The sequence below is a fragment of the Oncorhynchus tshawytscha genome, linkage group LG09 (genome assembly GCF_018296145.1).
Source record: "Oncorhynchus tshawytscha isolate Ot180627B linkage group LG09, Otsh_v2.0, whole genome shotgun sequence".
NCBI classification, from domain to species: domain Eukaryota; kingdom Metazoa; phylum Chordata; class Actinopteri; order Salmoniformes; family Salmonidae; genus Oncorhynchus; species Oncorhynchus tshawytscha.
In genome coordinates, this window is record NC_056437.1 from 60,155,967 (window position 1) to 60,298,982 (window position 143,016).

The 143,016-nt window shown below is 44.8% G+C and overlaps 7 protein-coding genes, 1 long non-coding RNA gene and 3 other non-coding genes across 15 annotated transcripts in view; 9 read left to right on the forward strand and 2 right to left on the reverse strand.

Annotated features, from left to right (window-relative positions):
* The first annotated feature begins 8,557 nt into the window (after window positions 1-8,557).
* efs (embryonal Fyn-associated substrate) lies at window positions 8,558-24,233 on the forward strand. 3 transcript variants are annotated; one of them, XM_024373537.2, is made up of 8 exons: window positions 8,558-8,705; window positions 9,271-9,647; window positions 10,816-12,255; window positions 13,111-13,230; window positions 13,750-14,742; window positions 14,919-14,993; window positions 21,580-21,837; window positions 22,173-24,233. In XM_024373537.2, exons 2-8 carry the CDS (start codon window positions 9,636-9,638, stop codon window positions 22,353-22,355), a joined length of 3,081 nt encoding a protein of 1,026 aa, XP_024229305.1. In that variant the 5' UTR covers window positions 8,558-8,705; window positions 9,271-9,635; the 3' UTR covers window positions 22,356-24,233. The 3 variants fall into 3 exon arrangements, with proteins under 3 accessions (XP_024229305.1, XP_024229308.1, XP_024229307.1); XM_024373540.2 differs by having other exon boundaries at window positions 21,715-21,837; XM_024373539.2 differs by having other exon boundaries at window positions 8,571-8,705; window positions 9,356-9,647.
* A 324-nt stretch (window positions 24,234-24,557) lies between these two features.
* Window positions 24,558-53,633, forward strand: LOC112214863 (apoptotic chromatin condensation inducer in the nucleus-like). The gene is given in 19 exon segments (XM_042327166.1): window positions 24,558-24,727; window positions 27,856-27,921; window positions 28,202-28,313; window positions 29,139-29,212; window positions 29,381-30,054; window positions 30,056-31,377; window positions 31,409-32,013; window positions 32,497-32,573; window positions 36,712-36,835; window positions 41,774-41,819; window positions 44,056-44,207; window positions 44,360-44,503; window positions 49,886-50,069; window positions 50,210-50,355; window positions 50,595-50,702; window positions 50,913-51,020; window positions 51,358-51,709; window positions 51,842-51,930; window positions 52,015-53,633. Coding segments are annotated over 19 exon segments (4,842 nt in total). The 5' UTR covers window positions 24,558-24,592; the 3' UTR covers window positions 52,339-53,633.
* LOC112215090 lies at window positions 27,645-27,763 on the forward strand. Its single transcript, XR_002948191.1, has one exon. It is a non-coding gene; the product is annotated as a small nucleolar RNA U6-53/MBII-28 (small nucleolar RNA).
* LOC112215091 lies at window positions 28,730-28,848 on the forward strand. Its single transcript, XR_002948192.1, has one exon. It is a non-coding gene; the product is annotated as a small nucleolar RNA U6-53/MBII-28 (small nucleolar RNA).
* Window positions 32,126-32,227, forward strand: LOC112215092. The gene has a single exon (XR_002948193.1). It is a non-coding gene; the product is annotated as a small nucleolar RNA U6-53/MBII-28 (small nucleolar RNA).
* A 681-nt stretch (window positions 53,634-54,314) lies between the features above and the next one.
* ajuba (ajuba LIM protein) lies at window positions 54,315-66,435 on the reverse strand. Of its 2 annotated transcripts, none has more exons than XM_024373541.2 (8): window positions 63,652-66,435; window positions 61,558-61,659; window positions 58,663-58,730; window positions 58,413-58,475; window positions 58,115-58,245; window positions 57,857-57,956; window positions 56,693-56,761; window positions 54,315-56,371 (listed from the first exon to the last, which is right to left on the reverse strand). In XM_024373541.2, exons 1-8 carry the CDS (start codon window positions 65,192-65,194, stop codon window positions 56,267-56,269), a joined length of 2,181 nt encoding a protein of 726 aa, XP_024229309.1. In that variant the 5' UTR covers window positions 65,195-66,435; the 3' UTR covers window positions 54,315-56,266. The 2 variants fall into 2 exon arrangements, with proteins under 2 accessions (XP_024229309.1, XP_024229310.1); XM_024373542.2 differs by having other exon boundaries at window positions 57,857-57,908; window positions 63,652-66,432.
* A 635-nt stretch (window positions 66,436-67,070) lies between these two features.
* On the forward strand, window positions 67,071-70,899 carry LOC112214635. Its single transcript, XR_002948129.2, has 3 exons — window positions 67,071-67,873; window positions 68,890-68,954; window positions 70,625-70,899. It is a non-coding gene; the product is annotated as an uncharacterized LOC112214635 (long non-coding RNA).
* An 11,533-nt stretch (window positions 70,900-82,432) lies between these two features.
* Window positions 82,433-106,306, reverse strand: mmp14a (matrix metallopeptidase 14a (membrane-inserted)). The gene is made up of 11 exons (XM_042327167.1): window positions 105,800-106,306; window positions 91,344-91,492; window positions 90,938-91,060; window positions 90,333-90,640; window positions 89,582-89,743; window positions 88,968-89,094; window positions 88,560-88,569; window positions 87,115-87,253; window positions 86,781-86,931; window positions 86,488-86,603; window positions 82,433-84,368 (listed from the first exon to the last, which is right to left on the reverse strand). The coding sequence occupies exons 1-11, from the start codon at window positions 105,893-105,895 to the stop codon at window positions 84,046-84,048; spliced, it is 1,704 nt and encodes a 567-aa protein (XP_042183101.1). The 5' UTR covers window positions 105,896-106,306; the 3' UTR covers window positions 82,433-84,045.
* A 6,189-nt stretch (window positions 106,307-112,495) lies between these two features.
* Window positions 112,496-128,011, forward strand: LOC112214637 (low-density lipoprotein receptor-related protein 10). The gene is made up of 12 exons (XM_024373544.2): window positions 112,496-112,584; window positions 118,740-119,023; window positions 119,439-119,471; window positions 119,825-119,969; window positions 120,356-120,546; window positions 120,702-121,348; window positions 121,591-122,030; window positions 125,064-125,361; window positions 125,595-126,034; window positions 126,122-126,316; window positions 126,454-126,583; window positions 126,834-128,011. The coding sequence occupies exons 2-12, from the start codon at window positions 118,975-118,977 to the stop codon at window positions 127,443-127,445; spliced, it is 3,180 nt and encodes a 1,059-aa protein (XP_024229312.1). The 5' UTR covers window positions 112,496-112,584; window positions 118,740-118,974; the 3' UTR covers window positions 127,446-128,011.
* Window positions 128,012-130,866: 2,855 nt separating this feature from the next.
* On the forward strand, window positions 130,867-137,563 carry LOC112214864 (leishmanolysin-like peptidase 2). Its single transcript, XM_042327860.1, has 14 exons — window positions 130,867-131,302; window positions 133,456-133,549; window positions 133,738-133,789; window positions 133,910-134,059; window positions 134,284-134,409; window positions 134,511-134,592; window positions 134,913-135,058; window positions 135,330-135,513; window positions 135,690-135,759; window positions 135,895-135,985; window positions 136,141-136,245; window positions 136,359-136,490; window positions 136,573-136,706; window positions 136,880-137,563. Exons 1-14 carry the CDS (start codon window positions 130,867-130,869, stop codon window positions 137,136-137,138), a joined length of 2,061 nt encoding a protein of 686 aa, XP_042183794.1. The 3' UTR covers window positions 137,139-137,563.
* Window positions 137,564-139,862: 2,299 nt separating this feature from the next.
* Window positions 139,863-143,016, forward strand: part of LOC121847182 — a 10,959-nt gene continuing 7,805 nt past the window's right edge. Inside the window, exon 1 of one of the 2 annotated variants that reach the window (XM_042327169.1) lies at window positions 139,863-140,021. The gene's annotated coding sequence lies outside the window, so the exon portion shown is untranslated. The remainder of the gene's footprint in view (window positions 140,022-143,016) is intronic. The other variant, XM_042327170.1, reaches the window with a different exon arrangement.

A 143,016-nucleotide genomic window follows, 5' to 3' on the forward strand; every position in this document is an offset into this window, starting at 1 on the left:
CAGGTGAGTTGGCACCATTCTCACCCAGAGTCCTCTGTTGCACATATGTTTATGTCTGTCACTTTTCCTGAGTTTTCCCCGCATTCCCAGCATAAGGCGCTTGTAGATTCAGGCGCGGCTGTGAACTTCATTGATAGAGCGTTAGCTCATAGTTTATGGACCCCCATTGTTCCCGTGGATGTGCCCTTCCCCGTTCACGCCTTAGATAGTCAACCATTAGGGTCAGGGTTAATTAGGGAGGTCACCGCTCCTTTGGGCATGGTGACGCAGGGGGGTCACACTGAGAAAATTAGTCTCTTCCTTATTGACTCTCATGTGTTTCCCATGGTCCTAGGCCTACCCTGGTTAGCTTGTAATAATGCCACTGTGTCTTGGCCACAGAGGACTCTCACGGTGTGGTCGCGAGAGTGCTCAGGTAGGTGTTTAGGGGTTTCCATTGGTGCTACTACGTGGAGAGTCCAGACCAGGTCTCCACTGTGCGCATTCCCCTTGAATATGCCGATTTGGCTCTCGCCTTCTCTAAAAAGAAGACGACTCAATTACCACCTCATCGACGGGGAGATTGTGCGATAGATCTCCTGGTAGACGCTGCACTTCCCAGGACTCACGTGTATCCCCTCTCACAGAGAGAAATGGAGGCTATGGAAACTTATGTCTCCGAATTCCTGCGTCAGGTGTACATTCGGTCCTCCACTTCACCCATCTCCTCAAGTTTATTTTTTGTGAAGGAGGGAGGTCTGCGTCCGTGTAATGACTCCCGGGGTTTAAATCAGATCACGGTGAGGTAGACCGCTCATAGCCACAGCGATTGAGTCAATGCATGGGGCGAGCTTCTTCACCAAACTAGATCTCAGGAGCGCTTACAATCTGGTGCGTATCCGAGAGGGAGATGAGTGGAAGACTGCTTTCAGTACCACCTCTGGGCACTATGAGTACCTCGTCATGCCATACGGGTTGATGAATGCGCCATCAGTCTTCCAAGCTTTGTAGACAATATTTTCAGGGACCTGCACGGACAGGGTGTAGTGGTGTATATTGATGACATTTTGATATACTCCGCTGCATGCACCGAGCATGTGTCCCTGGTGCGCAAAGTGCTTGGTCGCCTGTTGGAGCATGACCTGTGCTGGCCCATCCAGATCCCTCTTTGGGCGTTCATAGTGGAGGTGGACGCCTCCGAGGCTGGGATAGGAGCTGTGCTCTCTCAGCGCTCGGGTACGCCACCGAAGCTCCACCCTTGTGCCTTCTGTCATGAAAAATTGCAAAATTATGTTATAAAGATTGTTACAATGCTTGTATTACATTATAATAGTTGTTACATTTGACAGAATAGAGTATTGTGTGTGTGTTCCACTGAGGATGGGCCTCTATGAGATAGCACTGACAGAGGAGATTTACGATGTCTTTGGGTAATAAAGCCTAAAGAGCATTCCAGATAACATGAGCTAATGGTTCTGTTCTATGCTGTATCAGGGAGAGACGGTTCGCTTTTGGAGTGAGGGGGCCAGACACTGGTCTTTACAATGAGAACGGTTGACACCGCAGTAAATGTCTATGTTTTATAGATATCTTTCATACAAATCTTAACCTTTGTGAACTGTTCCTAAGATCTGTGATTTGTCATGTAAGTTGAGAGAGGTGTATCTTGGCTATAAAAGATCTTTGTACTTTTCTGGCGGTACTTCTCAACAGGTCATTAGAAATAGTGAATTGTTGAAAGTCAAAGGGTGTATTGCAAAGCTCTTATTAAAAAATATGTAGTTTAAGTGTAACTCTGACTGGTGTGTGAAGTTTGTAACTCTCTCCTCATTTGGTAAAGCAGAAAAATGCCACCACACGTCTTCTCGAAGAAGCTCAGCCCAGCAGAGTGAAACTATGATGTGGGGGACCGGGAGTTGTTGGCTGGCGTCAAGGCCCTGAAGGCGTGGAGACATTGGCTTGAGGGGGCTAGACATCCTTTTCTCATTTGGACTGACCACCGCAATCTGAAGTACATCCGGGCGCGCGAGGAGACTGAACCATCGCCAGGCAAGGTGGGCCATGTTTTTCACCCATTTTGTGTTTACCCTTTCTTACAGACCAGGCTCCCAGAACGTTAAGGCAGACGCATTGTCCCGGCTGTATGACACAGAGGAGCGGCCCATGGATCCCACTCCCATACTCCCCGCCTCTGGTTTGGTGGCGTCGGTAGTGTGGGAGCTGGACCCGGACATTGAGCGGGCTTCACGTGCAGAGCCCGCTCCTCCTCAGTGTCCAGCTGGGTGTCTGTATGTTCCGTCTGCTGTCCGCGACCGGCTGATCTATTGGGCCCACACGTCACCCTCCTCTGGTCATCCTGGGATCGGTCAGACGGTGCGCTGTCTTGGTGGGAAGTACTGGTGGCCCACTTTAGCTAAGGACGTGAGGGTTTATGCTTCTTCTTGCTCGGTGTGCGCCCAGTGCAAGGCATCTAGACACCTGCCCAGAGGTAAGTTACAATCCTTACCGGCCGTGGTCGCACCCGTCGGTGGATTTCCTAACCGATCTTCCACCTTCATAGGGTAACACCATGATCCTGGTCGTTGTGGATCGTTTTTCTCAGTCCTGACGTCTCCTCCCTTTGCCCGGTCTCCCTACGGCCCTACAAACTGCGGAGGCCCGGTTTACACACGTCTTACGGTGCTACGGGGTGCCTGAGGATATAGTGTCTGATCGGGGTCCCCAGTTCACGTCAAGGGTCTGGAAGGCGTTCATGGAACGTCTGGGGGTCTCAGTCAGCTTTACCTCAGGTTTTCACCCTGAGAGTAACGGGCAGGTGGAGAGAGTTAACCACGATATGGGTAGGTTTCTGAGGTCTTATTGCCAGGACCGGCCGGGGGTGTGGGCGGCGTTCGTGCCCTAGGCAGAGATGGCCCAGAACTCGCTCCGCCACTCCTCCACTGACCTTACCCCAATACACACTGGAAGGGAGAATCAGCCGGTTCTGGCTCCTTGGCATCAGAGTCTGACCGAGGCTCCTGCGGTGTACGACTGGTTCCGGCGCGCGGAAGAAACATGGGATGCCGTACTGTGCCATAAAGTTGCATACCGTCACCGCATGAGGCCCCGGTGTTCACACCGGGGGACAGGGTCTGGCTCTCAACCTGAAACCTGCCCCTCCGTCTGCCTTGTCGGAAGCTGGGTCCCGATTACCACATTTACCCCTCGTTCCATGTATCTCTCCTCAGGCTGGTGGTGACTGGCCCGCTCCAGGAGTCTGAGGTGCGGGAGATTCCTCCACCCCCTCTGGACATCGAGGGGGCTCCGTTCATTCCATACTGGATTCGAGACGTCGGGCGAGGGGCCTTCAGTACCTTGTGGACTGGGAGGGGTATGGTCCGGAGGAGAGATGCTGGGTTCCGGTGGAGGACGTGTTGGGTCCTTCCATGCTGCAAGATTTCCACCACCTCCATCCGGATCGCCCTGCGCCTCGCCCTCCGGGTCGTCCGCGAGGTCGGTGCCGACGTGCTGCTGGAGCCGCACATCAGGGGGGGTTACTGTCACGACTTTCGCCGAAGTCAGTCCCTCTCCTTGTTCGGGCGGTGTTCGGGGGTCGACATCACTGGCCTTTGAGCCATCACTGATCCATTTTTCATTTTCCATTGGCTTTGTCTTGTCTTTCTTCACACCTGGTTCCAGTCCCATCAATTACATGTTGTGTATTTAAGTTCGATTCTCCTGCGCCTGACTTCCCTGCCACCAACACGCACCCATTACAGAGCTCCCGTCTGCCATATCTCAAATGTTTAAAAAAATAAATTAAATTAAAATTAGGCTCTGTGTAATGTATAGATAAATGAACTGCAAATATCCCTATATGTGAATATATTTGTCACGCCCTGACCTTAGAGAGCTTTTTATGTCTCTATTTTTGGTTTGGTCAGGGTGTGATTTGGGTGGGCATTCTATGTTCATGTTTCTATGTTTTCTATTTCTTTGTGTTTGGCCAAGTATGGTTCTCAATCAGGGACAGCTGTCTATCATTGTCTCTGATTGGGAATCATACTTAGGTAGCTTCCCCCCCCCCCTCCTTCTGTGTGGGATCTTGTTCTTCGTTTGTGTGCAGTTAGTTTGCACAAGGAAGCTGTTCGGTCGTTGTGTTCTTTATTGTTTTGTCTAAAGTTTCACTTCAGTAATAAATATTATGTGGAACTCAAGGAACGCTGCGCCTTGGTCTCATCCTTCCGACGACAGCTGTTACAATAATCTATCCCTTATGTCGTGTACACGTATTGAGAACAGGGTGATAAGTAAATGATGATTGAATACCATGTAATGTATGGGTGGTGTAAAATGAATGTCCTCCATGGAGCAACCATGGAACAGTAAAAGGTTCAAGATGATTTATAACTGGTATAACCCCCACTACGATTCTGGTATCTCTGTGATAATGTTCTCCTTACAAAGGAGAAACTACTACTTCAAAACTAGTTCATTCTAAAATAACACGGGTCAGTAACACACGGGTAGGTCTATTTCCTAACACAGCAAGGGTGTATGCGTTAAGGTTTATACTCCCACAGGCAACTTTTCGAGCATCTGATCCGAATGTGCATTCAGTTAATTCAAATACACGGGCATTATACTGTTTATAACTAACTCCTGGTTTAATGTTCCACCATCCAGTCATAATACACAGAAAATATCATAAACAGAACAATAACAAATTCAGTTATCAGAAAATATTTCAACAACTCAATTCTATCAACAATCCGCATTTTATACTTGGAATTTGTGCCCTAAGACCTATCACTAAGTCTCATCACAATAATCGCCGTTTTTACTTGGAATTTATGACCTAAGTCCTATCACCAAGTCTCATAAACATTTAGCGTATATGTATAACCTACTTCCACCTAGGTGGTCTGTGCTTCCTCCCAAGGGTTGTCTAACAATTTCAAACGTTCAATTATTCCAGAGAGTATAAATTTAACAGCGAGGCGCCACTCACTTGCCAGAATGACTCATTAACCACAATGTGCTATAGCAAATGACAGACTTTAGATATAACAGGCGTCTGCTTACCTTGTAATTTTGTAGTGCTTGACGTGGATCAATGGTCAGTCAAGTGGTCACTCGCTCCTGGCAGGCTCGCCAAATTGTTGGTCAAGTTCTTCAACAGATGATCAGGTCTATATAATTATCAAACATATATATTGGTAGTAGAAAGGAAACACAGACTCTCTGTTTAAGTATTACAATTCTCCTTTAGTAATAAAATTTGTAGGCAGAAGTTGGTACAGAGTACAGTATATCCCCAGTCCTCCTTGCATGACTTTCCCTGGCAACAACATTTTAATAAATCTAACCTCCCCCTGACAGCAACAATCATCCTGTCAGCAATTAAAAGCTCGGAAGTGGGTTTGACCGAAACTTGACCTTTCATCACAGGTATAGTGTAACGGTTTTCTTCTGGTGAAAGAGAGGCGGATCAAAATGCAGCGTGGTTATTTTTGTACATCTTTAATAAAGATGAAAATACAACAATCTACAAAACAAGAACCGTGAAAAAACCGAAACAGTCCTATCTGGTGCCACAAACACAAAGACAGGAACAATCACCCACAAAACCCAACACAAAACAGGCTACCTAAATATGGTTCCCAATCAGAGACAATGACTAACACCTGCCTCTGATTGAGAACCATATCAGGCCAAACATAGAAATAGACAAACCAGACACACAACATAGAATGCCCACTCAGCTCACGTCCTGACCAACACTAAAACAAGGAAAACACACAAGAACGATGGTCAGAACGTGACATATAGGGTCATAACAAGGTGAAGGAGCCTAAGCATCTTCTGACAGGTGGCTGTTTTCTGTACTGTCACGAATCCCTCTGGAACTTTCATCATGCACACCTGTCCCCTATAATCATTGTGCGCGTGTGTTATTTATTCAAGGTACTCCACGCTCTTTTGTTTGGGTTTCAACCCTGTGTTTTTGTTACGTGTTTGATTGGACTTCGTCCCCGTGCACACAGTAATTTGGGTGAAATAAAAACCCATATTACGCATTCCTGCATCTGTCTCCCGAATCATTCATACCAACGTGACATTTGGTTTTTAATCTGTTAATATAACCTAACAGCTTCAGACACTTTCATAATTTTCTCTCTCGGATTGTTCCTATTTTCAACTATTTTGTCATTAAAATATTATATCTTGGCCTTCTGTATCATCCTGTGGACCTCATTTCTTAATTTCTTATCTATAAATATATCATCTGCCCTGAATTTCCTAAACTCCAGAAAGCGTTCATTTCTATGCTTAATTGCCTTTAAAATGTCATAATTTATCCATGGTTCAGTTCTTTGCTTAATTCTAACCTTTACATTTTTTTTTACTGTAGCCTGCTTATCTACAGCATGTAAAAACAATGATTTAAAATGGCCCCAGGCATTCTCCTCCTCATTGCATTTCAACACAGCAGACCAGTCCAATTTGCTCAAACAATGAACAAAAATATCTGCACCATAATTCTTCATAGCCCTAATTTTTATTAAGTTATGACAATTAAAAACTGTTTTCTGAACCTTCCTACTACAGAAAAGGATGGAATGACCACCGAGCCCATAGTTTACAACCCTACTACTATTTGATATCCTTGATCTATCCGACACCAACACAAGGTTAATGATGGTTTGGGTAGAAGGACAGACCCTGGTGGGCTCATTAATCAACTGGTAAAAAGCAAACAGATTACAAAAATTCTTAAGATCTTTAAAAGTAGCATGGCCCTATTAGAGCATATCTGTATTAAAATCACCAGTAACAATAACCTCTGATTTACCAAAGTCTGTACAGTTGGAACAAGTCTTCAACAATTCATAAAACCTGTACTGGTCTGGTGGTCTATAACAGGTTCCAACTACAATAGGTTTACATTTTGGTTGCTTGCTTTTCTAAAGTCTACCAACCTTGCCAGCAGGCATGTCAGCTAAGATAGGTAGGCAAGCTAGCTGCTCTAACTTGATTGATAGCCTGAAATGGCATCTTGGTAGTTAGTTATGAGGTTGGGAGATTGGGAACCTATCTGGGCTAAACAGGGCAAATCTGAGGGGGTGTGTGCACCTGTGCCCCATATGAGCATGGTGTTGACTGCCTGTCTGTGTCTTTCTTTTAATATGTTGTGATTGCTACATATAGCTTGCCTAAATGGCTGCATGTAACTCCCCTTCTGAAAAAATAACATGAAATTGCTAGACAACCTTTTTTGTGTTGTTCATGTTTATGTTTGCAATAACCTATTGTTACAACAGACAAACTACGTTTGTTTGAACTGTTTTGTGTACAGGTGGCAGTAGAGTCACATAGTGACTGAGCAGCAGCTGAATGGATGTAGGCTAGTGGATCCTGCATGTGCAGAAATCTCAGTATTTTTGCAACAGTAAGCCTGGTTCTAGAAAACCCGGAACCGCAGCCACTATGTTTGAAGAAATGGTCTGTGTAAGTGGGCGTTATCTGTCTCGTGTGAGCATGCTTTCCCGCGTGAGACCAATGGCTCTGGTTTACTTATTGTCCCCTCCCCACTCAATTCAATTTCAATTTCAGGGCTTTATTGGAATGGGAAACATATGTTAACATTGCCAAATCAAGTGAACTAGATAATAAACAAAAGTGAAATAAACAATACAAATTAACAGTAAACATTACACTCACAAAAGTTCCAAAATAATAAAGACATTACAAATGTAATGATCTCCCCACCCGCCCCAACTAGAAATATTTTTTTGCAAGTGATGCCTCCCTTCTGGGGCACCCGCTCTGCGGGACGGGGGAATAGGTAGACCAGAGTGACCCTGCCCAATCCGAAAAAAATAGGGAGTGAGGTGTCTCGCTTTCTCTACTGTCTCTGTCATGAAGATACTATGTATGTACACGCATCCTGGCGCTAAGCATGCAGCATAGCAACTTCTTGCTTTGCCATCTGCTTGCATGCAAACTACTTAGTTGGTTACCACATCTCTCTTTGCCTGGCCAACACTGCACAGACTGAACTCTGGGGGCACGTACCTTACCCACAGAGTCTCCAGAATAAAATGCTGAAGGTGGAGCTATAAACTTCGGTTTCACCATCCTCAAAATTCTTGCGCGTTTACCGCAAGAGGGTTGTATTCAATGATGTGTATAAACCCTGGATGTTTGACAGGGGGCGCTGTATTGAATCCACCGTGCAGTCATCTTGGTAATCCTCCATTTAAAAAAATAAATATAAATGCACTTATTAATGTCTACATTGGTTTATGACACGTTTATTCTATTACAGAAACCTGAATGCATACTTTTCAATTGTATTATGTTAGCTAAACATACAACTAAAACAATGAAAAATATATTTAAAGTATTTTTTTAGAGAGTACTAATGTTACTGTCCCCACTACAATGACAAAAATACTTAAATACATGTCATTTTTTTCATGAAACATTTCACTGAAATATTGTGGAATTCCGTTCATTCCTATGGAGGACTGCTCCGAATGGGAAGTGACAATATGGCCGACTGTGTTTTTCAAAGCCTCTCAATGGCCATTTGCAATCAAGGGTTTGTGTACATTATTGATCGTATCCAATTACGTAGTCCTTCTCAGGAGGGAGAGAGAAAAGAAAAATCTCGTTGGCCACGAATTCCCTCTCCTGAAATAAAGGAATGCTCGATATCTTTATTTTCTGGAGCATTAAGGGTAGGTACGCTAGCTAACGAAACATTATAAGTGAGTGGAATTTGATGCCTGGCTGAAGTTTGCTCGCTGCGAATGGATTTCATGCCCCCTTTTGTTTTGCCAGCTACTGTAGCTAGCAGCTAACGTTACTGTAGCAAGCTAGCCATCGATTTTACATACGTGGATAATGTTGGTGAACTTGTTTGCTAGCAAAATCTTGGAAATGCATTCTTTTTGCGGTATATTTTAATTTGATCAGCGAGAGGGTAAGATGCTTGCTAACTTTAGGGGGCTAGTTTACGTTAGTTAAGAAATAAGACGTCATATCTATGCCATGGTCTATGCTTTTTACTGGGTGATCCCAATGTCCGACACTGATACAACCTCTTGAGTAGATTACTCATCTCCACGATATTATAGTACAGGTATCAAAATTAGAGCTAGGATGTGTGACCACAATATTGGATACGGTAAGAATACCACTGAAGTTATGAATTGGTTATAGATCAGTGGTAGACATTGACATCAAATATTGTTTACAAAGTTACAGAACATCAATAACTGATCATCATATTCCCCTGACTAGGATTCTTCTTCAGTGGTTATCAGGAGTGTGATCTAAAGATGACATCACGATCCAGCCCAACTGGCTTTTCTAATTTTCTTGACAGTTACTGTCAACAACACTGAGCCAAGAAGGAGCAGTTCAATCATGCCCTCAACACAGAAGAACCCATTGGGCTTTGGCGAGCGAAGAAAGCTGGACATCTCTCAACCTTTGCAGCCTTGAAGGAGGCTGGTGGTGTTGCCCTCGAACACAACTTGGATTGTGTGTTTGGACTCTGCAGCAGTCACCAGTTCACCTCTTGGATATAGATGGAGGACCATGTCTGCTTGTGAGTCTGTTTGACCCAACATCCTGACAGGAGCACTGTCTGAGGAAGAGCAAACATGTCCCTCTCAGTGAGTAGAAATCGTGTGTGTGTGTGTGCGTGCTTTTGTATGAGAGATGGTGAATAAAGCGGGCACAGATGGAAAGGCGCCCAACTGGTGACATGGCACTATACTGCTGTTTCAATCCAGGGTACTGTTTGAATACTTAAAAAAATGCATGATCCTTTTTTCTTTGGGAGAATCATCATGACGTAACTGGATCGGGCGTGTTTAAGGACATTTGGCTGAAGTGAACCTTTCGTTTTTCCCATCAAATACTGTCAAATCAGTGATTACATCATTCAGGGAAGGGAATGAATGAAGGATGCGTTTTTAAGTAATTGAACATTGTCCTGGCTTCCATCCACGTGAGCTGGTGTTTGAGTATAGCTCTTATTCATTTGGCGGTGTGCGAACCGTAGCAATGTGTTTTGCAACCTAAAACAAAAATCTAATCGGACAATCAGACACTGTTTCACTTTGTTTGAAAACGTTTCCTTGAGACTGAACATGGCCCGGGGCTCAGCTTGTGTCTCTATAGCCAATCCCCAGGGGGTTAGGGCTTTGAAAAGGAGAACATGATAGGAGGGCCAAGGGATGGCAATTAAACCCCAAACTAGAGACAGATGTTGCCTACCTCCCTCCCTCCCTTCCTTTTCTCATTACCATTTACTCCTCTTGTCTTTTAAATAATTGACCTCCCTCTTCTCACTGTCTCTTTTCTATTCCCCCTATAAGTAAGTAATGTGTGCAGTGACTGAATATGCAGTGATTCAGCATTTATATCAGTATGTATTTATTCATTATGTGACTGTGCTCTGAATGAGTCTCTCTCTCTCTCTCACACCATTCTGTTTTGTTTTGCTTCTCCCACCCCATCTTTCTCTTCTATTCACTAAGACTGTTATACAAATAGCTATTCTCAATCTCTTTCTTGGCATCAAGTCAATGCATTTGTCTATGCCCAGTCAGTATGTAGATGTGTGCTTCCCAGTGTGAAGTCAGGCCATCTCTCTGTCTCTGCATGTATTTCTATCTTCAGTGTGTATGTACCCCTATGAATAGGGCCCAGACTTTTTCCAGGCCACATGTTGACTAGGATAGTGATGATTGTTTGTGAATCTCCCTTTATTTCTGAGTAATTATTGTGTAATAAGTGATTATTCTTTTTTGGTTATATCTTTTTCGCTCTCCTCAGACGGTGCTGGCGAAGGCCCTGTTTGACAATGCAGCAGAGAGCCCTGAGGAGCTGGCCTTCCGGAAGGGAGACATCCTGATGGTTCTAGAACAGGAGCAGGGAGGGGGTCCTGGCTGGTGGCTCTGCTCCCTCCACGGGCGCCAGGGCATCGCCCCCGCCAACCGCCTCCGCCTCCTCCACACCGCCCCCGCCCCAGGGGTCGACTCCAGACCCCCCAGCCGCGCCCCCAGCGAGGACTCTGTGTACCTCTCCCCAGTCCCCCTGGCCCGCACGGCAGTCTCCACGGAGGATGTGGATGGGGTCTACCGCACCCCGCCTAGCCTGGGGGAGGCCCTGTATCAGAGCCCAGGGGCGGTGCCTGTCGCCTCTAGACCAGGAGTCCTCCGGCAGGCCGAGGTAGGGGGTCGACCCCGCTCCCGCTCCAGCTCCGGCACACGCCCCTGTCCCGATTGGGACGTTGGGGTGACGGGCCGCCCCCGCTCGCCATCCCTCCGGTCCAGAGGCACAGACTCCGCTGGGAGCCTCTACAAGACCCCCTCCACCCCCACAGCTCTCGGGCCCCAGCACCACAGGGGTCTGGCTGGAGACCCTGGACCAGAGAATGTCTACCTGGCCCCCGGCAGGATTCCTCGGGCGGTGGGTCTAGCTCCCGAGGGGCCAGAGGACAACACTTACCTGGTTCCCAGGGAGACTGTAGCGGCGGTAGGCCACTCTGATGGCTGTTACCTGGTCCCCAGAGGGATGGTCCTGCCCAGCGAGGAGGTCTACCAGACCCCCACAGGAGGGTTAGTCGGGGGGACTGTGTCGACCCAGGTTACTCCCATCACTACTAGGGTCCTGGAGGCTCAGAGCTTCACCCTTTCACAGATAAACGGGGGCGGGGGAGCCCCCCTTAAGCCCCTCACCCCTCAATCCAAACTGGCACAGGACACCCCTCGGATGATGTACCAGACCCCCACCCCTGTGGGAGCAGGGATTCTCAGGACTCCACCCGTCCTCGCACAGGGATCCCCCAAACCTCAGCTGAAAGGGGTGACCCCCAAAACCCCAGGGACCCCTGGTGGTCAGGGTGGAGTGCCCTCCACCCCTCCCATCACCAGGGGGAAGCAAGCTCCTTCTGCCCCCCTCAGGGGTTCCCCCTTGCTGGCCAGAACAGGACAGGGACATGACCGGGTGCCTGGATCCCCAAACTTTGCTCGTAAGCCCCCTCCTCCAGCCCCTCCAGTGAGGGGGGTAACCAGAAAAGACTTGCCCCAATCCGTAACCCCTGTATCCACCTCTCAGCCTGCCCTCTCCACCCCCCAGTTGACTCCTGTACCCCAGTACCAAGAGAGCAAAGATGGAAGGATGGCGTCGAATGAAAAGAAGCAGAATGGGCAGAATAAGAAAGGCGAGGACGGAGAGTGTGCAGATCCTGATGGCGACAGCCTCGATGAACAGGTAATAGAGAAAGTGAAGACCTTTCCAAGTTCATTGTCCCTGCTCTCTTTCTTTCCTGCCCCTCTTATTCCATCTCTTTCTCTCCACAGTCTCTTGTCATGATTAGGCCCAGAGTTTTTCCCTGTCAAGTCATGTAGTCAGGGAAAACGCCAATCCTAGTTAACCACTAACCACGTTTCCATCCACAGTTTTAGTGCAAGTAAAGTCATACCGTTTAAGAGAAAAAAAATCACAACAGCTGTGATGGAAACAGGACGTTTCGGTATTAACTTGATAAATGCCGCTACATGCCGTGGAAACTCCTTTTATTTATGTGCAAAATATTGATGTAACAACCATCATATCGAAGTAATATTGGAATGACAATGACATGGTGTGTGGTCCTCCCACTACGACTCGGGAAACCATGCAGTTTATTGGGCTACACATGAAATAAGTCATGAACTTCACAGGGCGGTGAATGTGCACGGTGATGACCTTGATCCTCATTTCCAATAAATATCGATGGTCTTATTCTGGTGACATGATGATCAATGCTTGACTGCTGTATGACAAATACAAATATTCTCTCTCTTATCCATAATAATGTCATCATGTAGTTGAAAATGCGACGAAAACACATTGAACATTCGATTTTTATGCGGTACGTGAAACCTAAAGCGGGAAAGTACTTTTTGTGTGGGAAAATGCACATTTTCTTTATGGGGATTTTTTAATATTCCCTTGAAAATCTGTCGCCAATTGGATGGAAACCAATCTTATGTGAACTACATGTCTGACATTGTGACCTTGTGCTTATAACAAGCGTATAACAGTCTTATAACATGCTGTCTTGTGGTCTGCCTGGTCTCCTAGGTGTATGATACTCCTCCCAGGAGTAGGTGGCAGCGGCCAGCCCCAGCAGCGCTGTGTGATGATGACAGCATCTACAACACACCCCGCTCCCTTCCCCCACACACTGACCTAGAGTCAGAGGTCAGTCAGAATCCATCCTCTACAGTACAGAGACCACCGGTCTCCTCTCTCTCACTCTATTTCTCTCTCGACCCCTCTATTTATTTGTCCCCCCCCCAGCTCTCAACTTTCCCTCACCTGTTCTTCCCTCCCTCGGCTTCTCCCTTTCCGCCTCACTCCTCCCCACCCTCTCTCTCTTCCTAACCCCCTCTTTCTCTCTCAGCTCTCAACTTTCCTCCACCTGTTCCTTCCTCCCACAGCCCCGCTCTCTCTGTCACATCTGTTTCTCTGTCTGCTGCAATCCAGTCTGTCTGGTCTGAATAGTGCTGCTGCTATTTTCTCCCTGTCACACCCAACTGTTTATACTGCAGTGGGAATGTATAAGCCAGGCTATACAATCTCCTCCTCTTTTCTCCACCCTAGAATATACATCTATAACAAACAGTACTAATGACCAATGACCTTAGAATGACTTCGAAAGGCTTCAAGAACAATGACAGTAATGGTAGAGCTTTTTCTCTCTCTCCTTCCATCTCTCAGGTCTATGATGTTCCCACCATCATACTTAGCACATCGTCAGAGCCCCAGCAGCAGACTGTCAACGTCCCAACGGCTGTTATTACTGATGAATCGGAGGAGGACGTTTACAGCCTCCCAACCCTTCCTGGCCTACCCCTGGGCCTGGGGGACATGTCCACCATCGCCCACCTAGAGGGGACGGAGAGCGGCCAGGTCTACTCTGTCCCCGGCTCAGGGAAGAGGGCTCCGCTTGGGCTAGGCGAGGGCAGTGACCCGGGGTCCACCACTGAGCCGGACTGTGGCGTCTATGACATGCCCGCTCTCACCCTTGACGTCTTGCCCTCTTCGACGATGTCAACGTCGTCTTCGTCTTCCACACGTCGGCTATCTGTATCCAGTAATGGGTCTGGTGATGTCCAATGGAGGAACTCGCTTTCGGGCCTTGTCCAATCGGTGCTTAGCTCTGCCTCGTGTGCCCCTGTCTCCTCGAGGGATCTGGCAACCTCACTGGCTGAGATCCTGTCCGTCTGGAAGACGAGTCAACCCGACGAGGTCCCTCCCCCTCTCCAACAGGCTTGGGCCCGTCTCTCAGACCTACTTCCTGCTTTGTCTGCCGGTGGCCACGCCCCTCCATCAGATACTCTTCTCTCTATGGTCCAACGAGCGCTGGAGGACTCCACCATCCTATTTCAGACCCAGGGGCGGCCCCGCCTCCCTTCCCAGGACTCCCTCTCCCGAAGACCCCTACCCGCACTGCCCGTAGCTGAGGTGAAACCAGTAGGGAGCAGTATGGGACCACGCAAGGGTAGCTGGATCCAGGAGAGACCCTTACCCCCCACCCCCCAGTCGGCGTTCCCTCGGCCCCCCGCACAACCCTCCACTGTGACCATGTCCATCACTGTGGGGCAGAGCGACGGAGAGGAGGGGATGGGGAACGAGTACGCAGGAATAGGTCTGACACCTGCCCCGGCACCACTTCCTCTTGGAGACAGTGTGGGATACGTGAAACTGCAGGTCAGTCTTCAGTCTTGCTGGCACCTGTCTGCATTTTCCATTGCGTTTTACTCATTAAGCAGACACCTTTATTTAATAAGTGCGCTTGCTGGATCCAGTTTTAATAGACAGTATCTGATGTCTGGGACCATAGCTGTATGTGTCAAAGTGATGTATCTGTCTCTTTTCCTCCCCAGGGAAAGCCAGAGCCTCCCTCAGATGCCCGAACAGAGAATAGGTCAAACCAGACCCTTCACACCACAGAGCCTAGGGTAAAACACACAATCATTCTCACACCACACGTACTGTCCAATTGTCACACAAACGCTCACACAATCTCATTCTCTCACACACACTCCATTTTAACACCCATCACCACACAACATGCATTTTCACACCACGTACACTCACTACACTCTCAGATGAATCATTGATTCCGTTTATGTATATACTGATGAGCTCCTACCAATGTTCCCTTATTTTCTGGGGCACTGAGATCAATTCTAGGTCTTGTGAGCGGAAACTTGAACGTTGTAAGAATTGCATTATGTTGTATGATGCAAGAAACCAGTTTATGAAATAAATTATTCCCATACAGAGAATTAGACAATGTAGACTACCCCTCTGTCTATTGGCTTATTTGCATATTCAAGCCTGGGTTGAAAAACACTGCCCCTTCTATTTAACACCACGCTTTTTTTTTTACCTGACTGGCTTTTTGAAATGTAGCCTATACGTTTTGTGCTCTTGTAGGAGGCAGTAACTCCCCAAAGCTGACCTATACTTATTTGTAACTAGGCGAATAACTTGCTAACTAGCAAAGAATGTCAACAAATGTGTATACTGCGCTCTGATCTGAAAAGCGTATCCACTCGCGGCTGATTCAAAGACCGCTCTTCAAATCAAATTTGATTGGTCACATGCACATGGTTAGCAGATGTTAATGCGAGTGTGGCGAAATGCTTGTGCTTCTAGCTCCGACCGTGCAGTAATATCTAACAAGTATTCTAACAATTTCACAACAACTACCTTACTACCTACAAGTGTAAAAGAATACATACATATAAATATATGGATGAGTGATGGCCGTGCGGCGTAGGCAAGATGCAGTAGATGGTGTAGAGTACAGTATACCCTACATGACTCATCTCATATGTATATGTAAACATTTTATAAAGTGGCGTTGTTTAAAGTGACGAGTGATACATTTATTACATCCAATTTCTTTATTATTAAAGTGGCTGGAGTTGAGTCTATGTTGGCATCAGCCACTCAATGTTAGTGGTGGCTGTTTAACAGTCTGATGGCCTTGAGATAGAAGCTGTTTTTCAGTCTTTCGGTCCCAGCTTTGATGCACTTGTACTGACCTCGCCTTCTGGATGATAGCGGGGTGAACAGGCAGTGGCTCAGGTGGTTGTTGTCCTTGATGATCTTTTTGGCCTTCCTGTGACATCGGGGGGTGTAGGTGTCCTGAAGGGCAGGTAGTTTGCCCCCGGTTATGCGTTGTGCAGACCGCACTACCCTCTGGAGAGCATTGCTGTTGTGGGCGGAGCAGTTGCCATACCAGGTGGTGACATAGCCCGACAGAATACTCTCGATTGTGCATCTGTAAAAGTTTGTGTGTTTTTGGTGACAAACCAAATATCTTCAGCCTCCTGAGGTTGAAGAGGCGCTGCAGCGCCTTCTAACCACGCTGTCTGTGTTGGTGGACCATTTCAGTTTGTCCGTGATGTGTACGCTGAGGAACTTAACTTTCCACCTTCTCCACTACTGTCTGTCCCATCGATGTGGATAGGGGGTGCTCCCTAAGCTGTTTTCTGAAGTCCACGATCATCTCCTTTGTTTTGTTGATGTTGAGTGTCAGGTTGTTTACCTGACACCACACTCCGAGGGCACTCTCCTCCTCCCTGTAGGTCGTCTCGTCATTGTTGGTAATCAAACCTACCACTGTAGTGTCATCTGCAAACTTGATGATTGAGTTGGAGGCGTGCATGGCCACGCAGTCACAGGGAGTACAGGAGAGGGCAGAGAATGCACCCTCGTGGGGCCCCAGTGTGGAGATGTTGTTTCCTACCCTCATCACCTGGGGGCGGCCCGTCAGAAAGTCTAGGACCCAGTTGCAGCAGACTGGAATACAGCAGACTGGGATAGGGATTGATTGAATATGTCCGTAAACACACCAGCCAGCTGGTCTGCGCATGCTCTGGGCACGTGGCTCGGGATGCCATCTAGGCCGGCAGCCTTGAGATGGTTAACACGTTTAAATGTTTTACTCACGTTGGCTGCGGTGAAGGAGAGCCCGCAGGTTTTGGTAGCGGGCCGTGTCAGTGGCACTGTATTGTCGTCAAAGCGAGCAAAGAAGTTGTTTAGTTTCTCTGGGAGCAAGACGTCGATGTTCGCGACGGAGCTGGTTTTCTTTTTGTAGTCCGTGATTGACTGTAGACCCTGCCATATACGTCTCGTGTCTGAGCCATTGAATTGTGACTCTACTTTGTCTCTATACTGGCGCTTAGCTTGTTTGATTGCCTTGCGGGGGGAGTAGCTACACTGTCTGTATTCGGTCATGTTTCCGGTCACCTTGCCATGATTAAAGCAGTGGTTTGCGCTTTCAGTTTTGTGCGAATGCTGCCCTCAATCCACGGTTTCTGGTTGGGGATGGTTTTAATAGTCACAGTGGGTACAACATTCAAAAGGCACTCGCACACCTGAGCAATCTACTTTGCAGGTGCATGGCAACAATTGAACAAGATGAAGGAAAAAGGAAACTGCACACTGCTCTTGATAGTATCACTGATATTTAATAAGCTTACGTATCCGCCTCACGGCCTACGTAAGCGTTTGTGATTTAAAAAAATATATTTGCACCCTTATGTAGACCTAGCCCCACCCACATCCGTTCCACACATCGAATGGGTTTGGAGGCAAAGGAAAAACAAATAAGTGCTACCAAATATCAATATGCATTTCATAAATATTACAAAAGTGTATATATATGACGTATTAAACACGTCTGTAAAATCTCAATGAGGACATAGCAAGTTTTTATTAGTCATTGGGTACATCGTACGAAAAACAGAGTAATCTTAAATAGGCACATAATTCATGTTCAAATTCACAACATAACAAACATAGGCATTTCATCATTAAGTCCTTTAGGAAATAATGTCTGGAGGGTGAAAATCCAAAAACATTCTCTTTTAGTCAGAGTATTATTCATATCTCCTCCCCTGTCTGATATCTTAACTTTTTCTATGCCACAAAATCTAAAGGTGAAAATGTCATGCTTCAGGTCATCGAAATGTACTGCGACTGGATAATCCCTGTCGTTTCTCCTGATTAAACTTTTGTGTTCACTAATTCTCTGTTTGAGAGAACGAGAGGTTTTACCGACATAGCAGAGCCCACATGGACATTTAATAATGTAAATAACATGGGTGGTGGAACACGTAATAATGTAATTTATTTGGAACCGTTTTCCTGTGTGTGGGTGGCAGAAATATTCACACTTCATCATATTGTTGCACTGTGCGCATCCTCTGCATTTATAGCTACCATTTGGTAGAGGGCGTAAAAGGGCCTGGCTGATTTTCTTTTATGGCTGGCAGTTGTCGTATTGCGTCAGATAACAATATTGACGAATACGCTGATTCGGTGTGCGAGTTCATTAGAACGTGCGTTGAAGATGTCGTTCCCATAGCAACGATTAAAACATTCCCTAACCAGAAACCATGGATTGATGGCAGCATTCGTGTGAAACTGAAAGCGCGAACCACTGCTTTTAATCAGGGCAAGGTGTCTGGTAACATGACTGAATACAAACAGTGCAGCTATTCCCTCCGCAAGGCTATCAAACAAGCTAAGCGTCAGTACAGAGACAAAGTAGAATCTCAATTCAATGGCTCAGACACAAGAGGCATGTGGCAGGGTCTACAGTCAATCACGGACTACAGGAAGAAATCCAGCCCAGTCACGGACCAGGATGTCTTGCTCCCAGGCAGACTAAATAACTTTTTTGCCCGCTTTGAGGACAATACAGTGCCACTGACACGGCCTGCAATGAAAACATGCGGTCTCTCCTTCACTGCAGCCGAGGTGAGTAAGACATTTAAACGTGTTAACCCTCGCAAGGCTACAGGCCCAGACGGCATCGCCAGCCGCGCCCTCAGAGCATGCGCAGACCAGCTGGCCGGTGTGTTTACGGACATATTCAATCAATCCCTATAGCAGTCTGCTGTTCCCACATGCTTCAAGAGGGCCACCATTGTTCCTGTTCCCAAGAAAGCTAAGGTAACTGAGCTAAACGACTACCGCCCCGTAGCACTCACATCCGTCATCATGAAGTGCTTTGAGAGACTAGTCAAGGACCATATCACCTCCACCCTACCTGACACCCTAGACCCACCCCAATTTGCTTACCGCCCAAATGGGTCCACAGACAATGCAATCTCAACCACACTGCACACTGCCCTAACCCATCTGGACAAGAGGAATACCTATGTGAGAATGCTGTTCATCGACTACAGCTCGGCATTCAACACCATAGTACCCTCCAAGCTCTTCATCAAGCTCGAGACCCTGGGTCTCGACCCCGCCCTGTGCAACTGGGTACTGGACTTCCTGACGGGCCGCCCCCAGGTGGTGAGGGTAGGCAACAACATCTCCTCCCCGCTGATCCTCAACACTGGGGCCCCACAAGGGTGCGTTCTGAGCCCTCTCCTGTACTCCCTGTTCACCCACGACTGCGTGGCCACGCACGCCTCCAACTCAATCATCAAGTTTGCGGACGACACAACAGTGGTAGGCTTGATTACCAACAACGACGAGACGGCCTACAGGGAGGAGGTGAGGGCCCTCGGAGTGTGGTGTCAGGAAAATAACCTCACACTCAACGTCAACAAAACTAAGGAGATGATTGTGGACTTCAGGAAACAGCAGAGGGAACACCCCCCTATCCACATCGATGGAACAGTAGTGGAGAGGGTAGCAAGTTTTAAGTTCCTCGGCATACACATCACAGACAAACTGAATTGGTCCACTCACACAGACAGTGTGGTGATGAAGGCGCAGCAGCGCCTCTTCAACCTCAGGAGGCTGAAGAAATTCGGCTTGTCACCAAAAGCACTCACAAACTTCTACAGATGCACAATCGAGAGCATCCTGGCGGGCTGTATCACCGCCTGGTACGGCAACTGCTCCGCCCTCAACCGTAAGGCTCTCCAGAGGGTAGTGAGGTCTGCACAACGCATCACCGGGGGCAAACTACCTGCCCTCCAGGACACCTACACCACCCGATGTTACAGGAAGGCCATAAAGATCATCAAGGACATCAACCACCCGAGCCACTGCCTGTTCACCCCGCTATCATCCAGAAGGCGAGGTCAGTACAGGTGCATCAAAGCTGGGACCGAGAGACTGAAAAACAGCTTCTATCTCAAGGCCATCAGACTGTTAAACAGCCACCACAAACATTGAGTGGCTGCTGCCAACACACTGACAATGACACTGACTCAACTCCAGCCACTTTGATAATGGGAATTGATGGGAAATGATGTAAATATATAAACAATGCTACCTTATATAATGTTACTTACCCTACATTATTCATCTCATATGCATACGTATATACTGTACTCTATATCATCGACTGCATCCTTATGTAATACATGTATCACTAGCCACTTTAACTATGCCACTTTCTTTACATACTCATCTCATATGTATATACTGTACTCGATATCAGCTACTGTATCTTGCCTATGCTGCTCTGTACCATCACTCATTCATATATCCTTATGTACATATTCTTTATCCCCTTACACTGTGTATAAGACAGTAGTTTTGGAATTGTTAGTTAAATTACTTGTTGGTTATTACCGCATTGTCGGAACTAGAAGCACAAGCATTTCGCTACACTCGCATTAACATCTGCTAACCAGGTGTATGTGACAAATAAAAAATTTGATTTGATTTGGTAGTTAATGCAGTCGGCATTTGATTGTAAGGAATTCTAGGTCAGGTGAACAAAAGGACTTGAGTTCCTGTATGTTGTTATGATTAACGAGTCGTGGTGTGATCATAAGGCATACACCCCCGCCCTTCTTCTTACCAGAGAGATGTTTGTTTCTGTTGGCGCGATGCGTGACGAAACCGGGTGGCTGTACCAACTCTGATAACGTATCCTGAGTAAGCCATGTTTCTTCTTGGGCTACCCCCGCCAATAGAATTCTACTCTGTTGAGCTCTGGCTCTGCCTTCAACAAAATCAGACTAAATTTTGCAAAGTTAGATTTGTTTTGGTTTGTTGCATTGAAAAGTGGCTGAATTAATGTTGATTCGATCACAGAAACATTGATCTATGTAATGCGAATTCAGTGAAGTTCAATCTCTGCTCAGCCTAGCATTTCTTCTGTGTGGCAGTCCTGGAGGAGGTGCGCACGACCACGCATGCGCTCAGCTTAGAGGGAATGTTGTCTTGGACTGTCCTTCAGTCCAGTGAGTCAACATTGATCTACCTAACTGTAGGTTACATTGACAGTAAACTCTCTGCCCCTTTATCCAGTTTCAACCTGCCTGGATCAACTCAACTTGTTTACCTTAACAGTATCTCTCCCTAAATCTCACCGTTTCTCACTTTCTGCCATTTTTATGCTCACTAAATCTCTAGGCTTAGGTTGCATCCACTTGTCATAGGCACACAACAAGAGGTCATCTGTGATTCTAAGAATTTGACATAATTGACAATTGGGGCCCATGACACAATAAATGGCAGTTCCATGAGTGACAATGTTCATTCTTTACCCTTACAATGATGGCTCTATCTCACTCTCTCTTGTCTGTCTTTCTCTTTCTCTCCATCCAGTTGAGCCCCTCCCCTCCTCTGCCCGTCTCCCTCTCTCTGGAGGACTCAGAGTTGCTCTCCTTCTATTCTTCCCAGTCTCTGTCCCACCTCTCCTGTCTGGCCGATTCCATTGACGTGCTCTTCCGCACCGTGCAGGGGAACCAACCTCCCCGCGTCTTCGTTTCCCGGGGGAAGAGTTTGATCGTGACGGCACACAAGCTGGTGTTCATCGGGGACACGCTCTCCCGCCTCCTGACCTCTCCTGACCTCAGGGCAAAGGTCAGCACACATTTCATGACGGGGTTGTTTTCATTAGGGCACACTGTAGCAAAAAGGTTTTGAAACTGGAAAATGAAAACGAGTTAAGGTAGTCCCTCCCCGTTTCATTCAGTTTTTCTTCAGTTTGGTGCCTAATTTACACGATGTTGCATTTAATTCCTAATGTAGGGTTTGATATGACATACAAAGAACAGCTTGTAACATAATTCATATGAGATTTAGGTCAAGGTTTAAAGCATTAGGGACAAGATTATGGACTTTTAGTTTAGATTAAAATGCATATTGTCCTATGATGAATCCATAATCAATATATTTTTGTCTTTCTCTCTCCGTAGGTCACAACCTCAGGTGGGCATCTGTGTCAGGCCTTGAAGGCTGTCGTTGTGGCAACGAAAGGGGCAGCCCAGAACTACCCATCAGTCGCTGCCACCCAGGAAATGGTGAACTGCGTGGCCGAGCTGTCCCAGCATGCCGCAGGCTTCTCCGGCCTGCTGCAGCGCCTCGCGGAAATATCTTGACATTATTTCTTCAACGTCTCTTCTTATAACGTGTTTACAATACATTTTCTCTCCACTTTGAAATGCCTTAGTTGTTGTTACAATGTGTTATCTTTCCAATTGAACAGTTTGACGTTTTAAGTGAGGTTGAAACATTGAATTTCAGTCCAGAAGAAGAACTGATCTGTGGCTCAAATTCCCACCCAGTTAGATTTTGTGTGTGTTCTTGTATGTGTGTGTTGGTTGGCTTTTGGTTCTTTTAATACCTAGTCACTTCTGTGCTTTTGGTGCCAAGCACACTTTTCATCTTGTGTGTCCTGATTGATGAACATTGTTTTTGTTTGAACCCTGTTCGTGACATTCAGTGTTCCTTGTGGGCCACTGTATTATTGGAGTTGGACTATTTCTGTTCGGTTGCCATTATTTTCTCTTCCATTGAAATAACTGTTTATTTTCTTTTATCTTTGCATCCTTATTTATTGTAGGTAACCATCCATCCCCCTCTCCAAAAATATAAATCGAGCCTCACATTCTGCTGTTTGTTAGTGCTATGGAGGAGAGCAGGGATAACTTGATGAAGGTGCAGTTGGTGGGTGTGTATGTAAACGCCGTGGCAGCTTTACTGTGTGTTTCTGCCTGGGCTTGGTGTTGCATTTGAGAATCAAATGTAATAAAACAACACTGTAAAAAAAAAAGTACTATAGGATGTAAACTATAGGAGTTTAAAAGATGTCTAAATCAGATCTGGGACCAGATCACTCTTTTATCCCCTGCAGTCTGGAAGACAGGGAGTGAAAAGAGGAAAATATGAGTGTTTAAACAGGATTGAGATATGATAGATGGCACGATTGAAAGAGAACATGAGGGGGGGTACTACTCTTGTGAAAGGGATAATGGTGGAGCAGTAGAGCGCTTAGTCGGTCATGTTTGTTCCCACAATTAAGCCACCAAGTGGAAAACCTGTAGGTAAACTTTTACTTCTCTCCACCTGTCTCGCTTTCTATTCACTCGCTTGTCCCACCCTCTCTCCTTTTCTCTCGATTTCCCACACGCATTTCACCTTTCGTCACACACCCTGGCTTTCCCACACAGCTCTAGGTACTAGTTTGGCCATATTTGTTCTTGGGCTACTCCTATCCAATCCTCTCAGATCCTAATAAGTGCATAAGGGGGTAAGGGATAGTGGTTCATTTGGGACTGGGGAGCAGGTTTCTAGGCTTTTGTGTTGTTGAAAGGCACTAATTGCCCCTTCAAACTCAATGCTACCACCCACACCCTCACTGGTACTGCTGTCTCAAAGTCTATGCAGCAGTGGTATGTTGGTGATAGGAAGATAAAATGAACAAAGATGCGTCAGTGCCAAGAAAAAGTAGGAAGAACTTTCACCAAGCTCTATTGTTTTGCCTTTGAGCTCTTCCTAGTGGAAGGTAGCAGTATTTCTACAGAATGCCTGCCTGCACAGCACACACCACATCCATGGCCTGACAGTAGAAAAATAATTATCATAATAATAATAATTGTATTTATTGATAATTTTGTATTTGCTTTATGATCTGCTTGGCTTTAAGTTGCTTTATTTCTTATATGCACGTATTTAACAGAGATGTTTTCACTTCACACAGTGAATTACATTTTTACTACAATAATGGTTCAAAAGAACAAGTGGAGAAGAGCAGTTCGTTTGATTGAGCTATAATATTTTTTTTTGTGACTTTTTTTTTGTACCAGAATATATTTTTGAAAGTTTTTACACTAAAGTGAATTTGTTGGTATTGGCTCCATGGCTAAAAAAGCCATATGGATCTATCCAGTCTACATTTCATGAAAGTTGAACACTACAATGATGCCTGACTATGTTCCCCTCAAAAATGCACAAATACATTTGTACAATTACATTGATTGTTCTGTCTTGCTGTGGATTATTTCTGATGAAAATATGTATTTTTAAAAGTTTTAAATTCACTTTGTTACATGTTTTTTTTGTCAATATTTTTCTGACATGATATTGTGCACTGTCTGGTTCTGGAAAGGACACTCACATGGATAAGTTAAGTTTAAATAATGTGAAGTCATTTAAAATATTTTTTGAAGCGTTAACAAGGCTAGTGCAGTATTGGCTGGTAACTACAGTAGGGAAAGCGATCTCTTTCCACCCCCTCCGGAGATTTCCGAACCGTGACGTTAGCGGGGATTCGGAAGACGTAGTGACGCCTGTTGGAGCTCGAGCGAGTCGACAGAGCGAGTGACAGGAAAGCAAAATGGCGGATGAAGATGTTACGCTGAATGGTAAACCTCTACAATCGCTCCGTGTGGCAGACTTGAAAGCCGCTTTGGAGCAACGATGCCTCCCTAAAAGCGGGGCGAAAAATACACTCATTAAGCGACTGAAAGGGGTAAGCTTGGCTCAGGTTTTTGCTTCTATCAACAAGCTGGTCAAGTTCAGCAGGAGGCTATAGAGTGGGGTTATAGGCCGTGTGTCGGTAGTTCGGGGGAATGCATAATATTTGGCACTCATACCCGTGCGGAAGATTTCAAGTCTAGCGAATTATGCATCAGTGTGTTTAAAGATGTCGAAGCAAATTTAAAACTATGTCTAGTGTGGTACAACACTCTTCAAAGTTGAGATGTGTTGCACGGCCCGAACTGAAGGCCCAACTGGAGTGTGTGTTTATGCTAGCGAGCTAACTAGCGGTACTAGTCCCTCTACTGTATTTTTGAGCTGCTGTCCTCGGGCCCGCGCTCTGGGAGGAGGGGGCAGGGGGATTGGGTACGCGCCTGCCCATATGCACGGTTTATAGTAGCTCACTAGTTACATAGTTCGCTTAGCAAGACAAGCATGTTTAGGAGATAATTAACGTGAAATTGCTTTTCCTTTCCTCTTCAATTTACTATTTGCCTAAATTAAATTTTCCTAAACACTACCACAGCTGAAAAATAAATCGCTTTCCTAAACACTAGTGCTGCATATGAATGTGCCCACCATCAGAATGAGCAAATCCCCAATTGCATTATAATTGCCACATAAGTGGCGTAATAACTTAATTGCACACAATGCTCAGCAACCACACAGATATAACGACAAGTTTTTTAATCTGCCATGCAGTTTCCTTTGCTTGTGTTATTACAATGTCCTGTGTGTGAAAATGGGCTATTCTTCTCCCGAATTTCAAATTGAATGCAAACTAAAGGTTTGCTGGCACTCTATAAATTTAATGACCCGAGTCGAATTGGATTTACGCATCGCCGTGCAGCTTTGCCCTTCCTATGTAACTGACATCGACCGATCCCTTTCGCTTCTACGTTCCCTATTTATATGGAATAAAAACGGCTTTGTTCATTAGAATATCATATCCATGCAGAGGACAGGACAGAGAGAATGAGTGTTTTGAGACCCTGCTTCTGACCACGATGATGACGTGTTGGGCATGATTTGCAGCAGCACAGAAACAACTCCAGCTAGAGTTGGTTCATAGGAACTAGAGGTCGACCGATTCTGATTTTTCAACACCGATACCATTATTTGGAGGACAAAAAAAGGGCCGATTTTTGAAATGTATTTGTGATAATGACAATTACAACAATACTGAATGAACACTTAATTTAACTTAATATAATACATCAATAAAATCAATTTAGCCTCAAATAAATAATGAAACATGTTCAATTTTGTATAAATATTGCAAAAACAAAGTGTTGGAGAAGAAATTAAAAGTGCAATATGTGCCATGTAAGAAAGCTAACGTTTAAGTTCCTTGCTCAGAACATGAGAACATATGAAAGCTGGTGGTTCCTTTTAACATGAGTCTTCAATATTCCCAGGTAAGAAGTTTTAGGTTGTAGTTATTATAGGAATTATAGGACTATTTCTCTCTATACCATTTGTATTTCATATACCTTTGACTATTGGATGTTCTTATAGGCACTGTAGTATTGCCAGGGTAACAGTATAGCTTCCGTCCCTCTCCTCGCTCCTACCTGGGCTCGAACCAGGAACACAACAACAACAGCCATCCTCGAAGCAGCGTTACCCATGCAGAGCAAGGGGAACAACTACTCCAAGTCTCAGAGCGAGTGACGTTTGAAACGCTATTAGCGCGCACCCCGCTAACTAGCTAGCCATTTCACATCACATCGTTACACCAGCCTAATCTCGGGAGTGGATAGGCTTGAAGTCATAAACAGCAGAGCTGCTGGCAAAACGCACAAAAGTGCTGTTTGAATGAATGCTTATGAGTCTGCTGGTGCCTACCATCGCTCAGACTGCTCTATCAAATCATAGACTTAATTATAACATAATAACACACAGAAATGCGAGCCTTAGGTCATTAATGTGGTCGAATCCGGAAACTGTCATCTCGAAAAACAAGACGTTTATTCTTTCAGTGAAATACAGAACCGTTCCGTATTTTATCTAACGGGTGGCATCCATCAGTCTAAATATTCCTGTTACATTGCACAACCTTCAATGTTATGTCATAATTACGTTAAATCCTGGCAAATTAGTTCGCAATGAGCCAGGCGGCCCAAACTGTTGCATATACCCTGACTCTGCGTGCAATGAACGCAAGAGAAGTGACACAATTTCACCTGGTTAATATTGCCTGCTAACCTAGATTTATTTTAGCTAAACATGCAGGTTTAAAAATATATACTTCTGTGTATTGATTTTAAGAATGGCATTGGTGTTTATGGTTAGGTACACATTGAAGCAACGACAGTCCTTTTTCGCGAATGCGCACTGCATCGATTATATGCAACGCAGGACACGCGAGATAAACTAGTAATATCATCAACCATGTGTAGTTATAACTTGTGATTATGATTGATTAAGTTTAATGCTAGCTAGCAACTTACCTTGGCTTCTTACTGCATTCGCGTAACAGGCGGGCTCCTCGTGAGGCAGGTGGTTAGAGCGTTGGACTAGTTAACCGTAAGGTTGCAACATTGAATCCCGAGCTGACAAGGTAAAAATCAGACGTTCTGCCCCTGAACAAGGCAGTTAACCAACCGTTCCGAGGCCGTCATTGAAAATAAGAATGTGTTCTGAACTGACTTGCCTAGTTAAATAAAGATTCTTAAAAAATCGGCATCCAAAATGACCGATTTCCGATTGTTATGGAAACATGAAATCTGCCCTAATTAATCGGCCATTCCGATTAATCGGTCAACCTCAAATAGGAACAACAGGACAACAGCCTATCTATGGTGCTACATTTATCTCCCTTATATGTTGACTGATTTCATGTATGTGCTTGGAATAATTTGGTTAGTTTTGCTGACAATGTAAATGTTTATTACTGTATTGCTACTCTCCGATGATGATCCCGCCATGCTAATACTGATGCACCAGACTGACGGTGTGTCTCTCTGGGTGCAAGTGAGTTAGCCTCACCTTCTCATACTGACTTGATCAGTGTGTGCTGAGGAGAATTAAAAAATAGCTCTTACTCACCTGCATTTTTGTGAAAATACAACAGCATTGTGATGTGTGTTTCAACCAGTATTTTGCTCTCTGTTTTAGGCTCTAATGTTGGAGAATCTTCAGAGGACCTCCACTCCCCATATTGGGCTCCAGCCGAACTCCCAGGTAAGAGCCCAAGCAAAACACTACCGATTGGAGATTCAACACTAGGTGGAAGTTACTTGATTTTAATTTTCAGTCATCTGTGTGTTTGACGAGAGCTTTATTTTTTTTTTACCCTCAAATTGATTAGAACATACAGTATTTCTACCTGTATCGTTACATTTAAGGTTGTGTCTGTCTTATATATTTTTAGATTGGGGTGAGTCCTGTATATATTAAATTACACAGATAGCCTTTCCCTTCCCGTTTTCTAATGTTGTGCCTATATCCCATGTGTGTTTAGATTGGGGAGGAGATGAGCCAAAACAGCTTTATAAAGCAGTACCTGGCTCAGCAGCAGGAGCTCCTCCGCCAGAGGCTGGAGAGAGAGGCCAGGGAGGCAGCCGAGGCCGATGGTAAGACATCCACAACAAGGCTCTAATATCCCCACTAGCATACACTACTTAGCATGTAATGCTAGTGTGGAGTGGGCATTGGAACATAATCCCAGTCTATTCCAATATCCACACTAGCATACTACTTAGTGTGAAGCAATGTTTTGAGAATACATTCTAAGTGGTATGCTAGTGTGGACATCTCCTCTCTACCTGAACACTGGATGATGGACCCAATGCTTTGTGCAGTTGGCACATGTATGTCTGGATAGATAGTGGCACAATAGTGTTTGTTAACAATGGTATATACCTGAATGCAGGGCAGTTAGATTAGTGCCCTATACATCTGCATATGGGTGTACCTGAGTGAATTTCTCATCAGCATATATGGATAGTGGGCCCATTTCACCATGTTATGTCACCCAAGTCCTTATTGTCTCCGATGATGATCCCGCCATGCTAATACTGATGTATCAGACTGACAGTGTGTCTATCTGGGTACAAGTGAGTTAAACTCACCTTCTCATACTGACTTGGTCAGTGTGGGCTGAGGAGAACTACTAGGAATTAACCATGATTAACCTACTCTAATATATTTTACTCAAAAGGCTACAAATAACTTCTGTCAGTTTAATTTATTATTGTATACCGTTTATTTTGGTAAGTGAGTGAGCAGTCTTTGTTTACTCCATTCCCAATTGAGTTGTTGTGCAGAGTCTGGAGACGTCCCAGTTTCATCCTTTCTAAATAGCCAAAAAGCTTATTTTGTTGTCAAACAAATGGTGTGCTGCATGGCCTTTTTTGGGTAAACTCTGACCCCTGACCTCTAACCTCTCTGTGAAACAGAAAGCCCAGCGGGCCCCGAGGAGGAGGAGCACACAGAGGAGGGCAACGACAGCGATTCCTATAACCCTGACAAGGTCAGTAGCCTACACACAGACAGTAGCAGAAGACGCTAAAAAGCCAACCACATTTGAACGGTCCTCCAGATATATGTATTCTCCTATAAGTTATATTGTTCATATCAGCCTAGCTAACAGTCAAAATGTTTCTCTCTCCTTCCCCCAACCTGTCTTCTCCCACCCCAGCATCGCCCCATGCCCTCCCAGCCCCCACTGACACGGGCTGAGGAAGAGGGTGGAGGAGGGCCAATGATGATGGGGCACCAGGGCCAAGGGATGATGATGGGGCACCAGGGCCAAGGAATGATGATGGGGAAAGGCCAGGGGATGATGGGCCAAGGGATGATGTCTCGCAGACCAGACTTTGGCCCAGGCTCTGTGCCTCAGGAGTCTCCTGACGCCCCCGGAGGTCCTGGATCCTGGATGCAGCAGCGTCCCTCCCTCCAACATGGCCTCCACCACGAGGAGCCCACCACCCCCTCCCCGCCCCGAGCTGTGGCCTCCCTCTCGGTGCGCGTCCTAGGGGACCCTGAGCGCCAGGGCCTGCCCCCATCCATGCCCCCCCGCGCCCAGACCCAGGAGAAGGAAGGCACCGCCCCAGCGGATGACGACCGTCCCGCCCACTCTGTGCTCCACCTCAGCCGCTCCGCCCGGGCAGCAGCTGGCAGTAACCGTGTCCAGGAAGACTGTGACGATGATGATGACAGCAGTGAGGAGGATGAAGATGAGTGGGGACCTGCGGCGAGGAGAGGTGGCGGAAGAGGGTTAGCCCCTCCCCCCCATCTCCAGCAGCCTTCCCCCAGCGTGCCAGCGGCCCGAGAGAGATCCAGACGCAAGCTCCAGCCTCCGCAACACATCCCCCTCAGCAGGTAGTACACCAGCCCCCATGCAGCTCCGCCAGCCCACCCCGCCCCCCTCTCCACCCCCAGAGCTCTCCTTCCCCCTTCCCGACACCCCCAAACAGAGCCCGCCCGACATGGATGAGGATCCAGAAGGGGCTGGGGTGTCCGTCCGCCCCCCTCCAGGTGGTCTCCAGAGGCAGGACTCTGACTCCAGCTCCCGATCCAGCAGCCCAGAGCCCCGAGCCAAGCGCCGACCCGGACCCCTCTCCTTGCTGGCCCGCAAGATGGCGTCCGAGGGAGCTTACGGGAAGAGAGGCGAGGGTGCGCCGGCGGACAGCCAGACAGGTCCTCGGGGGGAGGCTTCCAGACCAGGAGATGGAGTTGGCAGCAGCCCAGGAGCTGGAGCAGGACCGGGGGTTGAGGTGGTCATGTTCCCTGGGGCTGCAATCACCCACACAGGAGGCAGCAGCAGCACAGGGCACACGGGATTCGTCACTGTACCTGAGGTCCCTGCACCAGTGGTTATGTTTGGATCAGGAGCCCAGTCCCATCCTCTCCCTCTGCTGTCTGTGACAGCTGTCCCCAGCATAACCCTCACAACCGAGCCCCAGGATCCATCTGGAGAGACGGCACAGAAGAAGACAGAGAAAGAAACAAAGCAGGCGGAGGAAAAGGAGAGGAAGATGAAGCAGGTGTTGAAGGAGGAGGAGAGTCACCTGCCGCCATGGCAGCGTGGACGTGACTTGACGCTTCCATCTGCGTCGTCACAGTTTGGGTCTGGGGGGTCAGAGGAGCCTGTGATGGACCAGAGAGACACCCAGAAAAAGTCACCCTTCGGCAGGGACAAACCCCTCTCCTCCGCTTCCGGCTCAGCCATGACGACCACCACCTCCCCACCTGCCATCGCCCCCAAGAAGCCCCGCATGTTCTCCGACACCTCCTCCGGCTCCATGACCTCCCCTCCCAAACCTGTGCAGCAGGGGTCAGTGGTGGTGACCACCCCAGGGGAACTCCCTGAACCCCATTGCATATCTGTGAGACCCCAGGTAGTCCTTGTCTCAGGGGCACAGCAGCACACAGACGACACCATGGAGGTCACCGCACTGAACAAGGCGTCTGTGGAGAAGCCTGGATGGAAAGCTGGAGGAGACGATGAGAAGATGGAGAAGGAGCCTGCCAGCCAGGCGGAGAAGGAGCGTGCCAGCCAGGCGGAGAAGGAGCGTGCCAGCCAGGCGGAGAAGGAGCGTGCCAGCCAGGCGGAGAAGGAGCGTGCCAGCCAGGCGGAGAAGGAGCGTGCCAGCCAGGCGGAGAAGGAGCGTGCCAGCCAGGCGGAGAAGGAGCGTGCCAGCCAGGCGGAGAAGGAGCGTGCCAGCCCAGGCGGAGAAGGAGCGTGCCAGCCAGGCGGAGAAGGAGCGTGCCAGCCAGGCGGAGAAGGAGCGTGCCAGCCAGGCGGAGAAGGAGCGTGCCTGCCAGGCGGAGAAGGAGCGTGCCTGCCAGGCGGAGAAGGAGCGTGCCTGCCAGGCGGAGAAGGAGCGTGCCTGCCAGGCGGAGAAGGAGCGTGCCTGCCAGGCGGAGAAGGAGCGTGCCAGCCAGGCGGAGAAGGAGCGTGCCAGCCTGGCGGAGAAGGAGCGTGCCAGCCTGGCGGAGAAGGAGCGTGCCAGCCAGGAGAAGGGGACTTCTAAACCCGGGGAGACCAGGAGAAGGGGACCTGAAGAGACTGTTGAGGTTGAGCCCATGGGACCTGTTCTACCCCCTTCTTACCCAGGTAAGGGAGAAGATGAGAGGAAGGGGAAGGAAGATGAGAGGATGAGGAGGAAGGAAGATGAGAGGAAGAAGGAAGCAGAGCGAGGCAGATGTGGGGAGAGGGCGAGGCACAGGAGGTCATCTCCCTCTAGTGGTGGCGACTCTTCATCCTCGGACTCTGGATCCTCTTCGTCACATTCCTCTGGCTCCACCTCCTCCCAGGACAAAAAAAAGGTTAGTGATTGGCTAATCTGGATGTCAATCGAATCTTTCTCTCTGCAATGACAAGCTACCATCACAATACAGTGCTCGAGCAGTGTACACATTAGTTCTTGCTTATGCTTCTGTCCGATGATGATCCCGTCATGCTAATACTGATGTGCCAGACCGACAGTGTGTCAGTGTGGGTGCAAGTGAGTTAAACTCACCTTCTCATACTGACTGGTTCAGTGTGGGCTGAGAACTACTAGTGAAAGATGCTTCATGACCTGCATATGCCATGCTTATTTCTTAATTTTATTTTCCACAACCTCTCTTTCCTCATACAATCGTATGCCTTGCTCCTTAACAAATTCCCATCTTGTCTAACTTTTCTTTATTGAATCACATTGACTTGATCTAAAAGTGGCTTATTTTTGCCTCTAACATAACACGTTGATATTTTGCTATATATTGCCAATTGTCTGTGATTTTCTCACTCTTTTGTTTGTTTATCAGAAGACTGGCACAGGAAAAGGAAGAGGGGATGAAAAGAGAAGACTGTACAAAGGAGGAGAGAAGAAACAATCTGCCAGGTCAGCCATAGTACCATTTTGAGTTGCTCTCACACACACACTCCTTGCTATTCTTTGCACGCACTAACACACACTTCACATAAACAATCCTTGGTGAGGTGCTCACATTTTCCCACCTGCTCTTTCGCATGCATTATCAATTGTAGATATTTCTGTATATGCACTCTGGCTCTGGTAAGGGGAAGCTTCTGCAAACCTTTCAAAACCAAGTGACATTGTGCTCACGGTATTGCTGATATAGGCCTACACAGATTCACAAAATAATTCTCTCTCACACCTGTCTGTCACTTAATTAATTTTCCCCAGCTGAATACAATCCTGAATGCCAGTTTGTGGGTTTATATGCACAAGAAACATGATTGAGGTGCACACACACACTATTACCACCTGCAACAGTCCATATCCTATCATCTATTCCCCCCAATGTCTCGTCTCTGCCGCCATTATTTTTTTTGTCTGCAATGTGAATGTGTCTTTGGATGACTTGAACACATGCTGAACACTTCATTCTGGTCATTGAGCCGTGGAGGATTGGACTCCAGGAGTGGATGGACGTCGCAAGGTAGCAATTGAGAGTTTAATGATTTATAATAAAAGCAGGAAGCACCATCAGAAAACATGTGTGGATGTGTGTGTGCGCAGATGGTATATTGTATGTGTCTTGTCTCATCATGACGTTTGAATGTCTATTAATGACCATGAGTGAAGTATATGTTTCATGGGTTTTAATGTGTTTTCTACCACTCCTTGCCTGGAAACCCGACGTTGAATTGCATTGAATTCTATGTCTGACAGAAATGAACGTTTGAATCAGGAAAGTTTCCTCGCAAGACTTCTACGTGCCAGAGAGTTGAATACAATTATATTTTATTGTACTTTACTAGTTGGTCCTTTTGGCGGCGGGAATGTGAGAATATATGCACAGGATAGAATTACATATTTTTCAAATTGCGTTGAGATTTCTATCACCTGTAGCATGCGCAGAACCATGTAAACACGTCCACGGCAAGTATACATACGTTTCGTGATAGAAATCAGGTGAAATCTGAACGCACTACCAACGCTTTAACATATTTGTGTAGTTATACTTTCCTGTGGATATAGTCTCACATTCCTACTGCCAAAAGGACCAACGACTACATGGACAACCGGTAAAGCACGTTAAAATATCATTTTATTCAACGTTCTGGCTTGAGGTCGTGAAAGGAAACTTAACTGATTCAAGCGATAATTTCTGACCAATGTAGAATTCGATGCAATTCTACTCCCAACTGTAAAGTTGTTACAATATAGCGTTAGCTTCTCCAGCAGCGTTGTAAACAGTCAAATCGCTTACTCACACGACTAGATATTATAGAAAAGGGCAACGGTCAGTGCTTAGCGATATCCTTGGGACGTCCCAACTCTTCACTTAACTCCTACCATTTTACGTTTCAACTTCCAATTGGTTAATGTCCAATTATTTATATACAATAGATGGCTGACAGGGGGCGCTGTTTTGATGCCACCATCTTGCCACTCCCCCACCGTTGTAAAAATATTTTGAAATTTCCTACATTTGTTTTTGCCACTAAATCTATTAGACACCTTCATACATCTTTTTTTGTTCTGTTTACTGTCCCCACTACAACAACAACATACATGTAATTTTGCCCTTGAAACACTGTACAATTCCTATGGAGGACTGCGCCATTATGGCCGACCGAAGTCTTCAAAGCCTCTAATTGACCAATGCATAGCATTCGCAATACAGGGTTTATTTACATCATTGGTAAAGTCAGAGTTGGGACATCCAAGGCAGCGGCAAAGATTGTAGCCGTAGTCGTGTTTATTGTCAGGCGCCCAATGCGGCAGTCCCACAGCTGGTGTGGTTTTGGCCATTATCTATTATTGACAAGATGGTCGAGTGACCACTCTAACAATGGAAGTGCTTGTCCTCAAAGATGGATGTCAGGTGGGATCATATTGGCCAATAAGGGCAGATACGCGTGTGAACAAGAGGCTCAACTCTGATAGTCGTTTTTTGATGTCTACACTACACTCATTGATCTGTATACACACATTTCCAATTTCGTGGTATTATTTTCGTGGTCTGGTTTTGGGTGGAGTAAACCCTCTCGCTTCTTCCTCTTTGCTGAGAAGAGAGACGGGTCCTCTCTCTCTCACTCCTCACACTAATTTCCCCTCCCGGCTCGCTATCCAATATGGCCGTCGTGAGTGTATTGCTACTCTGATACCGTCGCAGTGCACAAACCCCGCAGCCGCATAAGGATTTCTCCTCGATTTTAATCCACGCTTTACCGGAGTAATCAATTACGATAGAGCGTTGGCTGTCGGGGGTTCCAGCCCGGCAATATGCTGTCAGAAGGCAACAAAAACGGGTAAGATAGAGAGGGGTTAGGCATTACGTTGCTAGCTGCTAACGTTACCCTTGGTTTCATCGCTAGTCGCTAACGCGCTGATAGCTTGTCACTTGTGTCATGTCTCAAATCCTCGTTCAACCTGCCCGTCTGGTGCCTTTTATATTCGGATTATGGCTAAACTGTCGTATCATGCGTTGTCATGGTCAGCTATTGACGTGGTCGTTTGATTATTACATACGAAGTGTGTTACATGCGACGTGCACGTGAGTCTCGCTCTCCACGTCCACGGGGGGTGTGGATCGGATGGCCTCGTGTTGGGGGGGAGGGGATGGGAGATTCCGGGGTAACTCCGTGATAACTCATGTTTTAAATCTTGATTACCAAATCTATTACACGGATAAATAAGTAGTATAGCAGGTAGTGGTTTGATTAAAGGCGTAATGGTGCGAATCATGCAGTAGTAGCGTTTAATTTGATTAAACATCGAATGACTTCCTCGTTACTCTTGACTGTCATAACATGTTTTTCTGGTGTGTACTAAAACTCACCTACACTCACTGTGAATCCATTGGATGTTTAGAGACCATTTTATATATCTCAATGATAGAGAAGCTGCCTGTCTCACCTTATGAATCAGTGTGTTTGTCTCTCAAATCACACGAATCACTGGTATGAATCTATAGATAATATAATGCATGAATCCAGGGGGTATTCCTGATTTAATTGTCCACTTCACATGTCATTTTTTATGCTCCTTTGTCTTGAGATAGATGGTATCAGAAAAAGCTATGTATAAATATAGCTCTGGTGTCCGATTTGTTAAGCGAGATGAGTTGTGGTGATGTTAAATGAGCAAGTGTCACCATGGGAGATCATTAATACACAAGACATCTGTTGGCCATCAAGTCGTTTTCGTGTACCCTTATGGTGTGACATACTTTTCCTTTTCCCAACTGGCAAGGCTTACTGTTGATGAGACTGTCTCATGCGGGTACCACATGTACAATCAACGCTGAATGTATAGAGCAAGGATTAATGATAAAAAAGGAAATTGAAAAAATGGGGGCCTCTTCGTGAAACACAGGGGCAGTTCCTTACCCCAACACACACACACTCTTAATGATCACTTAAGGGACCAGCTGCTCCTGCACTGCTGCCCCACTGGGGTCGAGTTCTAGTAGACATCTGGCCCCTAGCCCCTTACAGGTCTCAGATTGCAGGTGTATGTTTTTTGAGGGGGTAGGAGACACATGCGTAACAATGACTTTGTTTTGGTGTGGAGGAGGTGGAAGGCTTGAGGATGCAATATTGAAGATTTCCAATCAGTTGACACTCAGCGATGTTATGACCCTGTAAATAATCACCTCAATGTGTGTTTTGAGGTGTATTTGTGACCCCGGCGCTGGGTGTCAGTTGGCTGCTTGATGGTGTGAGTAAGTTATTTATAGTACACTGTCCCAGATCACTGGCCTTAACCAACCTTTCCCTTCTCTCTCTCGTCCTCCATCTGTCCTCTGTGTGTCTCCGGCTCTCTTCTCCGAGGTAGAGGTAGAGGTAGCCTCATCCATCTTCTCTTCTCTGCTTTTTAACGAGGGACACATTTGAGTTACTTCGTACCTGATTGTCTCTTCAATTTTCATGGCTAATGAGAGTTGGTAGGACAAGATACCACAGATGTAATCTATGTTTAGAATTTATGACATTTTCATTCAGATCTTTGTATGATAATCTTCTCTCTCTGCCCCACACCCTCTCCCTCACTCTTTCTCCCCCAGGGAGGTAAAGCAGTCTTCCCTGTCAGAGCCATCTGGCCCTATGGAGGTGGAGAGGCCAGACCCAGGCCAGACCCAGCCCACCCCAGTCGGGGACCCACAGAACAGTGAGGGCTGCATGGAGGAGGTAAGGCCGCTGAGAGGGAGGGGTTGGGAACTAGGGGGAGGGGGGGTACGTCAGTGGATGTTTCTGGAACTAACCACCCTCATCCTATGGCTTAAGGCTGGTACCGTGTGAGTCCCAAATGGCACCCTGTTCCCTATATAGTGTACTACTTTTGACCAGGGCCCATAGGGCTCTGGTCAAAGGTAGTGCATTCGAGGTAATAGGGTGCCATTTGGGACCCAGACACAGTTATGGAGAGATACTTTCGTATGTGTAAGGTTAACAGTGAACGACCATACTAACGCCCTTGTAACTATGGCTTAGAGTTAAAACACTCATAGGTTTGGGACTGAATGATCTCCCCTCTCCTCGTCCTTTGACGGAGTTCGATACAGCCATTCTTTGCAACATACACTCCCACACAGAGGTGCCATACACACACACATTATTCTGTACTCATTATTTTCATAGAGCAGTTGCCTAAGCGACTGGACTGCAGGCGGTTCATCCCTAATGGGGTGTGAAATTAGATGTTAACTCCACACAGACTGCATGCATGCTCCACATCACGATGTTGTTTGGTCAGTGTGGGTGTCTGTGTCAGTGTGGGGTTGTGAGAGGGTGAGTTAAGTTAATCTACAGTCACATTCCTCCTTATCACACTTAGGACTCACTTTCAGATAAATATACATACATTTTCACTAATCCTATAATGGCCATACACAGTTTTCTAATAATAATTAGAGCCATCAAAGGGAAGCAGAGTTAAATGTATTTGGTTTTCCATTTTGGAATTAGCAAAAACCTTGACTACTTGAGTGCATTGCTGTAAACCAGCAATGCACCTTGGCTAATAGGACCCTCATTTTGATTGATCTACCATGAGATAACTTCAGAGAATTTTCTGCTCTTTTACATATTGCAGATTATAAGCTAATGTGATTTGGTATTCAGCTAAATAAACCCTTTTGAAATGGCTCACCCTCACTGTGTGTGTGTGTGTGTTTGGGACCATGACCTCAGGGTTTGCATGAGTAATAGCCCCTGACAGAGCATCAAGGCTCTCTCTCTCCTCTCTCTTTACCTCCTTTTTGTCTCTCACTCTCCCCCTTCTCTTTCCTTCTGACTCTGCTTTCTTTCTTTCTCTCCCCAACTGACTCTTGCTCTCACTCTTTCTCCCTCTGTTTCTCACTCTACTGATGATCTCTCGCTCTCTTTCCCCCTCGCGCTCTCTCTGGCCTGACTCTGTCCATCTTTATCTCTGTCATTCCCATGATCTCTTTATCTCTCTTGGTGTGACTGCTGTTTTAAAACCCCATTGATTGCTTTGTTACGAAGGTGCCCATGCCTCTTCCATTGTCCCTAATGGTACCTGCGTACTACTGCTACTACTACTCCAACTTCTGCCCCGCTATGCCCAAGCGCCTCGGCTGTACCTGATCTAGGCCCCAGAGTGACAGCTACTACTACACCACATCTGACCGCACTGAGTTAGCCTCAGAGAGAGAACCAGAGAGCCAGAGCCTGCAAGGCCTCCCCTCTAAGCCTCCAGCCAAGACCAGCGCTGAGCCATACAGACAAGCTGAACCACCAAGGCCTTGCCTAACCTTCAGGTCAGTGCTGAGCCAACCACGGAACCAGAGGCTGAGCCTGCAAGTCCTCCCCGGGACCAAAGCCTCAACTCCAGCCCAACCCTAGGCCAACCACGACCTGAGCCGGACCCACCAATGTCCCGAGCTGAGCCAGCCAAAACCGGCAGAAACACAACAAACCACGAAAACCACAACCAGCACAAGAATCCTGGGGAGGGAAGCCTACTCACTGGACTGCCTGGTGGAGAGAGGGGGAGGGGGACGTTGTTTCCTGTTGTCACCTTCCCTTTCTTCCGCCATTTTGTGGAGGAGCTACAGCTACTCTCCACACGTACCGAGAGAAAGAAAGTGGACTACGGACTCGTTGCAGACAAGATGAGTCCAGAGGTCCTGCTACTTCCTGCTGTTTATCCCCATGTCTTCCTTCCAGTCTGCCCCCTACTGGTTGAGAGGACTGTAAATAGGCAGATGATTTCTGCCTCATTGACTTGAATGAACTGGGACCACCTACACACTTATAAGGACCAAACCGATAATCGGAAATGACACCAAGTGGACTTTTTCTGACACCTCTCCCAGCTATGTGTCTTCAATGTAGACACTCAAGTGGATTATTGAAATGGACTTAACATGTTTTTGGACTACATATTTTCTCATAAAGACATTAACCTCTGAGTGCAAGAACTTATGGAACTGTTTTGTTACTGCGGGCCCTTTTGTTGGCTCTTTCCCCTGTTCTGAATGCTCCTATTGGCTTGACCTGCCAGGCCAGCAGCCAACCTGGGCCTTGATTGGCTGGTCAGCCTTTATCAGACTGCTGGATCTGATTTGAACTTTTCACCTGCATCAAAGATTGGGGCAAATCTGGTTACAGTGCACACGAAGAATACGTCATCAGTGCTTATAGCCTACATTCTGAATTGACAACTGGGTGTTTGTCCAGACATCTGTAAGAGACTTTCAAAGCTATTTATAGAACATCTCCCCTCATTGAACCTTTTTATAAAACTACTCGAGGCATTACGGACGTGAACTTCAATCCGTGGTCTCATTGGACTATTGGTTATTACACCATCAGACTTTTCAGCTGCAACTTTGCAAGTCTATACGTCACACAAATTCTGTCATGACATCAGGGGATCCAATTTGTTTATATTGGGACCTCAAACGTTTTGACCCCTTCTAACCATATTTGTCGCTAAACCAACCATTCAGGAATCCCTTGCCTCACAAGCTAAAGGCAAAATGACTCTTTATCAAGCAAAGCACCAGTCAGTTGAGAAAAGCCTTCTTCCCCCTCTCGTTCGAGAAAAAACAAAACAAGTCCAAAGCTAAGATCACTTCCTGCCTGCCGGCTAATCACCATTCAGCACACTCAAATCGAGTCCCGCCCTCACTCCTCTGCCTTCTCTGATTGGACCCTTGTTGCCTAGATACAGTACACACTGCCGTGCGGTTGGGCCATAGCCAAGCCAGTGAGGAATCAGGTGTCGATGGTACCAGGAAATGACTTGTCATTTTTCTCTCTATTTGAGATGTATTTTACTTTTTTAAATAACTTAAGTAATGTCAGATAGTTTCTTCTCAGATCTGTTTGCTCATTTCAAGACAGGAGGATTGACTTCATTTTGCTATGTGTAACTCAATATAAACCTTTTTTTAAACTGTCATGATTACTGCAGTTTCAAGTTGATAAAATATCCTAATTTGATATGTAGCCTATCCTAAGTGTCTGCATGCATTTCCTGGCAGAACACCATTCTTTGTTTGAATCATCCACTGAATTGGATCTGCAGTATCAGCCTAGACCTGCTCAGGGGTCTCTGGTCTGACAGATGAGGTCTCCAGCGCCCACCCCTCCACCTCTGTGACATTGAACACTCCGTCACAACCCAAACACTAACTCACAACATTGTATGTAGATGTTTAGGCACCAACACAGGCCCTTGTACATATTAAGGGCAACAAAATGTAAGGTACATAATGAAAGGGAAAGGGGGACATCTTGACAGTTGTACAACTGAAATGTCTTCCGCATTTAACCCAACCCCTCTGAATCAGAGACTATATATACTGCACCAAAAATATAAACGCAAAATATGAAGTGTTCGTCCCATGTTTCATGAGCTGAAATAAAAGATTCCAGAAATATTCCATACGCACAAAAACTTTCTATGTTGTGCACAAATTTGTAAAATGCTGACTAACAGGGATGTTAATCATTTGTCAATATCGTCCACCCACCTGACACGTGTGGTATATCAAGAAGCTGACTTAAACTCCATGATCATTACACAGATGCACATTTTGCTGGGGACAATTAAAGGCCGCTCTAAAAGGTGCAGTTTTGTCACAACCCGATGCCACAGATGTCTCAAGTATGTCCAACTGGCCTCACGACCGTAGACCACATGTAACCACGCTTGGGGGGGTGTTGAGGAGTATTTCTGTCTGTAGTAAAGCCCTTTTGTGAGGAAAAACTCATTCTTATTGGCCGGGCATGGATACCCAGTGGGTGGACCTGGCTCCCAAGTTGGAGGGCCTATGCCTTCCCAGACCCACCCATGACTGCGCCCCTTCCTAGTCATGTGAAATCCATAGTTTAGGGCCTAATTTATTTATTTCAATTGACGGATTTCCTTATATGAACTGTAAATAATCAAAAATCTTAGATACGGTTGCGTTTTATTTTTGTTCAGTATATGATTTATTAAAGATATAGAGTTACAGTATAGTCAGTCTTTCTGCTTACCACACACAAGAAGAGCCAGACATCATTAACAAGGGTATCCTCCTGGTCTGAACATTATTATCCCCGACCCAGATTCCATGAAGATGCATTAATACAGTTAATGTCAGTCTGTCTTATACTCAACCAGGTCTCTACAGTCTAGCAGAGGAAAGCTTGCCGATGCCTTAAATTAGACCCTTTTATATAGCATATTCTATGCACTTGGTTTGTCCTCAGTTGGTACTACACCCACACCACAGCAACACCGCAGTAGGAGGATTTTCTGTGAATTACCACTGTGCCTACACCAACACACACCAGTAGGAGTGTACTTTAGATGTCCAGTGATTAAGATGCAGTGCTACACTTACACACGGTAGGAACATATTAATTCGTCTTAATCTTCCAGTGTCTTTGAACAAAGGTGGAGGCGAACGTGTCTGGAGTTTCCCTCTGTATCGACCAAGCCCCCCCCATCTTCTCCTTATGTGGTTTAATAGGAGCCTGTCAGACAGTTCTCTCCCTCTATCCCCCACCACTCTCTCTCTCTGTGTGTTTAGTATGTTGTCACAGTGTCTGGGTCTCATCTCACCCCACGCCCCTGGGGTATCTGTTACATCCTCTCTCTCTTTCCAGAGCACCACTCCTAAAGCGTTCGCTGCACGCAAGATCTCCTTGACCAGTGAGTATTACCAGTTTGGCTTACTGTTGCCTGTCCTGTACTGGATCCCCTCTAATCTAGACCGTAGAAAATAATCACATCAGTCTAGATACATTCCAGGCCGCGGGTCCCGACAGATCATTGCGACGCGTCAGCATTTTTCATGCTATGGGCAGTCATAAGACTACTTTTGGACAAACATTTCTTGGAAACGGACGTCTTTCTGCTTTGTGTGCGTTTAAACTAGATCGACCTAAAAGCACATATTTGTTGCATTATTCACACACACACACACACAAGTTCAGTAGCCTACCGCTCCTTCTAGTTGGGCGTGCGGGATCTAGTGCGCCTCATTGAAATAGAGTAAGCTGCCTAGTGACTATGCATGGGCGGAGAATCACGTGGCAGTTATCGTTCCAAGGAAATTAACTTCAATATGATTAGACTAGTTTACTACAGTGTCTGTAAATAAATATTGCAAATCAAATTGGATTTGTCACATGCGCCGGATACAACAGGTGTAGTAGACCTTAGTGAAATGCTTACTTACAAGCCCTTAACCAACAGTGCAGATATAAGAAAAAGAAGTGTTAAGTGAAAAATACAAAGAGTCTGGGTAGCCATTTGAATAGCTGTTCATGAGTCTTATGGCTTAGGGGTAGAAGCTGTTAAGAAGCCTTTTGGACCTAGACTTGGCACTCCGGTACCATTTGTCTTGTGGTAGCAGAGAGAACAGTGTATGACTAGGGTGGCTGGAGTCTTTGACAATTTTTAAGGCCTTCCTCTGACACTGCCTGGTATAGAGGTCATGGATGGCAGGAAGCTTGGCCCCAATGTTGCACTAGGCCGTACGCCCTACCCTCTAGAGCCTTGTGGTCGGACGCTGAGCAGTTACCATACCAGGAAGTGATGCAACCAGTCGGAATACTCTCGATGGTGCATCTGTAGAACTTTTTGAGGATCTGAGGACCCATGCCAAATCTTTTCAGTCTCCTGAGGGGGAATAGCCTTTGTTGTGCCCTCTTCACAACTGTCTTGGTGTGTTTGGACCATGATAGTTTGTTGATGTGGACACCAAGGAACTTGAAGCTCTCAACCTGCTCCACTACAGCCTGTTGATGAGAATGGGGGTGTGCTCGGTCCTCCTTTTCCTGTAGTCCACAATCATATCCTTTGTCTTGATCACGTTGAGCGAGAGGTTGTTGTCCTGGCACCACATGGCCAGGTCTCTGCGCTCGTCCCTATAGGCTGTCTCATCGTTGTCAGTGATCTGGCCTACAACTGTTGTGTTGTCGGCAAACTTGATGGTGTTGGAGTCGTGCCTGGCCATGCAGTCATGAGTGAACAGGAAGTACAGGAGGGGACTGAGCACGCACCCCTGAGAGGTCCCCATGTTGAGGATCAGTGGGAGATGTTTAATACCAGGGTCCTTAGAATGAGGTAGTAAGTAACAAGAACATTTCCCTTCTGACACATCAGATATTGTCAGAAAGCTTAAATTCTTGCTAATCTAACTGCACTGTCCAAATTACAGTAGCTATTACAATGAAATAATACCATGCTATTGTTTGAGGAGCATGCACAGTTAATGCAACCGCTGTGTCAGATTTCATAAACGCTTTACTGAAAAAGCACACCGTGCTACAATCTGAGTACGCGCTCAGAGACCAAAACAACCCAAACAGATATCTGCCATGTTGAGTAGTCAACAGAAGTCAGAAATAGCATTATAAATATTCACTTACCTTTGATCTTCATCAGAATGCACTCCCAGGAATCCCAGTTCCACAATTAATGTTTGTTTTGTTCGATAATGTCCATCATTTATGTCCAAATACCTCCCCTTTGTTCGCGCGTTTAGCCCAGTAATCCAAACTCACGATGCGCAATCACTAGGAGCAGACGAAAATTCAAAAAGTTCCGTTACAGTCCGTAGAAACATGTCAAATGATGTATAGAATCAATCTTTAGGATATACCTCAGACTATCATAATTCTTATGTCTGTAATTCAGTATTCCCTTTTTGTTAGTTTTATTCTTCCTTATTATCCCCCTCATGTTGTGCAGACAATATCCTTACGAACATGCTAAATTACAGTACAATGGTAGCAGTACTCCTTTTGTTTATATTTTTGTATTTTTATTGTTACTATTTCAAAGTAGTAGTAGTAAATAAGCATTTCAATGTAAAACTCTACACCTGTTGTATTCGACGCAGGTGAAAAATATATACTTACCATGTTATTCATCCTCTCAGCAGGCAGTAAGACGTCTCCAGAGGGAGCAGCAGCAGCAGCAGGGGGGGAGGCAGAGTCCGGGACCGCTGCTGGGAGGAAGAGGAGGTGGGGATCCAGCACGGCCGTCAACACCAAGAAACCATCCATCAGCATCACCACAGACTCACTCAAGGTACTGTACATGGCAGCACACACACATACAGACAGCCACACAATCTGAAGAAAAGCACACCCTAAAAATCCCTGTTTCAATTCATACACAACATGGGTTCAAAGCTGTTATATTCAGACTCATTGTCCTCCTTTCTCCCCTTCTCCTACCAGTCTCTGATCCCAGACATCAAGCCCAGTCAGGATGCTGTGGTGGATCTCCACCCTGATGACATCCAGTTGTCTGGGGACGAGGACACCACCAGGGAGGACCAGGGCCTGGACAAGGGCCTCAAGATCAGACGCACTGTCACACAGGTGGGGAAAGGGGCCTAGGGAGTGGATCAGACCAACTTTAATAGGCTACTGTATAATTCAAAATATTGAACCTTTATTTAACTGGGCAAGTCCGTTAATAAAGAACAAATTCTTATTTACAATGACGGCCTACCGGGGAACAGTTGGTTAACGGCCTTGTTCAGGGGGAAAACAACAGAACAACAACAGTGGGGAGGGTGACGGTTATCACAGTGTCTTGAGTTATGTAGATGGATTTCAGAATGAACCTGGAAGATTCCATTGAAGGGTTTAGGTAAACTGTGAGGTATGAGCATTTGTAGATTAAAGTACATAATTGGAGTACATTAATATCGTAAATAGACAAGATGTTGAGTTTCTTAATAACCTCTTGGTGTTAGGGGGCAGTATTTTCATTTTTGGTTAAAAAAAAAGTTCCCGTTTTAAACGGGATATTTTGTCAGGAAAAGATGCTAGAATATGCATATAATTGACAGCTTTGGATAGAAAACACTCTAACGTTTCCAAAACTGTAAAGATATTGTCTGTGAGTAAAACAGAACTGATGTTGCAGGCGAAAGCCTGCGTAAAAAATCCAATCCGGAAGTGCCCCAGGTTTTGAAAGCGCTGCGTTCCAATGACTCCCTATATGGCTGTGACTGTACCATCAACGAGCTTACGCTTTCTACGTATTCCCCAAGGTGTCTACAGCATTGTGACGTAGTTTTACGCATTTCTGTTGAAGAATAGCCGTAGGCGGCCACATTGCGTAAATGGTCACATGGTGGCTCCGAGAGAGATTCTCGCGTAAAATACAAATACGAATTGTCCCGACGGATATATTATCGAATAGATATTAGAAAAACACCTTGAGGATGGATTCTAAACAATGTTTGCCATGTTTCTGTCGATATTATAGAGCTAATTTGGAATATTTTTCCAAATTAGTGGAAACCGCAATTTCCGGGCGATTTCTCAGCCAAACGTGAACTAACGGAGCTATTTCGCCTACAAAAATAATATTTGGGGGAAAAATGAACTTTGGCTGTCTACCTGGGAGTCTCGTGAGTGAAAACATCCGAAGTTCATCAAAGGTAAACGATTTAATTTGATTGCTTTTCTGATTTCTGTGACAAGGTTGCTTGCCGCTAGCAAGGCATAATGCTATGCTAGGCTATGATAAACTTACACAAATGCTTGTTTAGCGTTCGCTGTAAAGCATATTATGAAAATCTGAGATGACAGGGTGATTAACAAAAGGCTAAGCTGTGTTCCAATATATTTCACTTGTGATTTTCATGAATAGGAAGATTTATGTCAGTTGCATTATGCTAATTAGTGTCAGATGATAACGGTCTCGTTCACGGGATGGGGTGTCACTACAGGTTAAACAAAGGCTCAGATGGAGCCAGGTAATTAGAGGTGGCTAGTCTTGCAAATGTATTTTGTATGATAAGTAATTTCTGTAGGTAGGTATATGTACGGGCCCAGACAATATTACAGTAAATTAGATATGTTTAAATTAAACTGTAGTATAGAGTTAGGATGCAAGCCTGATGAACAAAACCGCTAATCTTTCTGATGATACCAAAATCTATCATCACTTTGCCACAGACTAGAGGTCGACCAATTATCATTTTTCAACGCCGATACCGATTATTGGAGGACCAAAGATTTAAATAAAATAAAATTGTATTTATTTATTTGTAATATGACAATCACAATAATACTGAATGAACACTTATTTTATATATAATACATCATTAAAAATCAATTTAGTCTCAAATAAATAATGAAACGTGTTCAATTTGGTTTAAATAATGCAAAAACAAAGTGTTGGAGAAGAAAGTAAAAGTGCAATATGTGCCATGTAAAAAAGTGTAACTGTTAAGTTCCTTGCTCAGAATATGAGAACATATGAAAACTGGTGGTTCCTTTTAACATGAGACTTCAATATTCCAAGGTAAGAGGTTTTAGGTTACAGTTAATATAGTATTTATAGGACTATTTCTCTCTACCATTTGTATTTCATATACCTTTGACAATTGGATGTTCTTATAGGCACTTTAGTATTGCCAGTGTAACAGTATAGCTTCCGTCCCTCTCCTCACCCCTACCTGAGCTCGAACCAGGAACACATCGACAACAGCCACCCTCGAAGCATCGTTACCCGTCGCTCCACAAAATCCACGGCCCTTGCAAGGGGAACAACCACTCCAAGTCTCAGAGCGAGTGACGTTTGAAACGCTATTAGCGCGCACCCCGCTAACTAGCTAGCCATTTCACATCGGTTACACCAGCCTAATCTCGGGAGTTGATAGGCTTGAAGTCATAAACAGCTCAATGCTTGAAGCACAGCGAAGAGCTGCTGGCAAAACACATGAAAGTGCTGTTTGAATGAGTGCTTATGAGCCTGCTGTTGCCTACCACCACTCAGTCAGACTGCTCTATCAAATATCAAATCATAGACTTAATTATAACATAACACACACAAATACGAGCTTTTGGTCATTAATACGGTCGAATTTGGAAACTATCATTTCGAAAACAAAACGTTTATTATTTCAGTGAAATACGGAACCATTCTGTATTATATCTAACGGGTGGCAACCGTAAGTCTAAATATTGCTGTGACATTGTTCAACCTTCAATGTTATGTCATAATTACATAAAATTCTGGCAAATTAGTTGCATATACCCTGACGCTGCATGCAATAAACACAAGAGAATTGACACAATTTCACCTGGTTAATATTGCCTGCTAACCTGGATTTCGTTTAGCTAAATATGCAGGTTTAAAAATATATACTTCTGTGTATTGATTTTGAGAAAGGCATTGGTGTTTATGGTTAGGTACAGTCGTGCAACGATTGTGCTTTTTTCGCAAATGCGCTTTTGTTAAATCATCCCCCGTTTGGCGAAGTTGGCTGTCTTTGTTAGGAAGAAATAGTCTTCACACAGTTCGCAACGAGCCAGGCGGCCCAAACTGCTGCATATACCCTGACTCTGTTGCAAGAGAAGTGACACAATTGACCTAGTTAAAAGAAATCCATGTTAGCAGGCAATATTAACTAAATATGCAGGTTTAAAAATATATACTTGTGTATTGATTTTAAGAAAGGCATTGATGTTTATGGTTAGGTACACATTGGAGCAACGACGGTCCTTTTTCGTGAATGCGCACTGCATCGATTATATGCAACGCAGGACACGCTAGATAAACTAGTAATATCATCAACCATGTGTAGTTAACTAGTGATTATGATTGATTGATTGTTTTTATAAGATAAGTTTAATGCTAGCTAGCAACTTACCTTGGCTTCTTACTGCATTTGCGTAACAGGCAGGCTCCTCGTGGAGTGCAATGAGAGGCAGGTGGTTAGAGCGTTGGGCTACTTAACTGTAAGGTTGCAATCCCCGAGCTGACAAGGTAAAAATCTGTCGTTCTGCCCCTGAACAGTTACCGGTTCCTAGGCCGTCATTGAAAATAAGAATGTGTTCTTAACTGACTTGCCTAGTTAAATAAAGGTGTAAAAACAAATCTATGAAAAACTTGAAATCGGCCCTAATTAATCGGCCATTCCGATTAGTCAGTCGACCTCTACTGCAGACAAATTGAATATGATCTTTTCAAGGTAACTTTTCATCAATTAGACTCCGAGGAATCTAGTGGATGTGACTTGTTCCATTTCATTCCCACAAATTGAGATTCTGGAGAATACAGTAGTTAAATTAGATTTTTTTTAAATGTAAAAAAACATTTAAAAATATATCTTAAACATTCAGAAAATTTAGCCATATCTGAGTTGGCTTCATTAATTAGTGAATCAAAATGACTGTGTGATAAAATCTAATTGGTATCATCAGCAAAGAGAATGGTAGAAAGCAGCAAGGTCATTGATATACATTAGGAACAACAAAGGCCTAGTTATTGTATCTTGGCCCTGGTAGATGCACAGCTGTTTGCGTAAACAAATTGGTCTCTATCATAAACATAACTATATAACCAATGATATGTATTATCATGAAAACTGTAGTAATGCAATTTAGAAAGTAATATTTCCTGATCAACTGTGTCAACGCTTTGGATAAATCTAAAAAGATGCCAAAGCATATATTCATTAAGGGCTGTATAGATCTTAACCACAAGTTGCAAACGAGCCATATCTTTGGAGTAGTCTTTACGAAAACCATATTGTTGCTCATACAGAAGTGTTAATTAAATGTTTCAACATTTTCTTATATACCAATTCTGAGGATTTTAGAAAAACAGTACAGATATTGGGGGATAATTTGCAAAAGATCTTGGATCCCCAGATTATATAGAGGGGGATAACTTTAGAAAATGGTCTATCTTTAGGAACAATACCAGTTTGCATAGATTTGGTGAAGATCTACATTAGAGGCTGCTGCTGACATCTCTAAGTTACCAATTACCTCCATTACATCAGGAGGATCAAACTGAAGCAGAGAAGGGAAATGTTCCTTAATGCAATCCACAGGATTTCCATCAGTGGTTTTCCAATTTGGCCTTTTTTTTTTGTTCTTCAATTAGTTGTGGCAGCAGTTCCTTTCTTTTGAGGCGTACCTTTTCAGAGAAGTCTTCATTTATGAAGATGTTGGTTTCCTTCAGGCACTTGGCTCTCCTGAGAATCTCCTCCTTGTCTTTGAACCTGAGCATTTTCGGCACTATAGATCTGGGCCGTCCATCAGGGAAGAAAGTGCCATTCCTAATCGCCCTCTCCATCTCCGAGTTTAGGGTCCAGTTTGAGTTGATCTGCCAGGAGTTTCTTGCCCTTAACTTCGGTGTCATGCCAAGTTTCAGTCTTAACCTCAATTCCATCTTTTTTTAAATGGATTTATTTTTAATGTTTTTGCGCCTCTATCGGTTTTCGAGGTAGTCTCCTTTTGGAAGAGTGCTTGTCAAGTGTTTGGAAAATTGCTAAATGGTGACATTCACACCCTTTAGCTCCTCCACCTCTGACTGCGTAAACTCAACTGTTTAAATCCTATGACATCCTTAAACAAATCATCAACCCTTTTGTTGGTAGAATCCATAAAGAGTTGCAGGACAGACTTTTTTGGGGGATCTTTATACAACTCTTTTTGTTGATCGAGTTCATGGAGTGTAGCGTTTGATACATATTCCTCTTCCACATTGAGCTTTGGGGTGTTTATTTCTGTCTAGCATAAGCCAGTGCTGTTGATACAAGGTATATGCTGGGCAGTAAGCCTAAACACTGGTCGTAGATGCTTGGGAAAGACGGTGGTAGGAGCATTCGCTTACCCACGGAACGAGCATCGTGTGAGGACGGAGACAGTTTTCTTTTTATCGATAAGCCAGCATTTATTCTTACACACTTGAGCTGTATAGTGATTAAGTTGTCACTTCTCCATTCATAGGTGGTCCCAAGTGAAAACCAGGAGAATGGCCAGGGAGAACAAGATGAAGAGGAGGAGGAGGAGGAGGAGAAGAAACCGGAGCATGACAGAGAGAGGACACAGAAAGAGAAGAGGAAGGACAGCTACTCAGAAGACCCCATGGAGTCTCAGTCCTCCGCTACGCACGACACCGATGCTAAGAAAGGTAACGCACAACAGTTCTGAAGTGTAACGCTGTCTCCCAAGTCTCTCCGGCTAATATGACACTTCTTTCTAGCCACTTTATCTTCCTGCCCTGTTCCCCTTGTTTGTCCCTTTCTCTTCAAATCAATCTCTCTCCCTCAGTCACTCCCAGTGATACGCTGGTGCGTCGCTCCATCAGCCAGCAGAAGTCAGGTGTGTCTGTCACCATCGACGACCCGGTTCGCACCGCCAAACAGCCCTCTCCGCCCAGAGGCAAAGTCTCCAACATCGTCCACGTCTGTAACCTGGTGAGTTCCAAGCATTGTCTTTAACACACTCATTTGAGTGTATAGCATATATAAAAGTAGATCTTGGGATAAGGTTGCTCCTAGTCACTGATCAGTGTAACATTTTCTTCCCTAATGGGTAAGGTTAGGATATATGGTTCCTAGATCTGTGCAAAAGGGCAACTTCTAACTTGGATCAACATCATGAACTGAGTGACCTGTGGCCCTGACTGACCTATGACCTCTCTCCTGTCCATTAGGTGCGACCTTTCACCCTGGGGCAGCTGAAGGAGCTGCTGAACAGGACAGGCTCAGTGGTAGAGGATGGCTTCTGGATCGACAAGATCAAGTCTCATTGCTACGTCACTGTGAGTAACTGTTATTGTCTCGTTCTCTCTCATACCAGTTTGTCTCTCACTATCATTGTCAAGTCGGTCAGATAATTAATTCCCAAATTACTTAATTGGGACTAGAGAAGCTGATGGCTTTGAAAGTCCATGCACATCACACTGTTGTTTTTCAAAGAACTGGTCATTGTTCTTTGACCTCTCTCTCGCTCTCTCTCTCTTTCCTCCCAGTACTCCAGCACAGAGGAGGCTGTGGCCACACGAGCTGCGCTCCACGGGGTGAAGTGGCCCCAAAGCAACCCTAAGGTCCTCAGTGTGGACTTCTGTGAGCAGAACGAGGTAATTCTGTCCAACCCTTTCACACCCAACAGGGAACAACTGGACTAGTACTAGTAAACACTAGGAACTTAGGAATATTAGCTCTGATGGACTAATGGGTATCTACATAAACTAACTTGGGGGAAAATAGCTTGCGCTTGGTGTGTAGATCTATGTTCAATCTATGGTGTGTAGATATATTGTGTAAATTATGATTTAACAAAGCCCTTCCTCTCTTATCCATCCAAGGAACACGTTTTTACATTTTAAAGTGATTAAAACACTGCCTGTCTAAAAATCATTCACCCTCTTTTCCTCTCATTCATCCTTTATTCCCCTCGTTCTCTCCCTTCTCTAGCTGGACTTTCACAGAGGCCTACTGGCCGTGGATCCCAGAGAGGAGCACCGCCCCCAGCCTGGTGTGGGTCCTGGAGGTCCCAAAGTCCGACCGGGCGTGCTGCCCCCTCTGATGGACGGGCGCGGGGACCGCGGCGTGGTCGGAGGGGTGCGGGACCAGTGGGCGGAGAGAGAGAGGGAGATGGAACGCCGGGAGAGGACCAGGGCGGAACGTGAGTGGGACCGGGACAAGGTTCGAGACTTCGGCGGCAAACCAGGAGAGGAGAGGGAGAGGGGGAGGAGATCTCGTTCCCTGGATAGAGAGAGAAGGCGGAAGGAGAGGGACGGCAGGGAGAAAAAGGCCGACAAAAAGGGTGAGAGGAGTTGGGAGTCTCTTGTCCTCTTTATGCATGTTTTAATATCTAAGCTGTTTGTAACCTATAGCTATTACGATGTTAACTCACTATCTTTCTCTCTCCCTCCTCCATTTTCATCCATTCCAACAGATGAGCCTCCTGCCAAATTACTAGACGACCTCTTCAATAAGACCAAAGCAGCTCCCTGTATATACTGGCTCCCTCTCACTGAAGAACAGGTAAGACACACACACACACATCATCATGCAACAACTTGATGGGAGTGTTTTATTGTCATTAATGACTTTTGTTCGCATCCCTAGGCAAACCAGAGGGGAAAAGAACGGGAAGAGCGACAGAAAGAACGAGAGAGGAGGCGGAAAGAACAGCAGGAGGAGGAGGACAAGAAGCGAGAGGAGGAGAGAAAGGAGAGAATTAAAAGCAGAGAGAAGGAGGGAGGAGCTGCGGTAAGCACTGGAAGTGTGAGTGTCCGGGGATCTGAGGGAGAGAGGGAGCGTGGGAGGGAGAGAGAGGGGGAGAAGAGGAGGGACAGTGGTGGATTCAGACCCAGAGGTCCTGATACTAAACCCTCTGCTGGGTTCCGACGCTCCCGTAGCCGTAGCAACCCTCGAGACAAACGCCGTTGAGTGTTCAGTTTGACAGAGTGAGAGAGATGGGGAGGAGGAAAAAAGGATGGATGCAGTCCCTCATTCAACATACAATTGGAACACAGCAGAAAGAGATTTCTAGTCCCCCTCCTTTACATTACCTTTACAAACCACTTCCATAGTCTTCAGGTTAACAGGCTGTTCCTCTTCTGGCTATCCTGTCATTTGGGCCAGGGAGACTCCTATTTAGAAAACCCCAAATCCTCACTCAGTAATGCTGTGTGTCTCTCATATGACCATAAAAATCTACATGTATGGACTTTGGTCACATGTTGATAGTTTAGTGAACCGAAAAATGTCTGCCTCCAAAATGGCACCCTATTTCCTATATGATGGCCCCCGTCAAAAGTAGTGTACTATATAGGGAATAGATATGGTGACATTTTCGCTCTCCCTCTTCCTCCTATAGCTGTCTCAAGCTTCTCATACGAAGCAGTCCAGCGGCCTATTCTGAGCTCATGCATTTTAACCAGAAATGGAAATAAAGGGTGGAGGTTTGCCTCGAGGCCGAGTCTTGTTCCACCAATCTCTGCGGGCACACAGTAATAAGACTCTTCCCTGTAATAATCCATTTAAAAATAGCAGCCCAGTTTACCAACCCCCAAATGTGTTCTAGAATCAATTTTAGTATTTCAAAATCCAGTGAAGTTATTTTTTCTACGACCGGTACCAAGGCCCTTTGTAGGGTCATGTGAAGGTTATTTTTTCTGCTTTGACGTTTTATTATGATGAATCATGTAAATCTCAGCCTTGGATGGTTTTTGTGTGTTCTAGTGTGTGTGTGGTGGTGCTCTGCTCTCCCTCTCTCCACACACTAAGGTTAAAGTTGGTTAATGTGTCATTACACTGAAAGCAGCATATGTTTAAGAAAATTAGGAAACTATCTTTTTGCCTTGTCAGAGGGGTAGGGACATTTTTGTGTTGGGTGGGGGACTGATTTCATTTGCGCCCACTTGGCATGTATACGGTTCTTTTTAGGTTGTTTGGGTAGGGGGGGTCCAAACGCACTGAGAGAATCCGTGTGGCACGATGTGAAACGTTCCCAACATGTGAAACTATCCCTTTCTTGCTCTCTTCCTTCTTATTCACTCAGTGTACCCTCGACCCTCCCAGTTCTTTTTGTAAATGAATCAGACATCGGATGAGTTTAACTTAGATTGTTACTGTTTTAATATTGTTTTTAATTTGTTTGAAACTGAATCTTATTTGGCTCTTTTTTTTCTCCTGTAAGTGCTGAATGTACAAAGAATTCAAAATAAATGTAAAAGTTTAAATGTTGTCAGCGCATTCTTTAATATAGTATCTCAAGTCACATTTTGTAATGTTGTTCATGTTCAACAATTGCTTATTCGGGAGATTAGTCAATTATATGAATACACTGCGTGGCCAAAAGTATGTGGACACCTGCTCATCGACCACCTCATTCCAAAATCATGGGCATTAATATGGAGTTTCACAAGAACAGCATTTCAAGTTTTTTTTCTTAATTTCATGGTATCCAATTGGTAGTTAGTCTTGTCTCATCTGCTGCAACTCCTTTATGGACTCGGGAGAGATCAAGGTCGGGACACAACCCAACCAAGCCGAATTGCTTCTTGACACAATGCTCGCTTAACCCGGAAGCCAGCCGCACCAATGTGTTGGAGGAAGCACCATACACCTGGCGACGGTGTCGGTGTGCACAGCACCCGGCCCGCCACAGGAGTCGCTAGTGCGCGATGGGACAAGGACATCCCTGCCGGCCAAACCCTCCCCGAACCCGGATGACGCTGGGCCAATTGTGCATTGCCTCATGGGTCTCCCGGTCATGGTAGAGCCTGGAATCTAACTTTTGTGTGTGTATTTTATATATATATATATACACACACACACACACACAGAGATATCCCGAATACTAGGTTTGATTTCCACCTTCTGGCCACAGATTGTAACTGCAATAAAGACTACCTCAAAAGTTAAGACACACAAAGGAAAATATTTATTAATTACAACCGATACAGGAATGTTTTATTTTTTTACAAGAAGAAACACTTACAAAATATCTTACGGGTAAACAAGTCAAATTTTAAGTGCAAATTGTTTGCTAGTGATGGTTAAATACAAAAACAGGTTAACCAGATCGATAAATCCCTTATTCTATAGCACATGGTCGGGTGGTAAAAACAAAACCATAGTTTGGTGTATTCTTCTTAGCCTGGTCCCAGATATGCCAAACGATGCCGTGACAATTACCATAAGAGTTGCCGAGACTGCATAAACTGATCTTGGACCCGGCTATATTCTTCTCCCAGTCTGGTACAGTGATGGTCTGCGGAATGGCAGGACTCATTATGTTGCACCTGGGTGGTGTTCAGTAGGCACACAACTGAAGAAAATGCTCAACTTGCCCAGAAAGAAATACTTATTTTCATCTTCTGCCTTAATGAACTTGCCCCCGGACATACAGGGGTTTGATCTAAACCGGATTGGGGTGTAACGGATTACAAAAACGAATCCATTAAATTACCAGCAAGATTATTACTTCTAGTCTTTTTAAATTCAGAAAGGCTGTTTGCAACAACAAAAAATATGACACCTTTTTGTTTTCTCAATGACATTTAAATCATAATTGAAAAAAGGTGCAAGTTTAAGTTTGATCCGCCTAAACGAGTCTGACCACAAAGACGTACCAAATTTGATGGATCGCGGGAAAAGAGAAGGAAATAGGCTTTGTAGGCTACAGTCCAATGTTGCGACTGCTGTTAGCATTCAAAGATTATTCAACTTTAAGAAATGCTTGGAGGTAAGGACGACAGCAGTGGTTTAGCCTACGGCCGATAAGAATACTTATCTACATTATTGTGAATCACACTGCAGCTCTCTCATTTAGCTATTATCGCCGTACGGATTGTGGTTGTTGTAGATGGCTGTTCAAATGTATGTGTATTTTAACCCAATAATGGTTGAACTGAAAAAGTTTAAACTGCCTTTTCAATCAGTTTTTGCAACCAGTGGATAGCCAGTGAAAAATGCTCTCTTGTAACAGTTGCATACTGCGAATCCCAGTTTATGGAATTTAAGTTTGAGGGTGTTTTTAACTTCTAAACTCCTGTGGTATTGTGCTCAATACAGTCAAAAACAAGTTTAATTTAAGACCACGAATAGGGCTTTTATTGCTCAATCTAATTAGTGTTGATAAAAAAATAATCCATAGGCCTAATGGACTCGTGCACTTTTGATAGACAAAGGGTAAATCTGTAGTTGCTACCTCAATTTTTGGATTTATAAATTAATGATACCGTATATACCCATTGATTCTTTAAGAATATAAATTATAAATGGCTCATGAGCTTAGTTCAACTATCACATGCCATGATAACCCAAAATACTGTAAACTTGTTTTCCCCCCAATGTTTGTAAACATTATTTACAAACACTATAGCCTCAAAACATTGCTATTTTTTCTTGTATAAAAACATTGGAGAATTGGCTCTGTCTATTAATCTTAGAGTGGTTTCATTTCGCCAGGGCCATCCCTCAGCGTTTTACAAAAACGGAGGCAGGGTGCCACTTGAGGGGAAAGTAATCTAAAAGTAACAAACTAATCAGATTACGTTAGTTTGGGTAATCCAAAAGTTGTTACTGACTACAATTTGACATAACTAATAGATTACATTTAGAAAGTAACCGACCCATCCCTGGATCTAAGACATTGGTGCTATTGTGTCAAACTCTGGACCAAAACAGTAAATAAAATACATCTTATATCAGCGTTTTCATGTGAGCTTGTCTCACACAGGAAATTCAAACATCAGAGCAAACCCATATCTTGGTGTGCAATAGAGAGAAAGAAAGAGTTTGTGTGAGAAAGAAAAGGGAATGTTTAATGCATAGAGTTCCTTCCTCAGTTGTGTTGTGAGGGGAAATGTTATGAGGCGCACACCCGGGTCATGTGACATGAATGGCAGAGGAGATGAGAGTCCAGAGGGAAGCACTGGGAGCCCTGCTGATCCGAGAGCTGCTTCCCACATTCCTGAGGAATAAAACAGACATGGAGAGAGAACATTACTTCTGATCTGAGTTCAGGTATAATTCTTCATAAAGTACATACAGTAACAGTACACTACTATAGTCTGTGTTTTTCAACCCTAGTCCCGATGACTCGCAGGATGTTCTGGGTATTGTTCCAGTACAGTTATCACACCTGATTAAACTATCAAGCCCTAGATTAGTTGAATCAGGTGTGTTATTGCACAGCTGGAACAAAAGCCTGCTCACTCTCAATGAACACGGGTACAGACCGACACACATTACATAGCAGGTGTTGTTAATATTAGATGAAGGCCGTACTAACCTCACAGTGGTAGCACTCAAAGTGATAATCGTTGTTCATAGACATCACCCGGAGTATCTCCTCGCTGCCCTGTAACAAAACAGCGGTGGTGAGATTAGTGCACCACAATCATGGCCAAAATTATGTGGACACGTGCTAGTTGAACATCTCATTCCAAAATTATGGTCATTAATATGGACTTGGTCCCCTGTTTGCTGCTATAACAGCCTCCACTCTTCTGGGAAGGCTTTCCACTAGATGTTGGAACATTGCTGCAGGGACTTGATTCCATTTAGCCACGAGCATAAGAGAGGTTGGGCACTGATGTTGGGTGATTAGGCCTGGCTCACAGTCGGTGCTCCAATTCATCCCAAAGGTGTTCGGTGGTGTTGAGGTCAGTTCTGTGCGGCCCAGTCAAGTTCTTCCACACCGATCTCGACAAACCATTTCTGTGGATCTCACTTAGTGCACACGGGCACCCTCATGCTGAAACAGGAAAAGGGCCTTCCCCAAACTGTTGCCACAAAGTTGGATGCACAGGATCGTCTACAGTGTCATTGTATGCTGTAGCTTTAAGATTTCCCTTCACTGGAACTAAGGGGCCTAACCATGAAAAACTGCCCCAGACCATTATTCCTCCTCCACCAGTCTTTACAGTTGGCACTATGCATTGGGGCAGGTAGCGTTTTCCTGGCATCCGCCAAACCCAGATTTGTCCAACGGACTGCCAGATAGTGAAGCGTGATTCTTCACTCCAGAGAACGCGTTTCCACTGCTCCAGAGTCCAATGGCAGCGAGCTTTACACCACTCCAGCCATCGCTTTGGCATTGCGCATGGTGATCTTAGGCTTGTGTGCGGCTGCTCGGCCTTGTGTGGCCTACCACTTTGCGGCTGAGCCGTTGTTGCTCCTAGATGTTTCCACTTCACAATAACAGCGCTTAAAGTTGCCCGGGGCAGCGCTACTCCCAATGTTTGTCTATGGAGATTGCATGACTGTGTGCTAGATTTTATACAACCGTCAGCAAAGGGTGTGGCTGAAATAGCCGAATCCACAAATTTGAAGGGGGTGTCCACATACTTTTGCATAAATAGAATAGTTGGACATTTGAGTGGCATGCAGTATTGTCTAACTACATGATACGCAACAAACAACAAACACATTGAATGAAACAAGAGACACTCACCTCAGCAGGTAAGATGGGTTGTAAGCAGGCAGCACATTTAGGAGCAAACGTTCTGCGGGGCAACAAGAGTTCCAATGGCAGAATAGAACGACATGTAGACCTAGAAATGTAATGTACTACTAATATACAAACCTAACAAACTGTGTGATAAACTGAGTATTATCCTCTGACCATAAACAACTTGACAATTGAATTAATGTCGACCCCCGTCTGTATATCAACGCCTCAGTTTGACCTACTGAAGACACCCGGCCTCACCTGTTGTAGTCCGAGACACAGTAGATGTTGCTGAGGTGGTCGACGGTGAAGGGAACTCCGTCCAGGGCTTTGGAACACACCACACAGCGGAAACAACCGGGGTGGTAAGAGTTCCCCATTGCCTGGAGGATCTGATGGACGAAACAGATGGGGGAATGTGAAGAAATGATTTTTGAAAACAAGGTTAAGAAAATGTGGTCATGGTCAGAAACATGTTCCTTTTTTATGGTCATGGTCAAAAATACACGGGCTTGAATGTTGAGGAGTCGCTGACGCACACACAAACACACACACACACCTGTTCCAGGATAAGGTGGCCACACACACTGCATTTCTCTGCTGCAGCCTGGAACCCTGAGAACTGACAAGTATGGAGAGAAGAGAGAACATTTGAGATATGATTTTATATCATACCATAGAAAAGTACTATTTAAAACTTTAATGCAATTTGCTGTAATATCTAGGAGGCCATTGTTTAGAAATGTACTGCACTGATATCCAGGAATGGAACTGAAAGAGAGAGAGAATCTTTGGCCTTGCCCTCTTACCATGTAATCCTCTTTACAGTACACAGAGCCATTGACGTTGTAAAAGTCCTTGTTTCTCAGGGTGCGACCTAACAGAGAGGGAAACATGAATGACCGCAGAGGAACAGAGGGAGGCCAGGCTTACCCAGATGTTTTCCTTGCTTTGACTATATACCGTGTCCTCTGTGATATTACCGGTATTTAAAACGGTACTCATTCCCATAAAAATACATCCGTTTGTCATTAAGTGCAAACACATTCATGGAGTGGCATGATTGTTCAAACTGAGTTTATCATATCACCAAGAAACCCTAGACCCACTCCAATTTGCATACCGCCCCAACAGATTCACAGATGATGCCATCTCTATTGCACTCCACACTGCCCTTTCCCACCAGACAAAAGGAACACCTATGTGAGAATGCTGTTCATTGACAACAGCTCAGCTTTCAACACCATAGTGCACACGAAGCTCATCACTAAGCTAAGGACCCTGGGACTAAACACCTCCCTCTGCAACTGGATCCTGGACTTCCTGACAGGCTGCCCCCAGGTGTTAAGGGTAGGTAACAACATCTGCCACGCTGATCCTCAACATGGGGGCCCCTCAGGGGTGCGTTCTCAGTCCCCTCCTGTACTCCCTGTTCACTCTTGACTGCATGGCCAGGCATGACTCCGCAACACCATAACGTTTTCCAACGACACAACAGTGGTAGGCCTGATCACTGACAACGATGAGACAGCCTATAGGGAGGTCAGAGACCTGGCCATGTGGTGCCAGGACAATGTGATCAAGACAAAGGAGATGATTGTGGACTACAGGAAAAGGGGGACCGAGCACGTCCCCATTCTCATCGACGGGGCTGTAGTGGAACAGGTTGAGAGCTTCATGGTCCAAACACACCAAGACAGTCGTGAAGAGGGCATGACAAAGCCTATTCCCCCTCAGGAGACTGAAAAGATTTGGCATGGGTCCTCAGATCCTAAAAAAGGTATACAGCTGTACAATCTTTCTATTATTCTACCAGACGAGCTAAATGACTTCTATGCTCGCTTCGAGGCAAGCAAGACTGAAGCATGCATGAGACTGTGTGATCAAGCTCTCCGTCGCCGATGTGATCTTTAAACAGGTCAACATTCACAAGGCCGCAGGGCCAGATGGATTACCAGGACGTGTACTCCGAGCATGCGCTGACCAACTGGCAAGTGTCTTCACTGACATTTTCAACCTCTCCCTGAGAGAGTCTGTAATATCAACATGTTTTAAGCAGACCGCTATAGTCCCAGTACCCAAGAACACTAAGGTAACCTGCCTAAATGACTACTGACCTGTAGCATTCACGTCTGTAGCCAAGAAGTGCTTTGAAAGGCTGGTCACGGCTCAACATCATTATCCCAGAAACCCTAGTCCCACTCAAATTTGCACACCACCTCAACATCTCTATTGTACTCCACACTGCCCTCTCCCACCTGGACAAAAGGAACACCTACGTGAGAATGCTGTTTATTGAGAGCTTCAAGTTCCTTGGTGTCCACATCACCATAAAACTATAATGGTCCAAACACACCAAGACAGTCGTGAAGAGGGCACAACAAAGGCTATTCCCCCTCAGGAGACTGAAAAGATTTGGCATGGGTCCTCGGATCCTCAAAAATGTCTACAGCTGCACCATCGAGAGCATCACCGCCTGGTATGGCAACTGCTTGGCCTCCGACCGCAAGGCTCTAGAGGGTAGTGTGAACGGCCCAGTACATCACTGGGGCCAAGCTTCCTGCCATCCATGACCTCTATACCAGGAAGGCCTTAAAAATTGTCAAAGACTAGCCACCGTAGTCATAGACTGTTCACTCTGCTCCCGCACGGCAAGCGGTACCGGAGCACCAAGTCTAGGTCTAAGACTCCTGAACAGCTAATCAAATAGCTACCTAGACTATTAGCATTGTCCCCTCGCCCTATTTTACACCGCTGCTACTCTGTTTATTATCTATGCATAGTCACTAACTCTACTTACATGTACATATTACCTCAATTACCTCGACTAACCTGTGCCCACGCACATTGACTCTGTACAGGTACCCCCTGTATATAGCCTCGCTACTGTTATTTTACTGCTGCTCTTTAATTATATATATATATATATATATATATATTATAAGTTTTAAGTATGTATATATGTGTGTGTATATATAAATTATAATATAAAATTAGAATATCCCTGCCTCTTGGGATCTAAGAGAATTTTGCAGTTTTAAAGCTAAATAATATAATTATTTATTTACTTAAAACTTAACTTTTCTGAAAACTACATTGTTGGTTAAGGGCTTGTAAGTAAGCAGTTCACTGTAAGGTCTACACTTGTATATGGCGCATTTAACAAATTACATTTGATTTGATGATGCAGTTGGCTTGGAATGCTTCATTTCCGCTGAGTTAAAGGGAAAGTTCACCCAAATTGCAAAATTACATTGGTTTCCTTACCCTGTATGCAGTCTATGAACAAGGTACAACAGCAATCCATGCTTTGGTTTAGTTTCCACATGTTATAATTTGAGTATTTGTTGCACCATTCAAGTCATGGGACCGATGTTAGCATTTTTCGCTCATCTTTAAGTGACTTTGTTGTGCTTCTCAATCAATTTTTAGATACTTTTGAATGATTTGGACATGATTTGCAAAAAAATCTAATATCAGTCCTATGACTTGAATGGGATTTGTGCCACAAAAGCTAAAAACGTAAGCATGTGGAAACAGGGCCCGGGAAACAAAACCAAAGCATGAATTGCTGTCATGCCTTGTCCGTAGACTGATTACAGGATAAGGAACCAATGTGCAATTTGCGTGAAATATCAGTTTAACCATTCTGCTGTTGTTCAATCAGCCAGTCAACTAGAGGTGTGTGTGTGTGTTCAACTCACCACAGGACACACAGGTGAAGCAGCGTGTGTGATAGAGGCTGTCCAGAGCCTGGCAAGCATTATCCGCTCCATACACACCTTTCCCACACTTCACACATGTACCTGCAACACAATCAACACAAGAAATAACCCTTACTATACGTCACACATGTACCTGCAACACAATACAATGAACAACCATTACTCATCAAGACATGGGCCCACATTCTTTCCTGGTGAAGTCACCTCGTCAAGAAAACGTCTTGGCCTTAGTCAAACATCCCTCGTTACACACACACACTCAGTAAACATTACTGTATCCCGTACATAGGACTAATAAAACTTGAAACCAACAAGATACTTCAAGCCAGACACAAGAGTCAACGCTCAAAATTAGGACTAGTTTTTTTCCCCCCTTCTGGTCACCTGCCTAGGGAACAACTCCTGGCCCGTCTTAAAACGCCCTCCTGTTCTGAGCTCCGGTTAGGGCCTCTGTCGTGTTAACAGCTCTGAGCCTAGCTTAGCTGCCACAGTGAGAGGAGGTGGCAGTACAGTTCACATCCCCCGAGGGCTCAGATACGGGAGCAGAAAAACAGGCTATAGCACACCTCCGCTGCGCACGCCGTGCCAGGGTAACACACCAGCACACGCATGACTCGAGTCCCACACACTGCATATTATAATGGCCTGGAGTCACTCCGAACACACACACCCTGCCACACGACACACACACTGCCAGTCCTAAGCTGTAATCTTCTCTATGACTCATACTAATGGTCAGTGCTGTGTTTATCGCTACCATGTAATTTGTCTGAACATTGCAGCAGAACTACGCTTTGCAGTTCAGTGTGTATGTATAGCTACGCTTCCTCTGCCCTCTATGGGAGGGGATCTCAAACATTTTGGGGGCCCCTTTTGTGATAGCCAATTCATCAAGGGAACCCCTCATAATCAGAACAACTCGAGTGAGATTAAAATAGCAAACAAGGAGTTTTACTATGACTTTGGCAGTGGATGGATAATCTCCACCCGGCACAGCCAGAAGAGGACTGGCCACCCCACATAGCCTGGTTCCTCTCTAGGTTTCTTCCTAGGTTTTGGCCTTTCTAGAGAGTTTTTCCTAGCCACCGTGCTTCTACACCTGCATTGCTTGCTGTTTGGGGTTTTAGGCTGGGTTTCTGTACAGCACTTTGAGATATCAGCTGATGTACGAAGGGCTATATAAATACATTTGATTTGGATGGCTGGATGTACCAAGTCTCAGGAATGGGAAGGAGCATTTTAAAGGCCTGCCTCTTGGGATCTAAGATAACTTTGCAGTTTTAAAGCTAATTTCCTGCAATTTTACACATTTTTGTAATGGGCAGAGAGAAAACTTTGCCATTTTAAAGCTTAAATTACAGTGCATTGGAAGTATGGATCATTTGTAGAGTACTGTGGATACCAATATCCCTGTGAGCCTCCCAGGCTCATGTTGCCCAGGGTTAATAATATTACATTGTATTATTTATTGTATTACACTAAACTTATTCCACGGATCCTTGACCAAATGTAGTTTCATCTGTTGTTGTTAGTAACAATCATTAAAAATAATAAATGTATATATTGTTTTATCTGGCCTCGGACCCCCTGCAGTACCGCGGACCCCACTTTGAGAACCGCTGCCATATGGTTCAATGTCTGTGCTTAACTCTACCTAAAAAATGTTGTATACCTAGAGTCTCCCAATGTGATTTACTGCTTTACATTATGGCTGAGTGACTGTTGCACAGACAGTCTTTGATGTGTGTATTTTTGCATGTCAACTATGATAGTGACTCCTCATCAATTGATCTCTGCATCCCTCTCTTCTCCTTTCTGTCTGATGTGGATAACCTAGCAGCTCTACTTGTCTGGATAGGCCTCTGCCTTAGCTAGCCCACTGATGGCAAAATGTGTTTCTTTCCCTTTGCTTGTGTGGGAGGTATGTAGGTAGGTAGGACATGCAAGTCCCTACAGGTATCGAGGCACCATCCATCCTTCTCTTTCATCTATCCAATCTGTCTATCCATCCATTCATCTATCCAATCCTTTCATTGAAAAATAAATAAATGATGAAGTGGTTGATGATCTCACCAAAGAACTCCTGGCGATTCTCAGACAACGCCTCCCTCCCCGTTCCTGGCTCCTCCTGGGCTTTGATTGGTCCGGCAGCCGTAGCTGTGTTGACGAGCGTCACCGGCTTGCTGAGGGCCTTGGCATGTTCTTTGAGCATCAGACCACCCAGGTGTAGCCCCTCCCCCTCCAGTGCTGCATCTCTTAGCAACAGGCGCGTCAGTTCCTCTTGGTAGCGGGTCCCCGGGAGGTCCGAGTAGCGCGCCCGTTCCCTGCCAGCGCCCATGCCAGTCTCCTCCCCTCGTGCTGTTCCTGCTCCCCTCTCATCCCACCACTCGGGCCCAGCCCGGTAACAGGCCGCTGCCGGGCTACCCACCGCAGGCGGGTATGAATGCCGGCTGTCCTGAACCCCTGTTCCTCCAGGTGAGGAGACCCCGTCCAGGTAGTCCTGCCAGCCTCCTGACCCAGAGTGTGCCCCGGCCCTGCCAGAGACTGTGTATCCCTGTCCACTGGTGGAGCCCCCTGCGTGCAGGGAGGAGAACTGCAGCTGCGGTGCCGTGGAGTAGCGGGTGTCATAGCCCAGGCTGATTCCGCTGGTGCGGTTGCTGCTACAGCGGCTGCCCATGGGGCTTCCACCGCTGGCAGTACTGGAGGCAAAGCTGGACCTGGGACTGACCAGCACCGACTCTTGGAGACTGAAGGACGAGCAGGGGCTCAGTGTCGGGCCTGGGGGGAAGAAGAAACCTCCACACACCCCTCCCCCTCCACCCATCTCAGAGGGCCGGTGTGGGGGGTGAGAGAGCGAGGCCGGCCTGATGCTCTCCCAGAGTTCCCCTCCGGCGCTCAGCCGCTTGTAGAACAGCGCCTCCTGGAGGGAGAGGCGTTTGTGGCGCTCCGGCTCGGGGACGTAGTGCAGCTCGGCCATTGCGCCACCACGGGGAGCGGAGCCGTAACCCGAGGAGGTGGAGGAGGTGGGGTATGCCGGAGGGGGGCCAGAGGAGTGGGACAGAGGAGGGTGGGAGAGGAGCTGCTGGCGTCGGACCAGCTGCTGGAGCTCCAGAGAGTAGCGGCGCTGGTTCAGAGAGGCCTTGGACCCAGCCGGGTCACAGTCCCCCAGGCCTGACTCACGCCTCATCTGGATGTCAACGCCCTCCCCCAGGTAGCAGGAGGCACGCTGCTGGGGCGACCGCCGCCGAAGGGGGGCAAGAGTCGAGAGGGAGTAGGGTTGATGTTCGCAGTCAGCAGTTTGGGGAGCGATGGAGCTTGTAGACGGGGAGAGGTGCTGGGTAGCGGAGACTCTCTCTCCCAGTCCATTCCCACCTCTGCCACTGACCGGTCTGCATGCCTCCGTTGAGGTTGGAGAGGTGAGAGAGAACTGGCCGGGTGTTGATGGTGAGGAGGTTGCAGTGCTCAGGGTTGGTGGTAGTCCACTACTGGTGTTCCCATTGCTGTTATTGTTGGTGTTGTTGACCAACTCATTTTTCTTTTTAGAACTGGCGAATTTCACACTCCCTGAGTCAGTCAGTTTCAACTTCTCCAATAACTTACTTCCAAGTCGGTCCATTGTAATGTCTAACCTGGTCGTCTAAAACTCTGAATAATCAAATTAAATTAAATGCTGTTAACCAACCACTATGTTATATAAGTTAATGTACTCAATAAATACAGTGTGTGAGTTGGAAATACATTAACACTCAAGTATGTCTACAGTACAGTTGAACTACAGTAGTTGAAATGACAGAGACCCTTGCAATCTATATGCTAAACAAATACCCCCCAAATTAGAACAACCAACGGACAGACCTGTGTAGGCTATATGTACATATACAATAAATAAAAAAAACAGACGTTAAATAAGACGATTAAGACATTTTTGGAGGATCACATGACGATATAATCATGTTTGGATAACAGTGTTGAGAGTCATCGTGTCTTGGCTGTGGAGACTACAGGCAGACAGGTAGAAGGTAACGCATGTGAATCCATCGAGTTAGTAGTGGACTACTTCTATTGTTCTGGCAATGCTGGAGATAAAGACGGATAAAAATGGCTTTTTAGGTCACTCTCGTGAAGCTGAAGTTGTTGTTGTCGGTCTCGTTTGAGACTAGGTAGCCCCACACCTGCATGTCTTCGGTGTGACGAAACGGTCCATTATATTAGGTTAGACTTGGTCACGTAAAGATGAGTTGTTTCTGCTATTCGTTGTTTCCCACGCAACTGGCACCAGTATAAACTTAAATGCTCTTATTTTGGGTCCTTTTAATTAAGAAGCATTCCCCTTTGAACTTGTTTTTTAAAGCCACATGTAGTCCAGTGAAGTTCCGTTCCGCACGATTTTCCACGGCAAAGCTTTTCGGAATAACTCGTCGGGCTAAGTGAGGACCAGTGGAAGGAGGAAAATAAGTCAGTTTCTGTATAAAATGTAGCGTATCCAAACTCTTCTATTCACTTTGAAAGAAACATGATATTGAAAATGCATATAAAAACGCGAGAAAAAAAACGGATCAAACGAAAACATAAAGCATTCGATGTTTCGAGAATGTATTATTGCTCACATTCCGTTTTCAAATCATTTTACGACAAAAAAATATGCTGATAAGTTTGAGAACGGAACCCATGCCGCCTTAAACTCTACTGACCGTTGCCAAACCAATTGTACGTAAAAGTAGGCAAGCATTAATCCATTCCGCAAATGTGTCACAGCCTACAACAACTTCGTTTCTTTCTTTCCCCCAAATGATTTACCTCCCCCTCTTTTTCCTTTATCAGCCACTGGCTTGTTTTTTTCCTTCAGGCCGGAACACCTTTCTGCCAGCAATCGCGAATGGATAACGTCCCAAAATATTTCGTCGTTCATACGCAAACTTCCCAGTGGGTGAACAATGCCATTGCAGAGTCCACTACAGAGTCCACTAGTTTGGGTGACAGACACATCAAAAGACATCATCTTGTTTACCCATTTTTTTCGGTATTAACCAAATTAAGAGGCTATGCCTTATATTCAGTGGGGGCTTAAATAGGAATTCATGTGGAATTGTGGATAAAAAAACCTTTCAATAGCATAATTTATACTCAATAACAATCATAAATCATCGCATTCAGATTTTTCACATGGGTGGGTTAATGACTTATTACACAATTATGACCTCTCAAATACCTGTCTCAGGTATGTTATTTGCCCCAGGCCTTATCAACCACACACCAATATGACGTGCCTGAGGCAGAAAGCAATATATTGCTTGTTGTCAAGACCTGACACAGTTGAAATATGACTTTGGTATAGGCCTACGCGACTAGAATATGTGTAATCGGCCATAATGGTCCAAACCTATTTGGGTACTACTTTATTGTGCTCCCATTCTGTGGAATGTGCGGAAGGACATTCGCTAGAGACACGGCGCTATGATTTCTTTTCGTCATGTACGTGTTCTCCAAGGACGATACAAAGTAAACAAGTGTCATACATTTCAACGCGATATGAGTCGTTTTGGTGACATTAACCCATAAAATGAATCACATCTTTGTGAAACAATTTTGTGTATATTAGGGCCTACTGTGGGCAGGCTGATTTTGCCTACCCCGAAGCCCCGTCTTTTCTCCCTAGACTCTTTCATCGGCCTTGCGGTAGCTTCAACTGAAACGCACTGGCTTCGGTGTGTGCCTGGTTCCTGCTCCCTTGAGTTGACGAGAGCGTTCGTTGTGGGCGAGTGGGGACTTGTCTGTAAAGTTAACAGAAAAATAATTCATGGCTTACTCAGTGTAAAGAGCAGCTGGAGCACGGGAAAATATTCACAATTATGACATCAACTTTGGGGGACAAAACATTTTATATGATGACAAATTGTGCGTGTAATTATACTTTTTATATATTGACGTATCATTCAAGTGTAAATACAATATTATAATTTGGTATTTTAGCATAATAGTAAAATCTAATACAAGTGTGTAATTCTATGATAATAAAATACGACTTCATCTCAACCAATTCAGACCTCACATTTGATTTTGTAAGTGTATGATCATCATCACCACCACCACCTGAAGTCCACATAATCATTGTCTAATAGAGCGTGATCAATGTTATTATAATGTAACAAATGTATCATCGCACGTTGCTGCCTGTTACTACTTTCTTTCCAAATCCACCACCTGTTTGCCGTATCTTGAGCACTGCTAGTGGTCAAAACAATCCTCCCATGTAAATCCAACATGGCGGCGCCCCTTAGGACATTGTGTAGTACAGGTGAGGTTATTTACAATTACTTGTCATTTTCATTCAACCGAATGGTAATTTCCTTCTGAAATGTAAATAGTATCCGGCTTCCAGTTTACAAGACTGCGTTTGATCTTTAGATAGAATGCTACCCTAGATTTTTTTTAATGGCTAGCTAGCTAGACAACTTTATTGGTCAGTGGTCCTGATTGATTCAGAATGAACTACATGTCTCAGTCAAATTGTATTGTGTAACATATGTTGGTCTTTGACAGCCCTGTCATCAGATATTTCTAACGAATGCATTGTTCTCTTCAATTATGTTTTTGTTTGTTTGTACGTGAGCTGCCCAATCAATGTCAGATTCAGAAACACAGGGTAGACAGCCTAGCTAAGTGAATTGAATTCCTGGTCTGTTTTCAACTTAGAGGCATTCCAGTCTTTGTTTTACTACGACTTGTGGGGCACAGGCCGGAATCAAGTGGATGACAGAGTAAGCTCTAAAAGACAGAAACTGTTAAGACAAAATGAAACACCCACAATTGTAGATAATACAGCTGTTTTGACTGTTGTTATATTTTTTTACAATTCCACTTGGTCTTGTCCACAGAAATGGTCTTGTCCACAGAAATGGTCTTGTCCACAGAAATGGTCTTGTCCACAGAAATGGTCTTGCCCGCTGAAATGGTCTTGCCCGCTGAAATGGTCTTGTCCACAGAAATGGTCTTGCCCGCTGAAATGGTCTTGCCCGCTGAAATGGTCTTGTCCACAGAAATGGTCTTGTCCACAGAAATGGTCTTGCCCGCTGCAATGGTCTTGCCTGCAGTGGAACAGAGTATGGTCCCCTGACAGATATCCCTAACTGGTTCTTTGCAGGCAAGTTCACGATTGGAGCATTAATTTGAATGTTTTGCAGGAACATAGTGTGTGGTTGGTCAATGGAGCTGGTAGATGCTGTGAGTGTCGTTTGTGTGTTTCATTTGAACACGTTATGTTCATGTGGTTTTTGGTGTTATGATTTGTGTGTGTGTGTGTTTTATACACAGATGGCCGGTCGGCACCCCCACTGAAAGGACAGCTGAGGAGAAAGCAGGAGAGAGAGACGTTAGCAGTCAGTACCTTCTCTTATGTTACCCCCCCCCCTTTTTTTCCCCTTCATATTACCTCCCTATAAGTTTGTATGTAAACTCATCAAAAAAAAGAAATGCCCTCTCACTGTCAACTGTGTTTATTTTCACCAAACTTAACATGTGTAAATATTTGTATGAACATAAGATTCAATAACTGAGACATAAACTGAACAAGTTCCACAGACATGTGATTAACAGAAATGGAATAATGTGTCCCTGAACAAAGGGGGGGTCAAAAGTAACAGTCAGTATCTGGTGTGGCTACCAGCTGCATTAAGTACTGCAGTGCATCTCCTCTTCATGGACTGCACCAGATTTGCCAGTTCTTGCTGTGAGATGTTACCCCATTCTTCCACCAAGGCAGCTGCAAGTTTCCGGACATTTCTGGGGAGAATGGCCCTAGCCCTCACCCTCCGATCCAACAGGTCCCAGACGTGCTCAATGGGATTGAGATCCGGGCTCTTCGCTGGCCATGGCAGAACATTCCTGTCTTGCAAGAAATCACGCACAGAACGAGCAGTATGGCTGGTGGAATTGTCATGCTGGAGGGTCATGTCTGGATGAGCCTGCAGGAAGGGTACCACATGAGGGAGGAGGACATCTTCCCTGTAACGCACAGCGTTGAGATTGCCTGCAATGACAACAATCTCAGTCCGATGATGCTGTGACACACTGCCCCAGAACATGATGGACCCTCCACCTCCAAATCGATCCCGCTCCAGAGTACAGACCCCGGTGTAATGCTCATTCCTTCGACGATAAACCTGAATCCGACCATCATCCCTGGTTAGACAAAACCGCAACTCGTCAGTGAAGAGCACTTTTTGCCAGTCCTGTCTGGTCCAGCGACGGTGGGTTTGTGCCCATAGGTGACGTTGTTGCCAGTGATGTCTGGTGAGGACCTGCCTTACAACAGGCCTACAAGCCCTCAGTCTAGCCTCTCTCAGCCTATTGCGGACAGTCTGAGCACTGATGGGGGGATTGTGCGTTCCTGGTGTAACTTGGGCAGTTGTTGTTGCCATCCTGTACCTGTCCCGCAGGTGTGATGTTCGGATGTACCGATCCTGTGCAGGTGTTGTTACACATGGTCTGCCACTGCAAAGATGATCAGCTGTCCATCCTGTCTCCCTGTAGCGCTATATTAGGCGTCTCACAGTACGGATATTGCAATTTATTGTCCTGGCCACATCTGCAGTCCTCATGCCTCCTTGCAGCATGCCTAAGGCCCATTCACACAGATGAGCAGGGACCCTAAGCATCTTTCTTTTGGTGTTTTTCAGAGTCAGTAGAAAGGCCTCTTTAGTGTCCTATGTTTTCATAACTGTGACCTTAATTGCCTACCGTCTGTAAGCTAGTGTCTTAACGACCGTTCCACAGGTGCATGTTCATTAATTGTTTATGGTTCATTGAACAAGCATGGGAAACAGTGTTTAAACCCTTTACAATGAAGATCTGTGAAGTTATTTGGGTATTTGTGAAATATCTTTCAAAGACAGGGTCCTGAAAAAGGGATGTTTCTTTTTTTTGCTGAGTTTAGTTGTGTCAGCAATATATTGTATGCTCTTGAACATCCTCTCCTTTTGATGCAACTCTACTCCTCCATCTGTTTCTTCTATTTATCTCTTCCCTTCATTTTATTTTCTCCCTCCAGAGACGTGTAGTGAATCTCAGCCCTGAGGTGGATAAAGGGATGGAAGTGTGGAGGGAGAAACGGGAGGAAGCTAAAAGGATCGAGGAACGCAATAAATCTCTTCTGCTAAAACCCAAAGGGAACCTTTTATTGAAGAAAAATAAATAAGAAATCATATTTTCCATTCTAGCTGACATGACCTATTAACAAAATGGTGGAGTTGGTGTATGGCTTTGTAGTACTTATTTTGCCCTTTTCAATGTTTTTCAAAAATAAACTTTAATGTATATCCACAACGTACTGTTCATCTACTTTCTTATTTGTACTTGAGCATATGTATGAACAAATATTAGGAACACGGTTGGTAAAGGTTTTAATGGAGTAATATACAGTTGAAGTCGGGAGTTTACATACATGTTAGCCAAATACATTTCAACTCAGTTTTTCACAATTCCTGACATTTAATCCAGTAAAAAAATCCCTGTTTTAGGTCAGTTAGGATCACCACTTTATTTCATGAATGTGAAATGTCAGAATAATAGAGAGAATGATTTATTTCAGCTTTAATTTCTTTCATAAAATTCCCAGTGGGTCAGAAGTTTACATACACTCAATTAGTATTTGGTAGCTTTGCCTTTAAATTGTTTAACTTGGGTCAAACATTTCGGGTAACCTTCCACAAGTTTCCCAGAATAAGTTGGGTGAATTTTGGCCCATTCCTCCTGACAGAGCTTATTTAACTGAGTCAGGTTTGTAGGCCTCCTTGCTCACGCACATGCCTTTTCGGTCCTGCCCACATTTTGTCTATAGGATTGAGGTCAGGGCTTTGTGATGGCCACTCCAATACCTTGACTTTGTTGTCCTTAAGCCATTTTGCCACAACTTTGGAAGTATGCTTGTGGTTATTGTCCATTTGGAAGACCCATTTGCGACCAAGCTTTAACTTCCTGACTGATGTGGCTACTGTGGCTACTGCCAACACACTGTCAATGACACTGACTCTACTCCAGCCACTTTAATCATGGGAATTGGGAATTTAATCATGGGACACTGACTCTACTCCAGCCACTTTAATCATGGGAATTGATGGGAAATGATGTAAATATATCACTAGCCACTTTAAACAATGCTACCTTATATAATGTTACTTACCCTACATTGTTCATCTCATATGCATACGTTGATACTGTACTCTATATCATCGACTGCATCCTTATGTAATACATGTATCACTAGCCACTTTAACTATGCCACTTGGTTTACATACTTATCTCATATGTATATACTGTACTCGATATCATCTACTGCATCTTGCCTATGCTGCTCTGTACCATCACTCATTCATATATCCTTATGTACATATTCTTTATCCCCTTACACTGTGTATGACAGTAGTTTTTTTTGGAATTGTTAGTTAGATTACTTGCTCGTTATTACTGCATTGTTGGAACTAGAAGCACAAGCATTTCGCTACACTCGCATTAACATCTGCTAACCATGTGTATGTGACAAATAAAATTTGATTTGATTTGATTTGATGTCTTGAGATGTTGCTTCAATATACCCACATGATTTTCCTACCTCATGATGCCATCTATTTTGTGAAGTGCACCAGTCCCTAGTACAGCAAAGCACCACAACAACATGATGCTGTCACCCCCGTTCTTCACGGTTGGGATGGTGTTCTTTGGCTTGCAAGCTTCCCCCTTTTTCCTCCAAACATAACAATGGTCATTATGGCCAAACAGTTCTATTTTAGTTTCATCAGACCAGAGGACATTTCTCCAAAACGTACGATCTTTGTCCCCATGTGCAGTTGCAAACGATAGTCATGGCATTTTTATGGCGGTTTTGGAGCAGTGGCTTCTTCCTTGCTGAGCGGCTTTTCAGGTTATGTCGATATAGGACTCGTTTTACTGTGGATATGGTTACTTTTGTACTGTTTTCCTCCAGCATCTTCACAAGGTCCTTTTCTGTTATTCTGGGATTGATTTGCACTTTTCGCCCCAAAGTATGGTCATCTCTAGGAGACAGAACGTGTCTCCTTCCTGTGCGGTATGATGGCTGCGTGGTCCCGTGCTGTTGCGTACTATTGTTTGTACAGATGAACGTGGTACCTTCAGGCATTTCGAAATTGCTCCCAAGGATGAACCAGACTTGTGGAGGTCTACAAAAAAAAAAAATCTGAGGTCTTGGCTGATTTCTTTTGATTTTCCCATGATGTCAAGCAAAGAGGCACTGAGTTTGAAGGTAGACCTTGAAATACATCCACAGGTACACCTCCAATTGACTCAAATGATGTCAATTAGCCTATCAGAAGCTTCTAAAGCCATGACATAATTTTCTGGAATTTTCCAAGCTGTTTAAAGGCACAGTCAACTTAGTGTATGTAAACTTCTGACCCACTGGAATTGTGATACAGTGAATTATAAGTGAAATAATCTGTCTAACCAATTATTGGAAAAATTACTTCTGTCATGCACGAAGTAGATGTCCTAACCGACTTGCCAAAACTATATTGTTAACAAGAAATTTGTGGAGTGGTTGAAAAATGAGTTTTAATGAATCCAACCTAAGTGTATGTAAACTTCCGACTTCAACTGTATTTCACTCCCTCAATGTCATCCTTCCCCCACTAGAATGCAGTATTTCACCAGTTTAGGTCAATAGTCAGGCTTCGTCGCCATTTTGTCTCCAGTACTGCTCTAGAAGGAGTGCTGTGTGGTCTGGTGAAGAGTGGGAGGGTTTGTCAAACAGAAAAGTTAAATCGTGTAGCTGTGTGTGTGTGTGTTTGTTATCTGCACACATATAGGCTATGAGCAGAAGCTCTGCTTAACTAGATGCAATTCTTTAGTGACACCTTTGTGTTATAAGCAAATCTGTTGCAATGTGCTTAAGCTATATGTATATGTGGTATTACTGCTGCTGGTAACTTTACACTGCCCCCTTGTGACTTCACTGTGTTATGTAAGCGTTCCATTGTGTATGTGGGTGTGAATCAGTCTCCTAATGAAGTGCTGTGTAAGGCTGCAATTAAAGAACTTTGCATTCCTGTGTGTTCCAGACACACACACACACACACACACACACACGTAGACACAGGGGAAAGTGTGTTATGGGACAGAGTGTGTGTCCCACGCTGCTGACTGCCTGTTGTCTGGAAAGATGATTAACTGTTCCTATAGGAAAGGCAGATTGACCATCTCTGAAGTGATCCCACAGGCATCTCACTGTGTCAGCTACTCTGCTGTGTGTGTGTCAGCCACTCTGTTGCAAAAGTTTCCCATTTAATGTCCGACCAATGCCCCTCTTATACAAGAGACTAGGAACTAGGCTAAGTGATGCGCGGTCAAATGTTTTCTTGCTCTTTCTGTCACAGAAGCTTATGGGCGTGTGTGTGTGTGTGTGTGTGTGTGTGTGTGTGTGTGTGTGTGTGTGTGTGTGTGTGTGTGTGTGTGTGTGTGTGTGTGTGTGTTCTAAAGGAATAAAGTATTAGACTGCCCACGTTATATTTAAGCACACGTTGTATTTGTAACATCGGCTGTAATTTTAGAGCGACCTTGACTAGCCAACAGTCTGTGTTTAGAAGGGGAGGTAAGGTTATCAAATGTTCAGTGTCTTTCAACCTTTCTCTCTACCTCTCCTCTCTCATTCTTTCTTCTCTCCCATTCTCTCCCTCTCCCCTGCCTCCTCCCTCGCTCAGGCTCTCCCTCTCTTGCCCGCTCTTTCTCTCTCTCCGGAGCTATTTCCCTCTCTTTCTCTTTCTCTCTCTCTCTCTCTCTCTCTCTCTCTCTCTCTCTCTCTTAGTCTCTCTCTCAGGCTCTCTCTCTCAGGCGCTCTCTCCCTTGCCCTATCTCTCTCTCTCTCTTAGGCTCTCTCTCTCTCTCTCTCTCTCAGGCGCTCTCTCCCTTGCCCTATCTCTCTCTCGCTCTCTCTCAGGTCTTCTTGCCGATCTCAGCAAAGTACCACTGTAATTAAGGCATGCTAGCCGCTGAGTTGCAGATTCTTTTCTATGGCGATTAAGCTTTATTTTCCCCTCCTTTCTTTTTCATGGGTCTGGACCAAGGACTGTTCAGCTCCACTTGAGTGATGACTGTTAGGTGTGGCTAGTTGTTGTGTCACTGGGTGAACCATAGAATTACAATCAAGCAATTCTAATTCTATGCAATGAACAATGAGCATTCTTAACAGAGGACATCTAATGTGTAAGAAGAACCAAGTATTTTGAAGCTGAATACAAAGTCTCTCAGACGGATTCTCTCACTTTTCTCTCCCAAGTGAGAATTGTAAAGCATTTGAACAATGGCTTGGAATGAACCTCTTACTTCTCACACCCAATTTAACGTCTCCTTTGGAAAAACTGAGAATTATGTGTGAAACAGCCAGGATCTCTCTCCTCTCCTCTCCTCTCCCTCTCCTCTCCCTCTCTCCTCTCCTCTCCTCTCCTCTCCTCTCCTCTCCTCTCCTCTCCTCTCCTCTCCTCTCCTCTCCTCTCCTCTCCCTCTCTCTCTCCTCTCCACTCCACTCCACTCATCTCTCTCCTCTCTCTTGCTCCCTCTCCTCTTTCCCCGCCCCCTCGTGTTGTTTTGGTTTTTAGAAATGAGAACCAGATGTTGCTTATTGTGCAGAAGTCACTGAGGGGGGAGTGGAGGGGGGACAGTGGGTGAGGTCAGTCTGCTGTAGCAAACAGCAGCACACACAGAGGTAGAGATGCAACAATGGAGAAAGCGAAAAGAAGCAAGAAGGATAAGAAGGTCAGAAGGGCTCTCATCCCTCTGATGTGGTGGGATAGTGTTTTAGATTCAGCCAAAAGGTTACTTGCAGCCTCTAGGCCCAAAGGCCTGAGACGAAGCAGGGATATTTCCTGGCAGATGTGACTGGGCCTGGGCAGAGTTTGGGAGGGTGTTAGGGGTTTTGCGGAGGAACTGATTCAGCAAGTCCTGCTTAGGGTGTCACATCCTAACCAGTGTCTAACTGCTGTGTTAGGTCTGATTTTATGTAACTCAACATGAGTTCAAACCTCAAGCAATCTCAGTCTTTCAGTGTTGTACTTGTAGGCCAACTTGATAGTGCTGTTTGTTGTCATGGAAAGGCTGGATTTCCATGGAATAAACATACACTCTGGTACTTGACTCAGATTGCAAAGGAATTTTATTGTCGCTCTTTCTTTCTGTAACACAAACTTCTACGGCAGTGTTTGTGTTTGTGTTTGTGTGTGTGTGTGTGTGTGTGTGTGTGTGTGTGTATGCGTGTATGCATGTGTTCGTCCAAACTTGTGTGAGTGTGCGTCCATACTTGCATCTGAATGTGTGTGAGTTGGTGAGTGAGACCGATAGTTTAGAGTGCGCCTCAATGTAGGTTACCCAAACACACTCAGTTTCAATTTCAAGCTGCTGGCCAGCCCACTACCTGGCTAGCTGGCTAGTTTAGGAGAGCTGAGGCGGAGCCTTGAACATTGTGAGCCTGGATGGAGGTCTAGACTGACTGCGCCCAAACACACTCACTAACATGGCTGCCCGCTCTATTTCTCTGTAACACATGTTTATGTGACCATGTGTGCATGCTTTCGTGCCTGCGCGCATGTGTGTATGTGTGTACGCATGAGTGTGTGTGTGTGTGTGTGTGATCTCCCATCTCTAGATATTCCTAATTTGTTCTCCCACCTTTCTTAGACCTATTTCTATCTGTCTACGGTCCATCTGTTTATCACACATTCTCCCATCCATCCATCCTCTGTGAATGTTAAGGATGTAGATGGAGTGTCGGAATGGAAATGAGTCTGAGAAGATAAATGGTTGTAATACTGCATGCTGGGAGAGATTATTTGGAGCATGAGACAAATGTATATACCAGGCGACGTGGAGAGGGGACAGATAACGTGGGCGAGGTAAGGAACAGATGTGGCCCAAAAGAGGGAGGGAGAGAGGGAGAGAGGGAGAGAGGGAGAGAGAGAGGGAGGGTGAGGGAGAGAGGGAGAGAGGGAGGGAGAGGGAGGGTGAGGGTGAGGGGAGGGAGGGTGAGGGAGAGGGAGGGAGGGAGGGGGAGAGAGAGAGAGAGGGAGGGAGAGAGAGGGAGAGAGAGAGAGAGGAAGATGGAGACACAGAATGGAAAGACTGAAAGAAGATCCACAAATGAAAGCTTGAGAAAGTTATGAACAAGTGTTTAATGGAGACTCCCTTCCACAAGATGGCTGCCAATTCACACAGATGGAATGTAAACAGTTGAAAGATGTGAGGAGAGGGGATGGGGGAGAAGAGAGGAGATGGGGGAATGAGAGAAGAGAGGATGGGGGAATGAGAGAAGAGAGGATGGGGGAATGAGAGAAGAGGGGATGGGGGAATGGGAGGAGAGGGGATGGAGGGGAATGAGAGGAGAGGGATGGGGAATGGGAGGAGAGGGGATGGGGAATGGGAGGAGAGGAGAGGGGATGGGGAATGAGAGGAGAGGTGAGTGGATGGGGAAATGGGAGGAGAGGGGATGGAGGGGAATGGGAGGAGAGGGGATGGGGAAATGGGAGGAGAGGGGATGGAGGGGAATGGGAGGAGAGGGGATGGGGGAATGGGAGGAGAGGGGATGGAGGGGAATGGGAGGAGAGGGATGGGGGAATGGGAGTAGAGGAGAGGAGGTGGGGAATGAGAGGAGAGGTGAGTGGATGGGGAAATGGGAGGAGAGGGGATGGGGGAATGGGAGGAGAGGGGATAGAGAGAAGAGGGAATGTGGGAATGGATGGAGAGGAGCGGGGTGGTGGAATGGGAGGAGAGGAGATGGGGAATGGGAGTAGAGAGGAGAGGGGATGTGAGGAGAGGAGAGGGGATGTGATGAAGTGGAAGCTCATTAGAGGAGGAAGGGGAGGACCATCCTCAGTGAAATTTCATAAAAATAAAAATAAAAAACTAGCTTCTGTCCTCCTTTGGCTACATTGACTTCAATACAAAACCTAGGAGGCTCATGGTTCTCAACCCCTTCCATAGGCTTACAGAGTAATTATGACAACTTCTGGAGAACGTCTTCCAACCTATCAGAGCTCTTGTAGCATGAACTGACATGTTGTCCACCCTATCAAAGGATCAGATAATTAATCTAGTACTGAAAGCACAAGCTACAGCTTGCAAGCAACGCAATGTGTAAAATGTGGTGAGTAGTTTGTCATGGAAATTCCCACCAGGGACACTCAAATTCAATCTTAAATTAATCATCCTTTATTATCAGGGTGCTGGAGTGGTTCCAACAAACTCAATGCACCATAGTACACATGTCAATCAGGAACTCTGCTGGGGCAGTCCCAGCAGTTGTCTTATATATGGCTATACACAGACAAGTTATATTTGCATGATTTAGCATAATTCATTCACCATTACTGTTTTGTTTCATTCATGTGACCGAACAATACTGGTTCATAACATGTGACAGACCAATACCTCACGAGGCCTCTTCTCTCTTAGCTGAGACCTTGAAACTGACATATCTTTCGTTTTCAAAACAAAGGTCTGGGCAAACTGCCAAATTGCAACTAGTGATAGTGAGGATTCATTCCGTAAGACACTTCCATGAAAATAGAAAACGGTTATTAGAAAAGCACAAACATTAAACATTTCCAGCACAAGTTGACTCAAAGAGAGAGAAAGACAATAGTTGAACAGTTTTGAACAAATTAATTTCCTCCAAAATGAAGGAGAAGCAAGAGAGAGAGAGAGAGCTATGTTTGGTTGTGTGTTTTTAAACTTTCACTTAGCTAGCGAATGTAGCTAGCTAGTTTAGCCTACTCAAACACCCAGCTCAAACAGAGAGGGATGAATTGTTAGCTAGCTGGCTATGGCAATCCAACATTGGGACTCTTCTAAGTCAAGGTAAGCTTTTGGTTTTAGTAATTTATTGCCACGTGTCCCGCCGGTGTAACTGCTAAACTGCTTAAGCAGCTAGCTAGTTTAGCCTACTCAAACAGAGATGGATGCTAGCTGGCTATAAAAGTACCATAAAACCTAGCAGTCAAACAGGGAAATGTTTCCAAGCATATTTTTTTCAATAGGGGATTTTAGAAACACTTCAAATAATGGAAACACTTCAAATAGTATTTCATGTAGGCTTACCCTGGCGTGACGTTTTCATAATCGTGTAAATCTCCCTAGGACAAGGTGACTATTATCCATATATTAACCTGTATTTACCCACAAAAACATTTAATGCTTTTTAGCTGCTAATGTGGCTATCATAAATAACTACAAATACCATGTTGATCTGGACAACACTGTCAAATTGAGGCAAAGGTAAGAATCTCTGGATTAACTATCTAATGTTAGCTAAATGTAGTAATGAATAAATTGGCTATATTTCTTTAAATTGACACTTCTGTGAACTGTCTTGTGCAAGTTTTAAATTGACACAATACCTGTTTAGCAAAGGTTTCGGCTAGAGATGACGTGATAATTTTGAATAGAGCTGAATATATAAATAAATAGATGAATAGATAAAACTTCATGGCAGGGTACACGAAACACAGCCCTTATTTTAAGTATTTCTAAAATCCCCTATGGGAAAATGTATGGTGCAAAAAAACTATTGGAACCATTTCCCTGTTTGACCTCTAGATTTGATGGGTATCACCTTGATTACTCAAAATTCTCTTGATCTGTGCACTTACGTTGTAAACTTGCATTCGTATGCTAGGTTGTAGCAACCCCATGATGGGTACAGGGAAAATTTGAGTGTAATGTAGTAGCCTAAACCTATCAATGTTACATTGAGCTGGGTGAATAGAATATGAATCATCCAATATGCTGTAATACAAATTAGGCAATGCACATAAAAAAACTAAACAACTCTCCCTCATCTTCAAGGCACAACCGTTCACTGATGAGAGGAGATGTGAGGAGAAGAGATGTGTAGAGAGGGGATGTGAGGAGTAGGGATGTGAGAGGGGATGTGAGGAGAGGAGATGTGAGGAGTAGGGATGTGACAAGAGGAGAAGAGATGAGAGGGGATGTGAGGAGTAGGGATGAGAGGAGAGAGGATGTGAGACGTAGGAATGTGAGGAGAGGAGATGAGAGGAGATATGAGGAGAGGGGATGTGAGGAGAGGAGATGAGAGGGGATGTGAGAAGTAGGGATGTGAGGAGATATGAGGAGAAGGGATGTGAGGAGTAGGGATGTGAGGAGATGAGAGGAGATATAAGGAGAGGGGATGTGAGAAGAGGAGATGAGTGGAGATGTGAGGAGAGGGGATTTGAGGAGTAGGAATGTGAGGAGAGGAGATGAGAAATGTGAGGAGAGGGGATGTGGGGAGTAGGGAGGAGAAGAGAGGAGATGTGAGGAGAGGAGATGAGGGGAGATGTGAGGAGAGGGGATGAGAGGAGTAGGGAGGTGAGGAGAGGGGATGTGAGGAGAGAAGAGATGTGAGGAGATGGGATGTGAGGAGTAGGGATGTGAGGAGAGGGGATGTGAGGAGTAGGGATGTGAGGAGATGAGAGGAGATGAGAGGAGAGGGGATGTGAGAAGAGGGAATGTGAGGAGAGGAGATGAGAGGAGACGAGAGGGGATGTGAGGAAAGGAGAGGAGATGTAGGGATGTGAGGAGAGGAGATATTTGGAGAGGGGATGTGAGGAGAAGGGATGTGAGGAGAGGTAATGAGGGAAGATGAGAGGAGTAGGGATGTGAGGAGAGGAGATGTGAGTAGAGGGGATGTGAGAAGAGGGAATGTGAGGAGAGGAGATGAGAGGAGACGAGAGTGGATGTGAGGAAAGGAGGGGAGAGGAGAGGAGATATTTGGAGAGGGGATGTGAGGAGGGGAGAGTGGATGTGAGGAAAGGAGGGGCGAGGAGAGGAGATATTTGGAGAGGGGATGTGAGGAGAGGAGATGTGAGGAGAAGGGATGTGAGGAGTAGGGATGTGAGGAGAGGTAATGAGAGGAGTAGGGATGTGAGGAGAGGAGATGTGAGTAGAGGGGATGTGAGGAGTAGGGATGTGAGGAGAGGTAATGATGGAAGATGAGAGGAGTAGGGATGTGAGGAGAGGAGATGTGAGTAGAGGGGATGTGAGGAGAGGTAATGAGGGAAGATGAGAGGAGTAGGGATGTGAGGAGAGGAGATGTGAGTAGAGGGGATGTGAGGAGCAGTGGCGGTTCTAGACCATTTCAACTGGGGGGGGGCAAGCTGGGGCCAGTTGTACTGTTAGAGGGGCCAGTTACATTAGACGTTATTGTTGTTATATGGTTTTCTTCACTACATTGCAGGTATTAGCAGGCAAAAGACCATGTTCATAATCATTCAACTTTTATTTGCATTTTCTGTTTAATAACGGATGTAATAAAAAGAACGATAGCAAAAATGTGTTATTTAAAAATGATTTCATACTCCACATTTGGAAGGGCCACAAGGGGGTCCGAAATTGTTGTCACAGGGGCACTGGTGAGTAGGGATGTGAGGAGAGGTAATGAGAGGAGCTGTGAGGAGAGGAGATGTGAGGAGTCAAGATGTGAGGAGTATGGATGTGAGGAGATGTGAGGAGTCAAGATGTGAGGAGTATGGATGTGAGGAGAGGAGATGTGAGGAGAGGGGATGTGAGGAGAGGTAATGAGGGGAGATGAGAGGAGTAGGGATGTGAGTAGAGGGGATGTGAGTAGATGAGAGGATATGTGAGGAGAGGGGATGTGAAGAGTAGGGATGTGACGAGAGGAGATGGGATGTGAGGGGTAGGGATGTGAGGAGAGGAGAAGAGATGTGAGGAGAGGTGATGTGAGGAGTAGGGATGTGAGGAGAGGTGATGAGAGGATATGTGAGGAGAGGTGATGTGAGGAGATGAGATGTGAGGAGATGAGAGGATATGTGAGGAGAGGGGATGTGAAGAGTAGGGATGTGATGAGGGGATGTGACGAGAGGAGATAGGATGTGAGGAGTAGGGATGTGAGGAGAGGAGAAGAGATGTGAGGAGGGGAGATGAGAGGAGTAGGGATGTGAGGAGTAGGGATGTGAGGAGAGGAGATGTAAGGAGAGGGGATGTGATGAGAGGAGATGGGATGTGAGGGGTAGGTATGTGAGGAGAGGAGAAGAGATGTGAGGAGAGGTGATGTGAGGAGTAGGGATGTGAGGAGAGGAGATGTGAGGAGAGGGGATGTGAGTAGGTGTGTGACGAGAGGGAAAAGGAAAACAGAGCCTAGATTCTTGTGGTGAGTGGGGCAGTGGTTTCTGTTAGAAACCTCATAAATAGATCAGCGGGGGAGGGAGTGGGTTAAAAATTGGGGTGAGATAGAGGGGGGAGAGTGGCAGTAAGTTAAGGTTAGGATTTTTTCTTTCTAAAACCAATAAAATAATTTCAGCTTTACTGGACACCTCACTCTTAATTTAGCACACTCTTTCTTTCTTTCTTTCTTTCTTTCTTTCTTTCTTTCTCTCTCTCTCTCTCTTTCGCTTGGTTGGGGCTGGAGGCTCCGATGTTTTAAGAATTCCAGATGTAGTTAACAGAACTCAGTTGGAACACTGCACTCAGAAAAACGTGATCATTCCATCACTTTTTCCATTTCTCATTTCCCTGGGCTCATGGCTCTCTGGCCAAGTCCAAAACAACCTCCCAGCTTCAACTAGGCTCTCCTCTCCTCCACTCCACCCATGACCCCTGGTGAGCTGTAAACAATAGCTGGTTAACAACAAGTTGGAATGCACAGAACCAGAGAAGCAGCTCTTCATTCTGTTGTTTGCTCAGCATTCCTAGTCCTGTTTGAATAGTGGTGAGGCCAGGCTGCTATTTGTTAGTCAGTCCGAAGGCCATTCTCTTCCCCAGTGTGTGTGTGTTTGTGTGTGTTACGATAACAGAAAATCGCTACCAAAAAGTAACGCATTACTCATTTTAGAAAATATTTTTTATTTAATTTTAACTCATGAAATGCAAAAAGGTGAAACAGGCAAAACAATCTAATTCCCTTTTTTTTTTTAAATTGATATCATTATCATTATAAATATCATTACCGTTATCATTGTTATTAACAATTCTACTTCATTTTTCAATTTGTGTAATACTTAAAAACATTAAGCATCATCAGAATTGCTTATAAATAGTTTTGTTTGATTGTTCTTATATGCCAACCAAGCAATGGGAAAAGTAGTGTTTCAGAAAAGGAAACACTTTCAAAGTCGCCCAAGTCCACCATCAAATGTGAAATTTGGGAGCCATTTTGATTATCTTTGTCACGTTATTGTCTCTGTCCAGCAGGACTCGAAATGACAATGTACAAAAACAACAAACATCATTTACTGTACGACTACACCTGGAGAACAACAACAATAATAATAATAACCATAGTCATAATAATAACAACAACATTTATAACAATGATAGTAACAAAAACATAACAAACACGATAATACATTAGTATTTGGAATGGGGTGACATGTAATGAAACTTCACTGCCTTTCCATGGAGTAATATTGAAACTGGCTTTATTGTTGAGCCACTGGCTTTATTGTTGAGCCAAAATGGCTACTTTAATTCCATCCAACTTTGACTGCTTACTGAGACCAGGCTCTGTACCAAGGGCCTGTGCGATTTCAGATACATTTGTAAACTGGGTGGGGAAGCTTTTTTTTTAGGATACAAACAGTCTTTGACCCTCTATGACAAGACCTTAGCCTTTCTCACTATGACTCAAGGCAGGAGGGGTGTACAATATACAACACCTTCACATCTACCCCTTTATCATCTCATTAGCGGCGAGGGTAGTGCCCATAGCATGCTCCTCGCAATACAACCACAACTATAAGACCATGGTGCTAGCGTGAGCACAGTGAGAGACTGGGGTTAGTGTCTTCTCTCAGTGGTAGGAGAAAAGGAAGAGAGAGCTGTTCGTTTGTTTGTGTTCGGCCCTGGGTTTCATCATTAGAGCGAAACCAAAAATGAAAGCGCAAAGTAGCTGTATAAAGGTTTCAAATGTATATTCAGACAGCAGTTCAGCTGGAGTCGTCAAGTAGATGGGATGGAGATTTTAGGAGAGGAAGAATGAGAAGGGATAGAATGGAAGGACACATGGAGACGTGACAGTAGATTTATTGCAGATGGGGTGTCGACCACACGGAACGTTGATCACGATCATCATCTAATAATTCCCTTCCTCTGTGTTTTGTGTAGGGGCCTGTTCCTAATTTCAAACTCGCAGAGCTGTACATGTAAATAGATAACATACTTTTGTCTTTCCTGATTGACTCTCTCTCCTCCCTCTTCCCTGTCCCTCTCCCTCTTTCTCGTCTTCTGGGCTGTATACGAACCAACCAACCAAACCCCATGTCCAACAGCCCTTCCATTACCCCTTCTTTTTTAAAACCCCAACTCCTTTCAGCCTACTTTACTCACCCTCATCCCTACCCTTACCCTCCCAAACCCCCTTTTCTTTCAATCTTTCAATTCATTCAGTCGCTCTCTCTCTTTCTGTTCCTCTGCATTCTTCATTCGTTCAGTTGGTCTCTAGACCTTGTCCAGTAGAGATCTCTGGCAGTAGAGGAGACGTCGTGGTGTCCCGTACTTCCTGAAGAACAGCAGGGCTCCCAGAGTGAGGACCACGCAGACCAATAGGAGGAGAGGGATCACCACGGCCGCCGCCGTGGCCCCGCCTTCTCCCTCCTCCACCTCGATGATGATCACTTCCTCCTCGCCGTCCCGCTTCTTAGGCTCCTCCCCCGCGCAACCCATCCATTCGCTGAGCACTGATTTGGGGTAGCCCGACTCCACCCTCATGTGCTGGTTGTTGAACTTCCAGTACTTGTTGGCTTTGTAGAAGTAGGTGTAGGCTGGAGAGAATGTTAGAATAGAGGAAGGATGAAAGGTCCGATATAAATCTAATTAGAAACTGGGTGGTTCGAGCCCTGAATGCTGATTGGCTGACAGCCGTGGCATATCAAACTGTATACCATGGGTACGAAATAAACCTCCTGTAACTACATTGGTAACCAGTTCATAATAGCAATAAGGCACCTCGGGGGCTTGTGATTATTGGCCAATATACCACGGCAAATACCACGGCTCTGTCCAGACACTCCGTGTTGCGTGGTGCATAAGATAAGCCCTTAGCCGTGGTATATTGGCCATATACCACACCACCTCAGGCCATTATTGCTTAATTATGATTACTTTCAGAAATTACAGTGTGTTGCTGTGGTCTATGATAGCCTCCTCTAATATCACAAAAGAACTGTCATTATTATCCTTTTCGATTTACAGTGCTTTGCGAAAGTATTCGGCCCCCTTGAACTTTGCGACCTTTTGCCACATTTCAGGCTTCAAACATAAAGATATAAAACTGTATTTTTTTGTGAAGAATCAACAACAAGTGGGACACAATCATGAAGTGGAACGACATTTATTGGATATTTCAAACTTTTTTAACAAATCAAAAACTGAAAAATTGGGCGTGCAAAATTATTCAGCCCCCTTAAGTTAATACTTTGTAGCGCCACCTTTTGCTGCGATTACAGCTGTAAGTCGCTTGGGGTATGTCTCTATCAGTTTTGCACATCGAGAGACTGAAATTTTTTCCCATTCCTCCTTGCAAAACAGCTCGAGCTCAGTGAGGTTGGATGGAGAGCATTTGTGAACAGCAGTTTTCAGTTCTTTCCACAGATTCTCGATTGGATTCAGGTCTGGACTTTGACTTGGCCATTCTAACACCTGGATATGTTTATTTTTGAACCATTCCATTGTAGATTTTGCTTTATGTTTTGGATCATTGTCTTGTTGGAAGACAAATCTCCGTCCCAGTCTCAGGTCTTTTGCAGACTCCATCAGGTTTTCTTCCAGAATGGTCCTGTATTTGGCTTCATCCATCTTCCCATCAATTTTAACCATCTTTCCTGTCCCTGCTGAAGAAAAGCAGGCCCAAACCATGATGCTGCCACCACCATGTTTGACAGTGGGGATAGTGTTCAGGGTGATGAGCTGTGTTGCTTTTACGACAAACATAACGTTTTGCATTGTTGCCAAAAAGTTCAATTTTGGTTTCATCTGACCAGAGCACCTTCTTCCACATGTTTGGTGTGTCTCCCAGGTGGCTTGTGGCAAACTTTAAACAACACTTTTTATGGATATCTTTAAGAAATGGCTTTCTTCTTGCCACTCTTCCATAAAGGCCAGATTTGTGCAATATACGACTGATTGTTGTCCTATGGACAGAGTCTCCCACCTCAGCTGTAGATCTCTGCAGTTCATCCAGAGTGATCATGGGCCTCTTGGCTGCATCTCTGATCAGTCTTCTCCTTGTATGAGCTGAAAGTTTAGAGGGACGGCCAGGTCTTGGTAGATTTGCAGTGGTCTGATACTCCTTCCATTTCAATATTATCGCTTGCACAGTGCTCCTTGGGATGTTTAAAGCTTGGGAAATCTTTTTGTATCCAAATCCGGCTTTAAACTTCTTCACAACAGTATCTCGGACCTGCCTGGTGTGTTCCTTGTTCTTCATGATGCTCTCTGCACTTTTAACGGACCTCTGAGACTATCACAGTGCAGGTGCATTTATACGGAGACTTGATTACACACAGGTGGATTGTATTTATCATCATTAGTCATTTAGGTCAACATTGGATCATTCAGAGATCCTCACTGAACTTCTGGAGAGAGTTTGCTGCACTGAAAGTAAAGGGGCTGAATAATTTTGCACGCCCAATTTTTCAGTTTTTGATTTGTTAAAAAAGTTTGAAATATCCAATAAATGTCGTTCCACTTCATGATTGTGTCCCACTTGTTGTTGATTCTTCACAAAAAAATACAGTTTTATATCTTTATGTTTGAAGCCTGAAATGTGGCAAAAGGTCGCAAAGTTCAAGGGGGCCGAATACTTTCGCAAGGCACTGTATATAATGCTCAATGGCACTCTAAAGAACATCCACTTTAACATGCACGCCTTGACACACTTACATCCTTCTTCGCTCATGATGGCAGCCTTAATGTTGTCGGGGACACCCTGCCATGTGTTGATGGGTTTGGGGTAGTCTCTGTCCACAGTCTGGGACTCTTCATTGAAACGGTAATACCTGACAGACAGAGACAGGCAGGTTACGGAGAGGGACGGGAGAGAGAGAAAAAAACAAAAGAGAGGAAGAAAGAAGAATAGAGGGACGGATAGCGGATGAAAGTGCTTCTTTTTTCAGATAGAAAGGTACACAGAAAAAAAATGAAGAAAGGAATGAAGGATGAAAGACAAGACTCACTTGGTCCCTCGGAAGTAGTATGTCTGTCCGGTGGGGGTGTAGAAGAGGGCAGCGTCCAGCTTGTCTTTGGGCAGCCCTGTGCCCAGCTCCTTCAGAGTCTTAGGGTAACCCTGCTCCATACTGGACTCTGTGAACACCCAGTACTTGTCACCTGGAGGGAGGAAGAGGGAGGAGGGAAGGAGGAGGGGAGAGAAAATCTATAAGCACACAGATCTGAAAAGGATACAAACAAAACAATAAATGACTACCAGTAGCTAGAATGGGCTTATCAATGACAATGCAAAACCATCATGCGAAAAACTGAAAAAGACATTGCCAATTGAAGTGAACCTACCCTTGAAAAATACAAATTTGCCATCGTTCCTCTCGTAGGCAGCGTTGATGTTTGGTGGCAGTCCCTTCCAGAAGTGACCGATGGGCATGGGGTAACCCTGGAGCACCTTGTTGTTCCGAACACGCCACAACCACTTATCCTTCACCGGAAAGACAGAGTGTTTACAGAGTACAGTACATACACACACACATAGGTTCGGTAGTTGAGTGACTTGATGTGCCATTCAGTCCTTCTCAGTGGGTGTAAGTGCATTTACAGTGCATTCGGAAAGTATTCCGACCCCTTGACTTTTTCCACATTTTGTTACGTTACAGCCTTATTCTAAAATGTATAAAATCAATTTTTTTCCCTCATCAATCTACACACAATACCCCATAATGACAAAGTGAAAAAAGGTTATTTGAAATGTTAGCATAAAAACAGAAATACCTTATTTACATAAGTATTCAGACCCTTTGCTATGAGACTCGAAATTGAGCTCAGGTTCATCCTATTTCCATTGGTCATCCTTGAGATGTTTCTACAACTTGATTGGAGTCCACCTGTGGTAAATTCAATTGATTGGACATGATTTGGAAAGGCACACACCTGTCTATATAAGGTCCCACAGTTGACAGTACATGTCAGAGCAAACACCAAGCCATGAGGTTGAAGGAATTGTCTGTAGAGCTCCAAGACAGGATTGTGTCGAGACACAGAAATGGGGAATTGTACCAAAACATTTCTGCAGTATTGAAGGTCCCTAAGACCATAGTGGCCTCCATCACTCTTAAATGGAAGAAGTTTGGAACCACCAAGACACTTCCTAGAGCTGGCTGCCCAGCCAAACAGAGTCAGGGAGATGACCAAGAACCCGATGGCAGTCGGGTTCTTGGTCTGACAGAGCCCCAGAGTTCCTCTGTGGCGATGGGAGAACCTTCCAGAAGGATAAACACCTCTGCAGCACTCCACCAATCAGGCCTTTATAGTAGAGTGGCCAGACAGAAGCAACTCCTCAGTAAAAGGCACATAACAGCCCCCTTGGAGTTTGCCAGAAGGCACCTAAAGACTCTCAGACCATGAGAAACAAGATTCTCTGGTCTCATGAAACCAAGATTTAACTCTTAGGCCTGGATGCCAAGCGTCACGTCTGGAGGAAACCTGGCACCATTCCTACGGTGAAGCATGGTGGTGGCAGCATCATGCTGTGAGATGTTTTTCAGTGGCAGGGACTGGGAGACTAGTCAGGATCCAGGGAAAGATGAACGGAGCAAAGTACAGAGAGATTGTTAATGAAAATCTGCTCCAGATCTCTCAGGACCTCAGCCTGGGGCAAAGGTTCACCTTCCAACAGGATAACGACCCTAAGCACACAGCCAAGACAACGCAGGAGTGGCTTTGGGACAAGTCTCTGAATGTCCTTGAGTGGCCCAGCCAGAGCCCAGACTTCAGATCTCTGGAGTGACCTGAAAATAGCTGTGCAGCAACACTCCCCATCCAACCTGACAGAGAGAATCTGCAGAGAAGAATGGGAGAAACTCCCCAAATACAGGTGTGCCAAGCTTGTAGCGTCATACCCAAGAAGACTTGATGCTGTAATCGCTGCCAAAGGCGGTTCAACAAAGTAAAGGGTCTGAATACTTATGTAAATGTGATATTTCAGTTTTCGCTTTGTCATCATCGGCTATTGTCTTTGATTGATGAGGAATAAAAACAAACAAAAAACTGAACAAAATATGGAAAAAGTCAAAAGGTCTGAATACTTTCCAAATGCACTATATGCCAATATGTGTATATTTCTGTGCCATGTGTTTCGGTGTGGTTATGTGTTAGCCTATGTAGTCGTTTATGTGTTCCATATTTACCTTAAAGACAAACATCTCCCCCTGAGGATGGCGATGGTGTCGAAGTGTCCCTCACAGACATCTGGTCCGTGTCCGGGGTGGTCTGGTTTGGAGGGTCTGGTGGGGCGGGGGGGAGGGGGAGGAGCTCCGGACGACCCTGTGGTCGGACACAATCAAGACAAAATGAGGAAAGACGATAACCAGAGGTGGACTTGAGTGAGAACTGAGTTGACAAAATGAATGTGAAGTCCTTCTTTCTGTGAACTAGACAAGAACTTCCTGCCTGTTTAGCCTTCCTGAATCATTATAAAGAGACAGTCGGTATTAAATATTTCTGTAACATTCCAGGAACATTGCTATAACATTCCATGAAACTACACTCTTAGAAATAAAGGTGCTATCTAGAACCTAAAAGGGTTCTTCGGCTGTTCCCCTGGGTGAACCCTTTGAAGAACCCTTTTTGGTTCCAGTTAGAACCCTTTTGAGTTCCATGTAGAACATTTTCCATGGAGGGTTCTACATGGAACCCAAAATAGTTATACTTGGAACCAAAAAGTATTCTACCTGGAATAAAAAAGGGTTCTCCTATGGGGACAGCTGAAGAACCCTTTCGGAACCCTTTTTCTAAGAGTGTAGGAGTTTACCATAGACTGCCTGGATGCCGCGGCGATCGTCATCAGGCAGCTGGAAGTTCTCTGTGTCCATCCACTGATAGAATGGAGCCATGATGGCAGACGGGTCGTTGGAGTGTTCTAGACCCAGGGCATGACCCAACTCATGGACCGCAACCAGGAACACATCATTACCTACAGAGGTAGAGAGAGAGAGATCGAGAGTAGAGCAAGAGGAGGAAGAAGGGAAAAGGTGGGAAGAGGGAAAAGACAGTTTGAAAAGAGAGTAAAAGTAGCACGTTTACCAAACAAAGTACAGACGCGCCCGAACAGTACTGTGTAATTCAGACTGACTTAATTCCGACTTCCAGACAACCCAGTGAAAAACACTCAGGTGTCTATTTACACTCGCTCCCACTCCCTGTACCTCCTGTTTAAGTCTCTACGCTTCTCCCCCCCTTCGCTTCTCATCTCCTCTCTCCCCTGGTCTCGCCCCTCTTCCAGCTCTCACTCTTTCTGATAATTTCTCACCTTCAGTGGAGGTTGGTGGGAGGAGCTATAGGGGGACGGGCTCATGGTGATGGCTGGAATGGGATAAATGGAACGGAGTCAAACGTGGTTTTCATGTGTTTGACACGTTCCATCTGTTCTGTTCCAGCCATTACCATGAGCCCATCCTCCTATAGCTCCTCCCACCAGCCTTCCCTGCTCACCTTCTCCCTCTTCCTCCCCCTCTCCCTCACTTTCCTCTTCCCCTCTCCTCCCCATTTCCCTTGTCTCTTACCCCCTTGGTCGGCGTAGCCGGTAGTCCAGGGCTCGGCGTTGTCAAAGTGCGTGTCGCCCCCTATCCCGTTCCCGGGGAAGTACGCGTGGGCCAGGAAGCCGCCCTCGCCATCGAACGGCGTGCTGTCGCCGTGGAAACCCTCAGAGAACGAGAGCATGATGTCAGCGTACTTGTCGACCTTGTCCCTGATGTGGCTGTAAGGGATCTCACGGAAGCGGAGAGGGATGGCTGCCTCCCACACCTTAAATGCCCGGCGGATAGCCTCGTATGTGGCGTGTTCCCCAATCTTAGGGGTGTAGTTCTGTATGCTAGGTGAGGAAAAGGAAGGAAATAGCAGATTTGACGTTTTAAAGAATAAATATATAATAATGTCTTCTGAAATGTGTATTGGTTGCGTTTGTGCAACCTTTGCTAGATGCAATCTCAATATGATCCCGTTTTGATTGATTAATATTCCTTAAGAGCTCTAGATCTAACAAGTTACTTGAGATAAATATTTTATTTATACTGTATGTGTAATTCTTATAAGTGAAAAGTGAACTTTAAAGACTTTAAGAGGAAGTTAGACTCACTGCTTACATATTAGCTGTGCTGTGTAGTCTTACCTGAAAGTGACTTCTTGTTTGTCCCACTTCAGCCCCTGTACGGCGTATCTCTTCCTCCTCAGGTTGCTCTTCAGCTCAGATCCAAACTTGTCTGGTACGCCACAACGCGGCCGCTTCATCGCCCTGGCAACAGCAAGACACACCTGTTTGTTACCTTTAACCATGTTACAAACTGTACAATGTCTATATCTGAGTAAATCATTAGAGCATATGAATGGGTTTTGTACCACATCTGGGGTAATAACATCACTTAAAGTGGGTTAGCTGTTCTGTATACAATTCTGAGACTACAATTCTCACGAGAACTTTAAAAACAGCCAACAGCATGAATCTTTATCAATACATTATGCGCATAACGCTTAAATATTTGCATTCTTTGACTTTGTCCTGCTCACTCAGGACTCACTGTAGGGTGTTGGTGTCCATAGAGCCGGTGACGGTGAGGCCGTAGAACTTCTGCATGGCTGTGATGGCCGTATTGATGGACTTGGGGGAGCGGATAGCCTGGGCCCGGACGTCCCCTGGAGGCAGGTAGCCATACTGCTGAAGCCACACCTGGGATAGAAAGAGGAGAGATGGGAGGGTAGAGACCGTTAGACCCTGGACAATTCAATGTCTTTGAAGATAATGGTAGAAAGGGACACACACACACACACACAGACACAGATAAACACACATCTCTCTCTCTCCTCATTCCTCTCTTTCTCTCTGGATTTTCCCACCATTTCCATCAGCCAGAAACAACACAGAAACCGACCCAGGATGTCATTGTAAAGAATGTTTTGTGTGTACATGTGTGTCAATATCTGTGGGTGTGCCTGTTTGCCTACTTACAGTGCTTATCTGAACGTGCGTGTGTGAGTGTGTGAGGGTGTGAGTGTGTGAGGGTGACAGAGAGAGATTGAAAAAGATAGAACGAGAGCGAGAGAGCGAGAGAGATCTGGGTGGGTGGATGGGAGTTTTAGTATCCAGTGTTTGAATAAACCGATGCAAAGCTGACATTGAACCAAAACCGTGTTGTACCCAGGAACACACACTCCCTTCCTTACAACAGCAAACAGACAGAGATTGGCCAGACTGAACACACACACACACACACACACACACACACTGAATTATACAAAAAACTATTCTTATTGCAAGAGTTACTGCAATGTAATTCCATTTATACACATTAAAAACTTGCTCCTTAGCTTATGCTTGGCATTTTAAAAGGAAACTGTGACCTTGTTGTGGGATTGTAAGGAGAAATGAGGGAAGAGAATCGAGCCAAATAAATCACAGTAGAACCATAACACTGATGTCATCTCAGACGTGGATCCCCAGAACTTTGTCTTTTCTCTCAGTCAGAACCACGGGGGCTCATAGAAAATAGACGTGTGCTTTCTAGACCCTACATGCCTATGTAGAGGGAGAGAGGAGTGACATCTATACTAACAACATCTATGATTCATTTGACATTTTAGTGATTCAGCAGAGGCTCTTATCTTTTCCCCCAGTGGGCATCGAACCCACAACCGTGCTCTACTAACTGAGCCACATGGGACCGCATCTGAGTAGTGGTAGTGAGGCTTTTAACCAGGTGAGATCATACTTAACCAGATGAAATATAGCTTAGCGACTATCCTGCGCCATTCCCAGAAAGTTGTAAGAAGGTTGTATGCAAAATAACCATAGGACGACCACGCTCTCACCAAGATGTAAGAAACATATGGTTCTCAGAACGTTATGCGTTAGCTGGGTATGGCGTTTCAGTCAAATGTCTGACCAAGAAGTGCTAAATTTTCACCTATCTCGCTCTCAAATACAAGAGCAGTCATGCGGAGCTGCTTAAGCCTCTGGCCTTAGTCTAAAGTTACAAACTGACTACATCAGTGCAACAGTCTCTCTATTAGAGAGAGCGAGAGAGAGAAAGAGAGAGAGAGAGAATGAGAGAGAGAGAGATGTCCTCAGACAAACATCAACCTAATGGAGATGATTCATTCTAGTCCGACGTAATGTTATCAAACATCATGGACAAGTTTGTTCATGTGTGTGGGTGAGAGACAAGATGAGTGTGCGCGCGTACTTGTGTGTGTGTGCTGCACAGACAGGCAGTCAGTGAGTGTCTCAATCTTTTCCACAAATTCAGTCAGTGGAATTAGAGAATTCTTCTGTAATCCCAGAAAAAGCCCAACCCTCTCTCTAATTTATTCCATCTCTCTCTATCTCCTTTTCTCTTAAAACCCCCAACCATGTGTGTCTATATAATAGTATACATTTTATAGTTAGTTGGGTGAATATAGTCAGCCTTCCTCTTTCCTAGAATGTCTCTCTCTCATGTCGTTTTAGATGAGAGGTCTTTTTTAATATCGAGAAGAGTTGAATTTAAATGAGGGAGGAAAAAGGGAGGAGAGTAAGAGAGTAAGAGTGAGGAAATGGCTGGCTTGTACCTGGGCAGAGATATTACCACACACAGCCACGGCAGACAGGGTGAAAAACAAGGTTCAATTATAGGCTGCAGAGTGAGGTAAACTCTCCCTTTGCTCATGTCAGTACTGCAACCAGCCCCGTCTTTCAGCAAGACCTACACACTGTATCAATCCATCTGGTCCCCACCTCCAACAACCTCTCTCCATGTCTGTATATCTAACTCCCTCCAAGCTCCCTCTCTCTCTCTCTCTCTCTCCACCCCCCTCTCTCTCCATCTCTCTATCTGACTGCTCCTAGTGTGCGCTGTGGCTCCACTGTGGTGACGAGTCTGGCTCTGTGAAAACACTTTCAGCTCAGTCAGGATGAAAAGTTTCCCCCACAACGAGAAGACTCTCTCCTCTCAGTCTACCTCTCTCTCATTTCTCTCCCTCTCTATCTTGGTCTCCTCTCTCCACCACTTGTTCCCCACCCTCTGCTCTTCCCCCTCTCTCTTTCTATCTCCCAAAGCCTCACATCCCCTCTGACAACGCCAGCTATCCCATCATGCAACTCTCCTCTGGAACTCCCAGCAGCAGTTCCAGTCAAAGGTTCTATTTAGTAGGACTTCTACGTCGCTTATTGCCAGCCTTGGGGTAACTACAAACCCATGTGTGTGTGGTCATAGCCTAGGGTCATGTAACTGCAATTTTAGTAAACAGACGCAACTCCCTATAAGTTACGCAATTTGCAGTGATTCATATATTCTAAGGAAATGCATTTCAACAAAGACAGGCTGTGTGACCTGCAAAATAAAATAACGAGTAGATTGATGACAAATATATATCCTGTCCAACAGACACTCATGAAAGTATTAGACACCCGGAGGATAAAGTAGCCTGATAATATACTAGTACCTACTGTATACTACCTACTGTATACTCACTACTGTATACTACCTACTGTATACTCACTACTGTATACTACCTACTGTATACTACCTACTGTATACTCACTACTGTATACTCACTACTGTATACTACCTACTGTATACTCACTACTGTATACTCACTACTGTATACTCACTACTGTATACTACCTACTGTATACTACCTACTGTATACTCACTACTGTATACTACCTACTGTATACTCACTACTGTATACTACCTACTGTATACTCACTACTGTATACTACCTACTGTATACTCACTACTGTATACTACCTACTGTATACTCACTACTGTATACTACCTACTGTATACTCACTACTGTATACTACCTACTGTATACTCACTACTGTATACTCACTACTGTATACTACCTACTGTATACTCACTACTGTATACTACCTACTGTATACTCACTACTGTATACTACCTACTGTATACTCACTACTGTATACTCACTACTGTATACTCACTACTGTATACTACCTACTGTATACTCACTACTGTATACTACCTACTGTATACTCACTACTGTATACTCACTACTGTATACTCACTACTGTATACTACCTACTGTATACTCACTACTGTATACTCACTACTGTATACTACCACTGTATACTACCTACTGTATACTCACCTACTGTATACTACCTACTGTATACTCACTACTGTATACTACCTACTGTATACTCACTACTGTATACTACCTACTGTATACTCACTACTGTATACTACCTACTGTATACTCACTACTGTATACTACCTACTGTATACTCACTACTGTATACTACCTACTGTATACTCACTACTGTATACTACCTACTGTATACTCACTACTGTATACTCACTACTGTATACTCACTACTGTATACTACCTACTGTATACTACCTACTGTATACTCACTACTGTATACTACCTACTGTATACTACCTACTGTATACTCACTACTGTATACTCACTACTGTATACTACCTACTGTATACTACCTACTGTATACTCACTACTGTATACTACCTACAGTATACTCACTACTGTATACTCACTACTGTATACTACCTACTGTATACTCACTACTGTATACTCACTACTGTATACTACCTACTGTATACTCACTACTGTATACTACCTACTGTATACTCACTACTGTATACTCACTACTGTATACTCACTACTGTATACTACCTACTGTATACTACCTACTGTATACTCACTACTGTATACTACCTACTGTATACTCACTACTGTATACTACCTACTGTATACTCACTACTGTATACTACCTACTGTATACTCATTACTGTATACTACCTACTGTATACTCACTACTGTATACTACCTACTGTATACTCACTACTGTATACTACCTACTGTATACTCACTACTGTATACTACCTACTGTATACTCACTACTGTATACTCACTACTGTATACTACCTACTGTATACTCACTACTGTATACTACCTACTGTATACTCACTACTGTATACTACCTACTGTATACTACCTACTGTATACTCACTACTGTATACTACCTACTGTATACTACCTACTGTATACTACCTACTGTATACTCACTACTGTATACTCACTACTGTATACTACCTACTGTATACTACCTACTGTATACTCACTACTGTATACTACCAGGGATGTGAAACTTTGATGGGGGTCCCCCCCCCATTTTTTTTGCAGTTTTTCTGCTAATTTCGTGCAATTCTACAAAACGTTCCATAAGGTGGAGGCAAATTTTTTATTTTACCTTTATTTAACTAGGCAAGTCAGTTAAGAACAAATTCTTATTTTCAATGACGGCCTAGGAACAGTGGGTTAACTGCCTGTTCAGGGGCAGAACGACAGATTTGTACCTTGCCAGATCGGGGGTTTAAACTTACAACCTTCCGGTTACTAGTCCAACGCTCTAACCACTAGGCTACCTTCCCTGTTTGACCATCAGTTATCATATTAAAAATGGCAATGGGCACAAGCCCAGCTAGTAATTTGACCATGCTTACTGCAAGTTTAGATAGCTGGCCATTAGACTAACTTACCAATATATATCATAAGTGTCACGTCCTGACCTTAGTTCCTTGTGTATGTCTCAGGGCGTTTGGTCAGGGCGTGAGTTGGGGTGGGCATTCTAGGTTTGTATTTCTAGGTTTTGTATTTCTGTGTTTGGCCTGGTATGGTTCCCAATCAGAGGCAGTTGTCGATCGTTGTCTCTGATTAAGAACCATACTTAGGCAGCCTGTTTTCCCATTATGGGTTGTGGGTAGTTGTTTTCTGTGTCTGTGTTTTCCATACAGAACTGTTTTGTTTTTAAAATGTATTTCTCTTGTTCTTTTGTATTCTGTTTTCAGTTTATTAAATATATTATGGACTCCTCATCAGAGGAAGAAGAAAACCATTACAGAACTACCCACCAAGAAAGGACCAAGCAGCGTGGTAACCAGGAGCAGAGGGTTCTGGACTCCTGGACTTGGGAGGAGATATTGGACGGCAAGGGACCCTGGGCACAGGCTGGGGAATATCGACGCCCCAAGGAAGAACTGGAGGCAGCGAAATCTGAGCGGTGGCGATATGAGGTAAGGTAGCGCAACATGCACGAGAGGCAGCCCCCCAATTTGGTGGAGTCAGGCGAATGACCTGAGCCAATTCCCCGTGCTTACCGGAAGAAGCGCAGTACTGGTCAGGCACTGTGTTATGCGGTCAAGTGCACGGTGTCGCCAGTACGCGCTCGTAGCCCGGTGCGCTATAGACCAGCCCCCCGCAAGTGCCATGCGAGAGTGGGCATCCAGCTAGGGCGTATTGTGCCGGCTCAGCGTATTTGGTCTCCAGTATGCCATTTCGGCCCAGGGTATCCTGCGCCGGCTCTGCGTGCCTTGTCTCCGGGGCGCTGGGAGGGTGCCGGGCAAATGTGGGCATTGAGCCTAAGGGAGAGGTGCGAGTGGTATGCACCAGGTCTCCAGTGCCCACCCACAGCTCGGTTCAACCTGTGCCTGCACTCTGGAGGGTCCGCGGGCTAAAGTGGTCATCCAGCCTGGAGGAGTGGTGCCAAGGCTGCGCACCAGAGCTCCAGTGCTCCCCCATAGCCCGGTCCATCCGGTGCCTCCTCCACGCAACAGGCCTCCTGTAGGTCTCCCCAGCCTGGTGGGTCCTGTGGCAGCCTCACACACCAGGCTGTCTCTCCGTCTCCTCCCTCCAGGTTCTCCCGCCTGTCCGGCGCTTCCAGTCTCCCTCCTGTCCGGAGCTGCCAGAGCCGCCCGTCAGTCAGGAGCTGCCAGAGCCGCCCTTCACTCCGGCGCTGCCAGAGTCTGCCGCCTGTCCTGCGCTGCCAGAGTCTGCTGGCTGTCCTGCGCTGCCAGAGTCTCCCGCCTGTCCGGCGCTGCCAGAGTCTGCCACCTGTCCTGCGCTGCCAGAGTCTGCCGCCTGTCCGGCGCTGCCAGAGTCTGCCGCCCCGCGCTGTCGCCGGCGCTGCCAGAGTCTCCCGCCTGTCCGGCGCTGCCAGAGTCTCCCGCCTGTCCGGCGCTGCCAGAGTCTCCCGCCTGTCCGGCGCTGCCAGAGTCTCCCGCCTGTCCGGCGCTGCCAGAGTCTCCTGCCTGTCCGGCGCTGCCAGAGTCTCCCGCCTGTCCGGCGCTGCCAGCGTCTCCCGCCTGTCCGGCGCTGCCAGAGTCTCCCGCCTGTCCGGCGCTGCCAGAGTCTCCCGCCTGTCCGGCGCTGGTATGGCCTGGTATGGTTCCCAATCAGAGGCAGCTGTTTATTGTTGTCTCTGATTGAGAACCATACTTCGGCAGCCTGTTTTCCCACTACGATTTGTGGGTAGTTGTTTTCTGTCTTTGTATTAGTTACCAGACGGAACTGTTTCGGTTGTTCTTTTTGTTTACTTTGTAGTGTTCAGTTCAGTTTAATAAAATGACAAACACTTACCATGCTGCATATTGGTCCGATCCTTCCTACTCCTCCTCAGAAGAGGAAAACCATTACAATAAGGTGTTTAAGCAAGAAGCAATTCTGCCAAGCGTGAAGATACTGCAGATATTTGGGTTTCAAGCAAACTGAAAAGAGCTGTCTTCAGCCCTCTCAGTCCACATGTCTTTTATAGTGGATCTGGTTTTCTTTAGGCAGCGGAATTAGTGGCATCTTTTCCCGACTCTCTTTTTTAATAGTTCACTGATGCTGAGAGAGAGAGAGTGAGAGAGAAGAAAAAACAGAGAAAAGGAAAATAAAATGCTCATTGGGATTGACGTATGGAACGACAATGAAGGAAAGTGAGAAAGAAATGGGGGATAAAGATGTAAAAAAAATAAAAAATAAGAAAAGGGTCAGAAAATAGGGGACAGGAGTATTAAAGTTTAATTTTATATTGAGGGAGACGGAGTTGACTGAGTCAGTTATTCCCCTTCAGACGGTGCCAACGGAAAAAACAGACACCAGAGTTTGGTCGTAAGCGGCTCAGTCTGAGAGACACATTAGCCTCCCTGGCCTCCTAGTGTGGCGTCCCACTTCTCTGACCCATTTCAACACGAACCGGGGCTACACGCTAATGCTAACTGACTAAATTACTTTTACTGTATATACACGCTTAATACAATGTAGAATACCTGAGTTCTAGGCTAAAGGAGCGACCATTTATAACATAATAATACACTTGGCTACTCTTAAGCCTACCCCTCAAGTGGCCAAGTATGGCCGAGTCAACACTGGACGCTAGCTTGCACATGGCTCCAGTCTACACAATTAGACCCAACCAAACCGTAGGTGTCCTATGCATATTGTTAAAGCCTATCAGTTTATGAGCCTCAATTTCCTATATGAACCTGGGTTCATATAGGGATATAACGATTCACCGATACACATCGGTCCCTGATTAAATAGTTTAAGATATGAGTGCATAGGTCCGGGGGCCCCAAACCGATCATGCATTGGTAAGAAAATCCATTCAAACATTACGAATCAGCGGTTTACAATTCTTTCTACCTTCCGAAAATACCTCTCATCTTTTGTGACAACTGCGTCCTCTCCTTCAGGGTTGAACTAAGCATGGAATTATGTTGACAGTCATTGATCTACAGGTCACTTTGCATACCAAACAACCCCAGGCAATATCAGTAATCTAGTCAAACTGCTTGAAGTGCGAAGTTTGATACATGCTGATCGGGGCTTACATTAGATTTGATTTTGATTGTTCAGGTTCACCATCGGCAATAGTTTTGGTAGTTTTGCTTGAAACAATCAGTATATGTGGTCATTTTTAGACATACAGGGTAAAGTTGATCATTTCATGACGAGGACAGCCAATCACCTTTGCTACCTGCACTGCATGGTCGAACATCTTCTACCTGCACTGCACGATCAAACTTTTTCTACCTGCACTGCATGGTCGAACATCTTCTACCTGCACTGCACGATCAAACTTTTTATACCTGCACTGCATGGTCGAACATCTTCTACCTGCACTGCACGATCAAACTTTTTCTACCTGCACTGCATGGTCGAACATCTTCTACCTGCACTGCACGATCAAACTTTTTCTACCTGCACTGCATAGTCAAACATCTTCTACCTGCACTGCATAGTCAAACATCTTCTACCTGCACTGCATAGTCAAACATCTTCTACCTGCACTGCATAGTCAAACATCTTCTACCTGCACTGCATGGTCCATCAACTTCCAAACAGTCTAAACCTGTGGTTCCCAAACTTGTTATAGTCCCGTACCCCTTCAAACATTCAACCTCCAGCTGCATACCCCCTCTAGCACCAGGGTCAGCGCACTCTCAAATGTTGTTTTTTTGCCATCATTGTAAGCCTGCCACACACACACTATACAATACATTTATTAAACATAAGAATGAGTGTGAGTTTTTAACACAACCCGGCTCGTGGGAAGTGACAAAGAGCTCTTATAGGACCAGGGCACATATAATAATATAATAATAATAATAATCTCTTTATTTAGCCATCTTACATATAAAACCTTATTTGTTCATCAAAAATTGTGAATTATTCACCACAGGTTAATGAGAAGGGTGTGCTTGAAAGGATGCACATAACTCTGCAATGTTGGGTTGTATTGGAGTCTCAGTCTTTTTCTACACACAGTCTGTACCTGTATTTAGTTTTCATGCTAGTGAGGGCTGAGAATCCACTCTCACGTAGGTACGTGGTTGCAAAGGGCATCAGCGTCTTAACAGCGCGATATGCCAAGGCAGGATACTCTGAGCGCAGCCCAATCCAGATCTCTGGCAGTGGCTTCTGATTAAATTCAATTTTCACAGAACCGCTTGTTGCAATTTCGATGAGTCTCTCTTGTTCAGATATCGGTAAGAGGACTGGAGGCAGGGCATGAAAGTGATAACGAATCCAGTTGTTTGTGTCATTCGTTTTGGGAAAGTACCTGCGTAATTGCGCACCCAACTCACTCAGGTGCTTCGCTATGTCACATTTGACATTGTTCGTAAACTTGAGTTATTTTGCACAAAAAAACAATACAATGATGGAAAGACCTGTGTGTTGTCCTTGTTAATGCAGACAGAGAAGAGCTCCAACTTCTTAATCATAGCCTCAATTTTGTCCCGCAAATTGAATATAGTATCGGAGAGTCCCTGTAATCCTAGATTCAGATCATACAGGTGAGAAAAAACATCACCCAGATAGGCCGGTCATGTGAGAAACTTGTCATCATGCAACCGGTCAGACTCGTGAAAATGATGGTCAGTAAAGAAAACTTTAAGCTCGTCTCTCAATTCAAAAAAGCATGTCAATACTTTGCCCCTTGATAACCAGCGCACATCTGTATGTAACCATTTTCACTGTAGTGTCCAAAACGTCTTTCAAGCAGTCAGGCTTTCCCTTGGCAGCAAGAGCCTCTCAGTGGATGCTGCAGTGTACCCAAATGGCGTCGGGAGCAACTGCTTGCACGCGCGTTTTCTCCCTGTCATGGCTTTTGCGCCATCAGTACAGATACCAACATATATTGACCACCAAAGTCCATTTGATGTCACAAAGCAGTCCAGTACTTTAAAAATATCCTCTCCTGTTGTCCTGGTTTCCAGTGGTTTGCAGAAGAGGATCTCTTCCTTAATTGACCCCCATAAACGTAACAGATATATACCAGGAGCTGTGCCAGGCCTGCCACATCTGTCAACTCATCCAGCTGTAACTCATATAATTCTCTGGCTTGTATGCGAAGCAGTAATTGTTTCAAATCTCCTGCCATGTCACTGATGCATTGTGAAATAGTGTTGTTTGCTGAAAAACTCCTGTGGATTATTTCTCAAATTGCCATGTTTTGTTTCTCAATGTCTGCGCAAGAGTGAAGATTTCATCGAGTTGTGAGATAGTACTTTTGCACATATAACACACCTTGGCTAAGGAAAGGCACTACTCCCAATAAGTGAATCCCAAATCAATGTAGTTCTCATCATATTTGCGCCTCTTCGATGGTCCAACGTCCCTGTCTGTTGTTCAGTGCTTTCCCGGGTAAAGGGGCAGTAGCTCTCCGGCTGCATCAAATTTACAACTGTCAGTGTCCATGCTAGCTGGGCTAACAACACATGCAGAATTACTGATGCTAGCATTGGATGTGCTCGGGGAAGCAGAACAACTTGTCATTGACAGGTGCAGGTGTAGTACTGCCGGTAGTAGCAGTACTACCAGTAGAGTTGGTATGTGTCTCTATGGACGCAGGCCTTACTTTTTTAACCATTTATCCATTTTCGAGCAAACAGAATGAGCAGCAGCTACGTTTAGCTACATACGGACCGTTAGTGGAATTCCCGCGAGAGAGTAACGGTTAATGTGATTGGATGTCAATTATTTGACTAGGCTACCTGTATTTGACATTGTGTTGTTATTTCATTGAACACTAGAAGGTTTCATTTTATTTTTAGCAGTGAAACGAGGCTACTCAGACGAGAAAAAAAAATCACCCAAAATGTATAGCCCCATTGGAAAATATAGATGTTTGAAAATGTGTATGAAAATGTGAAGAAAAAAATGAAATAATAATAATTTTTTAACATAAAAATTAATTATTTGGCGTACCCCCGACGGCATTGCAAGTACCGCTGGGGGTACGCGTACCACAGTTTGGGAGTACCTGGACTAAACCATTTGATTATGAGACGGGGGTTACACAAAGTTGTGCTATATATTCATGGCTTTGTCATAGCTATTTTTTAAAGATAAATATTAATACATTACTAGCTTTTAATCTGCACAAATTAATTAGTGGGTGATGGGGGGTGGTAGATTCCCAGTTTCCATTATGGCTCAGCTCAGGTGCCTATACACCACATAGACATAATTTACACACACACACACACACACACACACCAATACACACCTAAGAGAGGCCCTGCTCATGAGCTCCATCAGCAACAGATTATAATTTATCATCGAAAATGACTGTGTTTATGCATCGAATCGCATCGATTCATACCGAATTGCTTCAAACTAAAACATATTGTTCTTGTATCATATTGGAGCCCGTGTATATAGATACACATCGAATTGTTTTGAAAGGGAAAGTTGCAGATCCCTTAATCATCTGGGCCACGAAGGCTAAATTCTATGTCTACTGTTATACAAATAATGGGTTCTAGGACGAAAACTGCCGGGATAGTACTTGAGGGGAATGGATAAACACACCATCTCTCCATAGACATCCGTCGGTTGGTTTGTTTTCCCTGTGGCAGATAGATTAACTGAATATTTTCCTGCCTGAAAATGTTTAAGTGACAGCGAGCACTTGTAGAACAGCACGCGCCAGCACTTTTCCAATAGGGTGCTTCAACCATACAAAAACAACCCAGACAAACCATAGAAATATAATCAATAGAGCAGACATTCCCATTCAAGTGAATGCTCTGTGATGGATGGATCTGTATACTCAACAATATTGAGTATACAGATCATAGAAATAGAACTATTCATTCTATTTCTATGGTACCCACACTGTCCATTTAAAAAAAAAATATTTAACCTTTATTTAACTAGGCAAGTCAGTTAAGAACAAATTCTTATTTACAATGACTGTCTAGGAACAGTGGGTTAACTACCTTGTTCAGGGGCAGAATTTTTACCTTGTCAGCTCGGGGATTCAATCTAGCAACCTTCCGGTTACTGGGTCAACACTCTAACCACTAGGCTACCGGCCGCCCCAAATTACTGTGGTCTGAGAATGTATCCCCGTTCTAGTATTTCTATTTCTATGGGCCTAACCCATTTAGGATTTGACCCCTGGCATGACCTCTTCCCTGTGATCCCGAGACACGCTAGTCACCTTGCCTCCAGATGTCTGCTGTTATCGTGTTTGAAAAAAACTTCCAAGGACTTCCAGATTCAGACATATGTTGCGGAGATCTGTGAAATGGATTGTCTCATTTTCATTCCTTTCCACTTCCATTGGCTAAGATAAAGTCCAACCAGCAATTTTATAAAAGTGAGACAAGGTGTTATTGTAAATAAAAGTGAATTAAAATGAAATAAAATGAGGGTTTTTTCCTGGATTTATAGTATGTGCACAAAGTAATGTACATATAGAGAGTAAAGAGGTATTTTGTGATGTATAGCTCTTTTTTGTTTACTATCCCATTTCAAAAAGCGCAGCCCGATCTTTAGAGGAGCCTATGACTGTGAATATTTGCTAAGACATTCTCCTCACTCATCACAGCTTTAAGTTAAATTGTAGGCTTAGCCTCCCTGGCCTATCAAGTTGGACTCTGTGGGCAGTGACTTAATACTAAATCACTGAAAGGAATGTCCGAAAATTCTACTCCTACTAAGTTCGGTGCTTTCATACCGTAAATCGGAATTTGTCAGCATAAAAATCAACCTCCCATCCTCTCAACTCAACCCTATTCATTACTTAGCCTATTCGTCACTCTCGTGCTCTGTTCTTTTATCCCTTCCACACAACAGACATCGTATTCATCACAGTTTACCGTTACATACAGTGTACTACACACAGGTGATGTAAACCAGAAACCGTTAATTAGTGATAATCCCATCTTCCATCATGGCTGCTATGGGCAGAGTAGGTAGAAGTTGCCCTCGACCGCTGTTCCAGGGTCAGATATTTCCATCTTGCTTATGGCATTCCTTGGGATTTGGGGTTGGGTAATCTGCCGACTCCAGTACGAGCATGGGCAAATTTGATGGGACTTCGGGTGGCGTTATGGGTAGGATTTGGAATGGGTAAACGGAGCCTAGATCTGTCATGGACCCAGCATCAACATCTGCAGTCTTATTGTGACACTGTATGCTTTATTACCGTCTCAGTGTTGTGTGTGCACTTATTACACTATTATCACAGGGTTATAGATGTTGTATTGATTGGTCCACTAAACTGTGGCCTCGTAAATGGACAGTCTCCCAGGCATTTCTAACTGACAGTGCAACCAGTGGTTGACCATGTCTCGCTGACTGCATAAAGAATAGGGTGCCATTTCAGACGTCCATCATGTCTGGCTGACTCAGACACCAGCTGTTTGTGGTCACTGAGTCAGGACCTGAGTTCCTCCAAGCATCCTGTCTTTCTTAATAAGAACAACCTCTATGGGTAGGCTAGGAGAAATGCATGGAGAAATGCATGAAATGCATGAAAAGACTAGGAGAAATGCGTGAGCACCATTGGATACCTTTGACTTGGCCATTGGCTATTGCAGTCATGGCTAATGTTGGTTATTCTTGATGGTTTTGGATGTATCTAAAAGCACACTGTGATGGGTAGATAGAGAGATCTGTAATTCCCGAAGAACAGGATCTAGAATTACCCCAGGCCAGAGGCATCATGTCACCTAATATTTTTGAAGGGACACCATGACACAATATAGTGTGACAAAATATAGTGTTTGTGTAGGCTACACTTTAGTAGTGTCCCATCAGTTGGGTATGGGTATGATGCCTCTGTTGCTCCAGACAGTCTTCATGTCCAGTTTGCTAAAAGAGAGAACAGCTTCCTCTCCAGTCTCCAGTCTCTCTCTACCATAACTCAGTACAGATGAAAACCATTACCCCCCACCCACCCACCCGCCCCCCACACACACACACACACACACACACACAAACACACCACAGCCCCCAGTTTCTTAGAACAAAGCAGCTGACTTGAATTTTCACAACTCTGTACTCCCCCAATGCTTTTACCCCTCCTCACTTCTTTCTCTTTTAAACCACAAAATCTGAGTCATGTTATTTTTCTGACTATTATTTGCATTTTCATCTCTTTTTCAGATTCTACTGAAATGTTCACTTTTCACTCACTGTTTTAACCTTGCCTTTCAATTGCCCTCAATTTAAAGATCATGCCACCCCATCATGAAAGATCAAGAGAAAGAAAATAGTGCCAATTATGAAGACTGGTACAGAAAGAAGTGTAGACACAGTTGGCAATAACACATAGTAGTTGATATATACCCCCACCCTTCTCGTATAAACCTTAAGCAATGTCTGTCTTATTATACTTTTAAATAGTTTTTAAATAGTTTCTGAGTTTATGCATGTTGTCATAATGATTTACCTCTGCTTTTACTTCGTTTTCCGTTGAAACAACTCCAAAGAACAGTCCGCACGCCAGCGTCAGGAGCTGGATCACCTTCTCAAGCCGGGGTAACATTCCTCTATATATGCGAGTTACCCAAAAAGGAAGAGATATAGAGAACCTCACAACGGGATTGCTTCTATTGGTTTTCCACGTTATCAATTATAATCCGTCGGGATGATCTTTAAAAAACAAAATAATATGCCACTAATCTGCCCTCATGGATACTTTCTTGCCACACTTCAAGTTCTACACAACAAATCCTTTGTGGTAGAAAAAAATATTTAAATACATGTAAAAAAAATATATATAATCTTACAAATCTGTTCAAAAACTCAAATCCAGATGTTGGTGGGAAAAATCGCTGCAATCTCAGCGCTTCATAGTTCCTCTCTCTTTTGTCCCCCCAAATTATTTTCTTTATTTCCCTCTATTTTGACATCGCTCTCTGACGTGTGGACGTGGTTGTGCTAGCTAGTCGGAACTAGGAAACTCGGAAATGCCCGACTTGCTGATTCGTTGATCGCGGCACGTGTATAACTACAATCAGTTAGCAAATCGGACATTTCCAAGTTTCCTAGTTCCAACTAGTTGTGGAACGCGACAAGAGTCCTCCAACAGATAGATAATAGAGAGAGAGAGACTAACTATTTGCACATAGTTACAACACATTTGAAATATTTGAAATGTCTCTATTCCTTTGGAAATTTTGTGAGTGTAATATTTACTGTATATTTTTGATTGTTTATTTCAGTTAAATTTTTAAATTTAAATGTTTTACCTTTATTTAACTAGGCAAGTCAGTTAAGAACAAATTCTTATTTACATTGACAGCCTACACGCTGGGCCAATTGTGCGCCGCCCAGGTTGTGATACAGCTTGGATTGTGATTTTAGGGTTGTGATACTTGCTTTGGCAATGTAAACATATGTTTCCCATGCCAATAAAGGCCATTGAATTGAATTGAGAGAGAGAGAGTTCCTCCATCTCCACCCAATCCATCCAATCCACCTTTCCAGAAACAAGTTTCTCACCGTTGCCGCTTGTTATAGACCACCCTCTGCCCCCAGCTGTGCCCTGGATACCATATGTGAATTGATTGCCCCCCATCTATCTTCAGAGCTTGTACTGTTAGGTGACCTAAACTGGGAAATGCTTAACACCCCGGCCGTCCTACAATCTAAGATAGATGCCCTCAATCTCACACAAATTATCAATGAACCTACCAGGTACAACCCAAAATCCGTAAACATGGGCACCCTCATAGATATCATCCTGACTAACCTGCCCTCTAAATACACCTCTGCTGTCTTCAACCAGGAACTCAGCGATCACTGCCTCATTGCCTGCATCCGTAATGGGTCTGCGGTCGAACACCCCTCATCACTGTCAAACGCTCCCAAAAACACTTCAGTGAGCAGGCCTTTCTAATCGACCTGGCCCGGGTATCCTGGAAGGATATTGACCTCATCCCGTCAGTAGAGGATGCTTGGTTATTCTTTTAAAGTGCTTTCCTCACCATCTTAAATACAGTGGGGCAAAAAAGTATTTAGTCAGCCACCAATTGTGCAAGTTCTCCCACTTAAAAAGATGAGAGAGGCCTGTAATTTTCATCATAGGTACACTTCAACTATGACAGACAAAATGAGAGAAAAAAATCCAGAAAATCACATTGTAGGATTTTTAATGAATTTATTTGCAAATTATGGTGGAAAATAAGTATTTGGTCAATAACAAAAGTTTATCTCAATACTTTGTTATATACCCTTTGTTGGCAATGACAGAGGTCAAAAGTTTTCTGTAAGTCTTCACAAGGTTTTCACACATTGTTGCTGGTATTTTGGCCCATTCCTCCATGCAGATCTCCTCTAGAGCAGTGATGTTTTGGGGCTGTTGCTGGGCAACACGGACTTTCAACTACCTCCAAAGATTTTCTATGGGGTTGAGATCTGGAGACTGGCTAGGCCACTCCAGGACCTTGAAATGCTTCTTACGAAGCCACTCCTTCATTGCCCGGGCGGTGTGTTAGGGATCATTGTCATGCTGAAAGACCCAGCCACATTTCATCTTCAATGCCCTTGCTGATGGAAGGAGGTTTTCACTCAAAATCTCACGATACATGGCCCCATTCATTCTTTCCTTTACACGGATCAGTCGTCCTGGTCCCTTTGCAGAAAAACAGCCCCAAAGCATGATGTTTCCACCCCCATGCTTCACAGTAGGTATGGTGTTCTTTGGATGCAACTCAGCATTCTTTGTCCTCCAAACACAACGAGTTGAGTTTTTACCAAAAAGTTCTATTTTGGTTTCATCTGACCAGATGACATTCTCCCAATCTTCTTCTGGATCATCCAAATGCTCTCTAGCAACAGACGGGCCTGGACATGTACTGGCTTAAGCAGGGGGACACGTCTGGCACTGCAGGATTTGAGTCCCTGGCGGCGTAGTGTGTTACTGATGGTAGGCTTTGTTACTTTGGTCCCAGTTCTCTGCAGGTCATTCACTAGGTCCCCCCGTGTGGTTCTGGGATTTTTGCTCACCGTTCTTGTGATCATTTTGACCCCACAGGGTGAGATCTTGCGTGGAGCCCCAGATCGAGGGAGATTATCAGTGGTCTTGTATGTCTTCCATTTCCTAATAATTGCTCCCACAGTTGATTTCTTCAAACCAAGCTGCTTACCTATTGCAGATTCAGTCTTCCCAGCCTGGTGCAGGTCTACAATGTTGTTTCTGGTGTCCTTTGACAGCTCTTTGGTCTTGGCCATAGTGGAGTTTGGAGTGTGACTGTTTGAGGTTGTGGACAGGTGTCTTTTATACTGATAACAAGTTCAAACAGGTGCCATTAATACAGGTAACGAGCGGAGGACAAAGGAGCCTCTTAAAGAAGAAGTTACAGGTCTGAGAGCCAGAAATCTTGCTTGTTTGTACGTGACCAAATACTAATTTTCCACCATAATGTGCAAATAAATTCATGAAAAATCCTACAATGTGATTTTCTGGATTTTTTTTTCTCATTTTGTCTGTCATAGTTGAAGTGTAACTATCATGAAAATTACAGGCCTCATCTTTTTAAGTGGGAGAGCTTGCACAATTGGTGACTGACTAAATACTTTTTTGCCCCACTGTAAGCATGCCCCATTCAAAAAATCTAGAACCAAGAACAGATATAGCCCTTGGTTCACTCCAGACCTGACTACTCTTGACCAGCACAAAACATCCCGTGGCGTACTGCATTAGCATCGAATAGCCCCCGAGATATGCAACTTTTCAGGGAACTTAGAAACCAATATACACAGGCAGTTAGGAAAGCAAAGGCTAGCTTTTTCAAACATAAATTTGCATCCTGTAGCACAAACTCCAAAAAGTTCTGGGACACTGTAAAGTCCATGGAGAATAAGAGCACCTCCTCCCAGCTGCCCACTGCACTGAGGCTAGGAAACACTGTCACCACCGATAAATCCACAATAATTGAACATTTCGATAAGTATTTTTCTATGGCTGGCTATGCTTTCCACCTGGCTACCCCTACCCCGGTCAACAGCCCTGCACCCCTCACAGCAACTTGCCCAAGCCTCTCCCATTTTGTTCTGAAAGAGTTGCAAAATCTGGACCCCTACAAATCAGCTAGGCTAGACAATCTGGACCCTCTCTTTCTAAAATTTTCCGCTACAATTGTTGCAACCCTATTACTAGCCTGTTCAACCTCTCTTTTGTATCGTCTGAGATCCCCAAAGATTGGAAAGCTGCAGCGGTCATCCCCCTCTTCAAAGGGGGAGACACTCTAGACCCAAACTGTTATAGACCTATATCTATCCTACCCTGCCTTTCTAAGGTCTTCAAAAGCCAAGTTAACAAACAGATCACCGACCATTTCGAATCCCACCGTACCTTCTCCGCTATGCAGTCTGGTTTCCGATCTAGTCATGGGTGCACCTCAGCCACGCTCAAGGTCCTAAACGATGTCATAACCGCCATCGACAAAAGACAATACCGTGCAGCCGTATTCATCGACCTGGCCAAGGCTTTCGACTCTGTCAATCACCACATTCTTATCGGCAGACTCAACAGCCTTGGTTTCTCAAATGACTGCCTCGCCTAGTTCACCAACTACTTCTCAGACAGAGTTCAGTGTGTCAAATCGGAGGGCCTGTTGTCCGGACCTCTGGCAGTCTCTATGGGGGTGCCACAGGGTTCAATTCTCTGGCCGACTCTTTTCTGTGTATACATCAATGATGTCGCTGTCACGAATATCACCGAAGGTGACTCCCCTTCCCATTCGGGTGGCGCTCGGCGGTCATCATTACCGGTCTACTAGCTGCCACCGATCCCTTTTTCCCCTTTTCGTTTGGTTGTCTAATTGGTTTCACCTGTTCCTTGTTGGGGTTTTGGGTTGGGGTTATTTAAGTTCGGTTAGCCCGCCTGTGTTTGTGCAGGCTTGTTACTGTTATGTAAAGAGGTGTTCTTTATTATTGTGGGTTTTCCGTTGTCCGGTGAGATACCAGTGTGTACTTGGGTGGAGTGTATTGCACCTGTGTTCGGCGTTACCCATTGTACGTTTTCGGTTGGACATTAAAGCGTGTTTTTTCCCGAATCTTCTGCGCCTGACTCCACACCCATTCACTCTTTGAGCGTTACAGTCGCTCTTGCTGCTGGTGATTCTCTGATCCACCTCTATGCAGATGACACCATTGTGTATATTTCTGGCCCTTCTTTGGACACTGTGTTAACTAACATCCGGACGAGCTTCAATGCCATACAACTCTCCTTCCGTGGCCTCCAACTGCTCTTAAATGCAAGTAAAACTAAATGCATTCAACCGATCGCTGTCCGCACCTGGCCGCCCGTCCAGCATCACTACACTGGACGGTTCTGACCTAGAATATGTGGACAACTACAAATACCTAGGTGTCTGGTTAGACTGTAAACTCTCCTTCCAGACTCACATAAAGCATCTCCAATCCAAAATGAAATCTAGAATCGGCTTCCTATTTCGCAACAAAGCATCCTTCACTCATGCTGCCAAACATACCCTTGTAAGACGGACTATTCTACTGATCCTTGACTTCGGCGATGTCATTTACAAAATAGCCTCCAACACTCTACTCAGCAAATTGGATGCAGTCTATTCCAGTGCCATCCGTTTTGTCACCAAAGCCCCATATACTACCCACCACTGCGACCTGTATGCTCTCGTTGGCTGGCCCTCACTTCATATTCGTCGCCAAACCCACCGGCTCCAGGTCATCTATAAGTCTTTGCTAGGTAAAGCCCCGCCTTATCTCAGCTTACTGGTCACCATAGCAGCACCCACCCGTAGCACGCCCTCCAGCAGGTATATTTAATTGGTCACCCCCAAAGCCAATTCCCCCTTTGGCCACCTTTCCTTCCAGTTAGTTCTCTGCTGCCAATGACTAGAACGAATTGCAAAAATCACTGAAGCTGGAGACTCATATCTCCCTCACTAACTTTAAGCATCAGCTGTCAGAGCAGCTCACAGATCATTGCACCTGTACATAGCCCATCTGTAAATAGCCCATCCAACTACCGCATCCCCATATTGTTATTTATTATTTTGCTCCTTTGCACCCCAGTATCTCTACTTGCGCATTCATCTTCTGCACATCTATCACTCCAGTGTTTAAATGCTAAATTGTAATTACATCGCCACTGCGGCCTATTTATTGCCTTACCTCCCTAATCTTACCTCATTTGCACACACTGTATATAGATTTTTTTTATATTGTGTTATTGACTATACGTTTGTTTATTCCATGTGTAACTCTGTGTTGTTGTTTGTGTCGCACTGCTTTGCTTAAATGAGAACTTGTTCTCAACTGGCCTATCTGGTTAAATAAAGGTGAATACATTTCTGGGGGGGAATCTTACAGATGTTTATTTTTTTTGTTATTATGAACGGAAAAATACAAGAATAGAAATATACAAACAAGAGTACATAACCTAACAGTATTACATATCGAGATACATTTTCAATTTGTCAAAAAGGTTTTATGGTGTGTATTGCTTTTTTGTTTTTACATTTACTGATCATTTCAAAATAATATTTCAATTATATCTTAAATAATGTGAAGAGGGGTTTGTTCTCCGCCCACTTCATTTACATCTTACAGATGTGTGAAGCCTATCTCAGAGAGGTAAAGAAACAGCGGTAGACGCTGTGTCCGTATAAATATGAACATTCATTTATCACAATTCATCAAAAACAACACCCCAGGATAGTGTAAATTATCAAAAAGAACCACAAGAACAAGTTAGGCAGACAATTCAGTCGTCATTTGATTTCAATCCACGTTGTCTCAGTCCATTGACGAAATACATAAAATGTGTGTTACCTTGCTGATTACAAAACGTGCTAATGCAAATAATGTTACATTGTATTCTCTGATGCAAGGCCGTCTGCTATAATACAATTCCACTGTGGTATACCCAATCTGAGGGATCGTCTCACTAGCCTAATCAATTCTGACACCTTGTGGTGAAACATGATAACAACAATTAATCCTAAACTGTCGATATGAACACCATTGAAGCGAATTCGTGAATCGAGAAACAAATTACATTTGATGACAAATCTGATAAAATTATTCGTACACCGGTTTGGCTGTTTAACATTGGAGTTTGTTTGGGGCGTTGTGACAGCCGAAGCCTCAGTCTGAGCTTCTAGCACCACCCCCTCTCCTGTTCCAAGTAAACAATACGGAAGTTGCCCAGAACTCTGCCTATCAACAAGAAAGACGACAGAAAGGGTAAGGTTGCTAACTTCGTTGTTACAGGCATTTATATACACAATTTATCGCCGTTTTTTAATTAATCTCTACATCAGAGTGTTTGTATGTATATATGAATGCTTTTTACCATTTTTATCGCGTGGCACGTTCAGGAAAACATAACGAAAGGAAGAGGGAAGTTAGTCAGAGCTATCATTAGCATTAGCCACAACAAGGCGAGAGAGCGAAGCAGGGGTGTATTCATTACGTTCTATAATGTAAGAACCAAACGGAACGAAACGGGGAGGGACCTAGCTGAATTTGTCCAATAGAATCGTTCGTTTTCGTTGGAAAACGGTTTCCTTTTAGAGTAAACTGTTTCTGTACAAAACGTTTTGCAACAGAATTGGCGTGATGAATCCCTTCCTCTTCAAGGAAGTTTGCGGGGGCAGGCATTCAGAAGGTCTAGAAGCTATGTACATAATTTCACATAATCTAGAATTAAAATGACACAGAAAAAATGCGATATTAAAAATCACAAGCATTTTTTTGTTTAGGATTAGCTTGCTGGTAAATCATACAGCACAAGGTTAGCTAGATGCGTCATTTAGTTAGCCAACGTTACTGGCAAGGCAGGACATGTCTGTGTATAATATTCAAAAGAGTCACGATCGGTGTCGTTTAAGATGAACATGACGTTATTTATTTATATTATAGAATATTGGGTGACTGTCATTCATATTCCATTCACCCAGCTCAATGTAACATCGATAGGTTAAGGATACTTAGTCACATGATACTCAAAATGTACCGTTACCCGTCATGAGTTTGCTACAACCTAGCCTATGAATGAAAGTTTACAACGTAGGTGCACAGGTCGAGAGAATTGAGTAATCAAGGTGACAGACCATGACACATTAAATATCGATTTACACAATCTTGCCTGTATCTAGATGATCTAGGGCGGCTATATCCAAACAGCGGTACGCCAAATAAAAATATGAATCGCATTTTCAAACAGTCCATTTAGATTTTCCAACGGGGCTATAAATTTGGGTGATGTTTTTTAAATATGTTTTTATTTAACAATAATTTAACTAAGCAAGTCAGTTACGAACTATTTATTATTTACAATGACGGCCAAACCCGGACGACGCTGAGCAAATTGTGCGCCGTCCCATACGGCCGGATGTTATTCAGCCTGATTTCGAACCAGAGACTGACTCTTGCACTGAGATGCAGTGCCTTAGACTGCTGCGCCACTCGGGAGCCCTAATACAGGTAGCCTAGTCAAATAATTAACATCCAAAGTGGAATTCCACTAATGGTCCGTATGTAGCCAAAGGTAGCTGCTGCTCATTCCGTTTGCTCGAAAATTGATAAATGGTTAAAGAAATGTAAAGTAAGAGGCGCAAGTATGATGAGAACTACATTGATTTGGGGCTCACTTATATTGGGAGTAGTGCCTTTCCTCAGCAACATTATATGTGCAAAAGTACTATCTCACAACTCAATGAAACATTCAGTCTTGCATAGACATTTAGAAATGAAACATGCCTATTTGAAAAATAAGCCACAGGTGTTTTTTGAGCGAGAATAAAGATGACTTTCGATTAGTAAGGCCGGTATAAAAGCAACAGATACATTTATAAGAAGGGGCTAGAAGCGTCTTATATGTTGAGCTACCGAGTGGCTATGACAGGCAAGCCCCATACTATTGTGGAGGACTTAATTCTTCCGATATGGCTGAGACAATGCTGGGGGAAAAGGCCCAAAAAACTATTCAGACAATTTCCCCATCAAACAACACTGTTTCATGACGCATCAGTGACATGGCAGGAGATGTTTTGAAACTGTTACTGCTTCGCATACAAGCCAGCGAATTCTATGCGTTAAAGCTGGATGAGTCAACAGACGTGACGGGCCTGGCACAGCTCCTGGTATATGTCCGTTATGTTTTTTTTGGGGGGTCAATTAAGGAAGACATCCTCTTCTGCAATACACTGGAAACCAGGCCAAAGGGAGAGGATATTTTTAAAGTACTGGACTGCTTTGTGACATCAAATGGACTTTGGTGGTCAAGATGTGCTGGTATCTGTACTGATGGCTCAAAAGCCATGACAGGGAGAAAACGCGCGTGCAAGCAGTTGCTCCCGACGCCATTTGGGTACACTGCAGCATCCACCGAGAGGTTCTGGCTGCCAAGGGAATGCCTGACTGCTTGAAAGACGTTTTGGACACTACAGTGAAAATGGTTAACTTTGTTAAAGCAAGGCCCCTGAACTCTCGTGTATTTTCTGCATTATGCAATGATATGGGCAGCGACCATGTAACGCTTTTATAACACTGGTTATCAAGGGGCAAATTATTGACACGTTTTTTAAAATTGAGAGACAAGATTAAAGTTTTCTTTACTGGCCATCATGTTCACTTGTCTGACCGCTTGCAAGATGACGAGTTTCTCACATGACTGGCCTTTCTGGTTGATGTTTTTTTCTCGCCTGAATGATCTGAATCTAGGATTTCGGGGACTCTCCGCAACACGTCTTTCCATCATTGTATGTTCTGTTTTGTGTGCAAATGAACTTAAGCTTACATACATTGTCAAATGTGGTATAGTGAAGCAGATGAGTGAGCTGGGTGCTCAATTACGCAGGTATTTTCCCAGAACAGATGAGACAAACAACTGGATTCGTTATCCTTTTCATGCCCTGCCTCCAGCCCGCTTACCGAAATCTGAACAAGAGAGCCTCATCAAAATTGCAGAGTTATGTGCATCCTTTCAAGCACACCCTTCTCATTAACCTGTGGTGATTTATTCACAATTTTTGATGAACAAATAAGGTTTTATATGTAAGATGGCTAAATAAAGAGCAAAATGATCGATTATTAATGTAATATTATTTGTGCCCTGGTCCTATGAGAGCTCTTTGTCACTTCCCACAAGCCGGGTTGTGACAAAAACTCACATTAATTCTTACAGTTCGTTAACACATCGTATAGTGTGTGTGGCAAAAATACAACATTTAAGTGACCTGACCCTGGTGCTAGAGGGGGTATGCAGCTGGAGGTTGAATGATTGAAGGGGTATGGGACTATACAAAGTTTTTGTACCACTGATCTAGGGTGAAATCATTAGTCCAACAGTTGGAAATGAGTTTCTATTGGACAAATTCAGGTATGTTTATCACCGTTCCATTTTAAGAAATATTTTAACAGAATCGGCGCAATGAATACACCCCTGATCACATGCAAACACAGTTCACCCTCATAGCAGCCACTTATAAACAACTTGTGTATATATAATTCCTTCTCGCATATATCTATGCGCTCTCCTCTCACCGTTTCACTTCGCTTGTGGACTTCAGTGCACAATATATCAGCTGTCTGTGACAAGGCAAAAAAAACTATCCGAGCTATGTCATGACCGCTAACCGCTACACACAGCCTACATAATTGTCCCGTCATAGTCAACATAGCTACTAGAACTAATGCGTTAGTAAACCCGTTACAATCAAGCAGTACAGTGCGCAGCAAGCAGTTTAGCAGTTACACCGGTGGGTCCCAGTGACAACAAAAATAATACAAATAAAAGCTTGCCTTGCCTTGGAAGAGTTCCAGCGTTAGATAGCCAGCTAGCTAACATAGCATCCCTCTCTGTTTAAGCCAGGTGTTTGAGTATGCTAAACTAGCTAGCTGCATTCAAAGCTAACAAAGTAAAAGTAAAAAAATGTATACTACGAAATATACAGTTGAAGTCGGAAGTTTGCATACACCTTAGCCAAATACATTTAAAATCAGTTTTTTCACAATTTATGACATTTAATCCCAGTAAAAATCCCCACTCTTAGGTTAGTTAGGGTCACCACTTTTTATTTTAAGAATGTGAAATGTCAGAATGATAGTAGAGTGATTTTATTTCAGCTTTTATTTCTTTCATCAAATTCCCAGTGGTTCAGAAGTTTACTTACACTCAATTAGTATTTGGTAGCATTGCCTTTAAATTGTTTAACTTGGGTCAAATGTTTTGGGTAGCCTTCCACAAGCTTCCCACAATAAGTTGGGTGAATGTTGGTCTATTCCTCCTGACAAAGCTGGTGTAACTGAGTCAGGTTTGTAGGCCTCCTTGCTTGCACACGCTTTTTCAGTTCTGCCCACATTTTTTCTATAGGATTGAGGTCAAGGCTTTGTGATGGCCACTCCAATACCTTGACTTTGTTGTCCTTATGCCATTTTGCCACAACTTTGGAAGTATGCTTGGGGTCATTGTCCATTTGGAAGACCCATTTGCAACCAAGCTTTAACTTCTGATGTCTTGAGACGTTGCTTCAATATATCCACATCATTTTTCTACTTCAAGATGTCATCTATTTTGTGAAGTGCACCAGTCCCTCCTGCAGAAAAGCACCCCCACAAAATGATGCGGCCACCCCCGTGCTTCACGGTTGGGATGGTGTTCTTCAGCTTGCAAGCCTCCCTCTTTTTCCTCCAAACATAACGATGGTCATTATGACCAAGCAGTTCTTTTTTAGTTTCATCAGACCAGCGGACATTTCTCCAAATAGTACGTTCTTTGTCCCCATGTGCAGTTGCAACCATAGTCTGGCTTTTTTATGTCGGTTTTGGAGCAGTGTCTTCTTTCCTTGCTGAGCGGCCTTTCAGGTTATTTCGATATAGGACTCGTTTTACTGTGGATATGGATACTTTTGTATCTGTTTTCTCCGGCATCTTCACAAGGTCCTTTGCTGTTGTTCTGGGATTGATTTGCACTTTTCACAACAAAGTAGGTTAATCTCTAGGAGACAGAACGCGTCTCCTTCCTGAGTGGTATGACGGCTGCGTGGTCCCATGGTGTTTATATTTCGGTACTATTGTTTGTTCAGATGAACATGGTACCTTCAGGCGTTTGGAAATTGCTCCCAAGGATGAAACAGACGTGTGGAGGTCTACAATTGTTTTTCTGAGGTCTTGGCTGATTTCTTTTGATTTTCTCATGACGTCAAGCAAAGAGGCACGGAGTTTAAAGGTAGGCCTTGAAATACGTCCACAGGTAGACCTCCAATTGATGTCAATTAGCCTATCAGAAACTTCTACGGTCATGACATAATTTTCTGGCATTTTCCAAGCTGTTTAAAGGCACAGTCAACTTAGTGTATGTTAACTTCTGACCCACTGGACTTGTGGTACGGCGAATTATAAGTGAAATAATCTGTCTGTAAACAATTGTTTAATTGTAGATGTCCTAACGGACTGGACAAAACTATTGTTTGTTAACAAGAAATGTGTGGAGTGGTTGAAAAACACGTTTTAATGACTCCAACCTATGTAAACTTCCGACTACCAGCTAGCTCCCTCTCTCTTGCTTCTCCTTAATTTTGAAAAAAAAAAAAATTTGTTCAAGTATTGTCTTCTCTCTTTGAGTCAACTACTCACCACATTTTATGCATTGCAGTGCTAGCTAGTTGTAGCTAATGCTTTCAGTACTAGTCGTTCTCTGATCCTTTGTTTGGGTGGACAACCTGTTAGTTCTTGCTGCAAAAGCTCTGATAGGTTGGAGGATGTCCTCCATAAGTTGGTCATAATTACTGTGTAAGTCTATGGAAGGGGTAAGAACCATGAGCCTCCCAGGTTTTATATTGAAGTCCATGTACCCAGTGGACAAACGCTAGCTGTCCTCCAGCAATACCACGGCGCTACCCTACAGAGTGCTGCAGAGTCTACTGTAGACCTTCATTGCAAAACAGGGTGTTTTAATCAATTATTTGGTGACATATGAATATACTGTATTTAGTATAGTTTTATCTAAAAAGTTTAACGTTTTTATTTTTCTGAAATTCTTTGAGGATGTTCCTGCCCTTGCTCCTCTGAGGAGCCTTCACTGATGTAAACATTGGGTTCTTGATAAAAACAGAAAACCATCACATTGAACACAACACATGCTTTAAGCGAACAACTTCAGATGTCTGGCTGTCATAAGTAAAGGCTTAAGCAAGTTCTGTAGCTATGTTTCTGTCATTTCCTCCTGTTCCTCTAAAAATATACCCTGGTCCCAGATATTTTTGTGCTGTCTTGCTATTTTTTTTTTGGTGTGTCAATGGCCATAGGACTTAGCAAGACAGCACAAACAGATCTGGGACCAGGCTAGTCAAAATAGCCATTTCTGCTGACTAGGGTTGATTTTTTTATTTTCTCAGGTGAAGTCTTCCTGAACGAGACATTAGCGATGATGGGGCCACTCAGCAAGGCGGACTGAGGGGGATCTGGCTAGATGTTTTTCCATTCTAGTTTGCTTTCTTTTCACCATTTTTGCTCTTTCATGAGCACCTGCATTTCAGAGGAGCACCTGCATTTCAGAGGAGCACCATCATTTCAGAGGAGCATCATCATTTCAGAGGAGTACCATCATTTCAGAGGAGTACCATCATCAGAATGACTGTCTCTTTCAACCTTTGTGTCATCAACATTTTGTTTGTAACTGGTGGGTTTTTACTTTGAATGTGACCCATCTATCTGCCTGTTTTGTCTGTCGGTCCATATGTCAGGTGGTTAAGAACAATATACTTAAGGCCAGGGCTCTCCAACCCTGTTCCTGGGGAGCTACCGTCCTGTAAGTTTTCGCTCCAACCCTGATCTAGCACCCCTGATTCTAATAATTAGCTGGTTGATACGCTGAATCAGGTTAGTTCACAACTGGGGTTGAAACAAAAACCTACAGGAGGGTAGCTCTCCAGGAACAGGGGTGGCGAGCCACGCGTTAGGCCAACAACTATTGTAAACATTGTATTTTGTAAGCAGTATCTAGTGTGAAATGTACCGTGTGCAAATACTAGTCAGATCTTTAGTAATGCCCGATTGAGACCTCTGTAACTCTGCTTTTGCCTGTTGATTCACAGCCTACAGCAGCCTGGAGCTGGTCTCCAGTACTGGTAAGAGCGCTACCCCTCCCCCTCCCTCTCTCTTGCTAATGTCTCTATTCATGTTATCAAAGGGACCCATCTGCCTCTCACCAGTTTTACACAATCCTCATAGTTATGTGATCAACATGGGTAGGCGTGGGAGTCTCAACTGTAATTGACAATCAGCGGTGGCACCTCTGGTTCCTTTACATGATTTTGCACTCCAATGTTTCAGGCGGTATATATCAATTAATAGTGTATTACGGCCTGATTTAATCAGACCAGGCATACCGTAGCAAAATGTTTTGCAACTGGAAAACAAATATGTGTTCTCAGGCCGCCCCTCCCAGTCTAATATACTGTAGGGTTCTTCTCTCTCCCAGCTCATTGTGGACGATCTCCCCAAGTCCTGGAGGCTGCGAGAGGAGAGATCAGAAGCTTTGTGCACCGCAGCTCGTCCTACCGTCCTCGGCCCTTCTACTGTAGTTGGATTATCAAGGCGCATGTAGGAGAGCCTGTTATTCTCAGGTAATTTCTCCACCCTCACTGTCTTACCGCTGTCTTAGGGGCTTATTTGGTGGGTCAGGGTGCATCAACGTTTGTCCCCAAAACAACTTCTAGTCTAGTCCTTAACCCTCTTGGCACTAGTGTACACCTGAAGGATTTAGGTAGGCGTAAGCAATTGGAGGAAGAGTTTGTACAGCCTGTCAGTGGTGGAGCTACTACCATGTTCTTTAAATATACTTATCCAATACTTTCAGATCTACATGAAGTGCCCAGGGTGTAGGGGTTGTGTCCGGACTAGACTTTAGAAATGTCACATTGTGTAAAGGAAAATGGCTTCATTGCCAAATAATGTAGTTTTTGATTGTTTGCTTACTTCTTTATCTATTTTTTTCCCGTCGATCTTTCAGTTTCTCCCAGTTTTCCACACGGTGTAAGAAGGAATGGGTCTCGGTGACGTCATCGACTGGCAAGCCCATTACCTTCTGTGGTTCCGACCTGCCGAAACCCATGGAGTTGATGGGGGGAAACATTACAGTGACGCACCACTTCCTGCCACACTTATTCCCTGTGTCTGCGTTCCGCCTGGGCTATGTCAGAGGTATGGTGCCGTGATGTTAGGCTATATCACTTGTTAATCATCACCTAGTAGACTCGTTATAACTCTCTTTGAGTACCAGGAAATGTAATATAGCTAATAGAAATATCAGCTCTTCTCCCTCTCTCCCCCTTTCCCTGCCACTCCTCTCTCTCTAGACTCCGGGGACTGTACGGGTGTGGACTTTGAGTGTTTGGGCGGGCGCTGCCTGCCCCTGTCGTGGCGTTGTAACGGCCGGGTGGAGTGCCTGGGTGAAGGGGTGGGCCTGGGCATAGACGAGCAAGACTGTGATGGAGAGATGAAGATCCTGAATCTGGATCCTGAGCATGGCAAAACAGTGGTGGCCACCACCACACCAGAGTCCTACAGGGCGCGGGAGACCGTAAGAGAGAAGAACAGGAGGAGTAACAGCAGAGGGAGGGATTGGGAAACATTAGGGAAGGCACCGGGCGAGCTGGAGAAAGAGGAGGAGGAGACCGAGAAGCAAGTAGACGAGAATGGGGACCACACCAAGGAAAAGGAGCCAACCAATCCTATATATGACTTCTGGCAGTTCCAGGCTCACAGAGCCCACCCCAGTGTGACCCGGGCCCCCGTTGAGTGGCCCTGCGGAGGCCTCCTCCAGGCCTTCTATGGGACCTTCACCCCTCCTTCCATCAGGGGCCCCTCTCTGTTCTGTGTGTGGACCCTGGACCCACAGGAGTCAAGGCCTCTGAAGCTGGACCTGCGGCTGCTGGAGCTGGGGCCTGGAGACACGGTCACCATCACTGACAGACAGCAGGGCACCGGGGAACTACTCAAAACTGTGAGTGTGTCTGTGGGTGTGTTTATGTCTTAGAGTTAGGTAAAGTGGCCCCTTATAAACTAATATGGGGTAAGATATTATTTAATTACTTCTCGGATTGGAAGTAGGCTAGTCTTATTGTTGATCTGTGGTGAAAGCCAACTTCTACCTCTAGAGTTTGTTACAAGACTGATCAGTTCAATTACCCAAGTTAATTTACTCATTCTAATCATTTCACCATCTTCCCTTTCCCTTTGTGACAGATCACCAGCGCGTCCAATTACAAGGCCATCCAGGTCGAGTCCCGGACCGGCCTCCTCTCCTTGACCTATCGTACGCTCCCCGGCTCTGAGGGGCTGGGCTTCAACGCCACCTACCGTGTCGGGGGCTACTGCCCCCCCTGGGAAGGTAAATGTGGGGGTGCCGTGGGGGGCTGCTACACCCAGGAACAGAAGTGTGACGGGCACTGGGACTGTCCCGAGACGGGACATGACGAAGCAGGGTGCAGGGGATGTCCCCAGGACCAGTTTGCCTGTGGAGTGGCTGGGCAGAGGGCACTGCTGGCGGGGCATAGGTTCCTAGGGCGTCCGGTGTGTTTCCCTGCCAAGGAGAGGTGTAACTCCCAGCTGTACTGTTCTGATGGGAGCGATGAGAGAGATTGTTCTATATGTCAACCTGGGACCTTCCACTGCGACAGTGACAGGTAGAGGAGTGTGTGTGTGTGTTTTTTTGGGGGGGGTCATTTTTCTGCCAATGAAATCCTTATAATTGAGATTCTTCAAAGCGTCAGATGACATGGCCTCCACAATCACCCGACCTCACCCAAGTTCAGATGGTTTGGGATGAGTTGGACCGCAGAGTGAAGGAAAAGCAGCCAACTAGTGCTCAGCATATGTGGGAACTCCTTCAAGACTGTTGGAAAAGCATTCCAGGTGAAGATGGTTGAGAGAATGCCAAGAGTGTACAACAATGTCATCAAGGCAAAGGGTGGCTACTTTGAAGAATGAAGAATCTCCAATATAAAATAGATTTTGATTTGTTAAAGCACTTTTTTGGTTACTACATGATTTTTTATATATATATATATATATATATATATATATACATACACACACACACACACACACACACACACACACACACACACACAGTGGGGCAAAAAAGTATTTAGTCAGACACCAATTGTGCAAGTTCTCCCACTTAAAAAAGATGAGAGGCCTGTAATTTTCATCATAGGTACACTTCAACTATGACAGACAAAATGAGAAAAAAAATCCAGAAAATCACATTGTAGAATTTTTAATGAATTTATTTGCAAATTATGGTCGAAAGTAAGTATTTGGTCACCTACAAACAAGCAAGATTTCTGGCTCTCACAGACCTGTAACTTCTTCTTTAAGAGGCTCCTCTGTCCTCCACTCATTACCTCAAATCAAATTGATTTATATAGCCCTTCGTACATCAGCTGATATCTCAAAGTGCTGTACAGAAACCCAGCCTAAAACCCCAAACGGCAAGCAATGCAGGTGTAGAAGCACGGTGGCTAGGAAAAACTCCCTAGAAAGGCCGAAACCTAGAGAGGAACCAGGCTATGTGGGGTGGCCAGTCCTCTTCTGGCTGTGCCGGGTGGAGATTATAACAGAACATGGCCAAGATGTTCAAATGTTCATAAATGATCAGCATGATCAAATAATAATAATCACAGGCAGAACAGTTGAAACTGGAGCAGCAGCATGGCCAGGTGGACTGGGGACAGCAAGGAGTCATCATGTCAGGTATTCCTGAGGCATGGTCCTAGGGCTCAGGTCCTCTGAAAGAAAGAGAGAATTAGAGAGAGCATACTTAAATTCACACAGAACACCGGATAGGACAGGAGAAGTACTCCAGATATAACAAACTGACCCTAGCCCCCCGACAAATAAACCACTGCAGCATAAATACTGGATACAGGATAAATACCTGTATTAATGGCACCTGTTTGAACTTGTTATCAGTATAAAAGACACCTGTCCACATCCTCAAACAGTCACACTCCAAACTCCACTATGGCCAAGACCAAAGAGCTGTCAAAGGACACCAGAAACAAAATTGTAGACCTGCACCAGGCTGGGAAGACTGAATCTGCAATAGGTAAGCAGCTTGGTTTGAAGAAATCAACTGTGGGAGCAATTATTAGGAAATGGAAGACATACAAGACCACTGATAATCTCCCTCGATCTGGTGCTCCACGCAAGATCTCACCCTGTGGGGTCAAAATGATCACAAGAACGGTGAGCAAAAATCCCAGAACCACACGGGGGGACCTAGTGAATGACCTGCAGAGAGCTGGGACCAAAGTAACAAAGCCTACCATCAGTAACACACTACGCCGCCAGGGACTCAAATCTTGCAGTGTCAGACGTGTCCCCCTGCTTAAGCCAGTACATGTCCAGGCCCATCTGAAGTTTGCTAGAGAGCATTTGGATGATCCAGAAGAAGATTGGGAGAATGTCATATGGTCATTTGAAACCAAAATATAACTTTTTGGTAAAAACTCAACTCGTCGTGTTTGGAGGACAAAGAATGCTGAGTTGCATCCAAAGAACACCATACCTACTGTGAAGCATGGGGGTGGAAACATCATGCTTTGGGGCTGTTTTTCTGCAAAGGGACCAGGACGACTGATCCGTGTAAAGGAAAGAATGAATGGGGCCATGTATCGTGAGATTTTGAGTGAAAACCTCCTTCCATCAGCAAGGGCATTGAAGATGAAACGTGGCTGGGTCTTTCAGCATGACAATGATCCCAAACACACCGCCCGGGCAACGAAGGAGTGGCTTCGTAAGAAGCATTTCAAGGTCCTGGAGTGGCCTAGCCAGTCTCCAGATCTCCACCCCATAGAAAATCTTTGGAGGGAGTTGAAAGTCTGTGTTGCCCAGCAACAGCCCCAAAACATCACTGCTCTAGAGGAGAACTGCATGGAGGAATGGGCCAAAATACCAGCAACCGTGTGTGAAAACCTTGTGAAGACTTACAGAAAATGTTTGACCTCTGTCATTGCCAACAAAGGGTATATAACAAAGTATTGAGATAAACTTTTGTTATTGACCAAATACTTATTTTCCACCATAATTTGCAAATAAATTCATTAAAAATCCTACAATGTGATTTTCTGGATTTTTTTTCTTCTCATTTTGTCTGTCATAGTTGAAGTGTACCTATGATGAAAATTACAGGCCTCTCATCTTTTTAAGTGGGAGAACTTGCACAATTGGTGGCTGACTAAATACTTTTGTATGTGTGTATATATATATATATATATATATGTATATGTGTGTGTGTGTGTGTGTATATGTGTATATATACACACACAAAATAGATTATCTTTGAGAACTAACAAACATCAAAATAAAATATAGACAGTGAAAGAGAAATTGAAAATTCTAAAAGCAAGAATTTAGCAGTATTGATTTTATTTGGTTTGAGCAAAAATAACACTGCGTTGGCCTTGGCAAATTTCTCTCAACTCCATGGATAAATGTGTAGAATTGCAGGACGTTGGCCCATTGTCACACCCCCTACCATGCCCACAATCTAAGCCCCCTTTTGATCCCGAAAAAAAGTGTTTGTATGCATGCATTTAATGTTTGTTAGTGAGCTTTGATATGTGTGTTAGTGTAGTTTCGATGTGACATGCGTTTGGTGTGTTTCGATGTGTGTGTATACGCCACCTGAACTGTTTATGCCTCTGCCCCAGGTGTGTTTTTGAGAGCTGGCGCTGTGACGGCCAGCTGGACTGCAAGGACGGGACAGACGAGCTGAACTGCACCGTGACCCTACCTCCCAAGGTCGTCACCTGCGGGGGCCTCCTCCAGACCTTCTATGGGACGTTCGCCCCTCCTTCCATCAGGGGCCCCCCTCTGCTCTGTGTGTGGACCCTGGACCCCCAGGACTCTAGGCCTCTGAAGCTGGACCTGCGGCTGCTGGAGCTGGGGCCTGGAGACACGGTCACCATCACTGACAGACAGCAGGGCACCGGGGAACTCCTCAAAACTGTGAGTGTGGGGGGGCGGGGATGTGTGTAATGGAGTTTGGTAGACGTTGCCCCTAATAAACTGAAACGAAGTCGGATATTTATTTTAAAAAATCAGAGAGTAGGGTGGTCTGATCCTAGATCGGTGGTTAAAGCCAACTTTTCTACCTCTGAAATCACTGAAAGTTAATATAACCAAGTTAATTTACTCAATCTAATCACTTCACCCTCTCCCTCCCTTTCCCCCTGTGACAGATCACTAATACGTCCAATTACAAGACCATCCAGGTCGAGTCCCGGACCGGCCTCCTCTCCCTGACCTATCGTACGCTCCCCGGCTCTGAGGGGCTGGGCTTCAACGCCACCTACCGTGTCGGGGGCTACTGCCCCCCCTGGGAAGGTAAATGTGGGGGTGCCGCGGGGGGCTGCTACACCCAGGAACAGAAGTGTGACGGGCACTGGGACTGTCCCGAGACGGGACATGACGAAGCAGGGTGCAGGGGATGTCCCCGGGACCAGTTTGCCTGTGGAGTGGCTGGGCAGAGGGCACTGCTGGCGGGGCATAGCTTCCTAGGGCGTCCGGTGTGTTTCCCTGCCAAGGAGAGGTGTAACTACCAGCTGTACTGTTCTGATGGGAGTGATGAGAGAGACTGTTCTATATGTCAACCTGGGACCTTCCACTGCGACAGTGACAGGTAGAGGATGGTCTGTGAGGGTGCGTGGTGTGTTTTTGATGTGTGTAAGTGTATACACATCATCTTGACCATTTGTCTCTTCCCCAGGTGTGTGTTTGAGAGCTGGCGCTGTGACGGCCAGGTGGACTGCAAGGACGGGACAGATGAGCTGAACTGTTCCGTGACCCTGCCTCGGAAGGTCATCACCGCGGCAACTGTTGGCAGCTTGGTCTGTGGGCTGTTGCTGGTCATCGCTATGGGCTGCACCTGCAAGCTTTACTCACTGCGCACCCGAGAATACAGGTATCCCTCATGCACCTCACACGTCAGGTTTACTACATGTTGATGTTTCATCACCCACAAATGCCTGCCTTGATCTGTGTCCAAATTGTCTTATTGGACCAGACACCCATATGTTTCTGTCTGTCTTCCTCCTGCAGTATGTTTGCTCCAATCAGCCGCCAAGAGGCGGCGCTGATCCAGCAGCAGGCTCCTCCCTCCTACGGTCAGCTGATTGCCCAGGGCATCATCCCTCCAGTGGAGGACTTCCCCACAGAGAACCCCAACGAGGTGAGAGCCTAGTAACAGGTCTAGGATCAGCTAGCAGTCCCCCAATCCTAACCCTAAGTGACCTTAGATCAGGAACTAACAACAACTTTGTTCCACTGTGCTCTGATTGGAGCACAATTAATTGAAGGCCTCAAATAACAGATTACTTGATTTCCTTTCTTTGGTTTCCTTCCTTTACAAGGGGAATCCATCACTAACTTAGTTTGCCTGTCTGTCTCTGTGTTTCTCTTTCTCTCTCTACCCCCATCAGTCTTCCTCTCTTACTCTGAGAGGTATCCTCCAGCTCCTCAGACAGGACACCGCCAACTCTCCACGACGCCGTCGCCGGCCCCGATTCGTCCGCCGGGCTGTCCGTCGCATGCGGAGGTGGGGCTTAATCCCTAGAACCGCCTCCAGGCCCTCCCAGCCTTCCAGTTCCGCCCCCCAGCAGACAGATCCCACCTCTACTGGTGCAGAGTCCAGTCAATCAACTCCCACAACTTCCTCATTGGCTGTGGAAGCCGTCAATCTGCCTTTGCCACAGAAACTAGGCTTGCTCCCTCAGACGGTGCAGCACCCACCACCGCCGCCTCCCACCTCCCTTCCTCCACCCCTCGTCTCTATCCCAGCCACCCCCCAGAGCTTCCCTGTGGCTGCCCCTCCCATCCCCAGTAGCCCCTCCCTGGCCTCGCTCTTCCACTCTCTGGGGCGCGGTATCTCTCGCTTCCGCGCCTCACCGTTCTCCTCCTCCTCCCCCACCAACTCCCTGCCCCTCTCCGCATCCCCCTCTTTCTCCTCTTCGGAGGATGAGGTGCTGCTTATCCCCCTCTCGGAGGACATGACCTCGGAGGATGACGTCCCCCTGCTAACCCTTGATCCCTGACCTTATCCAAACCCCACCGCCATCCCCCTCCCTAAATGATGTGCACAGTGCTCGCGCACAGGATCACTGCAAGGCTCTCCCCGTCTCTGTGCTGATGTAGTGCCTTTTGAATTACATTGGTTGGTTTTGACTGACTGTAGAAATCTAGTATTCAATGCTTTTATGTTATTGAGTGTGGGACCTCCTTGAGAAAGTGTATATGTGTGCCTGCCTCTGCGTGCGGGTAGTCATGAATGTGTGTAGTCTGAAAGTGGTGAACTTTGCACAGAGAATCTTCCTCCCACATCCTCATGCTCTAATATATCAGCTACTGTCAAATGAGTGATTTTGTTTTTAACACATGAAAGAGCTTGTCTTTATGTGACTCGTATGTGTGACTACGTCATGTGTGTTTTAGTATTTATGAGGGTGAGTGGAGGGCGGCAGTGTAAGGGTATGGAAGATGTTCTAATATTATAAGTTATAACCCCCCCCCGTTTAAGTGCCTTGTTTAGAAGCTTCCTGCATATGATGAATTTGAATGATTACACACATGCATGCATACTGTCACAAATACGCTATATATACAAAAGTATGTGGACACCCCTTCAAATTAGTGGGCTCTGCTATTTCAGCCACACCCGTTGCTTACCGGTGTATAAAATCGAGCACACAGCCGTGCAGTCTCCAGTAGAATGGTCCTACTGAAGAGCTCAGTGACTTTCAACGTGGCACCGTCATAGGATGCCACCTTTCCAACAAGTCAGTTCTTCAAATTTCTGCCCTGCTAGAGCTGCACCAGTCAACTGCAAGTGCTGTTAATGTGAAGTGGAAACGTCTAGGAGCTTCAGCTGTGAAGTGGTAGGCCAGACCGAGTGCTGAAGCGCGTAGCCCGTGATAATCGATTGCAACACTCACTAACTATTCTTCGGGAGCTTCATGAAATGGGTTTCCATGGCAGAGCAGCCAAAAGTGGGCTGGACTGGTGTAAAGCTCGCCACCATTGGACTCTGGAGCAGTGAAAACGCGTTCTCTGGAGTGATGAATCACGCTTCACCATCCGGCAGTCCGACGGCAGATGCCAGGAGAACGCTACCTACCCCAATGCATAGTGTCAACTGTAAAGTTTGGTGGCGGAGGAATAATGGTCTGGGACAGCTTTTCATGGTTCAGGCTCTTTAGTTCCAGTGAAGGTAAATCTTAACACTACTGCATTCAATGACATTGTAGACAATTCTGTTCTCCCAACTTTGTGGCAACAGTTTGGGGAAGGCCCTTTCCAGTTTCAGCATGACACTGCCCCTGTGCACAAAGGGAGGTCCGTACTGAAATTGTTTGTATCGATCGGCGTGGAAGAACTTGACTGGCCTGCACAGTCCTGACCTCAACCCCATCGAACACCTTTGGGATGAATTGGAATGCAGACTGCGAGCCAGGCCTAATCGCCTAACATCCGTGCCCGACCTCACTAATGCTCTCGTGGCTGAATGGAAGCAAGTCCCCGCACCGCATCTAGTGGAAGCAAGTTCCAACATCTAGTGGAAAGCCGTCCCAGAAGAGTGGAGGCTGTTATAGCAGTAAAGGGGGGGACCAACTCCATGTTAATGCCCATAATTAATAGAATGAGATGTTTGACGATCAGGTGTCCACATACTTTTGGTCATGTAGTGTATCTACACAAAAAGGCACACCTACTTTCTCACAGACAGACTGTTTTATATTGCTTTTTATAATTGATAAATTCCATGCAGTTCTGCAAACTGGCAATAATTTTGGGGACCCTCCTGGTTAGTGTATGTATGGCATAACTTGTGTGTGTAATGTATGCACTTAAATGTGATGTATGAATGTTTATAATGTAATTCTCTAGTACACATTGTGTCTAGACTCACAAGACAATCTCTCTCAGTGCCTGAGGTTGGGTTAGACTTGTGCAGTGCACGCAGAACGACGAGGCCCCCCAGGGGTAACAGGCACAACAAACTTGACTTGAAGTCTCACCCCTTTGTGAATCCAACCCACTCTACCACACTTTGACACGATGAACAAATAGCGCATTAAGCGGTGTTTCAGTGTGCCATTTGTATAGCATAATTCTTTTGTTTTTTTCTCGCTTTTGTCCTCCAGAAATGTACTTTCAATTTTATTTTCTTATTGTTCTGTTTACCTGGTTGTACTGAATGTATTCAATTATACATGGAGTGGTTGGATGATTGCAATCTAATAATAAGATTGTAGAGTGATTTTTTTTAAAAATAGGGTCTATTTCACTGTACATAGGCAAAGATATGAACGAATCCACAGAGATTAAACAATTTGCACTTTTATTTGGACTCTGTGTGTGTGTGTGTGAGGTGTGGGTCGAAGAAGTGAAAGTGCAATGTTAGGAAAAGTAAAGAAGTGGTAAGTTTTTAGATAAGGTGGTCTATAAGCCATTGTCCTCTGTCTTCTGGGAATGTATCAAAGACATGTCACACCAGTCTCTCGAGAAGAGCCCCAGGGCGCCATGACGACAAAGTACATTTAAATACCTGGGTGTCTGGTGGAGAGCTGTTTGGTCGCTTGCAACTTGCACCGTTAGGAGAAGAGTGAAGGTGAGTCGGGAGGAAAAGCCATTAAATTTACAGAAGAAGATTGATGAGTATGTTGAGGAATGTCATTTAATTTAGAAAATTCTGCACTCAATTTTTGATATGGTCGGCGCGAGGCTGGACACGGCGTTCCCAGGTAATTAGAACCGATTCAGTGGGGAGTTCAAATTGTCTAGATGAATTTAAAATAGCAGAGGAGAAAGTGGTCCACTATACAGCACTTTTTGACTAATAGCAAGGGGGAATTGAAAAACTTTGATTTAGGCTTACCCCTTTTCATGAAGTTGTGTAGAAAAGTTATGGAGACTCATTACGCAGTCTGAAACGGGCTCCTCTAGTGAAAAAACAGGTCAGACTCTGATTAATTCAAGTGCCATTATCTACATCAGTCAATACTTCAGTTGTATATTGACTCACCATTTATACATGTTTGAGTGAATACAGTAAATGTTACTAAGGCAACTACAGCATTATTGCGCAATAGTGTCCAAGTGGACTGCTGAAATGCAGTAGTTTTCCGAAGATATATTTGGATTTCCTCTCTAAAATCACCTCTAATCCCACATGTTTTTCAAACAACTAATTTAGGATTATCTTGTAGCATGTTAGCTTAGTCCTGCAACTAGCCATTCAAATTACCATTTATATGAACGATGTAGACCTATAATAGAAATCTGTAACATTAAAAGTAAAAGTCAAAATTGGTCATTTAAATGGCTAGTTGTGGGATGAAGCTCGTAGCTGTTCGATCTACTGCTGATGTCATGTCAGTCCAACAGATCTGTCTCTGTGATCTCTTCCCCGAGATGAGGCTTCTGTGGAGGGGCGGCTCCTGTGGAAGGGCTATGATTATGCCTTCACCCCCCTCCCTCAGCAGGCCGTGGGTTTGGATGGTGGTGGTGGTCATCTGGCTCCCTGGTGCTCTGGAGAAGTGTATCTTCGATGAGGTTCAGCAGTCGGTCACAGTGGTCACCACATCCACGGATCCAGACGGACCTCACCCTAAGACGACGGCCAGTAACAATGTTGAGCTTCAGACTCGACTTACTGCTTTAGAGGACACAGCTAATCCTTTTCAAATTCCTTCATTTGCGCTTCAACTTTCTTCATCCCAGAGACACCACAGGAAGCACACAAGAGAGCTGGCTCCACCCACAAACCATCCACAGCCAATCAGGATCCACACCTGGGTTTTGAGGGATAGCCCCGCCCTGTCTCAGGTGGAAAGCGAGAGACTGGAGCCAGCAGTCAGGGAGGCTGTGGGCATCGTGTCCAACTTGCTGTCAGGTAGGAGAGGAGTTTGTCTGTCTCTGTGTGCTGTGTGTTTGAGTGGATCTGTACTGCACAAAAATATAAACGCAACATGAAACAATTTCTAAGATTTACAGTTCATATAAGGAAATCAGTCAATTGAAATAATTCAATTAGGCCTTAATCTATGGATTTCACATGACTGGGAATACAGATATGCATCTGTTGCTCACAGATAACAACAAAAGGTAGGGGCGTGGATCAGAAAACCTTTCAGTATCTGGTGTTACCACCATTTGCCTCATGCAGTGTGACAAATCTCCTTCACATAGAGTTGACGGGGTCTGTCTGGCCCTGTCCGGACGAGGCCACAGTGTCTCCCGACCGCTCCTGTCTCAGCCTCCAGTATTTATGCTGCAATAGTTTGTGTCGGGGGGCTAGGGTCAGTCTGTTATATCTGGAGTATTTCTCCTGTCTCATCCGGTGTCCTGTGTGAATTTAAGTATGCTCCCTCTAATTCTCTCTCGCTCTCTCTCTCTCGGAGGACCTGAGCCCTGGGACCATGCCTCAGGGCTACCTGGCATGATGACTCCTTGCTGTCCCCAGTCCACCTGGTCATGCTACTGCTCCAGTTGCAACTGTTCTGCCTGCGGCTATGGAACCCTGACCTGTTCACTGGAAGTGCTACCTTGTCCTGGACCTGCTGTTTTCGACTCTCTAGAGACAGCAGGAGCGGTAGAGATACTCTCAATGATCGTCTATGAAAAGCCAACTGACATTTACTTCTGAGGTGCTGACCTGTTGCACCCTCTACAACCACTGTGATTATTATTATTTGACCCTGCTGGTCATCTATGAACGTTTGAACATCTTGGCCATGTTCTGTTATAATCTCCACCCGGCACAGTGCCTCAGAGCCTGGTTCCTCTCTAGGTTTCTTCCTAGGTTCTGGCCTTTCTAGGGAGTTTTTCTTAGCCACCGTGCTTCTACATTGCGTTGCTTGCTGTTTGGGGTTTAAGGCTGGGTTTCTGTACAGCACTTTGTGACATCGGCCGATGTAAAACGGGCATTATAAATACATTTGATTGATTGATTGATCAGGTTGTTGATTGTGGCCTGTGGAATGTTGTCCCACTTCAATGGCTTTGCAAAGTTGGTGGATATTGGCGGGAACTGGAACACACCGATCCTGAACATGTTCAATGGGTGTCATGTCTGGCCAGTATGCAGGCCATGGAAGAACTGGGACATTTCAGCTTCCAGGAATTGTGTACAGATCCTTGTGACATAGGGCATGCATTATCATGCTGAAACATGAGGTGATGGCGGCGGATGAATGGAACGACAATGGGCCTCAGGATCTCTTCACGGTATCTCTGTGCATTGAAATTGCCATAGATAAAATGCAATTGTGTTTATTGTACATAGCTCATGCCTGCCCCCATAACCCAACTGCCACCATGGGGCATTCTGTTCACAATGTTGACATCAGCAAACCACTTTCCCACACGATGCCATTCACGTGGCCTGCAGTTGTGAGGCCGGTTGGACGTACTGCCAAATTCTCTAAAACGATATTGGAGGCGGCTCATGGTAGAGGAATGAACATTCAACAGCTCTGGTGGACATTCCTGCTGTCAGCATGCAAATTGCACGCTCCCTCAAAACTTGAGACATTGAGACATCTGTGGCATTGGGTTGTGTGACAAAACTGCACATTTTAGAGTGGCCTTTTATTGTCCCCAGCACAAGTTGCACCTGTGAAATGATCATGCTGTTTAAACAGCTTCTTGATATGCCACACCTGTCAGGTGCATGGATTATCTTGGTAAAGGAGAAATGCTCACAAACAAGAATGTAAACAAATTTGTGCGCAAAAGTTTAGACATAAGCTTTTTGTCTGAACGAAAAATGTCTGGTATATTTTATTTCAGCTCATGAAACATGGGACCAACACTTTACGTGTTGCGCTTATATTTTTGTTCAGTGTATCTACTGTGTGTGAATGTTTCTCAGTAGGAACATTATTGTGTGTGGATGTTTGTCAGTAGGAACATTTATTGTGTGTGTTTTTGACTGAGTCTTTGTGACTTTTGTGTCACGTTTGTGTGTAATAACAATGTAATGATGTATTCATGTGGGGATAACTAAGTATTTCACTGATAATTTAATACTTGCTGTCCCGACAGTAAACAGAGTCCCTGGTCATCTGCTGCTCAGCAGAAACATCAACAAGTACTGCAAGTTCATATGGCGGAACGCCAGCGCTGCCAACTATAACAAGTCTGTGTGTTACAACTGTATACCTAGCTATATGTGTGTATTTGTCCATTTCTTTATATAGTAAAATACTGTCTCTGTTTATACAGTGTGTTTCTCTTGTCTTAGACTTTCTGATACAGTATATTGGATTTTCTACTGTTAGTGGTCGGTGAATCATTTCAACCAATCAAAGATTTCCATTTCCGCAGGTGTGGCCGAGCCAATGAGAACTACAGGACGGAGACCTGTCTGGATGTCATTGTGAGTAGCAGCATCTGAACCCTCTCTCATATCACACAGAAAGGGAGATGCTGTGTTATTATTAGTCCTTTGATGGAAATCATGACCTGCCAGTGAGGATGCACCACCATTGATTGACAGATCCCAGATGATCACCTGAGGGGTTGTTCCGTGTACTCAGAGCCTGATGCACCAACCATGACTGTGATAAGGCCTGAGGGGGCGGGACTTCCTGACACTGACTTCCTACTTTACCTCCACGCGCAGAGCACCGACAAGTGTCGAGCGGAGGTGAGGGGTCAGCGGAGACCATGTTATGTTCCATGTAAATCAACTTAGTTGGTGACTGTCAACATAGCTCTGGTTGTCCTTAGGTACAGATCTAAGATCAGCAGATATCCTTACCAGCACACCCTCACCAATGAAAAGCAATACGATCAGTAATGAACTCAGGTCATAAAATATGTTGACTGTCAATGTATCACTCTTTCCTCTTCGCTATTCATATATCCCAGCCCAGTGTGTTGGCCTATGCAGTGCACTGCCAGACTGACTCCCAGGGTCGACCTCTGGCTGGAGTGGTGGTCATCTGTAGGGACAGACTGACTGGGGAGGGATATAGCCACCAAGGCACTGTGCAGGTAAAATAATTGTAATTGTGTGTGTGTGAGATATATATATATATATGTATATATATGTATATATTTATAAGTAAAAATAATTAGCATCTCCTTTTCTCCAGACTGTGATCCATGAGTTGTTCCATGCATTGGGTTTCTCCAAAGAACTCTTCAGCACCTGGAGAGACTGCTCCTACTCACAACGTCAGTAACCTTGCTCGTGTTATCATTTGGTATATTACATTTGTATTATAAGGCTATATTCTATTGTGTTACTTAAGAGTGTGTTTTTGTCCAATCCTTTTAGGTTAGATTTTTAGATTTGTCTCTCTCTGTTGTAAAGGTATCTGTTTTTGTTTTGCTGTGGGTTTGTTGTTGTGTTGTGTGGTTGTTGTGTGATTAAGTTATACTCGGTTGTGTTGTGTCATTGAGTTATACTCGATTGTGTTGTGTGGTTGAGTTATACTCGGTTGTGTTGAATTGTGTGGTTATGTGATTCTGTGTTGTCTTATTGTGTTGTGTAGCTGGGATGGGCTGCTCCCCCTGGGGTCAGGTGACTAACACAGATGAGACAGGTCAGGTCAGGATCTACACCCAATCAGTGATCAGAGCCCTGCAGGAACACCTGTTATCTACTGACCCTGACCTGGGAGGACCACTGGAGAACCTGGTACGGACCCTGCCATGAGCCATTAACACACAATATATTGTAGTGCAGAAATATAGGCACTGTAGTCACACTCATGAAATACCGGACTCTCACACTTTATTCATATTATATATATATATTATATTGTGTTTTACCTTTCTCTATCTACCTCGTTACCCATAACTCCTTTCTCACACTTTTCTCTCTAAATCTCTCTCTTTCTCTCCCCTGCTCTTTAACACACACTCTGCCCCTCCCTCTCTCTTTCTCCACTCCTCTCCCCATCTCCCAGGATGTAGGTTCTAGTGGTCTGTCCTCTCACTGGGAGTCCAGGGTGCTACAGGGTTCCATCATGGCTGCAGCCCTGGGGGATCCAGCTGTGGTGCGTGTCGACCCGGTCACCCTGGCCGCCCTACAGGACACGGGCTGGTACTCTGTCAACCACAGCCGAGCACAGGGCCTGGTGTGGGGAAAGGGTGAGGGACCCGCCTGTCCATTGAGACGGATATAACTGAACCAAACAGATAAGGGGTTTAGAAAGAATATCTGTCAAAGAGAAAGAGTGTAAGAGAGGAATATCGTGTGGTGTGAGTGATTCTGAGTGTACCTGATTAATGGCCGTAGTGAATTATTGTTTGTGTATCTTTCGTAGGTGAGGGAGCAATGTTTGGATTACGGTCCACCTGCCATGACAACTCCTCCTCATTTTTCTGCACAGGCAGGTAGTGTTATTCTTTTATTTGAATATCCCACACTTAACCATACAATAAAAAACAAACCCCATTCTCCAACGTTGTCTAAAGCTGTCCAGGTACTCTACCTCAGTCTCTGTTTGACTTGTGTTCTCCATCGCTCAGTGGTTTGGGGTGTCATTATCTTCACCGCCACAAGGGGGAGTGCCAGACTGACGCTCACCTGGATGGGTGCCGCATTTACAAACCTCAAATGGTGGGTCTTCTGCATACTTATTTACTTCAGTTTGACCGTTTCCCTGAACTCTGTTCTCCATGACAAAACAGTATTTCAAACACTCTTCCTCAGCTTCACCTTCTCTCTCTATTTGAACTTCTCCCTCTTTACTTCTCTCTCTGTGTTTTCCTAAGAGTGAGTGCTGGAAAGAGGAGAATGAGAGAGAGACTGAAACAGAGTGGAGTGGAGAGTTGTACCGTATAGACAGCCGATGCTTCTTCTCTAACCTGAGCAGAGAGGTCAGTGTGTGTGTATTTTATGTGGACTCACACCGCATATATTTGTGAAAAAGTGTATGAAGGTGACACCTACCCATTTTTTAAAATTTCTATCCATCTCCTCTCTCTGTCAGAATATCTCCCTGTCCGTCAGTGACTCTGTGGTGGGGCGTTGTTATAGACACAGGTGTACTGGGCTGAACCGGTATCAGATACAGGTGTCTGGCTCTGACTGGTTGGACTGCCCAGTAGGAAGCACCATTGAGGTAAACTTTTGAGCATACACCGATTTTGCCATTTTGGCCATTAGATTCTACCATGATTTGACATGATTTCTCATTCATTCAGGTGACAGGTTACAGGGGGCTAGTTGCATGTCCTGACAAGAGGTTGTGTTATTACCCTGACATTGGTCTCTCCATCGACAACCAGGACCCCCACTCTCCAGCTGCCTCTACTAAAGGCACAGTGACTACTGAGAAGTGAGTATGGCTGAGTACGAAGTATTTCAGTATCTTTGGTATGGCACAATATGAACTTGCAATGTTGTTATTTTAATCAAGTTTTAAGTGGTCTTTCACTTTCTCAGAGCGCAATACATAATTTATTTATCAGTATAAATAAAGTGTTTATTTTCTTATCTTCTCTCCCTCAGCGATCCCCTGTTACATCAGAACACAATCCCTGACCTGAGCCTGACCTTTGACCCTGCCCCTACTTGTGCAGAACCAGGGGTCAGTACAGACACCACGTTGGCTGCAGTCCTGGGGGTCAGTGCTGCTGTCTGTCTCCTGGCTGCCCTGATGGTGGCCTACAGGAGGTACCGCTCCTCCAGAGTCAGGGTGCATGCTGCCCCTGAGGCCCCCAGTGTTCTGCAGTTGCACTCGACCCAAAGTGATTCAAATAACTGCTAATTGAAACTGGGTGTCCATTATAGCACAGTCTTGTGCACTGGTGTAAATGGTTACTTAATCAAGTAGGTGGTGTTTGTACATTATTTATCAGAGGGGGAAATTGACTATTTGTTAAGTGTTGAACTGTACAAATGAAAAAAGTACAATAGAGTAAAGAGCAATGCGACGCTGAGGTGTTCTAATTGTCCCCTGGATTTGTTGTTCAACATGGATTTAGCTTTAACACTATGTTAACCTGTAATAACAATGAATTATGTGAGCGTTTTCTGTGTCTTTTCCCTGTGGTATACATTTAACTCATACAAATTGGCATATAAAATGTAAATCTGCACTATTTATTTTTTATACAGATCTGTTGCCATGGTGATGTTCTCTGGAATCCCCCTTAGATAAGTCAGAGCAGGGAAGGTTCCAGGCATAAGGGACATAAGCGGTAAGCTTCTCTTAGGCCTCCAACCCCCCCCAATTTTTTTAAAAAAAAAAAAATATTAACTAAATATACACTACAGTTCAAAAGTTTGGGGTCACTTAGAAATGTCCTTGTTTTTGAAAGAAAAGCTCATTTTTTTGTTCATTAAAGTAACATCAAATTGATCAGAAATACAGTGTAGACAATGTTAATGTTGAAAATGACTATTGTTGAAAATGAATATTATCCCATTATCAGAAACCATCACTCCAGTGTGCCAATGGCACATTGTGTTAGCTAATCCAAGTTTATAATTTTAAAAGGCTAATTTATCATTAGAAAACCCTTTTGTAATTATGTTAGCACAGCTGAAGACTGTTGTTCTGATTAAAGAAGCAATAAAGCTGTCCTTCTTTCAGCTAGTTGAGTATCTGGAACATCAGCATTTGTGGGTTCGATTACAGGCTCAAAAGGGCCAGAAACAAAGACCTTTCTTCTGAAACCCGTCAGTCTATTCTTGTCTGAGAAATGAATGCTATTCCATGCGAGAAATTGCCAAGAAACTGAAGATCTACAACGCTGTGTACTACTCCCTTCACAGAACAGCACAAACTGTCTCTAACCAGAATAGAAAGAGGACTGGGAGGCCCCATCGCACAGCTGAGCAAGAGGACAAGTACGTTAGAGTGTCTAGTTTGAGAAACAGATGCCTCACAAGTCCTCAACTGGCAGCTTCATTAAATAGTACCCGCAAAACACCAGTCTCAATGTCAACAATGAAGAGGCGACTCCGAGATGCTGGCATTCTAGGTAGAGTTGAAAAAAAAAAGCCATATCTCAGACCGGCCAATAAAACAAAATATTAAGATGGGTAAAAGAACACAGACACTGGACAGAGATATGGCTTTTTCTTTGCAACTCTGCCTAGAAGGCCAGCATCATTTCTCAGAACAAGAATAGACTGTCGAGTTTCAGAAGAAAGGTATTTCTGGCCATTTTAAGCTTGTAATCAAACTCAGAAATTCTGATGCTCCAGATCCTCAACTAGTCTAAAGAAGGCCAGTTTTATTGCTTCTTTAATTAGCACGACAGTTTTCAGCTGTGATAAGATAATTGCAAAAGGGTTTTCTAATGATAAATTATCCTTTTAAAATGATAAACTTGGATTAGCTAACACAACGTGCCATTGGAACACGTGTGATGGTTGCTGATAATGGGCCTCTGTACGCCCATGTAGATATTCCTTAAAAATCAGCCGTTTCCAGCTACAATAGTCATTTACAACATTAACAATGTCTACACTGTATTTCTGATCAATTTGATGTTATTTTAATGGACAAAAAAAATAGCTTTTCTTTCAAAAACAAGGACATTTCTAAGTGACCCCAAACCTTTGAACGGTAGTGTATATATTTATTTTCAGGCGGGGTGGGGGTACTCAGTCCGGGTCTCAACTAACTGTTGAGAGTTAGAATAGCAGAATACACAATGTGAAAGTTCAACATTTGGTTGTGCTTCAGCAAATTTTCTCTTGGTATGTCAGTCACTGACAGTCACTCAATTAACCAGCTAACAATTTTTTAATTGGTAAGTTAGTCTAGCCACCTATCTAAACTTGTAATAATGGCCAAATACTGACCAGGCACGTAGGACAAAAGCCCAGGGGCCCCTTATTGACTTTGTTAGTCACTCTCAGTCAGATATCATTAACAGGGCATAAGTCATGGCACATGTGTAGAATTGCAAGAATTTTGCTTTAAACTGAAAAAAATGTCTCTCCCCATGGAAAAATGGGTAGAATTGCAGATAATTAGCTGTAAAACTGAGAAAAAGCAGTGTCTTGCCCCATGGCATTAAAAAAAATAATTTCATGAAATTTGAAATCAAATTGTAAAGACAATTATCCGCCCCATGACAAAATGTGTAGAGTTGCAGGAAATTAACTTTAAAACGTACATTTAATCTCTGCCATAAAGAGGGGGGGTCACTAAAATGTTTTGCAGACTCAAATGTTTTGCTTGCTTAGGGCCCCCCCAAAAGGCTAAAACGGGCCCTGAGTCAGAGAATGTCAGTTGATAGAAGTTAATCTGCAGTGACTGGGATCTGTCATGCTCAATGATCAAGATAATTCTAATGTTGGACAGTCATGAAACATGACAACATGCACAGGTGCTAGTCTCTAGGAATCAGTTCAGCAGCACAAAGTATAACAATACACTTTTCAAACACTAGCTAGGAGTAAAATAGTAGAGCATCAACAGCATGCATTTCCTTCATACCATGTGACTTCTCGTAAATGTCAGGTGAAAAAGAAAGTGAAATCTAGCTATGTTGGAAAAACACGTACAAGAGATAGTCGAGGAGCAAATCGGCTTCTCTTATTCATATCCCACAGTCCGTCCTGTGTGTATGAGGCAACGACTGAGAGACAGTGGAGAGAGAGAGCAACACGATGACAACCCAGCAGCAGGAGTGTGAGAAGCGCTATGACCCCAAAGACACCACGCTCAAGTTCGTCACTAGACACGATGATATTAGTAAAATGTATCTAAGCCTCTCTTGCTCAACCTTAGTTTATGATTTCAAGTAAAATAGGAATTGCTTAATAGGTCATGGAATTTTGTATGCAGATTTGAAAGTATTGATTTCATTGTATAGCTTGAATATGCAGTAAATGAAATATACAGGTAACTGACAAAATAATGGAAACACCAACAACGTGTCTTAATGGGGCGTTGGGCCACCAGGAGCCGCAAGAACAGCTTTAATACGCCTTGGCATAGATTATGCAAGTGTCGAACTCTATTGGAGGGATGCGAACTATGTCCCCTATAAACTGCGCGCGTGCGCGGCCGCGCAAATTCTGCCAGGATTGCCGGCGCAGAAGAAATGTCATGCCGCGCAGAGACGCAAGAGATTGAATGTCACTGAGTTCGCCCCATTAGTTTGCTCTATTTAGATCAACGTTTTTCCTGTGATCGAATCAACATTATATCAGCCACTTTTCAATGTAACAAACCAAAAGAAATCTAACTTTGCAAGACTGAGTCTTTGATTTTGTTGTGGGCAAAGCCAGAGCGCAACGGAGTAGAATTCTATTGGCGGGGGTCGTACACGAGCGCTCGTTCAATCACCCGCGAATGAAGGCGTTTTTCAGATCAGTTCAGATCAGAGCGCAATGCCGCGGGTGTCCCCATTTGTTGATATTCTTTCCTAGTAAGCAAGTTATTAGCCCAAGTGTAGATAAATATAGGTTTATCAAGGAGGAGTTATTGCTTCCTACAAGAGCACAAAACATGTAGGCTACATTTCAAGCTGTTTTTGAAAAGCCAGTCAGGTCAAAAGCTTATGTCTTAATTAAAGGGACAGTGTTGCATTTTGAGACACGCTTGAATGTGCAAATAAGCCAATAGGCAGAGGGGTAACCTACATTGTCTGATTCTCTGTATGGCAATAATAAATAATTGTACTTTGAAAAGTGGTTTCTTCATCATAAAACACAATACAATGCACTTTATAGTCACCTATTTGGAGTGGTGATTTTAGCATGTAAATCTTGGTGGGGCAAAAAAAGAAAGAAAGTGGGATGAATGTCAGCAAAGCCACAACACAACACTAAACAATACATTCATTGAGGCCTCCCAAGTGGCACAGTGGTCTAAGACACTGCATTGCATTTGCTAGCTGTGCCACTAGAGATCCTGGTTTGAGTCAAATCAAATCAAATCAATCAAATTTGATTTGTCACATACACATGGTTAGCAGATGTTAATGCAAGTGTAGCGAAATGCTTGTGCTTCTAGTTCCGACAATGCAGTAATAACCAACAAGTAATCTAGCTAACAATTCAAAAACTACTACCTTATAGACACAAGTGTAAAGGGATAAAGAATATGTACATAAAGATCTATGAATGAGTGATGGTACAGAGCGGCATAGGCAAGATACAGTAGATGGTATTGAGTGCAGTATATACATATGAGATGAGTATGTAAACAAAGTGGCATAGTTAAAGTGGCTAGTGATACATGTATTACATAAAGATGCAGTAGATGATATAGAGTATAGTATATACATATACATATGAGATGAGTAATGTAGGGTATGTAAACATTATATTAGGTAGCATTGTTTAAAGTGGCTAGTGATATATTTTACATCATTTCCCATCAATTCCCATTATTAAAGTGGCTGGAGTTGAGTCAGTGTGTTGGCAGCAGCCACTCAATGTTAGTGGTGGCTGTTTAACAGTCTGATGGCCTTGAGATAGAAGCTGTTTTTCAGTCTCTCGGTCCCAGCTTTGATGCACCTGTACTGACCTCGCCTTCTGGATGATAGCGGGGTGAACAGGCAGTGGCTCGGGTGGTTGATGTCCTTGATGATCTTTATGGCCTTCCTGTGACATCGGGTGGTGTAGGTGTCCTGGAGGGCAGGTAGTTTGCCCCCGGTGATGCGTTGTGCAGACCTCACTACCCTCTGGAGAGCCTTACGGTTGTGGGCGGAGCAGTTGCCATACCAGGCGGTGATACAGCCCGACAGGATGCTCTCGATTGTGCATCTGTAGAAGTTTGTGAGTGCTTTTGGTGACAAGCCGAATTTCTTGAGCCTCCTGAGATTGAAGAGGCGCTGCTGCTCCTTCTTCACGATGCTGTCTGTGTGGGTGGACCAATTCAGTTTGTCTGTGATGTGTACGCCGAGGAACTTAAAACTTACTACCCTCTCCACTACTGTTCCATCAATGTGGATAGGGGGGTGTTCCCTCTGCTGTTTCCTGAAGTTCACAATCATCTCCTTAGTTTTGTTGACGTTGAGTGTGAGGTTATTTTCCTGACACCACACTCCGAGGGCCCTCACCTCCTCCCTGTAGGCCGTCTCGTCGTTGTTGGTAATCAAGCCTACCACTGTTGTGTCGTCCGCAAACTTGATGATTGAGTTGGAGGCGTGCGTGGCCACGCAGTCGTGGGTGAACAGGGAGTACAGGAGAGGGCTCAGAACGCACCCTTGTGGGGCCCCAGTGTTGAGGATCAGCGGGGTGGAAATGTTGTTGCCTACCCTCACCACCTGGGGGCGGCCCGTCAGGAAGTCCAGTACCCAGTTGCACAGGGCGGGGTCGAGACCCAGGGTCTCGAGCTTGATGACGAACTTGGAGGGCACTATGGTGTTAAATGCTGAGCTGTAGTCGATGAACAGCATTCTCACATTGGTATTCCTCTTGTCCAGATGGGTTAGGGCAGTGTGCAGTGTGGTTGAGATTGCATCGTATGTGGACCTATTTGGGCGGTAAGCAAATTGGAGTGGGTCTAGGGTGTCAGGTAGGGTGGAGGTGATATGGTCCTTGACTAGTCTCTCAAAGCACTTCATGATGACGGAAGTGAGTGCTGGCTCTGTCGCAGCCGGCAGCCAGCCGTGACCGGGAGACCCATGGGGCAGAGCACAATTGGCCCAGCGTTGTCCGGGTTAGTGGAGGGT

Excerpts from the sequence above, each read along its gene's own strand:
- mmp14a (XM_042327167.1), bottom strand. The coding sequence starts at position 105,895 with ATGTTACCCCGGCTTGAGAAGGTGATCCAGCTCCTGACGCTGGCGTGC. Across the intron at positions 90,641-90,937 it reads AAACAAGAAGTCACTTTCAG|CATACAGAACTACACCCCTA; the intron begins GTAAGACTACAC and ends TTCCTCACCTAG. Across the intron at positions 86,604-86,780 it reads TACTACTTCCGAGGGACCAA|GTATTACCGTTTCAATGAAG; the intron begins GTGAGTCTTGTC and ends TCTGTCTGTCAG.
- ajuba (XM_024373541.2), bottom strand. The coding sequence starts at position 65,194 with ATGGACCGACTTGGAAGTAAGTTATTGGAGAAGTTGAAACTGACTGAC. Across the intron at positions 58,731-61,557 it reads CTTCACCTGTGTGTCCTGTG|GTCGCACCCTGAGAAACAAG; the intron begins GTGAGTTGAACA and ends CCTCTCTGTTAG. Across the intron at positions 58,246-58,412 it reads GCCACCTTATCCTGGAACAG|ATCCTCCAGGCAATGGGGAA; the intron begins GTGTGTGTGTGT and ends TTCGTCCATCAG.
- LOC112214637 (XM_024373544.2), top strand. The coding sequence starts at position 118,975 with ATGACTGTCTCTTTCAACCTTTGTGTCATCAACATTTTGTTTGTAACT. Across the intron at positions 119,472-119,824 it reads GGAGCTGGTCTCCAGTACTG|CTCATTGTGGACGATCTCCC; the intron begins GTAAGAGCGCTA and ends TCTCTCTCCCAG. Across the intron at positions 122,031-125,063 it reads TTCCACTGCGACAGTGACAG|GTGTGTTTTTGAGAGCTGGC; the intron begins GTAGAGGAGTGT and ends CCTCTGCCCCAG.
- LOC112214864 (XM_042327860.1), top strand. The coding sequence starts at position 130,867 with ATGCCTTCACCCCCCTCCCTCAGCAGGCCGTGGGTTTGGATGGTGGTG. Across the intron at positions 135,986-136,140 it reads GCATTTACAAACCTCAAATG|AGTGAGTGCTGGAAAGAGGA; the intron begins GTGGGTCTTCTG and ends TGTTTTCCTAAG. Across the intron at positions 136,707-136,879 it reads GGCACAGTGACTACTGAGAA|CGATCCCCTGTTACATCAGA; the intron begins GTGAGTATGGCT and ends TCTCTCCCTCAG.
- efs (XM_024373537.2), top strand. Across the intron at positions 12,256-13,110 it reads GCGACAGCCTCGATGAACAG|GTGTATGATACTCCTCCCAG; the intron begins GTAATAGAGAAA and ends CTGGTCTCCTAG. Across the intron at positions 14,994-21,579 it reads TTCACACCACAGAGCCTAGG|TTGAGCCCCTCCCCTCCTCT; the intron begins GTAAAACACACA and ends CTCTCCATCCAG.